General features: G+C 38.9%; 1 protein-coding gene across 1 annotated transcript; it reads left to right on the forward strand.

The window, feature by feature from the left end:
• Positions 1 to 7,823: 7,823 nt before the first annotated feature.
• On the forward strand, positions 7,824 to 103,622 carry nkd1 (NKD inhibitor of WNT signaling pathway 1). The gene is made up of 10 exons (XM_057834652.1): positions 7,824 to 8,049; positions 8,148 to 8,180; positions 8,334 to 8,440; positions 75,604 to 75,655; positions 84,900 to 85,006; positions 85,106 to 85,201; positions 91,388 to 91,532; positions 94,773 to 94,854; positions 94,999 to 95,132; positions 101,827 to 103,622. The coding sequence occupies exons 1-10, from the start codon at positions 7,860 to 7,862 to the stop codon at positions 102,360 to 102,362; spliced, it is 1,482 nt and encodes a 493-aa protein (XP_057690635.1). The 5' UTR covers positions 7,824 to 7,859; the 3' UTR covers positions 102,363 to 103,622.
• Positions 103,623 to 141,676: the final 38,054 nt, after the last annotated feature.

Here is a 141,676-nt window from a genome sequence, read left to right on the forward strand (position 1 = left end):
AGGAAAAAAATTTTTGTCTGAAAATGTATGTTTTTCAACCAGACAAATAAAATGTTTTATGGAGCAAAACCTGGTTCAAGTTCACAGTTATTTTTCACGTTGTTTTTGAAATAAGTGTAAGCTAGACTTGCTGATTTAGCACAGCCCAGCTAACATTCCTGTAAATGTAAAGTCATTTAATTAAAAAATAAATAAAACTTTTTCAAGTGGACAATTTTTTTGTTTCCTTCTGGTAGGTACATTATGTCAGATGAGACTTATGCAAAATTCATTTCATTTAGAAAACAACACTGTCGTTAATGATGTTTTGCAGTGTTGTTAATCACAGCGTTCGAGTGTAACAGCGCTACTAACGGCGTTACTTTTGTCAGTAGTGAGTAATCTAATAAGTAATCAGTTACTTTTCCCATCTTTGCAGCGCCGTTACTGACGACGTGAAGGCGTGCGTTACAATAATTTGGTTGAATGACGAGAGATGTCTGAGAGATACGGAGAGAGCAGGGTTGGAGAGGGGAGGAGGGAAAGGGGGATGTGACTAGAGATGATTCTTAGATTATTCGCGATTCAGCCATGGAAGATTCAATAGCGATTCACAAACATTCAAATTCCGATTATTGAAATATGCCAAGTAAAGCGGAACTAAGACACAGTCAGCGCGGTGTTCGGGACGCAATGAGGAACGGACTGAGAGTAAACATCAGGCGTGTCATCACCCTGGTAATGACAATGCTAAACTCGGGGCTCTGGCTCAACTCATGCCGAGAGATAAAAAACAATAATACGTGACTGCTGCCGACAGCCGCTACAAACGACGTCCACATAATGGTACGGTAGATATCACATGTATAAAGAACTAGATGCGAAATGACAGACTTGCCGGCGTTAGTAAACAGCTGCCATCTTAAAGCAGTAGACTTCCTTGGAAGACTGTTGTAGCGAACCTTCCAAGCGAACCTCTAAACTTTATCTAAAATACTCCTAAGTCGGCAAAATCTTGACTTGAATCCATCTTTGAATGATGAAACAGTTTTAAAACTTTCACATGTCGAAAGTAGACAGAAGGGAAATTATGGAATAACCTAATTAATGCAGTGCCCTCCATAGTTATTGGCACCCCTAAAAAAAGATGTGTTTTTTTAGCTTCTAATAATTTTTTTTTATTCAAATAATATGGGACCTTAATGGAAAAAAAGAAAAAAATCCAACCTTCAATACAAGTGCATTCATTCAGTGGGGAAAAAATCCCACATAAAGAAAAATTACTTGACATCAAATAATGTCTGTCACAATTATTAGCACCCCTGGTGTAAATACTTTGTACAACCCCCTTTTGCCAACAAAACAAGGTCTGGGGACTGAGATGGCCATGGGAGGAGCTTGATTTTGTGTCTGGTGAACCATTTCTGTGTAGATTTGGCCATATGTTTAGGGTCATTGTCTTGCTGAAAGACCCAGTGACGACCCATCTTCCGCTTTCGGGCAGAGGGCAACAGATTTTGATTTAAAATGTCCTGCTATTTCAAAGCATTCATGATGCCATGCACCCTAACAAGGTTCCCAGGGCCTTTGGAAGCGAAACAGCCCCACAGCATCACTGACCCACCCCCATACTTCACAGTGGGTATGAGGTGCTTTTCAGCATGCGCATCTTTCGTGGCACGCCAGACCAACTTAGAGTGTTTGTTGCCAAAAAGCTCAATCTTGGTCTCATCTGACCAAAGCACACGGTCTCAGTTGAAGCCTGTAACCGTGTGTATTTTTGTGTGAGACCAAGATTGAGCCACGAAAGATGCGCATGCTGAAAAGCACCCACTGTCCAAATGGCCAAATCTACACAGAAATGGTTCACCAGACACAAAATCAAGCTGCTCCAATGGCCATCTCAGTACCCAGACCGTGTTATGTTGGCAAAAGGGGCTTGTACAAAGTATTTACACCAGGGGTGCTAATAATTGTGACAGACATTATTTGATGTCAAGTAATTTTTCTTTATGTGGGATTTTTTCCCCACTGAATGAATGCACTTGTATTGAAGGTCGGATTTTTCTCTTTTTTTCCATTAAGGTCCCATATTATTTGAATAAAAAAATGTATATTAGAAGCTAAAAAACACATCTTTTTCAGGGGTGCCAATAATTACGGAGGGCACTGTAATTTTAACGGTTGATTCACTGACACAGAATGGGGACTTGAGTATTTTATTTACTGTTGTGAACTGTTAACGTGATACTGAAATAATCGATTATCTAAGCGAGAGAGGCTTATTTATTTATTTTACAATTTTTGTAAGTAATGTACAAAACTTTAGAAGCAGCTAATAGCTGGGGGGAGGGGTGCATCAATAATCGATTTATAATCAAATGGTAGCCTCTGAATCGTAATGGAATCGTTAGGTGCTCAAAGATTCCCACCTCTAGTTGTGACGCCGTTGCAAACGCGATGCTAGATGGCTCGGAACGTTATCACATTCTCGCTAGCATTAGCATTTAGCGTGGCGAGCGTCATCTTGAACGCGCTGGAACTTTTTTTTTTTTTTTTTTTTTTAACATACTGTTCGTGGCGTTCAGGTGGGTACAATTAATGGCGTACCGCAAGCAACACTTCACTTTTGCTCATTAATATTCATGATGTTAGCAATTGTTGCTAGGCGGGTCAACCTCCCGTTTGTCCCTAATAGTAAATGCATGGAAATAGTGTATGAACGAGATGTTTACAGAGCTAAACCTTCCAATTCTGTCCGAAAATAATGTCGCAGGTGCCAAGTTCACTGGTAAAAAGGTGGAAGAACATGCAAATATTAATTTAAAGAGATGGCTTGAGTGTCGAGGGCTGGAAAAGACGGGAAAAAGAGCCGACCCAATCCAGAGTTAGCTTTTTTATCGACACCTTTTTCTTGTGTGCATTGCCTCATGCCACTGACAAAGACATTCTCCTTTTTCAACAATTTATCCTTAATGACCATATGCTCTGTCTTTCTTGTATATGATATCCTCTGGTTGTCTTACGTCTCTGACCATTCTTGGGGATAATTTACATTGCTATTTTTGATCGCAAATGTTACTCTGTGACAGCCAACGAACACTTAATTAATTACAAATCTTAATTCTATAATTTATTTACACCTACCCCTTACTAAAGTTGTTTTTTTATTACAAGAGAAAAGGTAACAACAGTGACAGTCAGATACCATTTTAATTTTTTTAGGTCATTCATTGTCAGACAGAAGCAGCACGGCAAAATGCCACGCTATGAAATAAGTGAAAATAACAAAATGGCTTACCTCTTTGTCCTCTGTAGGGCCATGGCCCCCAACAAAATGTTGACTGCATATAACAGTGAATGGCTTCACCTTGCTGGCATTAAACGGGTCTTTTGACATTCACATAAGTTGATCCATTCTTCACATTTTTCCTCCGAGTTTTTTTCTTATGTCGTAATGTCTAGAGTCGTTTCTACAAGTTCCATAGCAGCAGTGTTTACTTGGCATGTTCATTTTTGAAAGATTACTGGCAGAACACAAGCAGTAATAACATAGTTTGTATGCGAGGGCATGTCTATGTTGACCCACTTCCTGGTTAAGATGGCGACGTACGGTCTAAAAATAGCATTCATGCGGTATGCTATTGAAAATAATGGACTGTTTTCCTGTTCAGTATGCATTATCATCACCAAGTAGGCGTTGTCCAAGTAGATGCTACGATATAATAATAATAGTTTTTGTTTTTTATTACCAGAAATAGTCACTTGCCCTAGACTTTTCTTGAATGACGTATCCATAAACCGTGATGGATTAAAAAAAAAAAAAAAAGTCAAAACAACTAGAGCAGAGATAGAAGAGGGAAGAGATTCAGAGCCTCACCTGCATATTGAAAAATATATCTTTATATATATTAGACGTGTGACAGTACACACAAGTCACGGTTCAGTAGAACAAGAAAAAGGTTTTTTTTTCTGTCAGCATTTGAAAGTTAAAGTTTGTATACCATTACACTCTTATATAGGTGAAATTTAAAAAACAAAACAAAAAAAAGTTAAAAGGGTGACCTATGTTCTTTTTTGGGAATGAAAACGTTTAATCAGATTTAATTTGAAAGACGTTAGAATGGATCACGTGTAGAGCATGAAAAGTAACATCAGTTACTTTGCCGAGTAACTAATTACTCTTACGTTGAGGTAACTGAGTTACTCAATTACATTTTGGGAGAAGTAATTTGTAACTGCAACTAATTACTTTTTTAAAGTAAGATTAACAACACTGGTGTTTCGGTACAATTGACTCTGGCGCTGGTTGATTTCTGTATTTTGGGTGCTCTATAAATACAGTTGAGTCCATTTATTTTTAACAGTTGAACTATTAAAACAAAGCTATATGAAACAACCCTCTTGATTCATGTTTCATTTACGATGACGATGTGGGATCCTTCAGCCGTGACAGGAAACATTGTGTAAATGTGAAAAATGGATGAAAAAGAGTATTATGCGACAGAGCGAGCTAACTTGTTCCTTTTTACTCACATAATACATACATAATAGCACCTGTTTTTGGAGGGCACTGTGACAGAAATGGGACAAGAAGCATCAATTTCATATTTTTTGTCACACGACGTCCATCCGTCTGTTCGTCACATTGCGCCTCTGTTGCCTCCATGGCGTCTGTCTTTCATTATATATTTGACAACTTCAAAAGAAGCTCGCGCCTCCTTTCATCTGCTGCCTCGGCCCCCCGAAAAAAAAAAAACACTGTAGATTTTCCAAAAAGAGCTTTTCATGTCAAAGAGCAGATGTGCACTGACCACAGGCCCCCTGCGACACCCCACTCATCCCCTGGGAGCCTGGCCTTTAATGCTGATATGCTTTATTACTAACTACTCAAACTGTTTTTTCCCCTCTTGGGGATTTCAAAATTAAAATTTGATTTAAATAGCTATCTATCTAGCTATATTGTTTATATAAAACATCGATAACAAGTATGATAAGAAAGGCTTTTGATTTGATTATTATCTTTCTATTATCTATTATGATTTATGATTATAAGATTAGGCTAGTGATTTCAAATGGCTTAATTTATCATTTGTTCATTCGCCCCATCCCATTCAAAATGGATTGGACATCTAGCATTGTCAATGGCTGTCAAACAATTAAAATTTTTAATCGAGATAACCACAGCTTAAAAATTAATTTATCGTAATTAATCGCAGTTCAAACCTCTAAAATATGCCATATTTTTTTCTGTAAATTATTGTTGGAATGGAAAGATAAGACAAGACGGATATATACATTCAACATACTGTACATAAGTACTGTATTTGTTTATATAACAATAAATCCACAAGATGGCATTAACATTATTAACATTCTTTCTGTTGAAGGGATCCACAGATAGAAAGACTTGTAGTTCTTAAAAGATAAATGTTAGTACAAGGTATACTAATTTTATATTAAAACCCCTCTTAATGTTTTCGTTTTAATAAAATTTGTAAAATTTTCAATCAAAAAATAAACCAGTAACTGGCCATTGTTGACGTCGCCGAGCGGGACGTCACATAGGCTCCCTGCCGTTCTTCCACAGTGTCTTTAACTACGTAAGGTAGTGATTGAAATACACCACAAGGTGTCAATGGCGAGTTTTAAATTAACTTAGAAATCAAGCCAAATAGTGTTTTTTGTCCCTCGACTGACGCCGTACTTCCCTGTTTACTGGTCCATCCATTGTACTTCACGGTCATTTAAGTGCTGGCTTCACAACGTACGAGACCTCTGATAGTTTGTATATTGTGACTAAATATTGCCATCCATTGTATTTGTTGAACTAAACGAAATGTTTAAATAGAGTTTGACCAAAGTCTGAGTAACTTTTATGTTTAGTTTGCATAGCTATTTTGATTGGGAATGCCAGTTCTCCTTGCACTGTTGTTGAACTGTGTGAGAATAGGGCCTCATTAATGCAGATTGAAGCGCTTTTCTTTTTGTAAACATGATTTTTTTGGAGGGATATAGTTTGTGTTGTGCTTTCACTGTACTTTCACTCCTTTTGTTCTAAAGGAGTTGCAAAGCTTAGGCTTGATATTATATTAACAATGGGGGGACTCATGGCCACTCAACTCAGCGCTACCGTGCAACAACTCTCAACAACTCCTATCTCACCCCCTTACGCTCGCACAGCTCTTCGTCTGCACCAAATTGGTAAAGCCCGTCATATTGTAGGGGACAGCGGCCCCTTGTGGATGCCAGTAACACCATGCTCTCCATTGAACGTGAACTTGCTCAAAAACTGGATTTCACTGATGTTATAAATGACTTTGCTGTCAAAAAATCAAGGCGCATCAATGTTTGAGGGCTTGATAACCCCAGGGATGTGGAGGGGGCAGGCACAGGATGTTTAGTTATACTGTTTTGTTGCTTAGCAGGCAGGCATAGTACTCTCAGTTGTATTGTATTATAGCCTACATGGGACAATAGATGGAAATTGTTTATATTGTGTCACATCACAATACGGTCTGTTAAATTTAGCCGTCCATCTCAAATAATTTGCAAATTTACACTGTCATTGCTTGCAAAGCGTTAAAGTACTGCGTATGTTGTTGTGACAAGCCGTTGGAAGGGGTTGGGGCCCTATAATGGTCTCTTGTCCCCGGGCCCCTGCAAGTCTGTTGACAGCCCTGTGTCGAAGCGATCGTATGTCGAGGTACCACTGTATTCTTATGGGAAAATCCTGCTCGACATACTACCATTTCTACTTACAAACAAGTTCCTGGAACGAATTAATTTGATATGTAGAGGTACCACTGTATTTATCATGGTATTACTGCAATAATTTAAAAGTTAAAATCAATAGGCTTATAAGAAACCCACCTACCCACCAGGCGCGTTAGTGGGGGGGGGGGGGGGGGTTGGTCAGTGCCTACCCATGGACACGCTCTGCCCACCCAAAGAAAACTGGATGTAATTCTAATGGCAGTCTGGGCACCGCGTATGGTATCCCATTCATATAGTACTGATGTGTTCTAAGTTTTAACCTTTACGTAGTTACCTCCTCTTTCACCCTAAAAAAAAAAAAAATTAATTAAATTAAAAAAAAAAGAAATGAAATGTTGGTTTTGTTCCTAGGGGGCGCTACACACATTTACGCATATTTTTATTTATTTATTTATTTATTTTTATACATTTTATCAAAGTTTTCACCAGTGTTCACCTGGCTGTTGAGTTTGATGAGTTTCGAAGCATTCTGAGGGGGTCAAAGTAGGGCTCAAAGCGTTGGCTGGACAAAGAATGACTGCTAGGAGCGCTACGTAGTGTATTTTGAATTTGTCTTTACACGGTATCAAAGATTGCACCTGTCTTGACCTGCCCGCCGATTTTGGTGCATTTTGAAGCATTCTAAGGGGGTCAAATTGAGCTCAAAGGGGCTACGGAACAAAGAATAACTATACTCATAATAATAAAACCGAGGAACCACAATAGGTGACCTAAAATAAACATTGTCACCTGCGTGTCAATACTGTTCAGTTATGGATGTGTTCTAAGTCAAATAAAATCAAACATGTTTTAAGGTGCAGTAGCCCTACGCTGGATTTCGACCTACTTGAGCATTGTAGTTTTTTTTTTTTTTTTTTTTTTGCCCCCCTAGGTAAGACTAATGCCCACCCACACCTGGCATCCTTGTAACACCACTGCTACCTACCAACCTACCATCTAATTGGCATAGAAGGGAGAAGTAGTTTTATTCTGAAAATACCGACGTTCCAATTTTCATTATCCTAAAAGTGCATGTGTTTTATTGTGAAAGCGCTTGAGCGGATGTTGACTACTCCAGTACCGCTAGCATCTAGTAAACCATGAGCTGACTCCCGAGTCTTCAGATGCTTGTGTGCTCACTCTGTTCACTGAGGTTTGCGAGTGTTCACCCTTCGTTATCCTCCTGCGCGGACTTTTTCCCGGATATCTCACTTTCTCTTCACCCACCCCCATTTCGCGGTTATTTTTGGACTATATACTCGTCTGATGGTGTGCACCGATGCCGAGAGATGGGTAAACTGCATTCGAAACATGGTGAGGCTTGTTTTGTGTTCTTCCAACTATCGTAGTTCGCGTGCTTCAGAGTGCTTATTATATTCTTTCTTTCTTTCTCTACATCCATCTACTACAAGCCGCTATTTGTAAAGCGAGGGAGAGCCCGGAAGGTAAGCAGTATTCTTTCTGGGAACATTTGGGGGCACTTTGTGGAGAGAGTAAGGGAGCTCGCTTGTGGGAACATGTGCACGGACAGTCCCCCTCCCCGCTCTCCCTTCATATAAAATACACAATAAAAAAAACACAAATGTCTTTTGTCTCAGGCGACAGCTTTGTAGTCAATGCTTGTTTGGCTCGGAAGGGACTGGACGACTGGCTGGTAAAGCAGCAGGACTGTCATCTAAAGACCAAGTGCACGTTGACCACCCGGGTGAGTCAACCGAGGTTCCCCTAACCTCCTCTTAACCCCCACCGCACCCCCAACCCTTTTCATTCCCTTTCTGTCTTTTGTGCGCTTTTTTTGTCGGGAAAGGGGGAAATGCACTCCAAAAAGTTTTCCAACCATCACTGGACATTGCATTTGTGCCACAGTACACGAGACAGAATAATTGTTGGTCAGAATCTACATCTTAAATGATTCATTAGTGAATAAATTTTCAGAAAATGTAAGATATTTGTTGTTCGCAATCACCAGGAGGCAAAACACCATCTCACATAATTCCATGACACTCTGTGCACATGCAAGAAATGGGCAAAAGGTAGAATCTCTGAAAATTTTGACTTGTTTACGGCTTAAAACTGCAATTATTAAAGTTTTTCTGTAATTTATCCTTAAAGTTAGAATCTTATTGACAGCAATTACGCATCGAGAGGTGTGTGCCTTTAAAGATGCACATTTAAAATTCTCTCTGTATTTGTCATCTTGAAAAAACAGATGAATAACTTAGAAAATTTAGAGATACCTGCTTTTGAACCACACTGAATTATACTGATGTGGTTTCCTTTTATTTTGTACCTATGAAAGAACATCAAAATACTATTAGAAATGGCTCTAAGTATCATGCGGCACGAGTTCCATACTGTGGGGGGGTATAAGCATGGTCAAAAAGACATTATACTGTTATATTTAATGTTTTTATATTAAGTATTTAGTTACTAGTAGTACTAGTTGTGAGGTCAAGGGTTCAAATCCTGGCTCCAGCCTTCCCGTATGGAATTTGCATGTTCTCTCAGTGCTTGTATGAGTTTTCTTCGGGTAGCCCGGTATCCACCTGCATCCCTAAAACATGCACACATGCTGTTTATTCAACACTCTGAATTGCCCGTAGTTGTATGAGTGTGAATGGATGTTTTTTCTCTTTGTGCACCGTGATTGGCTGGTAAAGAGATCAGGTTGTATCCTGCCCGTTGTCAGATGGAATAGGCGGTACTAAAGCTTATGCGTAATCTTTTAAAAAGTGGAATTGAAACTTTTTTTTTTTTTTTTACTTTTTAGCATGTGTCAAAAAAATAAAAGATCATATACTGTATGCATACACGCGTTAAATGCAGGCCAAAAACCCCCTAATCTAGATCAGTGTTTTTGAGACTGTGTGCCGTGAGAGATTGTCAGGTGTGTCGTGAGAAATTATCCAATTTAGTTTTTATTAGGGCTGTCAAACGATTAAAATTTTTAATCGAGTTAATTACAGCTTAAAAATTAATTAATCGTAATTAATCGCAATTAATCGCAATTCAAACCATCTATAAAATATGCCATATTTTTCTGTAAATTATTGTTGGAATGGAAAGATAAGACACAAGATGGATATACATTCAACATACGGTACATAAGGAATGTATTTGTTTATTATAACAATAAATCAACAAGATGGCATTAACATTATTAAGATTCTGTTAAAGCGATTCATGGATAGAAAGACTCGTAGTTCTTAAAAGAAAAATGTTAGTACAAGTTATAGAAATTTTATATTAAAACCCCTCTTAATGTTTTCATTTTAATAAAATTTGTAAAATTTTCAATCCAAAAATAAACTAGTAGCCCGCCATTGTTGATGTCAATAATTACTTACACAGTGCTCATGGGTGCTGAAGCCTATAAAATCAGTCGCACCCAAGAGCCAGCAGAGGGCGGCAAAACTCCATAAAACACAACAAGTGAGCGTTTCACTGTACTGTCATTTAAATCTGTCTGAGCAGGGCATCTGCGTTAATTGCGTCAAATATTTTAACGTGATTAATTTAAAAAATTAATTAACGCCCGTTAACGCGATAATTTTGACAGCCCTAGTTTTTATATGTATTTTTTAAATAATAATTTGTAACATTATTAGGGTGGGTCCTGGCGGTATTTTGAAGGACTCTCAGCCTCAGGTGCAGGCGAGCGAGTTATTGCTCGTGTCGCGTTCAAGAAGTGCTCAGATTTCTAGCCTTCAGCCACCTTGCTGTCCACAACAATGTGTTGGAATAAAACGCAAAGGCAGGATTGACGTTCTTATGGATAAAATGGAAAGGATACTTTCGTGTTTATCGACACTTGACGAGTCGAATCAAAAGATGTACAGTAGACGTGCTGGAGTCTACAGTACATTGTCGCGGACAGCAAGGTGGCTGATGGCTATAATTCAGAAGAGTTCTTGAACGCAAGAGAAGCAACTACCCCGCTCGCCCGCACGCAACCAAGAACGAATGTGATGCACACGGAGGTCGTGGTGGCAATCATGGATAAATTGTTATGAAAGGACAATTTCGAAATTCAAACTGAGCCCTGGACAAGATTCTGACAAGCGAAGACGGACAGCTCAAGGCAAAGCTATACAGTAAAAGCTACCGTAATTTCCCGAATATAAGGCGACACCCGTGTATAACGCGCACCCGAAATTTACTTGTAAAATCGAGGGAAAATTATCGTACCCGTGTATAACGCGCACCCTAATTTTAGCACCAATAAATAGAAGAATACAAGAAAACAGAGCTCGTGTACAGATACAGAAATGTAATTTTACTGACTGGCGAAACACAGCACAAGCATAGCACATTGGTTGTTCAAAACATTACCGTAAAGTGACAAAATGTACGGTAATAATATGATCTGATAACTTCTTGAACTTACCAGAATCCAGGAGAAAACAAAACAGATGTGACTTTTCTTTTAAAGGCTGCTGTATAACTTGCTCGTTTCTTCATGATGAATAAATGTTTCCTCCATGGATTGATACGGTAAAATGAAAGTGAGAACGTAAGTCGGAAATCCGAGAAAGCTCATCGCTGTCGACACGACAGTAACAATAGGATCTATTGTTATTTGGGTTTGAGTTTCCCGAGTGACAGATACAGTTGACGGACACAGGAAGTCTGTGTTGTGTTACGTTTGTTATGGTCCGAGTTGCGGAGCTGCAATAAATGTTGACTCAAATGAGTTCAAGAAACTAAATTCTGTGCTTTATGAAGAGTGAAAAAAAGCAGAATTTAACACAGACAAAATCATTTGGCCTATCAGCCTATTACCGAAACAAAATGGTGACGTCACGTACTGTAATGGTCGGCAACTGATCGCTGCATACGACACATGGCTGTGTCAAAAAAACAACAACATCTGTTTATATATATATTAGGGCTGTCAAACGATTAAAATTTTTAATCGACTTAATTACAGCTTAAAAATTAATTATTCGCAATTTAAAACATCTCTAAATTATGCCATATTTTTCTGTAAATTATTATTGGAATGGAAAGATAAGACACACGACGGATATATACATACAACATACTGTACATAAGTACTGTATTTGTTTATTGTAACAATAAATCCACAAATGGCAATATTAACATTCTTTCTGTTAAAGTGATCCACGGATAGAAAGACTTGTAGTTCTTAAAAGATAATTGTTATAGTTACAATTTTATATTAAAACCCCTCTACATGTTTTCGTTTTAATAACATTTGTAAAATTTTCAATCAAAAGTAGAGTTAATATAATAATAATAAGAATAAAAATAACAATAATAAAAATAGAGTGACCAAAGTCTAAGTTTTACGTGTATTTTGCATAGCTATTTTGATATGGAATGCCAATTCATTTTGCATTGTTGTTTAACTGTGTGTCAGAATAGGGCCTCATTACTATAGACTGAAGTGCTTTTCTTTTTGTGAACATTATTTTTTTTTTGGGAGATAGGAATATTATTTTTGTTGTGCTTATCTTACCCAAAATACAACGAGACACATAATTGCCACTAAAAGAAAGAAAACTTACCGAAATATGTGTGGAGCACAAATAGCAATTTGCATTGCATTGTGAATACAGCATGAACGTCTCACAACTACTAATTCTCCCACGTTTAGAAGAAATAACATGAGTATGGAACGGCGCTGCCCCCAAGAGGCTGGTGGCGTTCTCTTCACTTTTAATGTCCATAAACGGCCTCATCGTAGTCTGTTTGAGGCAATGTGCAAGCGGGTCATTTAGTGCATGCGTTAATTGCATCAAATATTTTAACGTGATTAATTTAAAAAATTAATTAACGCCCGTTAACGCGATAATTTTGACAGCCTTAATATATATATATATATATTTCTGTCTCCATCCATATACCCGTGTATAATGCGCACCATGATTTTACAAGTTGATTTTTTTGGGGAAAAAAAGTGTGCGTTATATTCGGGAAATTAGGGTATGTTTCGTTCGGATTTATTTTCACCTGGGATGAGACGAAACATACTCCATTATGTTTCACGTTCCATCAAATATCACACTGAGTAAGTATAAAAATTGAGAAATTATATTATAATTAAATATACAGTCCAGGATGTAATTTTGGAACATTTTTAGTTTGTAGTGTGCCGCAAGATCTTTTTCCAATGTTAAAACGTGCCGTGACTCAGAAAAGGTTGAAAAACACTGATCTAGATTAATACCAAATTGTACATCTTAATAAAAAATAATGATCTAGATTAGCACCAAATTGAACATCTTAATAGAAACACTTCATCTATACAATTGAATCCTTCATTTTATTGCTAATATTCACAAATTTGAATGAAAGAAAAGGCATACAATATTTTACATGTTGCTTTTAGGATCCTTGCCGAAATTCAACTGATCCTTCCTTAGCCCTTGCCTCACTCCTACATAAAGTGTTATTGAAATGGGTTAAGTAGCATTTTGAGTAATCCCGCTCATATAAATGAACAAACCGCTGTGAAAATGTGCCATAATCTTAAATCATAATCAAGCCTCTTTTTGACAGTGTCAATTGCAACCAACCAATTTTTATCTCTGTGAAAATCCAACATTTTGGATTTAGCTTTTATATTGAATTCTTTGCGTGTTTGTGTGGTTTTGACAGTGTGTATTTACTTGTTTGGTTTCTCAGGGGAGAAACAAATGTTGCTATTCAGCCCGTATGAAGAATCTTTTTTGAAAAAGGGCGACAATAGATCAAGAGAGAGTTCAAAGCATTTTGGGCTGACAGTCTGGTGACATGTAAGGATGGGAAAAGCCAAGGAATGTTGGTCATGCTCGACATTTTTGTCTTTTGGCATTGCCATTGATACACACACTGTTGTTGTTGTCAAGTGAGGAGGAAATCCTTTGGAATTGCTTCAGAGGAGCTTAAAGCCTCTTTGGTTGGCAGTGCCGTTCTCAAACGGTGAAAATCGGTGGTCGTCGTGAAGTAATAGCAGCATAAGGTTCATCCACCACCCACGCTTGTCTATCTACTGATTGCAGCTTGCGAGAACAGCTTTATTCTTCCCATAAGGAGGAATTCTAGATTTCTGAGGCTCGCCATGGTTTGGAAAGGTCACACACACATAGTTGCTTTTTGAAGCAACAAGCTGTAATAATTAGCCCTTGCGATAGGAGTGTTTATTGGTGTGTTAGGGGAAAACAAACTAATCCGTCAGGTCGAAAGTCCTATGCGGTATTTCATTACGGTTGTCTTTGAACGCCTCATCATTAAAGAGGTTGCTGACACTGCAGTTAAGAACGTGGATTGTTACTCCAGGAATTATGAATTTGTATATACGTGGGTCCTCGGTTTAGGGATCTCCTGCACAAATGCACAATGTTGCGTTGTTATTAACTATGGCCACAATTTAATTGAAATACCAAGCCATTGTTTGCGGAAAGATGCTTATTGAATTTAGTGTCTCATCCTGCATTAGGTAATAAAAAGGATTCACAATTTAGGAAAACCCTGTTTCGATTAGGACTCATTTGGGTGGAATCCTTTGTCGGGGTTAAGGAAACTACAAGCCTTGGAATTCAACCCAAATTGTCAGCTTTAAATCAAAATGGCCGACGTTTCGTTCTTCTCCGCGAATTGTTATTTCATATATCTGACCATATTAGGCTTGTCTACCGAATTACTGGTCATTCTGCGAAACCTAAGTAATCAAGGAATTTTGTGAACACTATTTGACAATGGCTTCGTAAGACCGTCATAATTATGACATGACACTTTCATGAGCATTAATGAATGCTTGATAGATGTCATTAAGTGTCATCCGGCAAATTTTGCCTCTAATGCCCTTTATGTCCAGTCCGGTTCTTTTACATCCATTCAAAATTGGCATAATTCTGTTATAAGCATTTATTAATGCTCATGACAGTGTCATGTCATGATTACGACGGTGTCATGACAGTCTTATGATGCCACTGTCAAATAAAGTGTTACCGGAATTTTATTGTCAAACCAACATGCATTTCCACATGTTATGGCATGAAATAAAATTTTTATTCCCAGTTTTAATCTGCAATTTTTTTGTGTGTTCAATGTATTTATTCAGATTAAGCAATGGCAAGAGATACATTTCAGACATGTTTTTTTTTTCATTTTTTTCTCCAAAGTATAATTAAATTTTTTTTTACATTATATATATATATATGAGGAGTATTCAAAAAGTAATGCGCCCAACTTTATTATGTACAAATTATAATAGCAACATGTATTATACATCAAAAGAAAGGTACAAGTGTGAGGATTACATTTTTACTTCTCCACATAGTCTCCACCTCTCTCAAGAGCTACAGTCCACCTATGAACGAGGGCATGTATACCAGTGTTGTAGAACTCAGCCGGTTGATCTCTAAGCCAATTGCTTGACAGCAGTTTTCACTTCATCGTCATTGCCATATCGGTTGCCCCGGAGTCCTTCTTTCACTGGACCAAAGAGGTGGTAGTCTGACGGTGCCAAATCAGAAGAAAATGGCGGATGTGATATCACAGTCCATCCAAATTAAGTGATGACCTCCATGGTCCTGATGCTTGGGTGAGGACGTGCATTGTCATGCTGGAGGAGCACATTTGCCATGTCCAAGTTGGGCAGAACACGTCAAATTCTTGCTTTGAGCTTCCTAAGAGTCTCAATGTATACCTCAGAGTTAATGGTTTCCCCCTTAGTAATCCACAAGGATTACATCTTGAGAATCCCAAAAAACAGTGGCCATAATTTTGCAATCTGAGTTTTGGGCCTTGAACTTTTTGGTCCTTGGTGAATTTGGGTGACACCACTCCATTGATCTCCTTCATGGTCCTCAGTACTGTTTTTAAATCGCTGTACACATGTTTTTACAGTACTATAGTCTATGATATCATCCTTGTAGACATTTTCCAGCCGGTTTTGAATCCTCAGAGGGGTTTCTCCCTGTGCAACAAGGAATTCAATTACAGCTCTTTGTTTCTGACGAGCTTCAAGAGGGGCAGCTATTTCGAAGCTAGTTTAAGCTTAAAAAATCTGAAAATAAGAAAAACACATATAACAATCGCAAAAAGGTGTGTCCTATCATGTTTGTGCCAAATATAAACAAGATTGGAAAAATTCTGTACGAGCAATGCACTTGAGTGCATTACTTTTTGAATGCTCCTCGTATATATATAATATACAGGGTGTTCCAAAATGTTTGACCCCATTTCGTAGGCCAAAAATTTTGACAATTTTTGTTGGAGTGACCTCAAATTTTCACAGCTTGTGTAGAAACGTTTTTGTGTGTAATGTTTGGTATTTCTATCTTTTCAGGTTAAGAAATGCCGTTCATTTCAAAAGAAAAGGCAATTTGCTTGTTAGAGCATGCCCGGCAGTGTTGTCAGTAACGCAGTAACGCGTTACTGTAATCTGATTACTTTCTTCAGTAATGAGTAATCTAACGCGTTCATTTTTCCAAGCCAGTAATCCGATTAAAGTTAGTTTCCCTAGTGCCTGTGCGTTACTATTTTGTTTTTGCCTCATAATGTATGTGGAATGAAGAATACTGTAGTCATTTACGAAGAACATTTCTCATCGGGGGGAAAAAAAAAACGGGTCACGTGTATTACGATGCTGTTTGAGGCTGTCTGCCACGGCGGTCAACAACATAGCATTCTGACGAGGCAGCGAGGCTAACAGTGAAAGGCAGGATATATGCCGCAAATGGATGTATTTGCTCACTGGATATACAGCCATTACTTCACATTTCTGTCCAGTAAAGATGACAAAAATATCTCCGTGCGTTGCAAACTTTACGCTGGCTGAAAAAGACTGTCGGCCACTAAAAACTCTACATCCAATTCAACAAGGAAGCACTTGGAATTACAGGACAACGCGACAAAACTCGAAAAAGCCGAGAGGTAACAAGACAGCCAGCACTTCTACAGTTTGTAACCAGCCTTTATGCACATTTTATTGTCAGTGTTTGTAACCATAGGTGGAGTTTTACTTTTGTGGGGCTGGGGGCAAAGCATGTTGATGACTGAAACAAAAGTCAAAAGTTTGGACACACCTAAACATTTTTACGTTTTATGTATTTTCCCTACTATTGTAAATCCCCTCTGAATACATCAAAACTATGAATGAACATGTGAAATGGCAAAAAAAAGTGAAATAACTGAAAACAGGTTTTATATTCTACATTTTTCAAAGTGTCCACCTTTGAGGTGTCGCCAAACTTTTGGCCAATACTGTATATATACATATATATTTAAAACTGTACAAGCTCAGTTGTTGCTGGTTGCATTTGAAAGCTTAGGTTTACAGAAATTCTAAATACCCATCTTGCCTCCACAGGTGTAGTTTTGGCTCAGCAAAGCAAAAGCTAGTGTCTTAGGTGCTAGTCACAGGATCTGCTCGAAAAATGATTTTGACCCATTACTAAATACGTTGTAGGATTCTTGTTCATTTCAATAATTTTTGTTGTTTGTTTTATTGCTTTACAACTTTTATAGACAATATTTTAACAGCTAGGTCTTTATTTTAAAGGGGAAGTTCAGAAGTTTTGACATTAGGCTTTTATCTTGAAGTTAGCGGGGGTTTATTTAGTCGTTGGTGTTGATTTGAACAAATTCTGTGCAGTTTGTCAATTATTTGTTAGTTTCAGGGCTCCGGGGTGGCTAAGCTAGCGTGAGTCAATGGTGGTAGAAATCAACTCCATCGACTAATTAAACCCCCGCTAACTCAAAGATTAAGCCTTATGTGAAAAATTCAATTACATGCGATGACATTTTTTGTTGTCATTTTTATGTTGAGGCAGCAAAAGGAGAAAAATTGGTAAAAAGTAACTGATAAGTTACTTTTAAAGTAACTTAGTTACTTTGATGATGAAGTAATCGGTAAAGTAACTAGATTACTTTTTTGAGGTGTAATCAGTAATTAAATTACTTTTTTATGTAATCTGTGACAACACTGCCCGGACTCAGTCACCGAAAACAGTGCAGCGTGCCTTCTTCACAAATTTTGCAAAGAAGGCACCAACTACAAAACAAATTAGGGCTTGGTACCAAAAATTACAAGAAATTTCAGCGAGTTTGGCACGAACTCGAATACCAACTCAACGTGTGCAGAGTCACAGGCGGCGCTCATATAGAACATTTATGAAAATCTCTCATAGAACCAACAAATATTTGTACTTTTCTTTGTAAATTTAACCAATAAAACTCATGACCTTCAACATAAAGTGTACTTAGTTTCATTTATATCCATCATGTAGTTTCCGAGATATGGGCATTTACAATGGGGTCAACCATTTTGGAAGACCCTGTATATATATAATAAATGGTTTTTAAGCACTTCAAATGTAATAATTATGATAGGTTTTAAACATGTTACTGTCCCACCAAATTATTTTTAAACAAGAATAAAGTAGAAAAATGCTTGTCTTTATTAAATTCTTCATTGAGTCAGTCCACTCCTATTAGAGGTGGGAATCTTGGGGGACCTAACGATTCGATTACGATTACGATTCAGAGGCTACAATTCGATTATAAATCGATTATTGATGACTCCCCCCCGCTATTAGCTGCTTTTGATGTTTTGTACATTATTTGCAAAAGCTGTAAAAAAAAAAAAAAAAAAAAAAAAACCAAAAACGCAGGCTTAAATCAATGACTATTAGTATCAATTTAACAGTTAAAAACAATAAATAATATACTCAAATCCCCATTCTGTGTCAGCAGCTTTAAACTACATTCAATTAATTTAATGTTGTGAATCAACCGTTAAAGTTGTTAAAATTGCTCCTGTTATTCCATAATTTCCCTTTTGTCTACTTTCGACACGTGAACGTTTTAAAACTATTTTAAAGATAGATTCAAGTTAATATTTTACCGATTTAGGAGTATTTTAGATAAAAAGTTAATTAGGTTCGCTTGGAAGGTTCGCTACAATAGCTTTGCAAGGAAGTCTACTGCTTTAAGATGGCGGCCGTTTACTAACGCCCGCATCTAGCTTTCTGTACGTGTGCTGCTAACGCCACCGAGTCTATTTTGCATCTAGTCCTATATAAATATGATATCTACAGTACCATTATGTGGACGTACTTTGTAGCAGCTGTCGACAGCAGTCAAGTATGTTGTTGTTTTTTTATCTCACGGCATGAGTTGAGCTAGACCCGTGAGTTGAGCATTGGCATTACCTGAGGGGCTGGGTAATGACAAGCATGATGTTTAGCTACTCTCGCTCCGTTCCTCATTGGGTCCTGAAGACCGCGCGGCGCGCTGAGTGTGTTTTACTTCCGCTTTACTTGACATATTTCAATAATCGGAATTTGGATGTTTGTGAATCGTTCTCGAATCTTCCTCGGCCAAATAGCGAATAATCTAAGAATTGGAAATTTTGCACACCTCTAACTCCTATCTGTTCAAGCTGGTCACTTACACACAGTGAGTTTCCACAGCAACTGTTCAACAAGCTAAACAATGATTGACTCATGCAGGGCTTCGAAGTTTCGGCTTCCATGCATCTCTGGTAAGATCAAACCTTAACCTCTGTCAATCATCATTAACTTTAATAAGCAACTCCAGTGCACTGCCTGATCAAGAAAAACAGAGGGAGGGAGAGTGAGACTTGTGATCGGATCGAGAGAGCTCATTTATTTATTTTTTAATTGAGAAAAAAAATCGGCAATGGACTGAGTGTGCGAAGTTTGAAGCGCAAAGTAGCGATTAATCACTGTAATTTGTCTAACTTCACGAGCGGTGTGAATGAATAAGATAGTAGAAAGATTTGTTTTAACTAAATTTTACTATGGCATAATTATTTATAAGCAGCCTGTTGCCGCATACAAGTTTTTCAAACAATAAATAGTGATGAATATCAATGATCTGTTTCGGATACAGGCTGTGAAGACTTTATACGAGATAGAAGGCAAACCAACATGAAAAACGGCTGTTTTGGGGTAAAAAAAAAAAAAGACAAGTTTTGACAAAATGAAAAATTGTGTTTTGAGATTTTGTGTGTATTTCCAAACAGATGTGTTGACATCAATTTTTCTTACAATGTTGAATTAGTCTTTTGCTTTACAATTCTACTATATAACTAGAGCTCAAACGAATACTCGAGCAACTCGAGTAACTCGAGTTTAAAAACTGATCCGAGTAATTTTATTCACCTCGAGGAATCGTTTAATTTTGCCAGCTCTAAGCATCACGTTTTGCCCGGACTACTTTTAATGTGGGACAGCGCGCTGACATCATGTACGTAGAGGAAGAAGCAATAAAAAATAAAAAAAATAAAAACTTACCGCAGCCGATAGCCGCTACAAACTACGCCGACGTTGCTAAAAACTACGCCCGCATGATGCTAGTTTGGTAGCAGGTAGTGCCCGATGCGTCTCATAGATATCGCATGCATTTAAGACTAGATGCGAAATGACAGACTCTGCCGCGTCTGGGAAGCGTTCGTAAAAAGCCGCCATCTTTAAGCAGTAGACTTCTCATCGCTGATAAATATAACGTTACTGTCACTCGCTAACATAACGTTAGCCCTTCGGAGGGCTAGGTTTCTATTGATTATGACCACTGCCGATGCGTGGCTAACGTGTCGTACATACAGGCTTTATTTAATCTGTAAAAACACTGCGCTGTAGAGTGATGAGGGTGTAAAATTAAAACATAATAAAGCTAACTGTCAACTTTAGCTCAGTAGTCATTACTCCAATACAGCAGATATCATACATTTATTTTGAACACTGCAAAAACCCCTGCACTACAAAAAATCCCACCAGTACTTACAGTTTAGACTAACTTAAAACTTAAAAATAGCTTGACACAAATGGGAATGAAATTGAAACACGTGGGAAAAACACGTAGCTTTCAAGTGATGTGTATTATCAAGCGTGATTACATTTTTTGGTAAGAAATATGACCCTCGTGAGGAAAAGCGGCATGGAAAATGAATGAATGAATGAAATATGTTTTTTTTAATAAGATCTAGAAGTTTTTTGAGTGAAAGCAGTGAATTTTTTTTTCTAGTCACATCTTAGATGCAATTGTTGGCTGTTTTCAACAGTGTACATCGAAAATAAAGACATTGATTGACTGAAAATGGTTCAATATTGGATTAAATGTCTTTTTTTCTCATGTATATTTTAATTGCTCTTTACCTAAAAAAAAAAAAAAAAGTTTTATCCGATTACTCGTTTAATCGATAGAATTTTCAGTCGATTACTCGATTACTAAAATATTCGATAGCTGCAGCCCTATATGTAACATTATTCTGTTAGTCAAACACAGACAGCATTACCATTTGAAATCAAAACAATGAGAGAGGTTTTCCACTTATTATTTATACTGTATGCATTGAAGTTAATGGCATTTTGCGTTACGGTATAGACGGTAGAACAAAAAGGAACACAACATATGAAATGCTAATTATTGGTGTTGAATATATATATATATATATATATATATATATATATATATATATATATATGTATACATATATATACTTTTTATGACAAGCATTAATGTGTCTCAGTGGCAGCCATGTGGTATGTGGCGGTGATGCGACAGTGACTGAGCTGTGTTGGCAGGTGGGTCTTGACATATGACATTGGGGTCATGTGATATCCCGCGTGCAGCCTGTTGTACCCCCTCCCTGTAAATATCACGTTGTGAATTTTGCGCATCCGAGTGTAGACATTGAACATCCAACAACAGTGCCCCTTCTCTCAACCCTTTTGAAAAATATGTACGACATTGTGTGCCACTTTCTTGTCAAGCTTTTCTCTTTTATATTCCTGCAGAAAAATACTAAGTCAACCCCCCGTCTCTTTAAAATCCCCCTTTCCACCCCCCAATTGGTGCTCCCTTCTGCCCTCGCAGACTCCATCTGTTTGGTGCGTTTACCCGGTGGCCTTGTGTTGCCGGATGAAACGAAACGGCGTTTGAAAGCGGGCCCGCTCGGGAACGTATTCCAATTGACAAGCAAGGCTCAATGTGTAGTACGTACATGGGTGTCCTCGAGAGCTGGGAATCTTTGGGCACCTAACGATTCGATTACGATTACAAATCAGAGGCTCCGATTCGATTATAAAACGATTATTGATGCACCCCCCTAATTAAAAATTTTTTTTTTTTTTTTAATGTTTTGTACATTAATTCCAAGATTGTTCAAAAATCCTCTCAGGCTAAACCAAACTACTATTTCAGTATCAAGTTAACATATAACAGTAAACAAATATACAAAAATAACAGTAAATAAAATACTCCAGTCCCCATTCTGTATCAGCAGCTTTAAACTACATTCAATTAATTTATTGTTGTGAATCAACCGTTAGTTGTTAAAATTGCTCCCGTTATTCCATAATTTCCCTTCTGTCTACTTTTGACATGTCAAAGTTTTAAAACTGTTTCATCATTTAAAGATAGATTCAAGACAAGATTTTGCCGATTTAGGAGTATTTTAGATAAAAAGTTAATTAGATTCGCTACAACAGAGCCTTCTAGAGAAGTCTACTGCTTTAAGATGGCGGCTGATTAGTAACGCCAGCAAGTCCGTCATTACGCATCTCTGTTCAATAATACATGTTCTAACACCGCCGTCGTCTATCATTTTGCATCTAGTTCTACATATATATGATATCTACTGTAGCTGTTTGTTTGTAGCAACTAGCAACCGGGCGTTGTTTGTAGCGGCTGTCGGCTGCAGTCAGGTATGATTGTTTTTTTATCTAGCGGCATGAGTTGAACATGATATTTACTCTCGGTCCGTTCCTCATTGCGTCCCAAAGACCGCGCTGACTGTGTTTTACTTCCGTTTTACCAGGTATAATTCAATAATCGGAATTTGAAAGTTTGTGAATCATTCTCGAATCTTCTACGGCCGAATCGCGAATAATCTAAGAATCGGACATTTCGCACGCCTCTAGTGTCCTCTTCATGTTTTCTAATAAAATAAAAAGTTTTTCCAATAGGTGTTGCAGTTCTGTGTGCTCCAGATTAGTAAATGATCATCTTAATTGTGTCTCCACCATGGATTGTTTAAATATGGAAATTTACACGTATGTGTTTCTCAGTTCAGAACCCAAGTTCCATTCCTACGACAGTACCTTTTGAGGTATTTCAAAAGCGTGTTGCCTGCCATGAAATCCGCTAGTCAGGATGAGCCACACTGTTTGTTTACAGATTAGACCTGTGGCTAGAGCGTGAGACAGTTATACATCCTGCCTCATCCATTTTAGATATATAGTATATCACAGATGACACTTTGTTTAGAGCTTGTTGTAACTTACCTTGAGCTAGCCTTTACCAAATGATCAGCTGTTCACTTCAAGGGCCAGTAGCAATTTATTTTGGAATTCTAGTATCATATAGGAAAACGATTTACAACTCCCGGCAAAAATTATGGAATCACCCAGGGCCAATAGCAATTTATTGTGGAATTCTAGTATTGTATGGGGAAACAATTTACAACTCCCGGCAAAAATTATGGAATCACCAGTCTCTGAGAATGTACAACCGAACAGAAATTCTGAGGTGGCTTTTAAATAAAATGGTACATGACAAGGCTCCAACATCCAAATATGATTTGGCAACAGCAGTCAAAGTTAGTGGTGTGTTTGAATTATACCATGTCTCTTCCCTCTGAATTGAGTGATTCCACATTATTTCTTTTAAAGAATCACATATTTTTGCACCTGAGTCAATCACCTGATTTTGCGAATCTGCCGATACCGAGTCCCAATCTAATACCAAGGAAAGAAAAGTTTTTTTTTTTTTTCGGTATCGCATATTTTTTTGGTATTCGAACAAAAAGCTCCAAACATGTTACAGCACTGTACTTTTCACACTTTTTACTTACCTCTTCCTTTTTTTTCTAGGAGTGTTGCAGAGTATAAAACGTATATATTTTTGTTTCTTTTTGTTATGCCATTGTATTTTTGGATTATTTTGTGACTTTTTGGCCCTTAAAAAAAGTTCAGATAGCTTTTCTCCATAAACAAACATATACTGAATATTAACAGCTTGGTATAGATATAAAATACTTACAGACATATAGTTTCCGAAGCAGAAACTTAACGGAAAGCACTCAACAGCGTCAATGCGACCGACAGGCTGCGTACTATGCAAAGAAAAGCGAAAAAAGAGAAAAAGCATGTTATTTTGCCTCATTCAAATCTTAATATCTGAACATTTAAATATGTAAACTAAAGTGCAATCACATTCGTAAATGAATGGCTTCTGGTTTTTGAAATGTAAATAAACAAATCTATTGTGATAAAACAACAAAATTGCAATAACTGTATTAACCATCAACGTGAGGTCTAACTGTAACTGTAGTCTTGAAACAAATCTGAATAAGGAAAAACATTGCAATAAAATAATGCAAACTGGTTAAACTTGAGAGTAGCTGAGATCTGTCATGACAGAGCATTACTCCTCATGTTCAGCATTCGCTTCCATGATATCTGGTGCCATCTAGCGTCGTGAATGGGTATAATGTCTAAACCCCGAATATAAGCCGACTCCCACTTTTTCAGTCTTTATTTCAATGCAAAAAACACCTTCTTATATTCGGGCCAATACGGTACGTCACACAATGGGTGCGATGAATTAGGTGGCAATAACAAGGTGGCAATAACATACTGTAAAATGTCAACTGGCTCTTAACAATGGCGACTCTAGCCAGCACAATAAGTTACTTTTAAATTAAAAACTCAAACGTTTTTACTCGATTCCGATCCTCTTAAAAATGGCCTGATTGGTCCGATTTCCGATCACATGATCTGAAGTAGAAGGGTATTATAAAGGCTGCCATTCCAGACGACTTGACTGTCTTGCCTCGTACAGTGTTTTTGGTCGTCAATGCAAAAGGGGATAGTCTTGACAACATTGTCTGCTGTTACATGAAACTTTTCAAATTCCAAAGGGAGATTTGTTTTATTTTTTTCCCACGTTGCTTTCACATTTGCAGTTAGTCTCTAATGCAATCTTAAGAAAGGCAAATGTGCTGGCGATAAAAGCAAAGTTGCCGCAAAACTCGTCCCGCGTCGCCACCTGTTCTTTCTGGTTTTATTTGTGAAGTAAAAGGTTTTTGGGAACCATGTAGGCCCCTTTCAGTCACATTCCCTCGGCCTCCAAGCTTGATAAAAGACAGGTTGTGCTTGGCTGTTGTGTTTTTGAACACCACAAAGCGAAGGCCTTCGTCTGGATGCCAAAAGCACCTTCAGACACAAACTCCTCTTCCTCTCCCTTTTGTGCGCTTTTTTACCACCCCCCCTTTCAACACAACCGGCTGGCCTCTTGTGACGTATGGCCCACTCCCAGCAGGCTCTACCCCCTCTGTGATCCCATGGGACGAGGGCCTGTTGTTGCGCTTTGAAGTGGCTGCGAGGAGGGGAGGGGACGAAGTTTTGAGGCACATTCTAAGAGAAGAAAAAGCTTCAGGCTTTTGGCGAGGAATGGGGGGGGCACCTGGCCATAGAGGGGGCCATGTGATTTTAGAGAAGTGTTCCCATGAGAGGATAGGTGAAAATGATGTTGCTGGAGGGGAAGAGCTGGTCACTGTAATGCAACATTTAGTGTTTCATGGTGTTAAAATGGCTCCCACCTCCAATAATGATGAAAAAAATAATCCTCAAAATTATTGATTTGAAGAAATAATAGTGCAGTGTTACTATTGCAAATGAAGATAAACCAGAGTCTTGATGGTCAGGTTGCTAATGTGGAAGGAAGTAGTGTGATGAATGGTATTAAGAAAGTAATAAAAATGGGCAGAACTTGGTTTTAGGGTTAGGGAACCTATGGTTCGCGAGCCAGATCTGGCTCTTTTGACTGCTGCATCTGGCTCGCAGACAAATCTTTAATTATAAAAAAAAAAAAAAAAAAAAATCGTTATACTCCTTTGCGCATTGTGCGAAACGGCGATGGTCACTGGTCATACGCTGGTGTTGTGCAGTAATGAGCAGACGTGACTTTTGCGGCATATGTTAACTTTTTAATGCTCCGACAACACTCCCACACTTCGCACTAGATTAATGCTGCAACAATTAATCAATTAACTTGAGTATTCGATTAGAAAAAAAAATCGAATTAAATTTGTTGCTTCGAGTATTTGTTTAATTAAAGTGCCGTTGTATTGGTTTATTTTGAAAGTGTTTTCATATAGTTTTATTGATTTGGTTAGCAGCAATGAATATCTCATTTCTCATGGCTGAAACCAGCTCCTCCCTGTTAAGACCAACAGTAGCCAAGTTTTTGTTTGAGCTAATGTTTTTTAATGCATTCATGATTTAGTTTATAGGTATATTTTTGTGGGAATGTGTGTCTAAACCATTTGTTTAACAGCATTGTAAAGAAGAAAAAAAACTTTTTATATTTTATAGCATTTAAGATAGCGGACTTTTTCTGTGTAAGTTAGCCAATTGTTCTTTTGTTGTACGTAGATCTTCATTTTTATTTATTTTTTGTATACCGTTTTAGGCCGAGCTCGGGTTTTTTAATTTTTCATGTTCCTTATCCAATTACTCGATTAATCGAACTACCGTATATTCTGCACTATAAGGCGCACCGGATTATAAGGCGCACCTTCAATGAATGACATATTTTAAAACTTTTCCCATATACAGTGCTGCTCAAAAGTTTGTGAACCCCCTCAACATTTTGGAATTTTCTATTATTTCAACCTGATTTCCTAATCAATCAATTCAGTAGTTTTTTTTTGTTTTTTTAACAGTTGTGTTGTCGAGACTAAATTAAAAAGAGTTTTCATCAACTGATGTAGGTGCAAAATTGAACTGTTTGGTCACAACCAAAACCGCCATGTCTGGCGAAAAGTCAACACTGCATACCACCAAAAGAACCTTCTCCCAACAGTGAAGCATGGAGGTGGGAATGTCAAGATCTGGGCTTGCTTTTCATCCTCAGGACCTGGACAACTCCACATAGTCCAGGGAATCATGAATTCTGAGGAATATTGTCAAATCCTAGAACATAACCTGACGCCATCTGTTTTGAAGTTAAAGCTTGGCAGAAGGTGGATCATGCAACATGATAATGATCCAAAGCATTCCAGCAATACAACCAAGGAATGGCTGAAAAAGAAGAAGATTCGTGTTCTGGACTGGCCCAGTCAAAGTCCTGACCTAAATCCCATTGAAATGCTGTGGCGGGACCTGAAGCGAGCAGTTCATGCCAGACGCCCATCAAACCTCTCTCAACTGACTGCGTTCTGCAAGGAAGAATGGGCAAAAATCCCCCAAAGTAGATGTGAGAGGCTGATTAGTCACTACAGAAACCGTTTGGTTGAGGTAATCTCTGCAAAAGGAGGCGCAATATCATATTAACTGAAGGGGTTCACATACTTTTGCACACATGATATCTGAGTTTTTCTTAAATCAACCACTTTTGTTAAATAAAGAATGACAATATAACTATTTCTTTTGTTTCAGTCCATTATTTGGAATGACAGTATTGTGGATTTGGGTATAACTTAACATTTAATAAGGTTATTTTAGTTTTTTTTACAAAAAATCTGACCATCGCTGTGGGGTTCACAAACTTTCGAGCAGCACTGTATAAGGCGCACCGCATTATAAGGCGCATAGAATAAATGCTACAGTAGAGGCTGGGGTTATTTTATGCATCCATTAGACGGTGCCACGCTAAAGGGAATGTCAACAAAACAGCAACACAACAGCAAGGTAAAAGATGTAGTGCAACATTTATATCAACTTTTCTCCACAGTCACCCTTTTTGTGTTAGATGGGTTATAATCTTTCCACTGTTTTGCAATATATGCACTGTATTTGACCAGAGCATGTAAAAAGGCCACAACGCACTGTCTGCTTTTGAGAAAATTTAAGGCTTTTAGGTGTGCCTTATAGTGCGTAAAATACGGTAACTAGTCCATCGATTAATCGACTAGTAAAATATTCGATAGCTGCAGCCCTACACTAGATATCATCAAATACCAACCTAGATGCGTTACGTTAGATCCCCCCCAAGTCCCATGCCATTGGCTGCGTGAGCCCAGGGTGATCATGGGACACGTAGTCCATATACTACAACCGGCGACTAGAAAGCCGGTTTGAAATAATTTTAGTGGGAAAGTGGCAAACATACATGTCATTGTGTCTATCCATCCATCCATCCATCCATCCATCCATCCATCCATCCATCCATCCATACATCCCTCCATACATCCCTCCATACATCCCTCCATACATCCATACATACATCCATACATACATACATCCATACATACATCCATACATACATCCATCCATACATACATACATACATCCATACATACATACATACATACATACATAGCATAGGCAACGCAGATGAGGCAGAGACACTGTTCAAGTGGGGTTGCCGTATTTTGCTGTCGAAAATAGCAGCCAATATGCGCGTGTGCTTGAGATCAGGAAGTAAATTTTCCTCGTTTTCAGTCTAGTTTTCCCGCGTTGTCATCTAATTTTAGAAACCCTTTTGAGAAGATGGCAAAAAGAAAAAAAAGACTGACATAATGTCACAATAGCTGAGTTGACATTACACTTTGGTAAACTATAATTGTGACTTAAGCCGGTTTCCATTAGGAGTGGGAACCTCTTGGTACCTCACGATACGATACGATTTGCGATACAAAGTTCACGATAACGATGATCTGACGATACAACGATTATCAATACATTGGTCAGGAAATCATTCTAGGATATTCTACAAACAACTAATAAACAGAAAAACAAGCTTCTGCTGTTAATTGGAATTAGTTTATCACTAGTAGACGTCCAATCCATTTGAACATTCGTTCATTCGCTGCCACCCTCCCACTTCAAACGGATTGAACGTCTATGGCCGTCAGTGGCAGCCAATGCCAGGCAATGAGGTAATTTTGGGCCATTTAAGGTCATTTACCTGTTGATTTTCAGTTACTTCCCATTCATTTTGGGGTATTTTATGGGTCACTTCCTGTTTATTTTGAGTTACAGAACAGGAAGTGACCTGGGAATCACCCAAATGAATAGGCAGTGACTCAAACTCAACAGGAAATGGCCTGTAAATGCCCTAAAATGAGCAGCAAGTGACCTGTAAATGCCCTGAAAATCGGACAGAATGACTGAACGCTCTGGTTTCGAATGAACGAACGTTCCCAGTCTAAATGGATTGGGCGTCAAGCACCGTCAATGCAGCCTTAGAGTTAATTGAGACACTATTATGGTAGAAGATTTTGGTAGCAACTTGTTGGTTCATTTTTATTTATTTATTTTTAGACATTGACACCTTTTAAAAACGATATTTCGATTCTTGGCAGGAGCATATCGATAACCTTTTGGGATACAAAGTATCACGATATATCACCATTTCGATATATTGTCACACCCCTAGTTTCCATGGTGAAGTCTCATCTCACGAGATTTTATAAACGGAAGATGGATGTGCAAAACCTGTTGCCTGTGAAAGATAACTTGCTGGGTACGCCACATAATGTGGCGTATAGTTTTGAAAAAAGTGTTTCCATTGCGCTCTTGCGATATATTTTGCTATTGAAACATTTAAAAAAACGACAGTCTTCGTGGAGTCTTTTTTGTTTTTGTTTTTTTAGGAATAAAAAGTGTCTCTGAGCCGGTTAGTTCGACTTCCTAGAAAAAAACATGTCTGTAGTTTAATGGACGAGGCTGCAAATTCTTGCATTTTTGTAGTCATTAAATGCAAGCAAGTTGTTTTAGCAAATGGTTGTGGATACAGTAGTTACTCTGACATAAACGCAAATAAGTGGAATCATGAATAATAATAATAAACCTTGAATATGCTGGAAAAGCTGCATGTCTGTAACGCTTATCCTCACAAGCATCACGGAGGTGCTGGGGCCTGTCCCAGCTCATCATGGGCAGGAGGCGGGTTGGACCCTGAATTGGTTGCCAGCCAATTGCAAGGCACAAAAAGTAAACTAGCAAACTGGAAATAAATATTATAAATTATAAATATATAAGGCACGAAATTTGAAGGTGTTTCCTATATAAAAAAATAAATTCCATTATTTGTAGCTTTTCCAAATGTCCTTTAATGGAATTCCCTTCACTATTATTTTTTTAGCATTACATTAACAGAGACTGCTTAAGCGTAGAAATGTAAATAAAGTAAATTCAAAAATTTTTAGCAGAGTGAACAAATCATCTGTCTACCACCTGTCTTAATAACTACCGTTTTCCCTTCTTTTGCTTCGCCAATTTAGGAAAGAGAAATGTACATTTAGAGAGATAGCAGGGTTTGTGAAGACAGCAACTTGCCCATCTAGACTGCCACTCCAACACAGTACACTAAACACTTTCGGTATTTGTAGTATTAGCAATGCGGGCCAAAGATAAAGCATTTACTGCCAGATTTTGCCCATGGCCCTGATTTTGACATACAAATATCCCGCGCCAATGCGCGCTTCAAAATTTGCGGTTTCAGCTATTCGCTGGGGTTTAAAAAGTATTTATGAAAAAATGTGTTGTTTCATTTTGATTCGCGGGACAGAATGTTTCGCAGCAAAACATACTGTACATGACTCAGAGGCTTTGTACCTATCCACGGGCACTCATGCAAGACGTATGATTGGTTCCTGGTGCGAGATTGACACATGACAAAACCTTCAAAGCCGCCCATACTTTGACTGACACGACGAGACCACCAATAAGGCTAGGTTCATACTGCAGGTCTTAATGCACAAAACCGATTTTTTCGTGTTTTTCCGACTAGAGTGAGACATTAAATTGACGGTCTGAACAGGACAAGTCACATGGAAGTGGACCATTTCAAATCCGATCAAGGTCACTTTCATATGTGGTTTAAATCCAATTTAGGGCACATTTTTCCAGAATCTGGCAGTGATCTGAACTGTCAAGTCTCCCAAATCGGAATTCATGCAGCAATTACGTCAGCAAAAAGCGAGACGATGTAGCTGTTCATTAGCGTTAGCGTCTAGCTTTTACGACGCAGGAGAAGGGCTTGACCACAGTCATAAAAAAGTAAAATGAAGAAAAGGATAAGCCTGATGATGCTCGGTTTCTTACTGTGCGCCAAATGAGCAATATTTCAGTATTGCTAACATGGCCGAGTCGGGGCAAACTGATGTGGTGCACACACGTAAGCCTTATGTGTGTGCATGTCATGCACGCACACTCGCACAGTGCGTAGTTAATAGTTATTTGTTTTGATGCTTCTGCGCATGCTGGAAAGTTTGCTCAGCGCGTGTCCGACTGCGAATTAGTGTGAATGCTTAATACTTGAATGTGCTCAATGGACAAAGGGAGTCTGAACGGGCACGCCAAAAAAACAGCTATGTCAAAAAAATCTGAATTGTGCATCAAGACCTGCAGTATGAACCTAGCCTAAGAGTGGCTTAATCCCGTGAGCTGATTGGCAGCGCACATCGTAGCCTTGCCCTGCCTCGTTTCATCTTGTCCTACACAATTCAAACACCAAGACCTCATGGCTATTTTTTAGAGGGACTTATCAGCATTTTTACAAGCTTTGAGAGCAGCCAAAGCCCACTACAAACTTCCACAACATCCAGGTGAATTTGAACCTTTTTAACATTTTTCCCCCTGAAAATGGGGCACTCTGTCTTGCCAAACACCTACAGGAAAGCCAGCTACAAACCTCCAACACCTCCCAGGCTAATTTCAACAACTTTTACCTGCAAATGGAGCGCCGCCAAACACCTCCACGACCTCCGAGGGGATATTAAGCTGTATTTTTCTCCATTTTACCTGCTTTGACTGCACCTAAAGCTGGCTACAAACCTCCAACATTGCTAGGGGAATTTTAACGTGTTTTTTACTCGCAAATTAAGCATCATATCCCCGCTACATGCTCGTGAGTGGACTGCCACCACATCCAGGAGGTGTACCAAGTTTCCCCCACGCATCACAGAGTGACTACGCAAGGACAGTAAATACTGTAAATAGATTTAAATACCGTACTTTACAGTATATGTGAAGTATAGAATGTTTATATTAAATAAATACTGTTTACTTTAGTGCTGCAACGATTAATCGATTAACTCGAGTATTCGATTAGAAAAAAATATTAGAATTAAATTTTATTGGTTCGAGTATTCGTTTAATTAAAGTGGCGTTGTAGTGGTTTATTTGAAAGTGTTTGCGTTTAGTTTTATTGATTAGGGTGGATACACTGCCCTCTGGTCTGCCTCATTTGACATGGCTGAATCCAACTGCTCCCTGTTGAGACCAACATAAGCCAAGTTTTTGTTTGAGCTAATGTTTTTTAATGCATTCGTAATTTTGTTTAAAGATATATTTATCCGTTTTTTCTGGGAATATGGGATTGTAAAAAAAGTAGCATTTTATAGCATTTAAGCCAGCGGACCTTTGCTATGTAAGTTAGCTAATTGTTCTTTTGTTGTACATGGATCCTCTTTTTTGTATACCATTTAAGGCTAAACTTAGATATTTTAATTTTTCATGTTCCTTATCCGATTAGTCCATTATTCGAACTAGCTAGTTCATCGATTAATTGACTACTAAAATAATCGATAGCTGCAGCCCTAGTTTACTTTGATCTTTTAATTTCTTTTTTTTTTGAGGGAGTAGGCGGGCAAATTCTACTTTCTGGTTTTTCACTTTTTGCAGAGGGTTTTTGGTCCCCATTAAACGCGAAAAACAATGGAACATTGTCTATTTTTTTTTTTTTTAGAGTTTTCAATCAAATGCTAACCAGTTAGCCACCGTTGCCCCGGTAAAGAAATCTAAAAATAAAAATAATGGCCTTCATTTAAAGGTTTTTAAATATTGTTTCAAGTTTAAGTTTAAGGGTAGAATAATGTCATTTCTTTACGTGTATGCCATATGTTAATAATATTGCCTGTGTGTACAAGTGTGCTGTGTGTCCGGTCTGGAGTCGGATATCCGGATGCACACCAGAGATCAAAGTCTTCTTGGAATGTGTGCGGAATCTCTGGGGATTAGCAGCTAGTATTGTGCTTTGTCCCCCTCCCTCCCAAACACACACATGCACACAGAAATTTGCTCTAGGACAGCATTTTACCATCAGTGTCTCCTTCACGGTTACATACCAGTCCTCACGACCGGTTACGGGTGCATTGGTTTGGGAGGGGAGAGTGGGGTACAAACCGGGGTTGAGTGGCGTTCCCGCGGTGGCGCCGCCGCCGAGATCCTCTCAGCCTCATGTGTGCACGCTCGGTGCGCGTTTTAATCACCCACTTAAAAGGCTGCGCTCAAGTGGGTGTTTAAGTGTTTAAACCCTGAATAATGTTTGTTTATCGCATTCACTCCCCTACCCCCTTCCACCACCCCTTGTGGATTACGCTCTGGCCCGTAATGTAAATGCGGAATTATTTCAATTATGCACTTTTAAGTGTCTCTCTAATAGGACAAGATCAGCATCTGTATGGGAAAACACATTAGCTGTTTGGGTGCCTATTGGCCTCTACTGAGTTTGTGTTGTAAATGTAATGTCAACATGCCATTACGACCTAGACACTAATATTACTGACAAAATATCCTGATTGTTCGTGAGGGGTGATTATAGGGTTCCTTGTGTGTAAAAACATTTAGAAAAGACGCAACCGTACTAAATACGTTTAAATCCTAGGGAGAAGTAGAAGGTTGTTGATGCTAACCATTGAACAATTGAAGAAGGATTATCATTTCCCTTAGGAGTGGGAACCTCTTGGTACCTCACGATACGATACGATTTGTGATACAAAGCTCACGATAACAATGTCTGACGATATGGCGATGCAACGATTATTGATACATTGGTCAGGAAATAATTCTTGGATATTCTACAAACAACTCATAAACAGAAAAACAAGCTTCTCCTGTGAATTGGAATGAGTTTATCACTAGTAGACGTCCAATCCATTTGAACTGGGAGGGTGGCAGCGGATCGTTCATTCGCTGCCATCCCTCCCTCTTCAAACGGATTGAACGTCTATGGCCGTCAGTGGCAGCCAATGCCAGGCAATGAGTTAATTTTTTGAGGTAATTTTGTTGCCTGGCACGGCCAGACTGTTCTCCCTGTATTTTTCAAACACTGAGAGAAAAGTCTGGGACCCAGCCCATTAACGGCCTCTCGAGCAGGTACAAAATCAATCGACAAATCAGATTCATTTATTGACGTGTTCTTAACGAGCAACGTCACTCTTGCGCGTCGGAAGTCGTCTCCACAACAACACAGATAGTAAACAGGAGAGCCGAGAATATGTTCCAATCCACGGTAAAGTCCGTTTTAAATGACCAAAAACACATCGACACGAGTCATTGACAACAGTCTGTCTCGCGCTAGCCATGTTGAATAAACTCCGCTCTCCTCGTATGTTTACTTCTTCGCGCAAGTCCTTCGTCCTGCCCTTGTCGCTTTACTAACGTCACGTCTGCCCGTTGATGATTGGTCCACACCGCTGTCTGTTTGCTGTGGCTTGCTCCGCCCTGGAAATTGTATCCGCTGAATGGTGGCCAGACTCAATAGCTGGAACAGCGGTGAGTCTGGTGTACCAGGCAAGAAATTTTGGGCCATTTACCTGTTTACTTTCAGTTACTTCCTGTTGATTTTGGGGTATTTTATTGGTCACTTCCTGTTTATTCTGAGTTACAGAACAGGAAGTGACCTGGGAATCACCCAAATGCGATAGGATAGGATAGGCAGTGACTCAAATTCAACAGGAAATGACCTGTAAATGCCCTAAAATGAACAGCAAGTGACCCGTAAATGCCCCGAAAATCGGACCGAATGACTGAATGCTCAGGTTTTGAATGAACGAACGTTCCCAGTCTAAATGTATTTGGCGTCGAGCACCGTCAATGGCAGCCTTAGTTAGCTGAGACACTATTATGGTGGAAGATTTTGGTAGCAACTTGATGGTTACTTTTTTGTTTTTTTAAACATTGACACCTTTTTAAAACGATATCTCGATTCTTGACAGGAGTATATCGATAACCTTTTGGGATACTAAGTATCACAATACAAACGATATAAATATACGATATAAATTATTTAAAAGGTAAAGTATTTTATAAATTTAATAAAAATTTCTAGTTTTTGAAAATCCTGTAATTACTTTTCACACAGTATATGTCATTGCAGTCTAACAGGCTACTCGGAGAATAACATCCGTTTTTTACATGCAGGCCTCCTTCCTGCTTGTGATTTGACTTAAATTCATCTCTGTGATCTCTTACTGTATTTTTTTCAGTACTTAAAACCTTTTTTTCGTAATGCCCGTTCTGTATTTTTAACTTTTTTTTTTTTTTTTTTTTTTGTAACGAATGTTGCTTTCCTTGCTGGTAGTTTGTAAAAAATGACATCTACCTTTGCATTTTAGCATTAAGCTAGTGGGTGTTTGAAAAATGACATTTGTTCTGTATTTTGCTGTAAGATGTGTGTAATTTTTGTGTGTGTTTAGCTTCACAGTTTACCCTACCAGTATTAAACATGGCAGAGTTGATAGAATTTTTTTTCGGATCACGAGCTTAAAATCATCCACTCCTTGTTAATATGTTGGCAGTCATTCATTGTATAGACGTATTGTTGAGCCCTTAATGGGAATTAAATCAAATTTTGAAGTCTTACACCATGTGATGTGTCTGAATCCGACTTGGAATGGGTCTTCACTAGGCATGTGCCGGTATGAGATTCTATGATACGGTACGATAAGATAGGCTTAAGAAAAAATATCACGGTTTCACGGTATCACGGTATTGCAATTATAGCTCTAAAATGTGTTACTTGAGATATGTTTTTTTTTTTTTTTTTTAAACTTTTTTCTATTGAACAGGATTTTTTTTGGAAAATATATTAGCTAATTGGAACATAGGTATAGTGTTAAGTTAAAATTTAAAAAATAAATTAAAAAAGTGAAATATTCTAAATAAAAATATAATAAATGCTGTCCTTTCGGTGAGCGTAAATCCACAGCCACAGCTCAACATTATAACCATCAGAACAAAAATAATTGAAATATTTTCCATAAAAAGCACACGTGTATGACTCGTATCATGTTTACATTTTATACATACTCTCTTTCTCAACACAGACAGTTTGCAGAGAGAAAATACACCACATGTTTTACCACCACTAGACCCTCTAAACACGCTAGAGTAAACTCTTGTAGCTGATGTTTACTTACCTTTAATTTTGTATTAATGCAAAATCATATTAGAGGTATTGCCTCCTCAGCAGCAACCCTCCTCAAACATGTTTTATACGTCGGTTGGGCCTCATCCTCTAAGCCGCGGCAGTTTGTAACTTTTCTGTAGCTTAAGTATAACCATACCAGCGATTTCGTTTTCTTCGATGGGGGGAAAAGTTCAGGAGTTTCACCTCCTCCAGCCATCGTGTAGCACAGCTGATTCACTGACACTGAGCAACAACTGGTCGGGGATGGTTGAGCCATACAGCTGCAAGCGAGGGATTTCTCCCAGCATTTTTGGGACATAAAAAATAGCTACTATCGTAGGGATGGCATAATGGAAAATTTTTGCGGTTTGAAACTGTAACGTTTTCATACCACCGTATACCTTGAAACCGGCAATCGGCACATGTCTAGTCTTCACAAGAAATAGATGTTGAGGACTCACTCCATTTTGTCAACTTATTACCATTTTATTTCTGCAAAATCCTGACAATTTGACCGTGTTTGAATTTTGACGTACCACCCCGTTTTCAACATCCTGACAGTTTGCCCACCCCTTGGCTTCCGCACATAAACTCATAATAATAATAATAAAAGCATTGATTTGGAAATTTTAAGCATGTGTACCACATTACACCCCCTAAAAGGCTCGAAACCTTTATTGCAAACCTTTCAAGCCACACACCTTCTTCCCCTTCACAACAAAGATTGTGTAAACCCCCCACTGCACACACCCTGAGAGAAAGTCAGAACAAAGCAGCACAGTTGATGAATCCGTAGTCTTAACGGGATATGGGTACCTCCATGCATGCACTCTGCAGGTTCCGTAAACTCAGCTGGAGTATTTATTCTCCTTGTGTGAGAGAGTGCCTGTGACCAAGGCCAAAAGGCCACCTGAGGCAGAGCGAATCCAGGAAGCAGGCGAAGGTAAACAGCCTTGAGAGCATTGTAATGGTGCTTCTAAAGGGGCTCTTTGGTTCTTCCTGTGCCTCCATGTCTCAACTGTGTGCTATAGGGGAATCTTTTCTGGAAGTGAGAAAAGACAAACAGACTGTCCTTTCCTGGTGTGTTTATTCTCCACGGGTGCCCAGGGAGGACCCTCACCATGTGGACACACACGAAGATCTTTGAATTTATCCCCTTCTTCTAAAGTTGTCTTTCCCAGCGATAATGGGTTGCATTGACCCCAAATTCCCGTTCCTGACCTCATGTTCTACAACTTTATTTTGAGAAGGAATTAACAGCTCTCATGTTCTACACATTCACTTGATTTCAGCAACAGGCAGATGCATTATATTGTTTTGGCATGCAGGGGTGTCAACAGGGCCGTTCCTGACCAATTTGGTACCCAAGGCAACATATTCCCCCCCCCCCCCCCCCCCCCCCCCCTTCACCCAACAATAGATATTTTAACCCAAAATATTTAAACACACTGTACTGGCAGTTTGTGTGTGGAAAGGTACTGGACTTGGTGCTAATGTGCACAAGGTGGCTGCAAAAGCTGGCCCGGAATATACAGAGGCGGAAGGAAAATATTTCAGAAGAGCATCGACAAAGAGAAGAAATTGGAATTTTACATTATATTAGTCAAATAGCTGTTCATTGTGAAACCAGCATGACATAACCATAATAGCGCCCAATTTTAGCAGCTAAGTGTACCTGGCTCAGTCAGGTGTTCGGATCCGGCCACTAACTTTGACGGGCGAGCTTGAAAAATAATAAATTCATGAAGCACACAGAACACAGGACCATCCAATAATAATGAATTAAATTACATATGATAAATAAAATAATAATAAAAAAAAATATATGATAAAAATATAAATATAAAATACAAAATATAATTAAAAAGAATATTTCTACACGAATGGAATTGCCATTTCAATGAATAAATGACACATTTAATAACATGTTTGCATTTAAATCCATGACACTTTTAGTCCCCATACCACAGAACTATGAAATTATTAATCGCATATTTAATGGCATATTTATTTAATTAATCTTTGCACTTTTAGGCAAGGCAAATTTATTTGAATAGCACAATTTAACACAATGTAAAAGTGCTTCACATCACATGAAAATCAGCAACACACAATTTTAGACCCCCAAACACTTTTTCCAACTTTCTCTAAAATGGAGAGAGAGTAAATTTAACTGACACTAATCCTCACCTGGCTGAATATTCAAAATATTTCTAAAAACAACAGGCCTGGGTAATGATACAGTATAACTTAGCTTTTACAGCATGTCATCTAAACTCTGTGTAAATAAACGCTAGCTTGCAATAAGTATACGTGTTTATGCAATTTAAAAGTTTTTTTTCAACACAGCAAACCTCTGTCTTTTTCACGTTTTTGCTCCTCTTCTTTCTTCTTCCTTCTTCTAAAATGCGACCCAGAAAGCTTATGTCTTTTCATGACGTCGTCACCGTAACATAGCTCAATTGCGGAGGCTAAAAATAACACCTTCAGGTAGCTCACTGGTCTGCGGGGGTGAGATTAGAGATTGTGGTGAAATTACCGCATCACAGCAAACAGTGAAACAGGTAGAAGACGCATTAGAAAAATGATTTTATTATTATTTAAAGAGTTATTACTATATGTATTGTTGTTCTTTTGTTTTATTGTCTTGTATATTTTTTTTAAATACTGCTATCATCAAATATTATTTGAACATTTTTCTTGACGTCCTTTTGGACCCTGCGACGCCCTTAGCATTTGCCTAGCTCGTTTTATGGAGCGCACGGATCTGGTGTCACTCATTTTTGTTGTGGGCAACATTACTGTTATGGGTATTTTGGAGGGTCTTTATCTCGCAAATAGGGATACCACAATTAATCAACAACTGCTCAATTATCAAATGAATCGACAACTATTTTGACAGTCGATTTATCGACAACGGCAACCTCAAAATTGTCCAAATCCTCTTTTTGAGCCTTTGTAGAAAATATTCTCTTGTTTATTTTTATACGTACTCATGTTTAGTACTATATATTTATTATCTATTTATGTGCATTATCTATTTTGTGCATTTGCCATGTTTTTTTGTCTTTTGTTACAGTATATGGTTTGAGCTGTTTCTTGTTTTGTCATGTCTTAAGTGGAAAAAGAAAAAAGTTTTTTTTTAAAAAAGTCAATATTTTTTCATTACTTTTACCATTTTTATTTTTAAGTTGTTTTTGTAAATAATATCCTTTATTTATTTAAGGTAATTGTGTGTTTTTTTTTTTTGAGTCACATTTAAAGAAAATAATGTTTTTTTTTTTTTCGTTATAAAAACAACAAAAAATGGAAAAAGCTCATTTATCTTTGTATTGTTTTGTTTAAAAAATGTTTGCTTATTTTAAAATTGCTAGGGGTGCACGATATCCTTTTTTTTTTTTTTTTTTAAACAGATACAGATATCGATAACTTTCTCCTCCTCAAGGCCAATACCGATACGATAACCGATGATATATACAGTATACTAGGGCTGTCAAACGATTAAAATTTTTAATCGAGTTAATCACAGCTTAGAAATGAATTAATCGTAATTAATCGCGATTCAAACCATCTGTAAAATATGCCATATTTTTCTGTAAATTATTGTTGGAATGGAAAGATAAGACACAAGACGGATATATACATTCAACATACTGTACATAAGTACTGTATTTGTTTTTATAACAATAAATCAACAAAATGGCATTAACATTATTAACATTCTGTTAAAGTGATCCATGGATGGAAAGACTTCTAGTTCTTAAAAGTTAAATGTTAGTACAAGTTATGGAAATTTTGTATTAAAACCCCTCTTAATGTTTTCGTTTTAATAAAATTTGTAAAATTTTCAATAAAAAAATAAACTAGTAGCTCGTCATTGTTCATGGTGCTGAAACCCATAAAATCAGTCGCACCCAATCGCCAGCAGAGGGCGACAAAACACCAAAAACACAAGTAACAAGTGGACATGACACTGTGCTGTCATTTTAATCTGTTTGAGCTGGGCATGTGCGTTAAATGTGTCAAATATTTTAACGTGATTAATTTTTAAAAATTAATTACCGCCCGTTAACGCGATAATTTTGACAGCCCTAATATATACATAATTTTTCAATGTATTTGAAAAGTTTTTGAACACCTGTAGGTCAAAAATACTAGTGGTTGATTCAGCATAGATTTTCCCTTGACTGAACCAGAATTTTCATGATGACATGAACAGTATTATAATGAACCAAACAAAGGCAATAACAGTGCTGACTTCAAATAATGTGCCCATATTTTTTCAAAAGAATATAATTTGAGTCAATCACAATCAATCAGTCAATATCATTGACGATGTGTTCCCCTGAACAATGAGCACTGATCTAAAACAAGCATAAACCCAACAGGTATTGTGCTTTGTCAGCAGATAAAACATTTGGTGCAACAGGAGAGGAGACTTTTGTCGTCTTCATCCATGAAACAACTTTGCAAACATTTGCCAATTGCCATAGTAAGGTTTATAACTTAGTGAAGGAAAAATACGGCCTCTAGAACAATAACAAAACTTTGCATACTGGCAAAACAGGAATGGAAACAAATGCACACATCCCAATCCAACACCGTGTCAAAAATAGGCCCGATAATATATAATGTTATCGGAGTTATTGGGATGACGTCATAATTCGTATTATTGGACCGACTATCGTGCACCTCTAAAAATTGCTCAAATTGATGTGGGCCAGATCTGGTCCCAGGCCTTGAGGTTTATAACTGAATTGCCGACATTGTTTATCTTGTTCACATCGTGTCTTGTTAGGCAGAATTTGTGAGGTGCGTTTCATAACTGCCCTCTGGACCAAATTTTCATGGTATGGATCCTTGGACCTTATAGTTGTCCTTTTATGATAAGTTTTGTCCGTTCAAACAGGTGTCAGTGGTTGTATTTCTATCACTTGTTAGGGTGCGCTACTGAGCGATTTTAAAAAAATGTTTTTTTATTCAAGACCCTAAAGAAATGTGTGCAAGGTTTAATGACATGTTGCATCTTTCAGTCATGCACAGTGCTCCAAGTTCATTATAGACAAGCCATTAATTCCATGTTGGCTATGAATAGAAACGGGCCGCTTGCAAATGGGCGCGTTGCATACAGTACTTCCAGTGTCTATTTCTGACGCCAGCGTTTACTTGCCTAGCTCGGGCTCTCTTTGTAATTAGAGATTTTAGGTGCGCCGTTAAAAGGTCAGATGTGAGGGATGTTTATAGAGGTGGCGGCTGGTAGGAAGTCTTACTTGCAACTTGACTGTGGACGCTGTTGGGAAAAACAAGACTTTTGCCAAGTTGGCACTGATTTGTTGAACATGAACACTTGAGAGGTTTACAAGGTGTAGGAAATGTGAGTTAAGATAAGACGAGCTGGTAGTAAATTGTGGTAAATCATTTAACAAATTTCATCTCATCATATCACTTGCTGCTGTGAAGGGTCCTGATTTGTTTATGCGTTTATACAGAGGAACAGTCAAAATAATCCATCTTGGCGAACTGTTTGCTATTTCTTCAGTTATGGTTGGTTTCAACTGACAAGGTTTTAAGTCTGTTTACGAAGAGCATGCAATGGATGAGTTTGCCCTGTAGCGCAAGAATACAGTGTTCATTTACTGGTGTACTTGATATTTTTTGTTTGATTGTTTTGTTGTTGTTGTTTTATGGCCTAGACGTGTATTTCATAAAAATATTTTCTGTAGTTATGACTAAACCAAAGCCTTAGCTTAGGTTAGTAATAGTGATGCACGATAATGCATTTTTCAGCCGATACCGATAATCGATAATTTCCTCCTCGTTCCAACCGATAACCGATAATGTCAAGCCGATAATTTTATTAAAGATTTATGTAAAATTTTAAAGTATACACAAGAGAAAATATTGCTATGCAAAAATAATATTGCTCTTTTTTTTCAACATCTAATGTGAACAAGTAGTAGTAGTAAATTCCAACATCTAAATAAAGACAGATTGTCTGACATTGTGTAATGGTAAACTTTTGGCAACAATTACTTACAGAGTAAATACATAAGTTGCACAAAAATGGCTTTAAAAGTATGCCATTCCTAAAGTATAACATTACTACACAGCAAAAACACAGCTCCTTAAGACTAGTTAAAGTCCCTTGTTTTCAGTGTAAATCTATTGGAAATAAGTTAAATTAACTGCCAGCACTTCAAGTATATTTCACTCAGATTTCTTGAAGAAAAATGGCCAGCTGAAAATAAGATTAACAGCCTTATTTTAAGCAATAAATTATTATACATAATCCTAAAAAAAAAAAAAAAAAAAAAAACCTTGTCAGAAATGTTCTTTATTCAAGAATATGTATGGTTCAAAACATTATTTGAAAGCAATTTTTTCTTGATTTAGGTGAAAAATGACCTTATTTTTTTAGATGTTTGGGCTTAATAAGAACAAATTGCAATATTTAGTTCAAGTAAGTGGAATAATCTGGCGCATTCAACTAGTCTTCAACACTCAAACAAGATGGGGAAAATTATTTGACTAGATTTAAGAAGAATGATCTGATTAATTAAGACGTCATAAATTTAAAGCGTACTGAATGCATTACTGACTGGATGACTTCTTTGTGTCGTTTGGTGCATGTTACAATTATCAACTAACCACTGTGCCGTCATGATAAACATGGTTTGTTGACATCACCTGTGTAAATGTCCGTGGTAAAACTGATGTGATCGGCATGTCTTTCACGAAGAATCGTGGTCGTATAAACTGCATTATTTTTTCATCCAGGGGTTTGGCTATCGGGTCATTTCGGGAATTTCCTCCCGCCTGTGCCCTTCAGTCCGCCCGGCTGCCAAATTAGCACCCGCGCCAGGCCTCTGTCTCGAACCGGAGTGGCGGCGGCAGCTAAGTTCGTACCGGATATCCGCCCGCCCCGGCCGCCTCGCTGCGGCGCATTCGGTGCATGGCTCTGCTCTCATGCTCTACCCGCCTAGGGCGAGGCGGCGGTGGCGGCGGCGGCCTGCCGGACCAGCGGGCTTCGTCGGAAGAGAGCTACTTGTCAACTATCGATCTCGTGAGGTGTTTAGCCATAGATGGGAGTTTACCACTCGCTTTGGGCTGCATTCCCAAACACCCCGACTCTGGGAGGACCGCAGCGTCTCTGTATTGTCACAAGCCCCGTAGCTTCCTTATAGTTTATTTGTTAACAATAGCTTTAGCATTCGTGCTAGCAGCAGCCTCATATTCGTTCCAAAAATCATTGTGATGCAGTTTTAAATGGCTGCTGGGTTAGTGCTAGTGGTGTTCAATGAGGACGCTTTCTTTAGGCCTTGAGGAACTGTTTTTGTAGATGGCGAGAGCCACACTGGAAAAGCAACGCACGCTAGTGAGAGCGCCTCAACACTGATGTGTAACACCGCCTCCTCTATGACGCCGTACTCCTAAACCCCTCCTCCCACAGGGGCTTCAGAGAGGGGAGGGGTTGAGCAGGCGGCAGTGAAGAAGTGGAGAAAACTGCTTGGTTGCGCACATTTGGAGGCTAAATCAAGTATATAATTATCGGATTGCATTATCGGTTGATTTTTTTATTATCTGTATTATCTGTGTGACGTCATAATTGCCATTATCGGCCGATAATTATCGGTAGCCGATATTATCGTTTATCTTTAGTTAGTAATAGAAGTATTCTGAAGTACAAATTTGGGTCAGCTTGAACCGAACTGCGTTGTAAACTGATCACTTCGTGTACCATCAGTGTTTAAAGGAAGGTTTTAACAGTCACAAAAAAGAACCCTTACTGTCTCAAGACATTAGGGGCAAAATACGAGCATTTAAAGTGCATGTGACACGAAAAAACATGTTTATTTCATAATACACGCGGTATTTTATGCTCCTGAATGATATGGACCGCTTGGATGTGTGTGGAAGCGATCGCTATATTTATTTAGTTTTTTTAATCCCGCGCCATGAGAATGAGTGACTTCCGGCTTCGGTCTTGCATTGAGGAGGAGGGCGCTGTGACGTGTATGGTTGAAGGTGTCCTCTTCACTTTCCAGCCGTACTGTTGTGTATGAGGACTGAGGATTCAGCTGATTTTGCGGATTAATACGTTTATATTTCGCATCCCGCCAGCCAAACAGCTGCAGAAAAATCGTGCTGTATGAGGGAGAGGCGTGTGCGCCTTTTTGGAGTTTCAAAAGGTTCCCATTCACCTAGATATTGGCCAAAACAAGCCCTACTACTGTGGGACCATTGGACTTACGAGGAAGTGAGTAAACATCTTGTTTTGTATTATGTCAAATACGAATACAGCGATTACAAAGTAAACACTACAAACTTTTTTTAAATAAAGGACTACATACGTTTGATCATTGATAGGCATGTAAAAAGCTCTCCTCATGCACATTAGCTGCACGTCAGCTGCACAAAAACTGCAGCCGCCCTCCTCCGGGGAACGAAAAAATTGCTCTCCGCCGGGCGGTTTGCCGGTCCACGAAGGCAATCGACAACCCAGTCGTCATGTCAAATAATCCGGGCTAGTTATGTGTGATTTTCCGCTTCGAAGACTTTGAAACATCACTCGGTTCGGGTTAGCATGTCGGCTACCTATCACGCCTCTTGGTTTGTTTACATTCTCCGAAGCCGGGGAAGGGAAATGACATATGTCCGATTTAGGTGTCATAAAATCTCGTTCGGGAGGTGCGACAGTAAAGGTGAAGTCGACAGTTCTGACCATTATGGAGTAATTTTGCCATGTTGTTCTGAATAAGTGGATTTTTATGATTTCATATTCCATTTAGCACAAGACTGTTATTTGTCATTACCATGCCATTTATTTAGCAATTGGGGAAATACTTGGATAAAAAGGATATCCTGTAAAAATATTGAAGTAAAGAGGCCGAAACAATGACATTTTGCAGCTCTCTTCGTCGCGTTTTCCTTGTTGTGAATACTTCCCCCTCGACAGGCTGACTGGTCCTTCTCAAGCCATTTATGTAGCTATTGTGGAAAAATACTTGGATAAAAAGAATATCCTGTAAAAATATTGTAGAAGAGAGACTGAAACAATGACATTTCGCGGCTCTCTTCGTCGCGTTTTCCTCGTTCTGAATAATTCCCCCTCAGTGGGCTGGATAGTAAAACCGATGAGCCCAGTCTCCCGCTGACGTCATCCACCTGTTGGGGACGCTAGAGCCCTATAACGGTAGGCTTGGCTAACCTGCAGATTAAAGACTAATTTCTCGTCATCTGCGCTTTGCTAAATTGTTGTATATAGTCGAATCGTCTCAAAATATGATTCTAATTCACATAATAATGCTATTTAAGACTTTTTTCTCCTGTCGTATGCTCTTTAAGGTCCTTTTCATGCCTTGACACATATCAGATTTTTATCCAGAGACTTGATTCACAAATACCTGATAACATTGAAATCTTGATGATTAATTAATTATTACGCCTGTCCTTAATGTGTATAGGTAGTTAAACCGGGACACTCAAGAACAGATTTAGGGATGATTTTTCAAAGAACCCGTTAACCTCGTGATGAAACGGTAGGCGTTTTGAAGAGGAAATCCTTTGCCTTTGACACTGACAAGTCAGCCAAGTGTTTCCTTTCATTCGTCTGGTGCGCCGTAAGGTTGAAGTAGCTGTCACTTCCTCGGCGCCCTTGAGGTAAGACTTCCTTGTTGTGGCACTCAACTCTGGCGTCAGGCGAATGGCTAATTGTGAGGACCCTCCAGACCCGTCTAAGCGCGCTCAGCGACACTTAAACATCGGGAAGGCAGGCTGAATGCCACGGAGTCGTCTGGGCTTTTATAATTCGTCCTGCTTTCCATTAGTGAGTGTGACACGTGTAAGCGTGGCGCCTCAAAGCAGGATGGTTCCGGAGATGACTCACTTCCTTACGAGGACACCCGATGAAATCCAAGCGCATCCTAACAAGCTTGAGCAAATGAGACTTGTCATTTCGCCCTCCCCGTAGTTTTTCTTTTTGTCATTTATTTGGAAGACAGCTTCACTGTGAATATTCTGAAGGCCGCAATTTTGTCATTTGTCACTTTTGGCAGGCATCGGGCACCTGCAGGTCAGAGCCAAGCGACAGTCTGTCGCCTTGCTATTCCAAATTCTTAGCTTGCCCTGCATTGTAGGATCATACAGTTTGTTGCCTTTGAAGGTCGCCTATGAAAGAAAATAAAAGATTGATGCAGACTATTTGGCAGTGTGAGGATCCTTCCTGGAAGTCCAGGTCAAGTAACATTTTTGCAATCCAATGTATCTTGTGTTCTTATTTAGCAAACCGAAGCATCGAAGCAGCACTGGTGCAGTGCGATAGCACTACACCGAGTCCTGGGTTACGACTTACGTGATTTCGACTTTACGACGCCGAAGTCTCGTCCATCATTTTGTCTCCAGTTTTTTTTTTTTTAGTCGAGTAGCAGTAACCCATTCTAAAAGTGTATCCCGCTAAAATCTTGTTTAATGTGACACTGGATTTACCCATGTCATTGCTTTCAGAAATGTAGAGCTGTACCGGGAATTACCGGGGTTGGACGCTTACAGACTTGTGCCGTGTTAGCGACTCAGTGCTCTCTGCGCAGGGACTGCGGGGTACAGGATTTTATAACCTGGACATTATGCCATTTTTGGTTGGCATTGGCAACAAAATAAACCACACATTTCCAAATATGGACGATGGACTGTCTCTTCCTCTGCTCAAAGATCCAGTAGCAATTTAATTTTGTTGTGTTTCCAGTTTAATTTTGCTATTTCCAGTATACCATGTTGATAATTGCTATGTTTGTTTTAAGGGTGTGACAAAGTATCGAAATGGTGATATATCGTGATACTCTTTATCCTAAAAGGATATCGATATGCTCCTGTCAAGAATCGAGATATCGTTTTAAGAAGGTGTCAATTAAAAAAAAAAGGAACCATCAAGTTGCTACCAAAATCTTCCACCACAATAGTGTCTCAGTTAACTCTAAGGCTGCCAGTGATGGTGCTCAACGCCCAATTTATTTAGACTGGGAACGTTCGTTCATTCAAAAGCAGAACATTCACAGTCATTCGGTCTGATTTACGGGGCATTTACAGGTCACTTGCTGTTCATTTTAGGGCATTTACAGGTCATTTCCTGTTGAGTTAGAGTCACTGCCTATTCATTTGAGTGATTCCCAGGTAACTTCCTGTTCTGTAACTCAAAATAAACAGGAAGTGACCAATAAAATACCCCCAAACGAGAGATAGTGGCTCATCATCCAGAATGAATTCTTCGGCAATGACTCTTGTTATACCCTGGGCTTTGGGACTGTCGAGTGCCAGTTTGTCACGCATAGCAAAAGTTTCTGCCAGTGTTAGTTGCGTAGGACCTTTCTTTTTGTCTGCGGTTATCTTAACATACAGTACTTATTATATTGTTTGTGGTGGTATTTCGCTAAATGCTTGATTAGGTTGGCTGTATTAAAACTTCTTACAGCTTTACCACCACGCCTGACTTTATTGTGGCATTTGTTGCACTCTGCCTCTTCGTCTTTGTCGTCCTTTAAGGTGAAATGATCCCACACAGCTGACATTTTTACCGATAAAAGTCTCTCGGTAAATTGGGAGACGGTAATGTAAAAGTAGTGTGTTGAAGGTGTGCCGTAAAATGCGGACCGGATTTTAGGGAAACCGAAGCAAAAACTGGAATGGATTATGTAAATCTTTAAAAAAAAAAAAAAAAAAAAAAACTGGATCGGAAGTCTGGATCGGAATTTTTCAGTGTTGGCTGATCCGGTACCGATGCGCATTTTTTTGCCCATATTGGCGTCCGATCCGATCCAAATATCGGCTCGGGACATCTCTGACGTTTACTAGTGATAAACTCATTCCAATTCAGAGCAGAAACTCGTTTTTCCGTTTATTAGTTGTTTGTAGAATATCCTAGAATTATTTCCTGACCAATGTATTTATAATCAATGTATCGCCATATCGTCAGATTATCGTGATCGTGAGCTTTGTATTGCAATTCGTCACGTCAGTCCACTTGGGAAATTGCTTTCAGATAGAAGGGCTACCCGTTTAAATCCCGGGACTTAACCGGATTTCAGCCGATGTCTGGAAGGGGCTCGTGTCTCGTTTAGCCACCTCTCAGCATTGATGGTAAGTACAGTTTTTTAATTGTATTATTATGGCGTATAATGTTTTTGTAAGGTTATTTTGAGATTTACGGGGTGTTTAGGGGTACTTAAAGGGTAAATTACGATTTACGCGAAAATCCGGGTTACCAGCATAGGAACGGAACCCGTTCGTAACCGGGGGACTACCTGTATACTATAATACAGGGTGGTCAACAAGGTTATGTACAGTAGTGTAGTTTGCTCCTCGATAATGCTGTCGTGGCATATCAGAAGTCACCACTATCAGCAACCACGCAAACAGAATTGAATTTGATACAGAATGATCAGTGTGTTGATATTGGATGAGTGCATCAGTCAAATTATTGTTTATGCAGAAAACATTTTCTCGCCTGTTGTGTGTATGAAGGCAGTGTTGCGGTTCATCAAAATATGCTGCAGGAGCAATCATGCAGTTTGACTCTTGATCTTGATGTATTGTGTAAACCACCACGCATGCCTTCTGCCGTCATACCACTTTGATGAACAGTGTGATAAATGGTAATTGCAGCGCTTGTAGGTTTTTCAAACGCTAATAATGGCATCTACCTTAAACTAACAGGTGGGGTTCCCACCCCGAGGGAATGACAGACTTGTAAAAGAAATACAATAAAAGCTTGTCTTTGCAGGTGTAAAAGTTTTCTAAATGGGTCATTAAATTGTTGGCCAACTTCACACATGAAACGCTAAAAAAGAGGGGCAGGGAGGGGAGTGGGCGGGGGATTACTCGAGATCAGCATGTTTGCAAGGCGTTGAAATGAGGGCCATAAAGCTCTGCTAATAATCCACTTGGAGAGCTCAGGTTTGTGAGCATCAAGTGAATGGTTATTTTTTTTCTTGAATTTTTGTCGGCAAACTTATTCAAGAGGATGGATGATCGTCAACTAGGGTGTCTGGTCATATATTAGCTTTCCTGCAAGATTTACTTCACCTAGAATCAAGCTATGTCCACACCAGAATGGATAATTGCTTTGACCTATAGTAATTTAGGCAATACCCAATATCATTAACACTCAACATTTTGTTGAAGGAGTTCTTATAGTTAGTTGTCCTATTTTTTCAAAGCGTTTAAGGAAAAGTGACTCATAAAAAAAATGGGTCAACCCTGAAAAACAAAATCTTAATCGATTCTATATATCAGACTGTTAATTGATACAGTAGTTATCATAACAGACCAACCAGTACAGCAAAATGAGTGACTGTAAACCACTTTCCAAAACTGAGATTTTGGTTTAATCAAAATGAGAAAAATCTCGTCTTTCGCATATCTGTGTTGCGACGTAAAGTTGGGTGGTCTGTGCATCTTGGATTTTCCAAAATTATAAAGATTCTTATGGGAGTGTCAATAACCTTGTGGTGACCGTGTCTATAATGTAAACATGTACAAAACATGATGAACCGCAAGCGTGACTATAAACTTTGCTTCTGTTGAGGTTCTTTGTACAGAATCATGCCAAATGACCTGTGTCGTGATGGAAACACTTCTGGCATGTGCTGCCTCCAGTGTTGCTTAGTGTGCACGCTTTAATCACAGTAAAGCTTCCTCAGAACTGCCCGCCCGCCTGCCATTGGACGCAGGCTCTTTGGCTATAATTTGTTTCCCGGGGTGCAGGAAGCGAGATGGGTGTGCCATGACGGAAAAGATGTCAAGCGTGGGGCCGCAAAGTCTGTCTGGGAGAAGGTGTCTGTCTCAGATGGGCAAATGTCCATCGACGATTTTATTGGGTGGGCTCAGAGCAGTGGTCGGCAACCCGTGGCTCCGGAGACACTCTTTCATCTTTTATTTGTGACTCCCTGTGACCTTGGAAAATAATAAGTATTTTCATCTGAATTTATTTTATTTTGTTTGCTTTATTATTATGGTGAATGACTAACAATAAAATAAAACATTTTTAATATTTTGGTTGTCACGCATGTGGCCTACCTGTCTCGCAGCCTGGATTAATTAATGACATGACCATCACAATTAATTAAGCTTTTTTACCCTCTCTTGGAAGGTAAATGATGGATAAATTTACGAACTTATTTTTTCTGAACCCAACAGAGCATTTCATGCTTTGTGACTGATTCTTTTGCTTTCACCGCTAATTGAATGTTTACCAGTCTGCTTAAAATATGGTGATAAACTGGCAAACAACAAATAGTCAAAGGTTTTAAGTAAGCCTGTCGCGATATGCAATAAGTTAATTTATTGCACGGTAACTAAAAATGATGGTGGTAATTTTCCCGGCTGTGATTTATCGCTGTCCGTGTGCTGTGTGCATTCGACACATGTGAATGTTGATTGCATATGAGACACCAGTTAATTTCATAGATGTTTATTGGTCATCAACATGTCGTATAATTAAAGTTCAGATAAACACAACAATGTAACATATCTGTATTAAACTTTAAAACGTTAGCATTGTTACATTGAGGCTAATGGAAAAAAGACAATGTACTAACCACTTTAGCCTGCTATAAAACATTGGCAGTCTTCTCCCAAACGCAAACTTGCGGTTAAAAGGTGACATTTAAAAAATTAAGATTTGCTGGTTTACAGCATTTGCAAACGAAATGAACAAACGAAAAATATCTTACTGACACCACTTGCATGAAGAAAAGAGAAGTGCACTTTTTTCCCCTCTGAGTGTAAAGCTTACGGTTAGCGGCTTAGCGAACATGCTTTTAGTGAACATTTCAAAATAAAAGCACGTCATGTTCATCATTTTAAATGTAGATTTCTAGTGTTAAACTCACATACATCAGATTCTACATGAGGAATAGCTTTAAAATGACACCTTTTAGGAAAAGTCTGATTTGGAATGAATAATTTGGCTTCAAATTTGCTAACATGCGCACTTTGCAGGACAAGATGACATTTTGGATAAATTACTGAGTAAACACTTTTGATGGACTCTTCATTGGCAGGGAACAAAAATGGTATCGGGTTTCTCACTTATTTCATTTTCTGCACTTGGCTAGCTTTCAAATGACTCATTATGCATTGTGTGGGTTTATTTTATTTTATTCAACGTTGTTGGTTCTTTATTTAACAAGCTATTTCAATGGAGCTATTATGATGTATTATCACTAAATTACTGGTTGAATTGGTTAAAAAAAATTGACAATATCACATATTGGCAATAATTTATAGACCCTACCCACGTGACGTCACAACTCCGCTCTCCTGAATGGTACTGCCCACTTGTCCGTCAAAACATAGTGTTAATCTGTTACGGCTACGTACATTTCTCCTATTTACGGCGTGTTTTTCTGCTCCTTAACATTAATAATCAAAATGGTGAAGGCGTGTGTGGCTGTTGGTTGCACTAACAGAGAAGATGGAAGGAGAGAGGAGAAGTTTTACCGTATTCCGAGGGATCCAAAGAGAGCGAAATGGACGGCTGCAATTCGACGTGAAAACTGGGCACCAAAAAATCACCAGACTATGTAGTAGTCATTTTATATCCGGTAAGGTGCATTTAAGATATACTTAGAGGGTTTTGGGCTGACAAATAACCACAATTAAGATCATTGCGCCGACAACATACGACGTAGTACGACATAGTTTCAAATTCAAGATATTTGTGACTTCCCTTTCTTCCACCATCGTTATTTTTTGAATAATATTTAGCTGGTACCAAGTGAAAGAAACTGGCCTCGTCTACGGGGCTGACAAATAACCACAATTAACATCATTCCGAGGCTAATCGCCGACAACATACGACGTAGTACGACATAGTTTCAAATTCAAGATGTTTGTGACTTCCCTTTCTTCCACCATCGTTATTTTTTTAATAATATTTAGCTGGTACCAAGTGAAAGAAACTGGCCTCGTCTACGGGGCTGACAAATAACCACAATTAAGATCATTGCTAGGCTAATCGCCGACAACATACACGTATGTATGTAGTGAGAGTGCTATCGCTAAACCATATAAACATTAAAAGCCTTAACTCCATTGACAAACGACATGAAATACATTAGACTTGACAGTGGATGTTAGCAATAACAAAAGATTTTGAATTGAAAATTTCGTAACTCACCTTTCCAAGCACAAGATAGATTCCTGCCGAATTTTCGTGGACGAGGACCTGTTTCACCCAACCAGCAACGAAGTATTTATAAGCCTCCAAGCTCTTGAAGTTTTTCAAATTTTCGTGAGAATAGGCTGATTTTGTGTGGACAAGATAATTGTAAATATCAGCGTAGCAGATGTCAGGCAGACAGGGCGAAGACAGTGGGTCGAAAAACATCGATTTGGGCATCAAATATGGATCTGGCGACTGTATAGAACGAAGCTTTTCCACATAACGCCTTTTATGCAACACATCCAGTGAGTTTACGGCATCAGAAAGCACCGGGTCTTCCATGAAATGCATTTTAAATTCCTCGATCAATTGAAAACAATGCTAATACAGAGACAAAATGACAGACAAGTGGGCGGAACCACACAGCGAGCACGTGGTTTTGTGACGTCGGTGGGTAGGGTATATTAGACAATATATTGCCAATTAAAATCTGTTATTGTGACAAGCCTAGTTGCAAGACATTGCTAGCACAATCACTCTGGCTTTGTTAAAAACCAATTCCGTGAAGGACAAAAGTGAACGTCGTGCCAGTGGCTATTTTTTAAAATTTCTTTTAAATACGAGTAGGATGTTTGACTACATATTTCAGTATATGCGATGCAGAACAGAAACAGATGCCGCATTTTGTATTGCATTGTTGGTTCATATCAGTGGCTATTTTTTTAAGGTTGGATTATTGTCTATTAAATACAAGTAGGACAGTTTCCAACACAGTCGAGTACTACACACAATACAACGATCTAACACAAAAGCAGATGGCATCTGCATTGTTGCTTTTTTCGTTCAGTGCAGGTTCGGTATGTTTGGATTTATATTTCTTAAATACAGTCAATTGAATAAACACTATTTTTCATGTGAAATTCATGTGTGTGTGTCAAAATGGGAATGCGAGTGCTTTCTTTTCATTGGGTGGCTATCCCAAATTGCTGTTTGAGTACAGATCCCTGATTTAGAGGATCACTAATGTATTCGGTGCGGCACATTTGAGTGGTGGTCTTTCTTAAGGCAAAATGACAAGGCGAGGTGGTTAGAGTGGTGAACAGTCAGGGGAGCAAGGCCTTTACAGATTTCATTGCTGTGTGGTCTCAAAGTAGGTACCACCATTATATACCTTAATCCTTTTCATGCTATAAGCTGAGCAAGACCAATTCAAGACAATTCAGTCAATTATGTACAAGTTATTCTAGTTTGGACATTTTTTAATGCTGCATTGGGAAAAGGATATCCAAGGTGCAGCTTAATCTGTGTATGTTTTTTAACTCTGACAGTAGAGTAAAACACAAACACAATGGGCCCATTCACACAGCAATGTAATATTCCAAGTTAATGAGTTACAGTGAGTAAGGTGAGCTTAAAATAATTACCATAAAGGTGCATGTAGGTGCACTTTAGTTTTGCAGTTCACATTTACACATTTTTACTGTAGTTCATTGCACGCTGTACGAAAACTCTGAAAATGTACAGAGAATTCAGCAAAAAAGGGTCTAATTGCCTCATTTTAGACAAACCAGTTTGCCTGTGAGTATTTAAGATGTCAAATGAAAGACTCGCGACCCTTTTGGACTGGGTGGTCCTTGGGTAGCATTCGTGCTGCATGTAGTTCTTTGTTTGGCCCTTCAACAATGAGTGACAGACACCAGTGAAAATGAAATAGGCGAAGTGTAAAACGGAAATATTCACAAGCAAATTGTGTTGTCTGGAAAAATAACGACCTCAAAGACCTTTTCACAACATTTAAAATAAACTTGACTCATGGGTATCTCTGCTTGGTATGAACAAACATCTAACTACATTCCCTCTGTCTCCTAAAACAGGTTCAACAGACTGTAATAAGCGTAAATAACAGATTTATCTTTGGGACTGCGAAGCAACACGGAGACATTTATTTGCAATAACGATCAGCCTTCCCTGCCTCCGTGCACAGCTTGCGTCAGGTTTGCTTTGCAACATGTTTATCCGAGATCGTTATTTCATGTGTGGAAAACGGATCCCCTTTGATGACCAAGTCGGGCTGCTCTGGCTCATATCAAACCCTCTTTCTTGGCCTCATCTCAGGAGCACTCCAGGGGTGGGAAAGCAAAAGACCCTTCAATGTTTAATGACATTGGTTTGTTTTTATTTTCATGATGGGAATTATGTGGATAGGCACTGCATCGAGTTCCTGGCCTTTTGAAAGTGTGGGCACTTACCATAGATGGTGGAACGGAAGCTGTATCCAACACTAGGGGTGGAAACCTCTGGGTACTTCACCGTAAGCTATGCGATACGAAGTTCACGATAACGATTATGTCACGGTATTGCGATAAAATAATTCTCAATACATGGGTCAGGAAATCATTTTATGATATTCTACAAAACAAGTAATTAGTTTATCACGAGTAGATGTCCAATGCGTTTAAAGTGTGACGGATGGCAGCGAATGAAAATGGATTGGACGTCTATGGCGGTCAGTGGCAACCACTTAGTTTAATTTTGGGGCATTTTAGGTCATTTGCTCTTCATTTTTTGTCACTTCCTGTTCATTTTGGGGCATTTATGGGTCACTTCCTCTTGATTTTGGATTACAGTACAGGAAGTGACCAGGGATTCTCCCCAAATGAATAGGCAGTGACAGTAAGTGACCTGCAAATACTAGAGGTGCACGATAATTATCGGTCCGATAATAGGAATTATGACGTCATCCCAATAAATCCAATAACATATATGTTATCGGGCCTATTAATAATATTTTTGGTGTTGGATTGGGATTTGGATGTGCATTTGTTTCCACTCCTGTTTTGCCAGTATGCAAAGGCTTGTTACTGTTCTAGAGGCCGTATTTTTCCTTCACTGAGTTATAAAACCTTACTAGGCAATTAGCAGATGTTTGTATTTTACAGCGTTACGTTTAGAAGTTATTGAGAGGCCTTTTGGTTATTGATAGGCTTGCTGTTCTGTAATTGCCAGGTTAAGAAAGTTGTTTCATAGACCAAGACGACAAAAGTCTCCTCTCCTGTTGCACAAAATGTTTTATCTGCTGACAAAGCACAATACCTGTTGGGTTTCTGTTAGATCAGTGCTCATTGTTCAGTGGAGGCATCGTCAGTGATATTGACTGATTGATATACATTAAAAAATTACAGTGCTGCTCAAAAGTTTGTGAACCCCCTCAACATTTTGGAATTTTCTATTATTTCAACCTGATTTCCTAATCAATCAATTCAGTAGTTTTTTTTTGTTTTTTTAACAGTTGTGTTGTCGAGACTAAATTAAAAAGAGTTTTCATCAACTGATGTAGGTGCAAAATTGAACTGTTTGGTCACAACCAAAACCGCCATGTCTGGCGAAAAGTCAACACTGCATACCACCAAAAGAACCTTCTCCCAACAGTGAAGCATGGAGGTGGGAATGTCAAGATCTGGGCTTGCTTTTCATCCTCAGGACCTGGACAACTCCACATAGTCCAGGGAATCATGAATTCTGAGGAATATTGTCAAATCCTAGAACATAACCTGACGCCATCTGTTTTGAGGTTAAAGCTTGGCAGAAGGTGGATCATGCAACATGATAATGATCCAAAGCATTCCAGCAATACAACCAAGGAATGGCTGAAAAAGAAGAAGATTCGTGTTCTGGACTGGCCCAGTCAAAGTCCTGACCTAAATCCCATTGAAATGCTGTGGCGGGACCTGAAGCGAGCAGTTCATGCCAGACGCCCATCAAACCTCTCTCAACTGACTGCGTTCTGCAAGGAAGAATGGGCAAAAATCCCCCAAAGTAGATGTGAGAGGCTGATTAGTCACTACAGAAACCGTTTGGTTGAGGTAATCTCTGCAAAAGGAGGCGCAATATCCTATTAACTGAAGTGGTTCACATACTTTTGCACACATGATATCTGAGTTTTTCTTAAATCAACCACTTTTGTTAAATAAAGAATGACAATATAACTATTTCTTTTGTTTCAGTCCATTATTTGGAATGTCAGTATTGTGGATTTGGGTATAACTTAACATTTAATAAGGTTATTTTAGTTTTTTTTACAAAAAATCTGACCATCGCTGTGGGGTTCACAAACTTTCGAGCAGCACTGTATATATATATTATCGGTTATCGTATCGGTATTGGCCTTGAGGAGCAGGAAGTTATCGATATCGGTATCGGTTTGAAAAAGTGGATATCGTGCACCCCTAGCAAATACCATAAAATGAACAGAAAGTGACCTGTACGTAGGGGTGGGAACATTTTGTTACCCCACGATACGATACGATTTGCGATTCAAAGCTCACGCTAAAGATGATCTCACGATATGGTGATTCAATTATCGATACATAATCGATACATTGGTCAGGAACTCATTCTAGGATATTTTACAAAATAACTGATGAACAGAAAAACAAACTATCTTCATCCTTCTGCTGTAAGGTTATCACTAGTAGTTGTCCAATACATTTGAATTGGGAGGGGGCAGCGAATGAACCCCCCCCCCCCTCTTCAAACGGGCCCCTCCCACTTCCATGGCCATCAGTGGCAGCCAATGCCAGGCAACGAGGTCATTTTGGACCATTTCAGGTCATTTGCTGTTGTTATATTTTTTTAGTCTTTTCCTGTTAATTTTTGGGCATTTTATGGGTCGGTCATTGCCTGGTACACCAGACTCAACGCTGTTCCAGCTATTGAGTCTGGCCACCATTCCCACGGATACAATTTCCAGGGCGGAGCAAGCCACAGCAAACAGACAGCGGAGTGGACCAATCAGCGACGGGCAGACGTGACGTTATTAACTGACGACGGAAGGACGAGGGACTTGCGCGCAGAAGTAAACATACGAAGAGAGCGGAGTTTATTCAACATGGCTAGGGCGAGGCAGACTATTGTCAATGACTCGTGTCGCTGTGTTTTTGGTAATTTAAAACAGAATTTACCGCGGATTGGAACATGTTCTCGGTTATCCCGTTGACCATCTGTGTTGTGGAGACGACTTTCGGCGCGCAAGAGTGATGTTGCTCGTGAAGAATACGTCACGCAAATAAACGAATCTGATTTGTCGATTGATTTTGTACCTGCTCGAAAAGGCCGTTAATGGGATGGTTCCCAGACTATTTCTCTCAGTGTTTGAAAAATACAGGGAGAATAGTCTGGCAGAGCCAGGCAAGGTCTGTCATATCCTGTTGATTTTGGGTTAAAGAACAGGAAGTGACCTGTAAATGCCTTGAAAATCGGAAAGAGTGACTGCATTCTCTGATTTCGAATGGACGAACGTTCGTTCGCCCATCCCAGTCTTAATGGATTGGGAATCGTGCGCCGTCGATGGCAGCCATAGAGTTAAATGAGACACTATTATGGTGGAAGATTTTGGTAGCGACTTGTTGGTTCCTTGTTTTTTTTTTCTTGTTTTTTTTAACATTGACACTTTTTTAGAACGATATCTCGATTCTTGGCACTAGCGTATCGATAACCTTTTGGGATGCAAATTATCACGATATATCACCATTTCGATATTTTGTCGCACACACCTACCTGTAAGTGCCAGCAAAATCGGAAAAAACTGGCTGCGAATGATTTGGTCTTTCACCCCCCCACGCACTATAAATTGATTGGGCGTCCAGCACTGTCAGTGGCAGCCAATGAGTTAACTGAGACACTATTCTAGGGGAAGATATTGGAAACAACTTGAAACCTTGAAACCAGTGAAACCTTTTTAAAGCAATAACCTGGTTCTTGGCGGGAGCATATCCATAACCTTTTGGCATACAAAGTATGACGATATATCACCATTTCGATATTTTGTCACACCCCTATCCAACACTAACCCTTAATTCTAATGGCGTACCGCACGCATGCTATTTTTAGACGGTGACGTTGCATCGTAAAGCAGAAGTAAAACAGAAGTGGGACATTATAGACCCGCCCTCGCATAGAAACCATGTTAATTCTGCTACTTTTCTCCGGTAATCTTTCAAAAACGAACATGCCGATCACACATTGCTTGTTTGGAACTTGTATAAACGACTCTAGACATTGCGACATATGAAGGATGTTTTCTTCATACTTACCGAAACCAAAAACTCAGAGGGAAAAAATGTGGGAAAAAAATGAATCAACTTGCGCAAACTTTTAACGCCAGCTCAGAGGACAAAGAGGTAAGCCATTTTGATATTTTGAACTTATTTTTTAGCGTAACGTTGTGCCGTGCTGCTTCTGTCTGACAATGAATGACCTGAAAGAATTAAAATGATATCTGACTGCCACTGTTACATTTTCTGTTGTGGGAAAAAAAAAAAAAAAAAAAAAAAACTTTAGTGAGGGGGAAGTGTAAGTAAATTATAAAATTAAGATTTGTTATCAATGAAATAATTTCAAGTGTTCGTTGGCTGTCACTGAGTAGCATTTGCAATCGCTACGCAAAACAAACAATATAAATTACCTCCAAAGAACGGTCAGAGACGTAGGACAACCAGAGGATATAATATTGAAGTAAGACATGGCTGGTGGTAAAGGATAGCTTGTTGGAACAGGAGAATGTCATTGTCAGTCGCTTAAGAAAAAGGTATCGATAAAAAAGCTAAGGCTATGCTTCGGTCGGCTCGTTTTTTTCGTCTTACTCAAGCCATCTCTTAACACTTTTATGTTCTTCCACATCTTTGCCAGTGAATTTGGCACCAGGGACATCATTTTCGGAGAGAATTGGTAGGGTTAGCTCTGTAAACATCTCCTTCGTACACGATTTCCATTCATTTCCTATTGGGGACAAACTGTCGCGTGTCCCCCCTTAGCAACAGTAGCTAACCTCATGAATATTAATGAACGAAAGTGACGTGTTGCTTGCGGTACGCCATTAGCAGTTTTACATTGTGAAATACGACCGTTTGTAGGAGCTTTTTTTTTTACTTTCAATTTTTTTTTAAATAAACTAATTTGATCCAGATCAACTGAAAAACAGGACATGTGTTGAACTCTAGTTGTATTTTACCTGTATTATTTTGGCACCGCAGCACATAAACACCACAATCCTGAAGGTGTTTCCTCCCGCCGGGTGAGGAGCCGAGCAGGAAGCACCCATGCAGTGGCAGTCCAAATAGGATTTTTCCTGGGTTTTGATAGAGCTCCAGTAGCCACCGTCGCCGCAGCTCCAGAGGCTTGCCTCGACTGGGGCCTTGGCGCTTGATCAGGGGAAGCTGTCGTCGGCTGCATAAATTGTCAGCTTGTGTGGCGGCTCGCCGAGGCAGAAAGCGCGCAGACCAAAGAGGCCTTGTGGGACTTTCCCACAATCACATACAAGTACATATTAGGTATAATTTAATGTAGCCTTCTGCTTTCAAACACAGGGAAAACATGCCAGTAAGTCCATGTCGGCAGTGCCAAAGTCCATGTGGTGCAGAGCCCAATTTCTGGTCGCCAAGACCTTGAATTTCTCTAGTTATTCCATTCTAAAAGAAAATATCATAATGAAGTACCATGAAATCATAACCATCATAAATATGCAAAAATAGAGGCAGTCGGAAGAGTAGTATGATAATTACACTTGGACTGATAACTTGCGCATGGTTAAAAAGACCCAGTTTTGAGGGGTTACCCTACTCATAAATTCACTATATTGTGCAGGTTTGGTCATCTTGGTGAAAATTTAATGTCTAGGCATGTTGCTCAGTAATGGTCTTGAAACACCAAATTCAGCTACACACCCTTTGGAATAGAATTTGATAAGTATCCCTGTTTTAATAGACCTACAATATTAATTATATCCAGAAACTGTGCCTAAAAAGACACAGGAAGTCAGGTTTGTGGTAGCAATTTCTGGGTCATATTTGAATTTTTTTTTTTTTTTTTTAAATGGCCGTTCTTTACAAAGGTCTTGGTCAGATTCCAACTATTTAGGATCAATTTTACTCAACAGATAGGCAATGCCAATTAGTGAATAGTGAAAATAAAGCATTTTCATTATGTAGCATATGGCAGCAAAGTTTGTAAATTTGCCATAAAACGCAGCAAACTGATCATTAATAGCTGGTTGCATCTTTAATCGTTAATAACATTAAATGTGATGGAATCTTTGACTCTGTTAAGTGTGTTATTTATGTGTGCAACTGGTAAAGTCTGCCAAATACTTTACACTTGAAAGCCAAGCCAAACAACCCAGACCAGTGAAGCATGTTGTAATAGGGCAGGCACACAAAATTCCATGTTACAGTTAGCCATAAATCAATTTTGCCGAAGGAGTTTGAACGGAATTCTGCAGAAACCCTTAGAAGCTCTGAAAGCCATGGCTGCCGAGCATTTTGTATGCACGTTTAAAGGCCGTGTCTGGAAAATTGGTTTTGTTGGGTTCAAGTGTTGGTACAGAGATGTTGGATTATGCCCAAAATCTTGCATCAAGTGCCCACAGAAACTCTGGATCATGTACAGTCTGCCATCAGACGAGTTTAAAAATGGCCTCACTTGATTTTCTGAGGAATTCTTTAGCATTCTGAAAACTTTATTGTGCTGTGTTTAGTCATATTTCATGAAGATTGAATATGTAAACATTGCAGCCTACTTTAATGTGCGCATATCCTGGTTCTCCGGCAGCGGGCCAGCAACGCGACCGAGCTGTGGCCAAGCCATAAAAATACAGTATATAAATGTATACATTTTTTGTGGTTTACTACAGTACTAAATAATGTGGTTTAAATAGCCAAAGTTTGCGGTCATTGACATCTGCTATGCACGAGAACTGGACGGCTAGGCATGTCGCGATAACAAATTTTAATAGGCAATATATTGTCTCATAAATTATTGCCGTTATACGATATTATTGTGATTTTTTTTTTTTTTAAGCAATTCAACCTCTAATGTAGTGACAATACATAATAAATCACCCATTCAAATGCAGGAAATTGTTACTACTAAATAAAACGCAATAAAAAACAAACCACAATGCATAACGAGTCATTTGAAACCTAGCTAAGTGCAGAATATGAAATGGATGAGAAACCCAGTGCCATTTTTGTTCTCTGCCAATTAGTCCATCAAAAGTGTTTACATAGTATTTGATCCAATCATCATTTTGTTCTGCAAAGTGCACGTTAGCAAATTTGAAGCCAAGTTATTCATTGCCAATCAGATTTTTCATAAAGGGTGTCCTTTTAAAGCTATTCTTAGTGTAGAAGTATAGTGTGAAGAATGTGAAATTAACTCCAGAAATCGTTATTTATATGTTGAACATGACATGCTTTTATTTTGAAATGTTCACCGGAAGTACGTTTACTAAGCTTTACAACTCTCTAAAAAAAAGTGCACTTCTCTTTTTGTCATTCATATGTTGTCAGTAATAGATTTGTTTTATACAGTATTAGAAAATGATGTTAACCAGCGATTTTTCATGTTTGAAATGACACATTTTAATCGCAAGTTTGCGTTTTGGAGAAGACTGCCAATGTTTTATAGCAGGCTAAAGTGGTTAGTACATTGTCTTTTTTCCCCATTAGACTCAATGTAACCATTTTAACGTTTTACAGTGTTTGATATAGATGTGTTTCCTTATTTTGTATGTCTGAACTTTAATTCTACCGTGTGTTGATGACCAGTAAACATCTGTGAAAGGAACTGGTGTCTCATATGCCATTAACATGCACGTGTACACGCACGCACACATGCATGCACGCACGCGGCGATTAAACAAAGCCGTGAAAATTACCGCCCTCATTTTTATTTACCGTACAATAAATGGGCTTATTCCATATTGCGACTAGACATGTGCCGGTATGATGACCTTAAGCCAAAATATAACGGTTTCACGGTATTGCAATTACAGCTCTAAAATGTGTTGCTTTGAGATCTGACTTTAAAAAAAAAAATCCATTGAATTGCATTGGATTTTTATTTTTCAAAATACATTAGTATTTTGGAACATAAGAATAATGTTAAGTTAAAATAAATTAAAAAATAACTGAAATATTCTAAATAAAAATTAAAATAAATGCAGTCGTTTAGGTGAGCCTAAACCCACATCCACAGCTCAACCTTATTACCATCAGAATAAAAATAAGACAAATATTTTCCATAAAAAGCACGTGTGTATGATTCGTATCATGTTTACATTAAACACACATTCTCTTTCTCAACACAGACATTTGCCAGAGAGAATAAAACTACCATGTTTTACCACAGCAAGACACACTAAACGCTGGAGTTAACTCTCGTAGCTGGTGGGAAATGTTCATGACAGTGTTTACTAACTTTTAATTTTGTATCAATGCGAAATCATATTGGAGGTATTGCCTCCTCTGCAGCCAAACTCCGCAAACATGATTTACATGTCGGTTGGCCCTCCTCCTGTGTCACCTTTCTGTAGCCGAAGTATTCCCATACCAGCAATTTTGATTTGTTCGATGGGGGGAAACGTTCCAGCCATCCTGTAGCACAGCTGACTCACTGACACTGAACAACAACCGGTTGGGGATAGTTGAGCCTTACAGCTGCAAGCGAAGGATTTCTCCATGCATTTTTGGGACATAAAAAATAGCCAATACCTTAGGGGGCGGTATGACGGAAAAAATTTGCGGTTTTGAAACCTTGACATTTTCATAGATTCAGATTCAGAATATTTATTGTCATTGTTGCAAAAAGCACAACGAAACTTTGTTTGGAGCATCCATACAACTAAGTTGGTAAAGTGCAAAACCCATATAATAAATACCCTTAAGTACCAAGTGTAAACATTGACACAGTATTAGACATAAGTACAAAAAAGATTCCACAGCAGCATAAAGTCATGTCAGTGCTATAGTGCAGAGCAAAAATATACCTGATAAGAACAGTTATAAGTCAGTGCAAAACCAGATGAGTTAATCAAGTATAATCAAGTATACTGGTTGTCAACCAATAGGCAAGGGTAAGGGAGGAGGAAGTAGTGGGTAGTGACATACTGCAACAATGCAAACCAGTTCAGAGTTATTGTTGTTGGTTGATGTGAGTTACTGTCCGTAAAAGGGGGGGCAGAGAGGGGAGAGGGGCAGAATTCAGTAGCCTCACAGCCTGTGGATACAGACTTTTGGCCAGTACCACAGCCATACCACAGTATACCTTGAAACCTGTAATCAGCACATGTCTAATCGCGACAGGCTTAGGGACAGCGCCAATCGGTTCAATGATTTAATGCAAGTGCTTAAAAAAAAAGCTTGTTTCTCCTTCCTGATGGTAAACACTTCTAACACCCCATGTCAAATGATTAGCACTAGGGGTGTGACAAAATATCGAAATGGTGATATATCGTGATACATCGTGATACTTTGTATCCCAAAAGGTTAGTGATATGAACCTGCCAAGAATCGAGATATCGTTTTAAAAAGGTGTCAATGTTAAAAAAAAAAAAAAGGAACCAACAAGTTGCTATCAAAATCTTCAACTATAATAGTGTCTGTTAACTCTATAGCTGCCATTGATGGCGCTCGACGCCCAATCCATTTAGACTGGAAGGGTCGAACGAACGTTCATTCATTCGAAACCAGAACATTCACAGTGACTCTTTCTGATTTTCAGGCCATTTACAAGTCAATTTATGTCCATTTTAGTGCATTTACAGGTCGCTTCCTGTTGCGTTTGAGTCGCTGCCTATTCATTCGGGAGATTCCTGGGCCACTTCATGTTCCGTAACCCAAAATCAACAGGAAGTGACTCATAAAAAGCCCCGAAATCAACAGGAAGTGACTCAAAATCAATAAAGTAATGATCTGAAATGCCCCAAAATTACCTCGTTCCTTAGCATTGGCTGCCACTGATGGCCATAGACGTTCAATCCGTTTAAAGTGGGAGGGGAAATCAATAAAGTAATGATCTGAAATGCCCCAAAATTACCTCGTTCCCTAGCATTGGCAGCCACTGATGGCCATAGACGTTCAATCCGTTTGAAGTGGGAGGGATGGCAGCGAATGAACAAATGTTCATTCACTGCCACCCTCCCAGTTCAAATGGATTGGATGTCTACTAGTGGTAAATCAATTCCAATTCACAACAGAAGCTTTTTTTTCCTGTTTACCGTATTAGCCCGAATTTCAGACGGCCCTGATTCTAAGACGACCCCGTTTTTCAAGATTCAAATTTGAAAAAAGACTTTTTGAACACCAAACTATTTTTATACAGAAAATAATTACAGTACATCTGAAACAAATGATTATAACAATATATTTGAGAGAAAAAGCATGTTATTTTGCGTCATTCAAATCTTAATATCTGAACATTTAAATATGTAAACTAAAGTGCAATCACATTCGTAAATGAATGGCTTCTGGTTTTTAAATGTGAATAAACCAATCTATTGTGATAAAACAACAAAATTGCAATAACTGCATTAACCATCAATGTGAGGTCGAACTGTAACTGTAGTCTTGAAACAAATCTGAATAAGGAAAAATGTTGCAATAAAATAATGCAAACTGGTTAAACTTGAGAGTAGCTGAGATCTGTCATGACAGAACATTACTCAAGTTCAGCATTTGCTTCAGTGATATCTGGCGCCATCTAGCGTCGTGAATGGGTATAATGTCTAGACCGCGAATATAAGACGACTCCCACTTTTTCAGTATTATTTCAATGCAAAAAACACAGTCTTATATTCAGGCCAATACGGTATTAGTCGTTTTGTAGAATATCTTAGGTTGATTTCCTGACCAATGTATCGATAATCGTTGTATCGCCATATCGTGAGATCATCGTTATCGTAAGCTTTGTATCGCAAATCATATCGTATTGTGAGGTACCAAGAGGTTCCCACTCCTGATTAGTACGCAAGGTCGTTTTCTTATTAACGCTTACCCACCAAGCTCTTACGAACAGCAAGTCAGAGTGAAGAGTTGTCCTAGATTTAAATTTGATCCAATCAGAGCCAATCTTATTTCTATGCTGCTTATTGATGACAAATCTGGATGTCTGAAAAATAAAAATAAAGTAAAATAGCAATAAGAATAGAATTGCTTAAAAAAGGACATTTAGGGCATTTTAAGGTCAAGTGTTCTTGCAAACCCGATAACAAGACATAAAAGATTTTTTTTTTTTTAAATGGAGCAAGTTTTTGTGTCTTTTGTTTCGATTGGATGTTGCCGGATTAAACAAAGATTGACTCTTGCAGCATAAGAGATGCAAAGATTTCGAAATGGTTTATGGATGAATAGGGAAAAAAAGCCTGTTTTCTGTGTCAACTTCTCAAGTGTGAGCAAAATCCATGCCGCCGCAATTTTCTTCCAATGAGCAAACAGCTATGATGAGCCAAAGTAATGCTCAGTAAAGCTGCATTCACAGTCTTTGGCAGAGAGGGGGAAAAAAACGGCCACGACTTCCGCTTTTTAAGAGTAATTCACCGTGGGTTTTTTAATCAATTGGCATGTGTTCAAAGAGGTATTATTTCCTACTCCTAGCCTTCTCTTAGCTTTTAATGTTTAAGGACATGGGGATTGTGCGTAGGAGGAAACGGATATGTGTGTGAGTGTGTGCATGTTCGTGTGAAATCGTAACAAAAGTCCTGGGATTTTTTTTCCTTTTTTAAAACTGACCCAAACAATTCCAGTGGTCACCTCTTAGCATACTTAATAAAATGCTTTCCATCCGTTACCATAGACAACAAGCAATTAGCACATTCCTGTTTCTCATGTTGTTGTCTTATCCTGCAAAGAAATTGCACCATTCATCTTCAAAATAAAGATTCATGTGGCCTCTATTGTAGTGTGTGAATGTGTTAAAAGTATTATTGGAATGTGGATTTTGGGGTCAATTTTTTTTTTTTTTTTTTTTTTTTGCTGCGAAAGAAAAAAATGTCTTGAAAGCCACTAAGTTATTTGATGAAGTTTGGATGTATGAAAAGTACAAAGGAAAACAAATAATCGGATAATGTTGGAGTTCTGTAAGGGTTGCGTATGACAAAATGCACTACCGCTCAAAGTTTTCTGGTCACCCAGAAAATTTCGTGTTTCCTATTAAAAGTCACCCTTTTTTTATTGAAGTAGTTGCAAAAATATTATAAAATATAGTCAACACATTGACCTGATTTTTATTATTTATAGTTTTCGCCGTCAAACATCGATTTTGGCAAAAAATGCTCTATTTGTAGTTGGCCTGCACAATATGTCGTTTGAACATCGCCATCGCAATATGTGCATGCGCAATAGTCAGGACAGGAAGCACAATTGTTTTTTTTTTAACATGTTAATGTTTATTTTACTTCATAAAAGCAGCAAGTGTGCAGATACAGGATCCCTTTTACATACAGCAAGCCTGAATTGCACGGCATTAAATAAATTAGGGATGTCCCCGATCCGATCACGTGATCAGAAATCGGGGCGATCGTGCTATTTTCAGAGGATCGGAATCAGGTGAAAAGGATTGGGTTTTTAATTTAAAAATATATTCATGTTTTTCTGCTTCATGCTTGCACAGCACCAAAGATCTAACCCTCTCTCCTGCTAAGCAGTGCAACCAAACTGTTTTTCTTGGTCACCAGTGCAGCTGTCGTTGGTACTAAATGTTAACGATGATTGACAGCTTTGCAGCCTTGATCTGGCCAGAGAAGCCTCGGTAGCTCTACGATCAAATGCACAAATGTGCTAATTAGGGCCCGAGCACTAAGCGTGCGAAGGCCCTATTGTTTTGCAAAGGATTTTTTTTTTTTTCCCCCAGGGCAAATGAAAACTGCCAATTTGGAGGCCTGAACATGCACGAAAAGTCACCAAAATTTGCACATACGTGCGGAAAATTGTAAATTTCGATAATTTTGCAACGTTGCAAAAAAATGTAACAAAATGGCTCAGTGGCGCCCCCTTGAAATTTTAAAATTGGCCTATAACATTAGGGTCTGTCAGCGTAGAGCGACGAAATTTGGGGAGTCTATACCTTGTCCAAAACCGCTCCAAAAAAGCATTTACACCTATATTCCAAACCTAACAGGATCGGTTATTTTGGATCGAATATGAAATTTTTATTGATTTACAGGGTGCACATTTGAGACCTTTTCGCTGAGGGAGTTAGTTGGATCATCTTCAAAATTGGTGTGACTGTTCAGGAGACATATGAGATCTTAAGTTTTTAAAATGGTGCGTTTTCATTCACGGGTCTGACCTGGGCGTGGTGCCAAAGTCGGCTATTTTTTCGGCAAAATGACAACTTCAGTAAATGACTAATAGTTCCTTGACACAACATTCAATCATTTTCATATCTGGCATGTATGTCCCACCCTTAACACGAGTGCATTGAAATATTACCCATTAGGCCTAGCGCCCCCTAGTGAGAACAGGAAATGCCTTTTTTTACGAGACAGGTTCCTCCTCCAAGGGAAAAAAATCTGTTGACCTCAAACCTGCCTCAGGGGAGCCTTAAGACCTGTGTTTAGGTGCCTGATGAAAAATATTGAGGTTTCGTTGAAGTGGAGGGGTCCAAACAGGAAAGTGAAAATGACCGTCAACAATTTGTCTCGCAAAAAACTTTGAACAATCATAACTCAGCAGATATACAACATATCTGCGCCAAACTTCCCGTGCTTGTTTAGAGTCATACTATGAAGGGTCTTGTAAGGATCATTTGCATCAACTCTACAGTGCCAACTAGTGGCGACAGAAAGGAGTTTTAAAACAGACCTTTCCTATTGGGTTTTTTCAACGTAGAGCAATGAAATTTGGGGAGTCCATACCTTATGCGAAACTGTTCCAAAAAGTCTCTTGCACCCATTTTCCAAATCCAACAGAAAATCGGGTATTTTGGATCGAATGTGAAATTTTTATCCTTTTGTAGTATAGTTTACATTTGGAGGCCTGAACATGCACGAAAACTCACCAAATTGTGCACATACATGCGGCTTTGCGTGGATTTTGATAATCTTGTGGCGTTACAAAAAAATGTAACAAAATGGCTCAGTGGCGCCCCCTTGAATTTTTCAAAACGGTGTTTCCTATTAGGTTTTTTTAACGTAGAGCAATGAAATTTGGGGAGTCGATACCTTGTGCAAAACTGCTCCAAAAAGTCTCTTGAACCCATATTCCAAACCCAACAGGAAATCGGGTATTTTGGATCGAATGTGAAATTTTTATCAATTAACAGGGTGCACATTTGAGACCTTGTCACAGAGGGAGTTAGTTGGATCATCTTCAAAATTGGTGAGACTATTCAGGAGACATAGGAGATCTACAATTTTCAAAATGATGCGTTTTCATTCATGGGTCTGACCTGGGCGTGGTGCCAAAGTCGGCCATTTTTTCGTCAAAATGACAAATTCAGTAAATGACTAATAGCTCCTTGACACAACGTTCAATCTTTTTCATATCTGGCATGTATGTGCTGGATCCCACCCTTAACATGAGTGCATTGAAACATTACCCATTAGGCCTAGCGCCCCCTAGTGGGAACAGTAAAATGCCTTTTTTTACTAAACAGGCTCCTCCTCCAAGGGAAAAAAATATTCACTTGAAACCTGCATCAGGGGAGCCATAAGACATGTGTTCAGGTGCCTGATGAAAAATACTGAGGTTTGGTTGAAGCAGAAGAGTCCAACAGGAGAAGTGAAAATGACTGAAGCCATTTCGTCTCACCACAAGTTTTGAACGGTCATAACATCTACAACTTATCTGCGCCAAACATCTCGTGCTTGTTGAGTCATACTCTGAAGGGTCCTGTAGGGGTCATTTGCATCAACCCTACAGCGCCAACTAGTGGCAATAGAAAGTCACTCATTTTTCTAATATATGTCCAGGTCTTTTCAGGTTGAACACTGTAGTTTCAAGACCTTTTGAAATACTTATTTTACGGCCCATGTCCACATGTCTCTGTCTGTTGCCGTGACGACCCTTTATTCGCTCCTTTTTTGTAGTACTCTCCCCAATAGGGGTTTTTATCTCTTAGGTGTGTGAATGTAAAGAGGCGACTTTCGAGCATGTTAGGTTCTAATGAGATGATTAGAGAGGACGATCTGCCACCACCCTGACCTGCACACTGTCTGAGTTGCGTGACGTTCGAGTTGCGCTAGATTGCGAGGGCCCGTTCAGTCCTGCTTGCAGGCCTAGTCATTGTTAAACTTGCTGCCCAGTCTGAAGTGTGATGTGTCAACTCAGTCATTGTGTTAAGTGACAGGCTGTTCTCGGCAGCGTGAGCGTCAAAGTGTGACTGAATTTGAGTGGACTCACCCAATGAAGCATTTAACTCATTCACTCCCAGCCATTTTCACCGGTGCAACCCCCTTCGCTCCTGGCCGTTTTACTGGATTTTGACTGATTTTGCAAGGCCCACAGAAAATTCTGTTCTATTGCTTCGATTACGATTCATAAAGGTTCAAAAGCGATGATTTTCCCACGTAACTTTATGACAGCCGCTCGTAGCAGAACAAAATTCAAGACACGTCTGCCGCCGGGACACCTTTAACGGACGCACGCACAACGTTATAATGGATGCTGCCTGTAACTGAGTGAAATAATTACTCCTTTTCAAAAGACTGGAAAATAAATTTGTGTATGAGACAGGCAGGCAAAGAAGCGCGACCGCACAGTTATTTTTAAGAGTGAGAGGGGAAGAGCGACAATTCGTTGCTCATTGTCTTTCAGATGTCCAGCTATAGTTTCAAGTCATGTCAATTGAAAAATGTCCTGAGTGTGTTGCTAAGACACGTGTGCGTCTATAAGAGGTGAGTACACGAACCCTCTTGTACTATTTAGCCTTTATTGTTGTTGTTTTTGAGGTGTTAACTCATTCACTCCCAGCCATTTTTGCCGGAGCAACCCCCTTCACTCCCGACCGTTTTACTGGATTTTGACTGATTTTGTAAGGCCCACAGAAAATTCTGTTCTATTGCTATATAAACATGGAACCTACCAAAAGAAAGATTAGACTCTCTTCTTTCAGCAGAAAAAAAATAAGTTAATATCTTTTTCCATTCTTTAGAAATCAGCATTAGAAAATAGCTTAGTTTGAGCAATTTTCCAATTCCTGATATAAAAACGGAGAAATTGAGCTTTTTGTGAAAGCATACATTTCAAACATAACTTTGACTTTAACACAGCTCTTGTGACATCCCAAAATAACATAACTTTTACAAAATAACATAAACAAAAAGACAAATAGAGCTTTTGATAGCAAAGTAACAATTTATTTACACATAACTAACTGAGAGATGACGCTGTTGTGGCTGCAACAGCCGGGTAAACTTTTCCCTCATCACCGCCTGTCTCATAAAGATGGATTTTTTTATGAGTCTCTGCGGGGTCTGCTCGGCGAGCAGCATGGACTCAACGGCATCGTCCACTGCACTGGTGGTCACGGTCGTTCTGCTTGGTCGTCCAGTGCCTGGCATCCCGGGCGTCCTCTAGGTTGTTCTCCATTTGGTCGTCTTCCGCCGGCGCCCTGGCCGTGCGGCCCGGCCGTTCGTTGCCGTTAATTCGGGTTGCGAGTCTTACCGAATGCGCTACTTCCCTCTAGTGGCCAGTTTTATTGCTTTAAAATAGATTTTCAGCTTTGTGCTTTGGAGCTAAATTGGACCAGAACCCAGAGATGTCTTTTGTTTAAAAAAAAAAAAAAAAAAACTGTATAAGACGTTAAATATGTCTTTGGGACACTGAAACAATTAAAAATAGAACGTATTTATACGTTTTTGGGAGCAAATGAGTTAATAAAGACAAGCATTTTTCTACGTTATTCTTTTTTTAAAAAATAATTTGCATTATGAAGTGGGTAGCACGTCCACCTCACAGTTCTCATTATAATGTTTATCTTTTAAGAACTTCATGTCTCTCTATGGATCCATTTAAGAAAAACGTTAGGTGCAACCAATGCAAAAAATAAATGTCGAGCCTTGGTAATATAAGTCGCAATGTTAAATTTTTCTTATATTGTTCGGGCCTATCCTGAACAGAGCTATTCAAGTTATCAGTTGAAAATTGTTTTAGTTTTAATATTGCAATATAATATCGCAATATATCGCAATGATAGTTTTTTCCAGTATCGTTCATGCCAAATTTGGAGCAATTACTGCTTGCAAACCTTTTTATATGTTTGCTGTTAATTTGTTGAGGCAATCTGGAGAAATTCCACGACTACAGAATCCCATTCCATAAATTGAATTGGCTTGTTGGGGAATTCTTGCGCACCATATGCTCAAGGTTCTCCCACAACAGCTCAGTGGAGATGAGATTTCAAACTTTTGAACTGTAGTGTATCATTTTTTGATTCAATGTCAAATATAAATAAAGCTATTTGATGTGTTTATTGGTCAACAGTATTATCGCAAATAAAACATATCTGAGACTGACAATACGTGTCCTATCTAGAGCTGAAACGAATACTCGAGCAACTCGAGTTTAAAAACTGATCCGAGTAATTTTATTCACCTCGAGGAATCGTGTAATTTTGCCAGCTCTAAGCATCACGTTTTGCCCGGACTACTTTTAATGCAGGACAACGCGCTGACGTCACGTGCGTAGAGGAAGAAGCAATTAAAAAAAATAAAAAAAGAACTTACCGCAGCCGACAGCCGCTGCAAACTACGCCGACGTTGCTAAAAACTACGCCAGCATGATGCTAGTGTGGTAGCAGGTAGTGTCCAAATGCGTCTCATAGATATCGCATGCATTTAGGACTAGATGCGAAATGACAGACTCGGCCGCGTCTGGGCAGCGTTAGTAAGCAGCCGCCATCTTTAAGCAGTAGACTTTTCAGCGCTAATAAATATAACGTTACTGTCACTCGCTCACATAACGTTAGCCCTTCGGAGGGCTAGGTTTCTATTGATTATGACCACTGTCAATGCGTGGCTAACGTGTCTTACATACCGGCTTTATTTAATATGCATGAAAAAAATGAACAAAACTCGGACGAATATATACATTCAACTAACAGTACATAATAGAGGTGTGCAAAATTTCCGATTCTTAGATTATTCGCGATTCGGCCGTGGAAGATTCGAGAACGATTCACAAACATCCAAATTCCGATTATTGAAATATGCCAAGTAAAGCGGAAGTACAACATACTCAGCGCGCCGCGCGGGCTTCGGGACGGAACGGAGCGGGAGTAGCTTCTCATTAACCGGCCCCTCGGGTAATGCCAACGCTCAACTCACGGCTCTAGCTCAACTCATGCCACGAGATAAAAAAACACAACAACATACCTGCCTGCTGCCGAAAAGCTGCTACAAGTACAGCTAAGCTACATAATGTTACGGTAGATATCATTTATATAGGACTAGATGGATTGTAGACTCGGTAGCGGTAGCAGCACATCTGCAAAAAGCTAGATGCGGGCGTTAGTAAACGGCCGCCATCTTAAAGCAGTAAACTTCCCTGCAATGCTGTTGTAGCGAACCTTCCAAGCAAACCTAATTAACTTTTTATCTAAAATACTCCTAAATCGGTAAAATATTGACTTGAATCTATCTTTAAAATAGTTTTAAAACTTTCACATGTCAAAAGTAGACAAAAGGGAAATGATGGAATAACGGGAGCAATTTTAACAACTTTAACGGTTGATTCACAACATTAAATTAATTGAATGTAGTTTAAAGCTGCTGATACAGAATGGGGACTGGAGTTTTTTAAATTTAATGTTATTTTTGTATATTCGTTTACTGCTATATGTTAACTTGACACTGAAATAGTAGTTTGGTTTCGCCTGAGAGTATTTTTGAACAATTTTGGAACTAATGTACAAAACTTTATTTAAAAAAAAAAAAAAAAAAAAAAAAAAAAAAAAGGAGGGTGGTGCATCAATAATCGTTTTATAATCGAATCGGAGCCTCTGAATCGTAATCGTAATCGAATCGTTAGGTGCCCAAAAATTCCCAGCTCTAGTACATAAGTACTGTATTTGTTTATTATGACAATAAATCCTCAAGATGGCATTTACATTATTAACATTCTTTCTGTGAGAGGGATCCACGGATAGAAAGACTTGTAATTCTTAAAGGATAAATGTGACTTTGTATATTGTGACTAAATATTGCCATCTAGTGTATTTGTTGAGCTTTCAGTAAATGATACTGTAGCCATTTAACTGTTGTGCCCAAATGCATGATGGGAAGTGCAACCATAACTGTGCGTAGTGGTACCAATTGATATATCTTCTCTGCGTTGGGAAATAACATAGGGTGTTAAAAAAAGATCAATTACTACCTTTCTTCCCCACATTGTTCTAATGATATTTCCAATCGTAGGGAGAGGGATTGTAAGGCTTTAGCCAATTAAAAAAAGGCTCCAAAGGCTGCCAAAATTCACTCTACTCATTTTACGCTGCCTTTTAGCTCTATATTTATGTAAAACTGCGCCATTACAGATTGAACGCAACAATGCGTGAGTGGGTCGTGCAGCGCATGCGTTAATTGCGTTAAATATTTTAACGTGATAAATTTTTTTTTAAATTAATTACTGCCGTTAATGGGATAAATTTGATAACCCTACCTTAAGCCTAAACTAAAGACTCTGGATGAATGTAACATATTATGTCTGTAACGTTAAATACAATTAGAAAACAATTTAATAAAAAAAAATATATATATATATACTGGACTGTCTCAGAAAATTAGAATACACAATATTCTAATTTTTTGAGACAGTCCTGTGTATATATACAGGACTGTCTCAGGAAATTTCCTGAGACAGTCAGGAAATTAGAATATTGTGTATTCTAATTTTTTGAGACAGTCCTGTGTATATATACAGGACTGTCTCAGGAAATTTCCTGAGACAGTCAGGAAATTAGAATATTGTGTATTCTAATTTCCTGAGACAGTCCTGTATATATACACAGGACTGTCTCAAAAAATTAGAATATTGTGTATTCTAATTTTCTGAGACAGTCCAGTATATACTGTATATTAAAAAAAGGCATGTCTGATATTTTTTTGCCGATCCCGATACTTTGAAAATGACGTGATCGGACCTGATTGATCGGCATCCCAATCGATCGGGACATCTCTACTCAAAACGTAACTAGAACTTAAAAATAGCTTGACACAAAAGGAAATTCAATTGAAACACGTGGGAAAAACACGTAGCTTTCAAGTGATGTGTGTTATCAAGCGTAATGAAGTTTTTAGGTAAGAAATATATAATTTATATAATTTTTTTTTTTTTTTAATAAGATCTAGAAGTTTTTTTTGAGAGAAAGCAGTGAATCTTTTTTATAGTCACATCTGAGATGCAATTGTTGGCTGTTTTCAACAATATACATCGAAAATAAAAACATTTAATCCAATATTGAACCACTTTCAGTCAATCAGTCTTTTTTTCCTCATGTATATATATAATTGCTCTTTACCTAAAATAAAAAATGTTTTATCCGATTACTCGATAAATTGATAGAATTTTCAGTCGATTACTAAAATATTCGATAGCTGCAGCCCTAGTCCTATCACAGAATTTTTACTGTGAACCATAAAAAGCAATGCTTATTTTTCTTCTCTTTCGCCATAGCCTGTATGCATTCCCACAAAATAAATTGCCAAGTACTGTAGGTGGTTCTATTTGCTTCCTGGGGACCACCCACGGGGCCACTTTACGACCTGCAGGAGCTCATGGAGGGTGGACTCACTCGTTTGTGACCTTCTACCCCTGTGGATTACCGAGAAATTTAGTGTGTCGCACCTTCCATGCATGTAGATGCCAATAGATGAAATGAGATCTTTTAATAATGTTTTGATGAGTTAAAGAAGTTAAGTGGCATTGTTTTGGTGTCAAAAAATAAGAATATTCCTTGGGATTTTGAAGATTTGAGAGATTAGAATCAAGTTTTGTGTTTTGGCTTTCCTCAGACCAGGAACAAAAGTTTTAATCATAGATGGCCATACAACTTCGGGGACCTTAATCACAGGATTCCTCACAGTCAAGTAAGAACAACTCCAGCATCTCAGGGTTGTTTTAAAAAAAAAAAAAAAACAGCGAGCTGAAGCTAGCATAACAATACAAGCTGATTTTTGATTGTTGGGCGCAATAACTTCTGAGTGATGATCACTGCCGATTTCTCAGGTAATTCCACAACCACAACCAATCTATTCTCACGCTGAGCTGTATGTGCGTTTGATTTCCGCATCTTTGGTTCCAGCAAGCGAGAAAGCAGTACTAGCGTACCACTATTTTGGTTAACAGTTGGTATATACACCCGTGAAACTGGGTTTGGAGGTCTGCAAAATAATTTGCAATGAAAGACAAAAAGAGCATAGTGCATACTGACTCACTTTTCACATTGTTGCATGAATATGGTCTTTTTTTATGGTACACGTGGCGTTAGGAGTTAGGATTATGAGGGAGTTCCTTTAAAAAATATATACTGTACTTCGGTTCAGGTCCCTTGACTTAAATGTTTTGAGAACCCCTGGTGTTTGCAGTAGCTTTGGCATGACTGTCAGTCTGGTGTAGCGCGTTTCTGGCCCTGCAATTATCTTCCCGTGCTGATGCAAAACTTTGTTTGTGTAGGGACGTCTGACTGCCAGTGGTTAGATGTCGGGATGCCACTCCGTGTCGGAATGCCACGCTGTGGATTTGCACTGTTTGTTTTTATGCGCCAGAAGGAGAGACTCGGTATTTGACTTTTTTTTTTTTTTCCCCCTCTCTCTGTTCCAGGACTCCATAAATGAACCTCAGCGGATTGGTGACGAGCATTACCGCTTAGAAGGTAAGCCATCAACAAATGCATGCTACACTGCTTTTGATCCAAGCGTCTATGTTTTAGATGAAGAAAATTTCTTAAATTGCGCCTCCTTTCCAATTTTTGTTAAGGTTTTACCTCCCCCATGTACATGTCTCATCCCTTTAAGCCTCCCAAATGGGCTGATGAACACCTCTTCCCCAATACAAAGATTTATCCTGCCTAGTGGTAGATGCCCGAGCGTGACACAAAGATTTGGAAGCCTCTCTCGATTGAAAGTGCGACTTAAATGGCAGCTGCTGTCACACACAGGAAAGACAGAAAAGGAGATAGTGATGCTTCATTTTACCTAATTTCTCAATCTGTAAAGTTCAGTTGAAAACTTCTGTAATGACTAGCAGATCTCGTTAAATGGCAGAAATTCGTCACTTTGGTGAAAGTAATATGTGCTGCGAGGTAAGTAATAGAAAGTGTTAGTCGCGATTGTGGAAAAAAATGAAAAAGTTCAGAGAAAATAGAGATTCAACTCACTTCACTTCCATGTTTTTATAACATGCATATCTTTAAGATAAATTTTGTTTTGCCATCAAAAGCTCAGTCTTATTTTGTTGTTTTATAGTTGTGAGAGCTCACAGACGCAGAAAATAAGTCATAAAGTGGCTGCTTTGCTTGTTTTTGGCCTGCAGCTGTGTTTCGCCTTTTTTTTTTTCCCAATCAGAAACATTTTGTTAAAGGGATCCACCGATAGAAAGACTTGTAGTTCTTAAAAGATAAACGTTATTATGAGTTGAAATAATTTGATATTGAAACCCCTCTTGATTTTTTGGTTTTTATAAAATTTGTTAAATTAGTCTATTAAGTTGACATTGTTTTTGACATAGCATCTTCTATAGTATGACTCTAGCGACATAAACATGTCATCTGTTCAACCCTTCAATTTGAACTCGAAAGAAACATTAATGAGTTTGACAGCACTGTCGGTATTTCTCAAAACAAGCAGCAAAAGCCAAATGAACAGGAAAGACGGGATGAGACGAGAGAAGTAAAAAAAAATGTGTTCTGCCAAAAACTGTTACACTGGCGAAACGTCCTACAAGAGGCGAATTTGACATCCAAAGTACTACCGTGCGCTTTCAGTTTGTATAGATTAAATTCATACAGACTAAGATGCCTTAAGAAAATACTTAAATGTAGTACCATAATTTTCGGACTATAAGACCTGACTTTTTTCCTTAATTTTGAATCCTGCAGCCTACACTCCAGTGCGGCTTATTTGTTTTTTTTTTTTTGAGTTAATAGGCAACACTTTATTTGACAGCGGCGTCATAAGACTGTCAAAAGACCATCATAATTATGACATGACACTATCATGGGCATTACTGCATGCTTATGACAGATGTCATTAAGTGTGATCCGGCAAATTATGTCCCTAACTCAATTTATATCCAGCTCTGATCTTTTACGTCCATTCAAAAGTGGGATAATTTGCCGGATAACACTAAATGACATCTGTTGTAAGCATTCATTAATGCTCATGACAGTGTCATGTCATAATTATGATTGTCAAATGACAGTCTTATGGCACCACGGTCAAATAAAGTGTTACCAAATACCATAACTAGCAATTAATGAACTAACCGGAACAGTAACTGAAGAAATACTTTGCACAGAACATGAATTTTGATTATTACTTACATCTGCAGCGCTGCAATGCATACTAGGAGGTAGGTGAGTGGGAATCCTTGGTACCTCACGATACGATACTGTTTGCGATACAAAGCTCACGATAACGATGATCTGACGATATGGCGTTACAACGATTATCCATACACTGGTCAGGAAATCATTCTAGGATATTCTAAAAACAACTAATAAACAGAAAAACAAGCTTCTGCTGTGAATTGGAATGAGTTTATCACTAGTAGACGTCCAATCCATTTGAACTGGGAGGGTCCCACTTCAAATGGATTGAACGTCTATGGCCGTCAGTGGCAGCCAATGCCAGGCAACGAGGTAATTTTAGGCTATTTACGGTCATTTACCTGTTGATTTTCAGTTACTTCCTGTTGCTTTTGGTGTATTTTACGGGTCACTTCCTGTTTATTTTGTGTTACAAAACAGGATGTGACCTGGAAATCAGCAAAATGATTAGGCAGTGACTCAAACTCAACAGGAAATGACCTGGAAATGCCCTAAAATGAACAGCAAGTGGCCTGCAAATGCCCTGAAAATCTGACAGAATGACTGTGAATGCTCTGGTTTCGAATAAACCAACATTCCCAGTCTAAATGGATTGGGTGTCGAGCACCGTCAAGGCAGCCTTAGGGTTAACTGAGACACTGTTATGATGGAAGATTTTGGTAGCAACTTGTTCGTTCATTTTAATTTTTATTTTAGACATTGACACCTTTTTAAAACAACATCTCGATTCTTGGCAGGAGCATATTTGATATTGATTTGGATCTCACAGCACTACTTAATTCACTAATGTTATGTAACATATTTTTGTATTTGAAGTACATTTTTTGTTAAATTTACACACTACTTTCTGTAGGCGACCAAAATTTTGTCTTGCCAAAATTTGACCTTTATATCTTCATTAAATGATAAATGTTTTTTCAGTGAAACAAATATATTTTTGTACATTCAACATCATTTCGGAGGGTCTTAGCTTTGATATGAGCCATTTCTGAAACCAATTGAATAATTAAAAGGCAGGTTGTTAGCAATTGTTTCTACAAAATGGATAAGCGACAAGACTTTTGTCAGGGACTGTAGTGTTCTGTTGTTCTTGATTGATCAGTTAAGACGCTCTGAAACAGCTGTCTACATAGAGAACTCTGCTTTGAAAACGGCAGGTGGTGAATGAGTTCAGACACCTGGAAACAGTTTTGATTGTAATAAAAATGCATAAACCGTCTCATTTAAAACCAGTTGAGGAGTAACTCGAGATGATAGATGCTTTTTTGTTTTGTTTTTGTTTACATGCGCGCTGGCTAGCAATTACACTTGGCCGCTAAGAAAAAGCTATAAAAAAGCAGGATTAACTCCCTTGATCACCAGATGAAGAAAATGTGACTTCCCCTACCCACAAAGGCAGAGTCATCCTACTCATCCCCATGCATTTAGCCTTGGAAGAGAGACAGGAGGCAGCAGATATGTGTAATACAGTAGCCAAGCTGGATGAGCGCGAGTGTGGCAGCGTTCCCAACCTGCGAGTTTCGGATTGCCCTCGCCGTGCCCCTCAGAGCCAATCCCACGGCGGTTTTCTGGCGTATGCACTTCTAAAGCGGGTAGGGGGGGGTTCAATGATCCCACATTACTGTTTCTCCTCCCGGCGTTTCATTAGCTATCTCGCCACCATATTGAGCCTGCCACCGAACAGATTTGCCCCTCGTGCGCACGATCAAACAGCGGGAGCCCCGCCTCTCTCAATCTCCAGAAAAAAAAGAAAGTTCCCCGGGATGTTCCCTTTCATTTCCGGCCTCCTCCCGACACGACGGGGATGATCAGACTGCTCTGCTTTGATCCGCTTTCGGATGGCGCGGGAAGAAAGTGGGCCGTCGCGTTGTGTCTGCTGCCCTGGCTGGCGCGCAAACAAACAGTGTTTCCGATTTGACTCGGCTTAATTAATTAGCGATTCTGTTTTTATTCCACGGGCTGGACTGATCCTCTTCCAGAAGGTTGGAGAATGGGGACTTCAAAGTGGGATGGGAGGAGTAGCTAAAAAGGGAGGGATAAAGGGGTGTGGTCTGCAGATGTGGCAAAAATCAGTAGCTACTTGAGTGAGAAATGGATTGGACGTCTAAAAAAATCAATATACCTGTCTGGGGATAGGGGATGAAATATACAAACTAATAACTAAAGATTACAGTTCACAAACACAGACATACAAAAATGATCTTATATTCCACCCAAAACAAACAATGCATCAGATAATGCCCACTTTCTTTCCGCAATTCTGATTGCGACATCACAACCGGAATTGATGATCAGTCGAGCGTTCTACTGTTGCGCAAGCTATTACATGTTGACCAGTGTTGTTTTTGGCAGCCCTTTTAATTTTTAGTCGATATTGTAGCATCTACAAGGACAACGCCAACTTGGTGATAATACACGCTCAGCAGGAAAACAGTACATTATTTTCAATTAATTATACCTACCTGGAGGTCAGGAACTGGATGTTTTAACCCTTTAACACCTAAGCCTATTTTGGCCGAATTTGCATGCATTTGAGGTTGCCTTTATATTTCAAAGAAAAAATTGTTTACACTGGCCAAATTGGGTCCCTTTTTTCAGGACACCTTGAACTTCATGTCTAAACTGTTGTTTTCTTCACTGACCAATTATAATCCACATTTTGGACCCAAAAAGACAAAAAAAAATCCCAAAATCTTTGTTCAAAATTTGTAATGTTGACGTCCCATTGACAACCAAACATGCTCGACCAACCGTTTTGAAGCTTGATAATATTTATTCAGCTTGTTAGGATAAACATTCAATAGAAAAAAATAAGATTGAATAGTTTTATGTTTGACAATTCAACACAAACAGCAGGTATGGTCATAGGCGTTTTTGGCCTTTACACATACTATGGTCAAAACAGGCTATATAGTGTGCAAAATAGTGAGAAAAAAATGTATATATATCATCTAACACAAAAAGGGTTTAGAAGATATCTCTTAGTGAAGTTAGGTGTTGTACCCATCACCTTATCAAAAGTATATAAGTACATGCAATCAAGCTTCTCGCACACACATCTACATAAAAATTGAAAAGATTATAGTGAAGAAAAAATATATATAACATTGAAAAAAAGTATTTTAAAAAATATTGACAAGCAGTTCAATTTCATGGATTTTTCAGGCATGCGACCCAATAAAGTTTTTTTTTTTTTTTTTTTTGCGCACTCAATAAAGCTTCTTCTTGAACAGGTCACGGAGCTGCGTCACACACAACGTCGCACAGCCTACTCTTTCGCCTTTTGCGCTCTACTGTCACTTCTACTCGCCGAGACGCCGATTCATCAGAGGAAAACAACGACAAATACGACTCATCTTCTTCCTTGAGTTAATGAAATAATGCATTAGCTTGTGCTAAATGTAGTTTTAGATTCATTCTGCACGTTTCAAAGTCGTTTGCTTAAACCAACCAGTGTTGTGCATTTTTCGGCACGACACCGCCCGCTGCTTGCTTCGCATGCCTCCCTTTCAATAGTTGGCGCCTCGCTCGGAAATTTATTAAAAATGATCACATTCGGTTCGTCCTTCCTGACATCACAACGACTGTTGGGATAAGTAGTCTTTTGTGCTGCTTTCGCTTTTGAAAAAGGACAAGAAATGATGACAATATGGAGATGGATGCATGGTCCATGCAGCGTTTTAATGCATATTTGTGAGTGCAATAAAACTATAAAACTCAAATGACATTATCTCTCGTTTTTCTTGGCCGATTGACTTCAAATAAAAACTGGTGTGGACATCAACTTCCGCACTTTCAAACGAGACCAACCAGCAGCACGTGGGTGATGTAACTACAGCGTGACGAAGCTTCAAAGACGATATGCGTAAACGCGTCGCTGCCGACACGTTCGGTGTTAAAGGGTTAATAGGACGCTCGCAATAAGCATTAGCCTAATGCTAACGTGATCGCTACGGCGCATGCGCGAACCGACACCATTTTCTCTGCAACGATAACAGCAGATATAGATATGTATGTATGTGTTGGATTAAAGGGTAAAATATATATATATATATATATATATATATTTTTTTTTTTTGTGTGGGTGATATATATATTTTTTTAACCATCCAGTGTTTATACCGTAGATAGAAGTAAACACAATGCCTTCAAATGTTGAAACCATTTCATTGTACATGTGTAGAACATAAACTTAGACTATACTCACATATGTAAATATACGACTCTGACTTCGTTCATTTTTACAATAACACTTGTTTCTTACATACATCTTATCAAAGAGTAACTAAGAAGCTATAGACATCTGAAAAACCTTGTATGTTATAACAAAGTCTGAAATAGGCATGTGCCGGTATGAAATTCTGACGGTATGATAACCTTAAGCCAAAATATCACGATTTGACGGTATCACGGTATTGCAATTACAGCTCTAAAATATGTTACTTGAGATATCTAGCCGAAGTATTCCCAAACCAGAGATTTCATTTTCTTCGATGGGGGAAAAAATTTCAGGAGTTTGACCTCCTCCAGCCAACGTGTAGCACAGCTGACTCACGGACACTGAGCAACAACCAGTGGGGGAGAGTTGAGCCTTGCAGCTGCAAGCAAGGGATTTCTCCATGCATTTTTGGGACATAAAAAATAGCAAATATCTTAGGGGACTGTATGACGGAAAACTTTTCTGTTTTTGAAACCTTGATGTTTTCATACCACGGGATACCTTGAAACCGATAATCGGCGCATGTCTAGTCTGGAACGTTTAAGTAAAGTTTTGGGCTTATTTTTTTAAAGCGTTATTGGTCTTTGAAGGGTTTAAGGTACATAAGGAAAGCACTTTTTAAATTGTTGAAAGACATTAAGTTGTATAGATTGAAAGGACAGAGGAATGAGTGCTGCACATTTTGTACATTAGGTGGCAGTATGCACCTGAAAATAACTTGCAATCCACCATTAATCACTAGAAGAATTTTAACGCGCATGCGCAGTACGGCTACCCAATTGCGACCGGGTGTTTACATGACTGGGCCACGTCACTTCCCCCGTGTGCTTGATGCTTATAAGTGCGAGAGATTCGGACATATAAATTAATTATTTTTTTGAATGGTCTGGCATGTGGGTTGAATAATAATATTTTTATATGTCTGAATTTAACATAAAAATCACCTTAGGGACATTGCGGCACAGCAAAAAATCTTTTGATTATTGGTGGATCGCAAGCAACTTTCATGTGCATACTGCCATCTAGTGTACTAGAATATGTATACGTATCTAGGTCTCCCGTCATTGCTTGAGAGAAAATGGCGTCGATTCACGCATGCGGAATAGCAATCCGTCGTGATCTGGTAGCCCGTCATGATTGGGTAGTGACAATGATCACTCAGCACTAGGAGTGGTAACCTCTTGGTACTTCACGATATGATAAGATTTGCGATACAGAGCTCACGATAACGATGATCTGACGATATGGCGATACAACGATTATCAATACATTGGTCATTAAATCTTTCTTGGATATTCTACAAACAACTAATAAACAGAAAAACAAGCTTCTGCTGTGAATGAGTTTCACTTGTAGACGTTCAATCCTTTTGAAGTGGGAGGGATGGCAGCGAATGAACAAATGTTCATTCGCTGCCACCCTCCCAGTTCGAAAGGATTGGACGTCTATGGCCGGTAGTGGCAGCCAATGCCAGCCATGCCAGGCAACGAGGTAATTTTGGGCCATTTAAGGTCATTTTCCTGTTGATTTTCAGTTACTTCCTGTTAATTTTGGGGTATTTTATAGTTCTCTTCCTGTTAATTTTGAGTTACAGAACAGGAAGTGACCTGGGAATCACCCAAATGAATAGGCAGTGACTCAAACTCAACAGAAAATGACCTGTAAATGACCTAAAATTAACAGCGAGTGACCTGTAAATGCCCTGAAAATCGGACCGAATGACTGTCAACGCTCTGGTTTCGAATGACCGAACGTTCCCAGTCTAAATGGATTGGGCGTCGAGCACTGTCAATGCAGCCTTAGGGTTAACTGAGACACTGTTATGATGGAAGATTTTGGTAGCAACTTGTTTGTTCATTTTAATTTTTATTTTAGACAATGACACCTTTTTAAAACAACATCTCGATTCTTGGCAGGAGCATATCGATAACCTTTTGGGATACAAAGTATCACGATACATCACCATTTCGATATTTTGTCACACCCCTACTCAGCACAGACCTTTAAAGGCTAGCGCAACATTGCATATTCTCTCTTGCCAAGATAAGTAAAGAAATTTTACCGTGTGCGTTTCAAAACAAGTTAGGCTGGAGGGGACACTGGTGAGTTGGGGGGGCAGCACATCACATGAGTGACACAACCAGACACTGCTACGATGCAGGCTAACTGCACATTAAAATGTTACACATTGTGAACACGTGATGAATACTATGGTATATTTTCGTTAGCCTGGTACTCCAGACTCACCGCTGTTCCAGCTATTGAGTCTGGCCACCATTAAGCGGATAAAATTTCCAGGGTGGAGCAAGCCACAGCAAACAGACAGCGGAGTGGACCAATCAGCGACGGGCGGGACGAGGGACTTGCGCGCGGAAGTAAACATACGAGGAAAGCGGAGTTTATTCAACATGGCTAGCGCGAGACAGACTGTTGTCAATGACTTGTGTCGATGTGTTTTTGTTAATTTAAAACTGATTTTACCGTGGGTTGGAACATATTCTCGGCTCTCCTGTTCGCCATCTGTGTTGTTGTGGAGATGACTTCCGACGCGGAAGAGAGACGTTGCTCGTTAAGAACACGTCACGCAAATAAACGAATCTGATTTGTCGATTGATTTTGTACTTGCTGTTAATGGGCTGGGTCCCAGACTATACTCTCAGTGTTTGAAAAACACAGGGAGAACAGTCTGGCCATGCCAGGCAATATTTTCGTCTCGTTCTCGTCTCGTCAGACGACAACTGGCTTTAGTCTCGTTCTGTTTTAGCCTCCCAAGACACATTTTTCTATTTTCATCGTCATGAAAATAATTGTTCGTCTACGAAATATTTTCATTGACGAAAACAACACTGATGTTGACGGAAAGTCAGAACGTTCACATTGCAATAAAAAAATAGAAAGCCTACGGATAGCAGCATGCTAGCAAACTACAAAAATCTGCAGCTCATTCTGGATGTGACATCATCTTCTGTTTGCAGAGTTATTCGCGGGCAAGGCAAAGGTAGCTGAGAAAGGAAGACTAATTAGGATCTAATTTCATTGTGAAACCTTTTCAGTCACTTTTTGGATGGATTTATGTCCAAAATACGATCTGCTATTCTTTTAAAGGCACTTTCTGAAGTATTTAGTGGCACATTTGAAGGAAATTCAGAGAGCTGTCGCTAATGCCTGTAGTTATTTCGCTCAAGGTTATACAACTAACATCATATGATTGCCATATTAAGCCAGTAATTGTGTCACTTGTGTGTAATTATAGCTACTTTGCCAGGATGGAGGCGTTTACAAGCGACAACTTATCCTCAGGTTAGGGCCACACCCACAATTTTATGGTTTACTCTTTTCATGTGTCTGCAGTGGCTCTGCCCCCAGAGAAGACAGACAGCTGCTGCTTAGAGGATAAGATGATGCATGAGCGCGACGGACAATCCCCTGCGGGAACGCACAAGCAGCTCCAATTTGAAGTGAGTTTGTCAGTTTGTTCACAATGAACGGGACTCCCATTATCTTGCAATAGCAAGAAACTAGACCATACATACACTGATGAGGCTTTGCGGTTTCAGGAGCTGGAGTGTGCTGTGTCCGTGGAGGAGGACAACAGACAGGAGTGGACGTTTACCCTCTACGACTTTGACAACAACGGGAAAGTTACCAGAGAGGTACTTGTCTTCTACCCGAAGGGTGGGCTTGAGGAGGAGGGCTTTTGACTCTGGAGACACAAGTCTTTGATCAATGAAAGAACAAGTAAATCAGACAAACATCTGGCAAAACATCTCCACCCTCATGAACATCTGGAATTTTCTTTTATTAATTAAGCCGCAGACCTTAAAGTCGTCTTATTTCACTAATAAAACATCAAAGAATGAGCACATACCTGCACTAAGGCTTGAATACTTCAAGGGAGACGGGACACGTTAACAAACAGCAAATATCTACAAGGCTCTCCTGTACTTTAGTAATGTAGTGAGACAGATTTAATCCAAGAGGATATTAAGGGCAGCTTCAAAAGTGGCATTTATATCAAAGTAGAGATTGTGTTGTGCAATACTGTTCCATCCAAAGCTAAAGCACAGCAAAGGGCTAAATCAGCGTTAGCATGTGTGTTCGTTTTTGGGATCATTACAGAATTGGAGGATATTTTACGTCCTATTTTCAAAGGTCTTGAAAACAAATCTAAAAGTATGACAAGAATTCTTGAAAATATTAGTCTGGAGTACCCCTTAAAGTGCATATTTCTTTTTTTTTTTTCCCTCACAACCCTATTCTGCATATGACCAGAACAAGGCAATTATTATTTTCTTTATTCTAGTACGTACAAAAGTCAGCATTTACGGCTGTTTAGTAGTTAGCGTACTCCTGTGGAAAAAGCCCAAATTACTACAGCTTTGCAAAAATATTATTTGCAAACTTGTTAATGTGATTATAACAAATATTGTAAATATCCAATTATTAATGGAATTCTTTTTTAATCATTGATCTGTGAGCTCATCAGTCCTTTGATGGTTTAAGAAAACTAGTGAACTGCCTGACTATAAGCCGCCACCCACCAAATTTGACACGAAAACAGGATTTGTTCATTGATAAGCCGCATCTGTCCTCACTGTATTATGAGATATTTACACCAAAAGATATTAACCAGTAACACTTTATTTGACAGCGGCATCATAAGACTTAAGACCGTCATAATTATGACATGAGACTGTCATGAGTAGAGGCCGACCGATATATCGGCTGGCCGATATATGGACTATTTTTTCCAACATCAGCCATTCGGCCATTGGCCGATTAACCAAAAAAAAAAAAAAGATTATAATAAGGCATCTGTGTGGGCAACTGTAGCCGCTGCTGACTAATGGTAGGACCCCGGAAGGACCCTGCAGCAGCTTGAATCAGCAGCAGCTGTTTTTTTTGGGGTGTTTTTTTTCCCCTGTATTGTACGATTTAAAAAAAATATTTGCATGAGAGAATATGCAATGTTTTTTTTTTTTTTTTTCCAAAACCTTTTTCGGTATTTACACTCTAAATGTAACTCACGGCATCAGCATTAGCTTTACCATGGAACGCTTCCTCTTGGACTCATTTAATTACATCTCATCGTCACGTCCTGGTGGGTTTAATTGTTTGAAAATAATGTACTGTTCTTGCTGAGTGAGTATACTCATAAAAAGAAGTGCTGCGGTCGTTAGTTTGGTAACACTAGACCGAATTAATCCTTTAAGTCTCAGGTCATCATTGTAAATTTGAAGCTGTTAAACTTGAAGCAATTTAAAAAAAAAAAAAAAAAAAAAAATCGCCTTTCAAAATCCACTTACTTTTAAAAAACCAAACAAACAAAACTGTCTGCCTGAAATATCGGCTGACAAAATCTGCTTGCATATCGGCAATCGGCTGAAATGTTTTTTTTTTTTTTTTTTTTTTTTTTAAAGATATCAGTAGTAACATCGGCATTTAAAAACCCCATATCAGTCGACCTCTAATCATGACAATTAATGTTAATCACAGATGTCATTTATGCTAGGTTCATACCGCAGGTCATAATGCACAATTCAGATTTTTTGTGGTATCTGTTTTTTTTTTTGGCGTGCCCGTTCAGACTGACTTTGTCCATTGAGCCCAGTCAAGTACCACGCATGCACACTAATTCGCAGTCCGAGACGCGCTGAGCAACTGACCCGCATGCGCAGGAACATCAAAACAAATCACTGCACATGACACACACACACACACACGCATACAGACAGTTTGCCCCGACTCCCGGCCGTGTAAGCAATCTTGAAATATTGCTTATTTGGAGCAGAGAGAAAACCGAGCATTCTCATGCTTATCCTCAACCCGTTTTATTTTTTTATGACTGTTGTCAAGTCCTGTCCTTCCCCAAAAGCTGCGTTCAAACTAGGAGTTAACGCCAAAGCACAGCTGCACCACTACTGTAGTGTCTAACTATAGCTAATTACTTTTTTAAAGTAACATGCCCAACACTGCTCTTTTCTGACGTAATTGCTGCATGAATTCCAATTTGGGAGACAGTTCAGACCACTACCACATTCTGAAAAATATTGGCCCAGATCTGATTTAAACCACATACGAAAGTGACCCAGATCGGATTTGAAATGGTCCACTTCTATGCAACTTGTCCCGTTCAGATCGTCAATTTAATGACTCACGCGAGTGAGACGAGAAAAATCAGATTCCTTCATTAAGACCTGCAGTATGAACGTAGCCTTAGTGTCATCCGTCAAATTATCCCACTTTTGAATGGATGTAAAAGATCCGAGCTGGACATAAATGGAGTTAGTGACAAAATTGGCCGAATGACACTTAATAAAATCCGTTATAAGCATTTGTTAATGTCCATGACAGCGTCATGTCATAATTATGGTGGTCTTATGGCAGCCTTATGACGCTGCTGTCAAATAAAGTGTTACCTATTATTCCAAATAATTTTACATATAGCCGCAATTGACTATAAGCCGCAGTATTCAAAATGAGGGAAAAAGTAGCGGTTTATAGTTTGGAGATTACGGTAGTAAGTGAACATCCAAATGTCCTCCAATGCTGGATTGGCCCTTTGATAATTTTGGCCGTTTTGCCTCAAATTTTGCAATAGCTTTATTTCCATTACCCCTAGTATTTCATAAAAACACTCAAATATCAACATTTTTATGATGCGGTTTTTCTGACATTTTGATATTAAAATATATTACAGAAGCACAAAGCACTTTTCAAATTTATACGCCACAGGATGTGATGTAACCAATCAGATGATCCCTTCTCAGTTCTCTCGGGTTAAACACGACATGGTATTGCCGTCTTGCAACTGTTTAACAAGTTCAACGATGATTGACAGATGCCCGTGTGAAGTCTGCTTCTTTGGCCAGATCAAAGCCATTGTTGTGCCGCAGTGACTGAGAGGATCAAAAGGCTGGGAGAGGGAGGGTAGGAGGCTGTGCGCAGACCAGAAAGTGAGGCGTATGTGGATCAAAAAAAAGAAAAACTATCGCACGTGCTTGCGATGGGACTATTGCGCACACGCACATCGCGATGTTTAAACGATATATCGTTCAGGCTTACAAAAGACTGCTTTTCAAAAACTTACACGGAACACGAGGGCTTGGAATAATGCTGACCAGACCATTGATGATGACGCAACAAGGACTGAAAAGAAACTGGAAGCTTATATACACAGGCAGACAAAGGGTAACGAGACAATGAGGAACAGATGGGTGACACAGGTGGACGCAGATTGGAGGATACACAAGGAGCGGTACACCAGGTGAAATCAATGGCAATTACAAGGACACACTAGGACGGACTCAACACAAAACCTAACAACTTAAAGTGATCCTCGATTTTAAAGACATGTAGGCTCTAATAAACCACAATTGTTCTCTTGTATTAAAATATGTCGTTAGAAACACATAAAATGTTAAATCAATGGAAATATTTTATAATATTTAGTGCATATTTTGACCGATAGTTGGCGCCATGTTCTGCGGGCGCGGAGTGATGACATAGATGATATTTTTCCAATCGTGTAGCGTGTGTACAACAACTGTGTATTACTGGCTTAACTCGCAAAGTAAAATGCCACGATGTGCTGCTTATGGATGCAATTTCGAGTCAAATGGAAACAAGGAGAGTGATGCGAGTCTCCACAAATTTCCTGTTGACAAGAAGAGGAGAAAGGTTTGGGAAAATGCCTGTAGACAAGCAAATCTTCCCAAACAACCAAGGCTTTGTTGTCGCCATTTTTCTCCTACCGCGTTTGAGGATTTTAGTAGATGACAACTAATGAAAGATCTCACCGGAGCGGCTAGATATAAGCGCAGACTAAAACCAAATGCTGTTCCAACTATTTTCCTGCACAAGAAGCCTCAGCCTGCTCGGATATCGAGTGAAATGCGCGCAATGAAGCGAGACGGACGAGACACTTTGGCCGCCCTCTTAAGCACCCAAGCCGCTCCTGTCGCTACAGCGGGAGGCGAACCTTCGGGCGAACTGCTAGTCACAGAGGAAGCAAATAATTCACCTCTACTGTCAGTTCATCAGGCAGTAAGTGTGTGTGTTCAGTATTCAGCTAATATGAGTGATGCTGCCACTCAAACTGATCAAAGCACGTCCAATGCAATTCATTCAATGCAACACAAATGTCCCAACCCCATTCTCATCGCCGGAATGGCATAGATGTGAAGTCAAAATCCATTTTAGGGGACTCCCTCTGAAAGCTCATCGCGAGAATGGCAAGAGTGCCAAACAGTAATCAGAGAAAAGGGTGGCTACTTTGAAGATACTAGAATATTACACGTTTTTAGTTATTTCACCTTTTTTCTAAGTACACAATACACACGTGTGCATTTGTAGCAAGTTATAACAGAATTCACCGGCGGAAATTATGTTGGCATGTTGTGTGGTTGGGGGGGGGTTGTACTTTGTGAAGGGAACAGCTGGAAATAACGTTACCTTCTGCGGGTCGCATGCCAGACAGACATTGCTATTTCTTGCAGCCTAAATGTCAATAAAACAACGCGGATTACATCCGTGGTTTGATACTCCGCCTCCTTCCCTGGCTCGCCACACATTCATAGTTTTATTGCCTTCAGTGAGAGTTTATAATGTCAATGGTCAAGAAAATAAAAAGGCACAAATGCCAAGGTGTTTTGGCCTGTACTGTATGTAAAGCATACGACAGCTCTGGATGCTAACAATCTACACAATTATATTGGAATGAGTTTGATGACGCAATAACTCACCTTGAAGATCTGCTGACAAAAACCTGAGTTCTCGAGAACCGACAACATACGCTCTCTCGCTCCGTTGTCATCGAAATGCACTTGCCGCAAGTAACCAGAAGTTTAGCCCAACTCTTGCCTCATCAGGTATTTCTTGCTCTGCATTTCGCCTTTGCTGCTCGTCTTGTGAACGACCGACAGTGCTGACCTGCTCTTCACTTTTCTGCTCTAGTTCAAATTGGAAGGGACGAACCGACGACATGTTGCTAATGAATGACACGCTGAAGTCCGGCAGCGGGATTTGTGACGTCACAGCACTGCGACGTCAACAACCATGGCGAACAATCAGTTAAAATAATTTTACAAATTTTATTAAAACGAAAACATTAAGAGGGATTTAATGTCAAATTATTATAACTCATACTAAGATGTATCTTTTAAGAATTAATTGTCTTAAAACTAGAGGATCACTTTAAAGTAAGTGGAATAAACTGCCGCAATAATCTGTTAACTAGTCATTAACACTCAAAACAAGATGGTGAAAATTATTTGACTAGATTTAAGAAAAATAATCTTATTTAGAAATTATAAATTTGCTGTGTAGCCATGTTTGATTATTTCGCATATAAAGAACTGCACTATATTATGATAGCTAAAAACACATTGCTGATTTGGACAAAAAAAAAAAAAAAACAGTCTGATGTAAAGCCACCACATTCAGATAAAAAGTCTACTGTCAAGAACCCTCTCCAGACCTGTTTAGTCTTCCCTTCCTGCCGGGAAACCTGTGCTTGGTGCCTGTTGAGATCCAAAAGAACACCCAGAAAGTGTTGCATTGTGTGTATGTGAAGCTGTTGCCGGTGGCAGCTAGACTCACGAGACGGCAAATTCTTTCTTCTCCCGCATCTTTTCATGCCATCACGCTACAGAAGTAGTTTTTCTATTGGTTGTCAGGGCCTGAAACGGAAGTGAGCACCAGTTCTTGCATTTTTGTCTCTTTTTGTAGTACAGACCCACCCGCGATAGGTTGATAAAGACCAAATAAACACACATTAACCTAATTTATTTTTTTGTAGATCAGTACAGTAATCCCGCTCTCTGACAATTTCCTTCCAGGACATCACAAGCCTCCTTCATACCATCTATGAGGTAGTAGACGCCTCTGTCAACCATTCACCAAGCAGCAGTAAGACTTTGCGGGTCAAGTTATCTGTGGCTCCAGACTCGAGCCAGCGGTGGAGGAGTTGCACACAGGGAACAGGTACACCTACAGTAGGGCGTCACTCATCTTTGTCGTGGGCCACAACGTTTTCTTCAGAGAGCCGTTATGTTGGCCAAACCATATAAATACTTAACTCACTGGCTGCCAAAATGGATTGAGTATCTAGCGCCATCAATGGCAGAGAAACCCTGATCCATTGACAACTAATGGGTTTACAAATAAATCGACAACCATTTTGATTGTCAATTAATTGTTTACAGACGCCGTTGTCTTATTGTTTTATTTATTCTGCATTTGTATTTATGTTGCTTTTTTATACAGAGGTAAACATTAAATGTTCATGTCAACAATTATTTTGTACATTTTGATTTCATCATTTAAATAATCAGAAAAAAGTAAAAATATTCTCTTTTTATGTACGGGGTGGGGCAGAGCAACTTGTTTCCCAAACTGGCCTCCCAAAGCGCCTCGCATGCATTTTCACGAGCAACAAAATCGCATGGAATGAATTCCTGCACCATAGCTAATTTGTAGGGATGAAATTTCAATTCTTCATGCAGGATTTGTCTCACAGAACGAGCAGACAACCCAAGAGCAGATGCGTGTTTGCGGGCAGACCGTCGGGGATATCTCAAAACACCGTGTCAATGTTTTGGGGTGTCTTTGCTTTTCATGGGAGGCCAGGTTTCTTATTCTTTACATCACTCGTTTCCTTGAAGTTGTTTACCCATGAAACAGTCGACTGCTGGCCAGCAATACGACCACGGGGGGGCAATATTGAAATGTTTACAGAATGCACGTTGCGATGATCTAGCGACCGCTTAAAAAAAATGCCTCAACAGCGAAAGCGCGTTCCAACTTCATCCATGATGCTCACTGGGGTTCTTGAAAACAAACACAAAATAAATAATGCACGTTAAGAACCAAACTTTAAGCCCCACTCTCTCAAATAAGTCCATCCCTACCATCTTCAGAGCAGCCATCGCTTCAGGCCGCCAAATTTAAATAAGCAAGTTGCTCTGCCCCACACTGTATTTATTCTATATGCGGTATGTTTACATTGTTTTTTTCATTAAAAATGAGGGGAAGTCTGTAAAGGTTTTTTCATTTAGGAAGGAAAAAAATTGTAAAGTTGCTCATAGACTTCACTATCAGTTGACGAGACATCTCCTACAGACATTGCGCCACGGCTTCCCGTAGAGGGTTAGCCAGGCAGAGCATCGTGGCAGCTTTCACAGCGATAAACTCAAACACACGCTGCGTTGTAACGCGGGAATTAGGTGGAAACGGGACGTAGGTGTTAGTGCATTTAAGCAGGCAGGAGTGTCTCAAGAGTGATTTGGTCGAAGATTCAAGGTAATTAATATAAAATATAGCACCATGCATGCACTTTGAAATGTTGAGAAAAAAATGATATGAATGGAAAAAAATAGGGTAACTTTAGCTTGAAACATTTACGTAAAATGACTGATAACTGGCCGGTTTTTTGCTTTTAACTCAGAATCTAGACTGTTTTACGTTCATATCTATAGAAATTCCAGGATTTACACATTTATCGACAAGAATTTTCAACTTAAAATGTTCTTTGTTTTGTGATGGCTGCCACGTGGGATTTTGTATCCATACAAAATAGCGTAACTTTACATTCTAACAATCAGGTAATTTTCGGCCAATTGTCTGTTTTTTGGTAAAAAAAAAAATAATAATGTAATTTTGACATTTCTGCGTCCATACACAAAAAAGATGGCTTCTACCTGTTTTATTTTATGTAGCATTTCAATCTAAAAATGATGAGGGCTTCAGAATTCAACCGAAATAAGTTAATTAAGATGATTCTGCATGCTTTCCTCAAGTATTAAGTTTCTGATGTGAAAATTGAGTGATTTATTATTAGTTGTTGAAAACCTATGTCAAAATTGAACTAAATGAAAAATATTTAAGTCACTATTTCGGGCAAAAACCTATATGGTATGTTAAATAATGCTATTGATCCAGAAAATATAGGTGATTATATCTGAATTTGGTAATTTTCGTGTATGTACCGTAAAATCTGAGAATTTTATAGCCATTTTAAGTTTTGTTATACTTGTATAAAAAAGATTTATTCGGGATTTTATTAGGGAACGACTTTGAATTTTTTTTATATCGCTGCTCATGGAGACTCATATATGCCTAAGGGAGGTGCCCGTTTTGGTTTTAGGGTCGCTAACGCCCTTGGTTTTGAAAAATATTTGAATTTTATGTTTTTGAAAATAGGCCCCCTACGGAGCGGCCCTGAGCTCCGTTTCCCGTCAACTGATAGTGAAGTCTGAGTCTCTTTATTTTTTCACCCTTTTATGAAAGGCTACAGAAAGTTTATATACTCTTCATTTAAGCACAAATCATGAAGTTGATCCAGATGATTTACTTTCACGGACCACACAAAATCATATTGCGGGCCAGATCTGGCCCCGGAGCTATCAGTTTGACACCTGTGACCTACTAGTTTCTATAAAAGTGTACTTTAGAGAAAGAAAATAATGTAAGAAGTCAGGATAAAGGGGGGTTACAGAACATGGGGAAAAAAGATTTTGGTTGCGGAAGGACGAGGGAAAATTGACCAAAGGAGTGATTTTTGGCGAAATGTTTGAAACATGAATTTTGTTTAAAATCCATAAAACAAATCAGATAAAATGGTCAAAAGATGAGTTCATTTCTGTCAAAAGTACCCCCCCCCCAAAAGTCTAAAAATAAAAAGTCAAAAATTGACCAAAAAAATCTGTAAAAAAAAAAAGTATATATATAATAATAAATAAATAAATAAATAAAATGTTTGTCAAAATTATAAATGCTGCAAAAAATATCTGGCAACATTTACCTTTCCCTACAACCCCTCATGAGGGGAAAAAGTAGCACAAAAGCATAGACGCCTGTATTTTTACCCACTGCCGTCCTGTTGTTCCAGTTATAAATACGCCTCGAGAGATTCCGACATCGCCCGTTTGCCTTTATGCTAATTTCAGCCCGCGTCAGATCTGGCGTCTTTATTGTTAAACTATTTCTCAAGTCTCTTCTAACTATTTTTCCCTATTTGATTTAGAATATGCTAGGAGTTGAAAATAGAATAAATGAAGCATTGTTTTCGTCTTTTTTCCCCCCTTCCTCATTCTCTGTAAATCTTCAAAGTAAAAATCCGAAACAAAGGTTGCTTTCTTCTTGCGTGACTGTTATTGTCTATGTGTGACTTTGTGTGTGCTTGCTCTCATTGATAATAGCCTTCTGTATTTCCCCCTCATACAGATGCGTCCCACCCCAGAGAGCGAAACGACAAGTGCGCCGAAGACCCCAAGAGTGCAGACAAGAAAAGTCGAGCGCTGATAAGGTACTGTATATCCACCCATTTTGCTCTTTGTTGTTGGAGAAAGTTCCTGAGATTCGTAATTTTCCCCAACAATGGAGTTCAAGGGATCACATGTTTTGACTGTGACCAACTTGCTAAATGAGAGGTACTGCCCTCTTTGAACAGGCGCCACCACAGTGACCAGCACAACCACGCCCAGCCGGGCTCTCAGCGCAACTGTGTAGACGAGAACCTTGAGCGACGGAACCACTACTTGGACCTGGCCGGCATCGAGAACTATACATCCCGCTTCGGAGCTGGTCAGTGGAACTCGACTCATGCTCTTGAGCTACTTTATAAGTCCACTTTATTTACAAAAGCGCCATTAACTAGAAAAAATCTGAACTAGTGCCAAACATGTGCATTTTTGAAAACATAAAAACAATCTAGTCGCACCAGACAAAAAAAATGCGCAATGAAGAGGGAACAAACACACACAGTATAAGTCTGACAGGAGTATAAGTAGCATTTTTGGGGGAAATTAATTTGATAAAACCCAACAACAGACATGTCACCTTTGAAGGGAATTTAAAATAAAAATAGAATATAGAACTAAAGGCTGAATAAATGTACAGTTTGCCAACGTCACATGACCCATAAACAGTGTACTGAGAACATGCCCGGTGGATAAACATAGCATAGCGATTAGGAGTAGGGATGTATCGAAAGCAAAATTCTTGGCCGTAAATCAGTATACATCTCGCTAGGGCTGCAGCTATCGAATATTTTAGTAATCGAGTAATCGACTGAAAATTCTATCGATTAATCAAGTAATCGGATTAAACTTTTTTTTTTTCAGGTAAAGAGCAATTACAAATATAGATGAGAAAACAGGAGATTTCATCTAATATTGAACCATTTTCAGTCAATCAATGTCTTTATTTTCCAATGTACATTGTTGAAAACAGTCAACAATTGCATCTCAAATGTGACAAAAAAAACAAACACAAAAAAGTCTTAATTCACTGCTTTCACTCAAAAAACTTTTAGAGCTTATAAAAAAAAAAAATATTTCTTACCTAAAATCGTCATAACTAGGCAGGGGTCGCGTTAACCGAATATTTTCCGTCGTTGACCGATTTTTTAAAACGGTGACGGAAAAAACTGAAGTCCATCCGTCATTTTGACCGGTTGCAATTCACACCCCAGACCACAGGGTGGCGAATGAGCATATTAATTAGCTATTGTCTCTCTTGATGCATGACGTCGTTGGCCTTACTCTGAAAAAATGTCAAGGCAACTGAGTGTCCGAAGTTTCTTCAAAAAGCCCCAAAACGACGATGGTGTTGATAAAAGAGGTGAAAAAACGGGGACTGCACAAGCGGGCACGCAATTCAAGTCCATCCGCACCAGGAGGAAAGTGTGAGACTACGTTCAGGCCACAGCAGGTCAACTGTTAATTTCATTGTTCCATATGCTACATATGGTAGGCTACCTACTTACTGGGGCCTCAGTGACGTTTCTTATTCTCGCTAGATGATTATACAACTTTAACATTTGTTAATAATACGCTCTGTGTGTAGTATCATCCATCGCTTTTCCTTTTTAAATGGGCACTTATAAGCGAACGCAAGAAGTAACAACGGGAACATTTTTAAACAGGCATTTCACGGGAGAGCATTTCGACTCTTCGGCCAATCATATAGCGAGAGCGAGTGGATAGTGAGGGGACTGCGCGCGGCTCTTAAGTGTCTCTGTCACGTGACTGTCGTAGCCGGTAACGCGCTCGGCCAAATGGACACACAAGTACGGAAGGTGAATTATGCCAAACAAAGGGTCACCACAATGTCATTATCATCATTTCAAAAATTTAAGTGACGGGTAAAAATAGATTATGACCGGATTTTTATGATCCTGTCAGTCAAAATGACAGACAACGAAAAAGTCTATCGCAACCTCTGTAACTAGGGTTGTTCCGATCATGTTTTTTTGCTCCCGATCCGATCCCGATCGTTTTAGTTTGAGTATCTGCCGATCCGATTGCTTTTTTTTTGCTCCCGATTCAATTCCAATCATTCCCGATAATTTTCCCGATCATATACATTTTGGCAATGCATTAAGAAAAAAATGAATAAAACTCGGACGAATATATACATTCAACATACAGTACATAAGTACTGTATTTGTTTATCATGACAATAAATCCTCAAGATGGCGTTTACATTATTAACATTCTTTCTGTGAGAGGGATCCACGGATAGAAAGACTTGTGACTTTGTATATTGTGACTAAATATTGCCATCTAGTGTATTTTTTGAGCTTTCAGTAAATGATACTGCAGCCATTCAACCCAAATGCATGATGGGAAGTGGAACCATGACTGTGCGTAGTGCTACCAATTGATATATCTTCTCTGCGTTGGGAAATAACATAAGGTGTTAAGATAAAGATCAATTGCTACCTTGCTTCCCCACATTGATTCCCATGATATTTCTAATCGTAGGGAGAGGGATTGTAAGGCTTTAGCCTATTAAAAAAAGGCTCCAAAGGCTGCCAAAATTAACTCTACCTATTGTACGCTGCCTTTTATCTCTCTATATAGGTAAAACGGCGCCATTACAGATTGAGCGCGACAATGCGAGAGTTGATCGTGCAACGCATGCATTAATTGCGTTAAATATTTTAACGTGATACATTTTCAAAAACATTAATTACCGCCGTTATCGGGATAAATTAGATAACCCTACCTTAATCCTAAACTAAAGACTCTGGATGAGTGTAACATTATGTCTGTAACGTTAAGTACTATTAAAAAAAACGATTTAATTAAAAAATATATATTAGGGCTGTCAAAATTATCGCGTTAACGGGCGTTAATTAATTTTTTTAATTAATCACGTTAAATTATTTGACGCAATTAACACAATTTTTCTTTTAAGAACTACAAGTCTTTCTATCCATGGATCGCTTTAACAGAAAGTTAATAATGTTAATGCCATCTTGTTGATTTATTGTTATAATAAACAAATACAGTCCTTATGAACCGTATGTTGAATGTATATATCCATCTTGTGTCTTATCTTTCCATTCCAACAATAATTTACAGAAAAATATGGCATATTTTATAGATGGTTTGAATTGCGATTAATTACGATTAATTAATTTTTAAGCTGTAATTAACTCGATGAAAAATTTTAATCGTTTGACAGCCCTAATATTAAAAAAAAGGCATGGCCGATATTTTTTTGCCGATTCCGATACTTTGAAAATGACGTGATCGGACCCGATCGATCGGGACATCTCTAGTCATTACGCTAGATAACACACATCACTTAAAAAGAAAGCCCGCAAACAGTTTGCTGAAGACTTGTCAACAAAGAAAAAAGATTACTGGAACCATGTCCTATGGTCTGATGAGATGAGCGGGCTTTCTTGTGTACTGTCTTCAAAGAGGTTTCCTCCTGGGGTGACAGCTATGCACACCAATTTGATGTAGAGTGCGGCGTATGGTCTTAGCACTAACAGGCTGACCCCCACCTCTTCAATCTCTGCAGCAATGCTGACAGCACTCCTGTAACGAGTCACATGACATTTTGGAGGGAAAATGACAAACAGTACTCAATTAGGACATTAAGGGATGTACGTAGTTTCCAAGGGGTGTACTCACTTTTGTTGCCAGGGGTTTGGATATTAATGGCTGTATTTTGAGTTATTTTGAGGGGAAAATAAATTAACTCTATTATAGGAGCTGCACACAGACTACTTTTCATTGTGTCAAAGTGTCATTTTGTCAGTATTGTCCCATGAAAAGATATACTTAAATATCTGCAGAAATGCGAGGGGTGTACTCACTTCTGTGATACACTGTAGCTTGATGTAAGAATCTGTTTTCGTTCTTTTTCCACGAACAGAACAAAGCAAAACATCTAAATTACTTTAGTGTTGCTTTACAGTGGGTGATATAATTACACTTTCACTTGATGCATGGACACACGCACCACAAATTGAACTTTGCACACAGGCAATTTAAAAAGTTAATTTTCTGTAGTATGTATAAGGAGCACATGCAGAAGCCAGCCCCACATTTTGTGCGGTTTGTTTAAAAAAAGACCAAAATAAACAACCCAACATCTTTTTCACAGTGATATTGGGTTTTATTGCAGGGTGTCTGTGGCTACTGAAAAAAAATCCCCAAATTAGAATTTCCAAAATGAAGGCCTTAATTATCTTTAAACATGGTACATAATCCTTAAATCCATCCTTCAAAGACCTTAAAGATGTATCGTTAATTAATTGAAGAGTGCATCATATACTCATCCCATTTTTTAAATGACATTAAAGACTTAAATCCTGTCTCTCAACAGTGAAAACACACCCAAAGAAAAAAACATGAATATTGAGTATCTAAATTACTTTGCTGGAGGTTAATTGAAATGAGTTTCCGTAATTTTTGGACTATAAACTGCTACTTTTTTCCTTCATTTTGAATCCTGCAGCTTATAGCCCAGTGCTGCTTAATTCTTCATTTATTTGGGTTACATTCAGAAGTGAGATAATTTGCCGGATAACACTAAATGACATCTGTTATAAGCATTCATTATTGCTCATGACAGTGTAATGTCGAGAGGTGTGCGAAATTTCCGATTCTTAGATTATTTGCGATTCGGCCGTGGAAGATTCGAGAACGATTCACAAACATCCAAATTCCTATTATTGAAATATGTCGAGTAAAGCGGAAGTAAAACACACTCAGCGCGCCGCGCGGTCTTCAGGACGCAATGAGGAACGGAGCGAGAGTAGCTAAACATCATGCTTGTCATTACCCGGCCCCTCGGGTAATGCCAATGCTCAACTCACGGCTCTAGCTCAACTCATGCCGCGAGACAAAAAAAACAACAACATACCTGACTGCTGCCAACAGCTGCTACAAAGTACATCCACATACTGGCACAATAGATACATTTATATAGGACTAGATGCACTGTACAGAAAGCTAGATGCGGCGTTAGTAAACGGCCGCCATCTTAAAGCAGTAGACTTCCCTGCAAGGCTGTTGTAGCGAACCTTCCAAGCGGACCTAATTTACTTTTTATTATTTTTATCTAAAATACTCCTAAATCGGTAAAATATTGACTTGAATCTATCTTGAAAATAGTTTTAAAACTTTCACATGTCGAAAGTAGACAAAAGGGAAATTATAGAATAACGGGAGCAATTTTAACAACTTTAACGGTTGATTCACAACATTAAATTAATTGAATGTAGTTTAAAGCTGCTGATACAGAATGGGGATTTGAGTATATTATTTATTGTTTTTAACTGTTAACTTGATACTGAAATAGTCGTTTATTTAAGCCTGCGAGGCTTTTTTTTTTTTTTTTTTTTTTTTAAACAGTTTTTGTAACTAATGTACAAAACATTAAAAGCAGCTAATAGCGGGGGGGGGGGGGGGGGGGGGGGTGTCATCAATAATCACTTTATAATCGAATCGTAGCCTCTGAATCGTAATCTTAATCGAATCATTAGGTGCCCAAAGATTCTAGAACTAGCCATTAATGAAACAACTGGAACAGTAACTGAAGAAATAATTAGCACAGAACATGAATTTTGATTGTTATTTCCATCTGTAGCGCTGCAATGCATGCTAAGAGGCATGTTGGACAACAACAGTGTTGACAGCAGGTGGCAACAGAGGTTGACTGTCTACCCCAAGGGACTGTCTACCCCAAGGGTGAAATGAAGCTTCTTGAAGCAATGAAGCTTTGTAGCCAATTGGTTCAAAGCTTCATGGTGGTTCGTTTGGTCTTATGACATTCGTATGATGCCGCTGTCAAGGTGTTACCAGTTAATCTTTTGGTATAAATATCCCATAATACAGTGAGGACAGCTGCGGCTTATAGTCCAGTGCGGCTTATCTATGAACAAATGTCGTTTTCGTGTCAAATTTGGTGGGTGGCAGCTTATAGTCAGGTGTACCTTATAGTGCGAAAATTACGCTAAATAAGAAACATAATTTAAAGAAATGTCGAAAACACACTACACTAGAGGTGGGAATCTTTGGGCACCTAACGATTCGATTACGATTCAGAGGCTACGATTCGATTATAAATTGATTATTGGTGACACCCCTCCCCCCACTATTAGCTGCTTTTAATGTTTTGTACATTAGTTACAAAAACTGTTTAAAAAAAAAAAAATGCCTCGCAGGCTTAAATAAACGAGTATTTCAGTATCAAGTTAACAGTTAAAAACAATAAATAATATACTCAAATCCCCATTCTGTATCAGCAGCTTTAAACTACATTCAATTAATTTAATGTTGTGACTCAACTGTTAAAGTTGTTAAAATTTCTCCCGTTATTCCATAATTTCGCTTTTGTCTGCTTTCGACATGTGAAAGTTTTAAAACTATTTTAAAGATAGATTTAAGTCAATATTTTACCGATTTAGGAGTATTTTAGATAAAAAGTTAATTAGGTTCGCTTGGAAGGTTCGCTACAACAGTAGCAGTACAGCAGGTAAGTCTACTTCTTTAAGATGGCGGCCGTTTACTAACGCCCGCATCTAGCTTTCTGTACATCTACTGCTAACACCACCGAGTCTATATTGCATCTAGTCCTATATAAATATGATATCTACCGTAACATTATGTGGACGTACTTTGTAGCAACTGTCGGCAGCAGTCAGGTATGTTGTTGTTTTTTTTATCTCGCGGCATTAGTTGAGCTACTCCGTGAGTTGAGCATTGGCATTACCCGAGGGGCCGGGTAATGACAAGCATGATGTTTAGCTACTCTAGCTCCGTTCCTCATTGCGTCCCGAAGACCGCGTGGCGCCCTGAGTGTGTTTTACTTCCGCTTTACTTGACATACAGTGTTTCAATAATCGGAATTTGAATGTTTGTGAATCGTTCTCGAATCTTCCACGGCCGAATCGCGAATAATCTAAGAATCGGAAATTTCGCACACCTCTACACTACACACTGATTAACCATTGTGTGTTTTTGTATCACAGCAGCTACAGAGCAGTCTAAAGCAGAACCCCAGACCCGCTCATCCAACCAGACCCGCTCCCGATCCCACGAACCTGAAAACGGGCACTCCCATCATCCCCCGGCGCTCCATCATCGGCGTTTGCAAGCTGTCACCGACGCCTGTCTACCGGAGGGCAACCACCCCGGACGGAAGCGAGGCCAAGACTCCGGAAAAGTCGTCGTACGCTCCCCCAAGACTCACAACCGCACTCCCCCGGCTCAGCTTGGCGGCCGTGTGATGCGGAGCAGGGGTGCCCCCGCTCCCCCTGCTCTCCCCAGCCAGACGCCTCCCCACCAGTCATCCGCCCCTTACCGCAAACATAAGCAGCGCTCGAAGGAACACCAGGGATGCCACGCGCTTGGTGCCATTGTGGGGCCTGGGGTTGAAAAGGAGCAGGTGAAAGAGCTTCCTGGAGTTCTGCTCTACGAGGGCCGGCTTGCGCAAGTCGTGCAACGACATGAGCACCACCACCACCATGAACATCACCACCACTACCACCACTTCTACCAGTCCTGAACGGCCACACCCACTTGGGGTCTGTCACACCACTATCTACTCTTTTACCAATCCTGAACAACTACCCTACTTTGGAATATTTCAGAATCTAGACATGACAAAGTTTTGGGGGACCTAGGTAGTTGGTGGAATGGGGTCATACCCTCACTTCTACAACATCTAAGGAAGAAACTACAACTAATTCAACTTGTCATAAAGGGCCAACCCAATTGGGGAACTTCCTAAACGCAGCACATAGAGTGGACCGAAGCATTAGAACACCACCCTCCGTTACCTGCTTTAGGACCGTTTGAAGAGCCATTACCGCTACTTCGACCAGCCCTGAATGCTCACCCACTTGGAACTCTGGGAACATGTTCTCCAAAAAGATGGGTCAGTCTAGTGTGGGTGGCACTAAACTACCACCTCGAACACCCATACAAATACTATCTCTTCTACCAGTCCTCGGTGGACCGTTTTGGAACTTCCAACACAGGAAGTGGGATTAACCCAATTGGGGACCTGTTCACATCTTTTTTTAATATAAGAAGAAAGGGTGCCCCCACTAGAGTACTACCACTTAGAGTTGTGAACAACCGCCCCTCTCTTCCTCGACAAGTGGGGACTCAAGTAGTGACACAGGAAGTTAGGGAAGTATCAGGGGATATGTAATAGAATCAGTGTTAAAGAGAGATTAGAGGATTTAGGACCATAGTAGTAAGGAAGGGCCATGGCCGGGACCACAGAAGGGTCCTCTGAGACCCACTGTCTCAAAACCCTTTTTACATAGATGTGGTGCTAATGCAATGTACTGAGGCCGACCCAGAAGATTTCCAGACCACTAAACCAAGAGCCCGAAACAGGCCTGTGATGTAAAGATATAATGAAGGACAGTGTGTGTGTGAAAATGGTTGTGTGTGTGCGCGTGTGTACGGACGCGTTCACTGCCGTCTGTCGAGAACCACTCTGTGGCTGCGCAAGTATTTAAAGTGGAATATGAAGAATCCAATTTGAGTATCCCTTAATGTTGAAGGTAAGGTTGAAAAACAAAAAACTCCCACATCTGCTGCTACCTCTAATTTAATCCTAATTTTGATTTTTTTTTTCTTTTTCTTTTTTTATTTCAATCTGCAGTAGCGCTCCTTACGTTGACTAACGCTAACTGTATATAAAGTGTTTTTAAATATATATTTGTATATATATACTGTGTATATGTATTTATATACAGTGGTATAAAAAAGTATCTGAACCTTTTGAAATTTTTCACATTTCTGCATAAAATCACCATCAAATGTGATCTGATCTTTGTCAAAATCACACAGATGAAAAAACAGCGTCTGCTTTAACTAAAACCACCCAAACATTTATAGGTTTTCATATTTTAATGAGGATAGTATGCAAACAATGTCAGAAGGGGCGAAAATAATAACTCCCCCCTGGTAGCAATAACTTCAACTAGACGCTTCCTGTTGATGCAGATCAGTCTAGCAAATCGATCAGGACTAATCTTGGCCCATTCTTCTCTACAAAACTGCTGTAGTTATATCAGATTCCTGGGTTGTTTGGCATGAATCGCTGTCTTTATGTCATGCCACAGCATCTCAATGGGGTTCAAGTCTGGACTTTGACTTGGCCACTCCAGAACATGTATTTTGTTCTTCTGAAACGATTCTGAAGTTGATTTACTTCTGTGTTTTGGATCATTGTCTGTTGCAGCATCCATCCTCTTTTTAGCTTCAACTGTCTGACAGATGGCCTCCATTTTTTTCCTGCAAAACATCCTGATAAACTTTTGGATTTATTCTTACATTGATGATTGCAAGTTGTCCAAGCCCCGAAGGAGCAAAGCAGACCCAAATCAACATCTTTCACGGTGGGGATAAGGTGTTGATGTTGGTGAGCAGTTACATTTTTCCTCCTCATATGACGTTGTGTTTTACTCCCAATCAATTTAACTTTGGTTTCATCAGTCCACAAAATATTTTGCCAAAACGTCTGTGGAGCTTCCAAGTGCCTTTTTGCGAACATTAATCAAGCAACAATGATTTTTTTTAGACAGGAGTGGCTTTCGCTGTGGAGTCCTCCCATGAACACCATTCTTGGCCATAGTTTTACATATAGTTGATGTGTACACATCGATACAGTGGGGAGAACACATATTTGATACACTGCCAATGGGAAAACCCATTGACAGTGTATCAAATACTTGTCCTCCCCACTGTATATGACTGTGCCAGTGATTTCTGTAAGTCTTTAGCAGACACTCAAGGGTTATTTTTGACCTCTCTGAGTATTCTGCGCTGAACTCTTGGCGTCATCTTTGTTGGACGGTCACTCCTTGGGAGAGAACCAACAGTACCAAACTCTCTCCATTTGTAGACAACTTCTCTGACTGTAGATTGATGAACATCCAGACTTTCAGACATGGTTTTGTGTCCTTTCCCAGGTTTGTACAAATCGACAATCCTTGAGACCTTCAAGGCCTTCAGACAGCTCTTTTGACCAAGCCACGATGCACATCAGACAATCATTTTCATCAAGAGATTTCTTACCAGGTGTGTGTTTTATAGTGGGCAGGGCAGCTTTAAACCACTCATCAGTGATTGGGCACACACCTGACTTAAAATGTTAGGTAAAAATTGGTTTCAATTGCCTATTTAAGTCTCTTTCGGCAGAGGGTTCACTGACTTATTTTCCCCCTTCTGTCATTTTTTGCAATATATCCTCATTAAAATATGAAAACCTATGAATGTTTGGGTGGTTTTCGTTAAAGCAGACAGCGTATTTTCATCTGTGTGATTTTGACAAAGATCAGATCACATTTGATGGTGATTTTATGCAGAAATTAAGAGAAATTCCAAAAGGTTCAAATACTTTTTCATACCACTGTATACACTATATATATACATGTATATAGTATAAGTGTATGTATATAAATTGTTATGAATTTTATAAGCTTTATTGATAATGTGACATCAGCGCTGTAAAGCTCCGTTTTTTGCTTCCACTTTTTTATGACTGTGCAAAGCCTCCTTTTGTATAATGGTGACACTTTTCGTCTGTCTGGTTTGTTCTCGCACACCCTCTCTTTACACTTTTATACTACATTCACTCCTTTTTTTTTTTTTTTTTTTTTACGACCAAATGACTTAAAACAGTGCTTGACAACTAAGCATATAGGAAATACTTTAAAAGGACATAAACGAGGTTGCAACACCTTGTTAAAAAATGAAGGTTGAAAATTAAAAAGGTTGCTTACTCAAAAAAATGGGCCTTTGCCCATCTGCCGTCACATTATTCACAAATTACACTTGAGTTTTTGTTCTGTATGTATTTTTGTGCTCTTAGGACATTTTTTTTGTTACAATACAGTTCTACGTAATTATATTTTATTAAAAAAAAAGAAAATTGTGCTTAATTTTTGTAAATTGTTCTCAAATAAAATAAAAGTACATGGAAATAGTTAAAATAGTGAGATTTTTTTTTTTTGCTTTGGACTTTTCACTGGAAGAAGAAAAAATGTATTGACTTGTTAATATATTAAAAGCATTTACAACATGTATAAGTGACTTTTCAGAGTATTTTTTGGATTATTTTGAAACAAATGTTTCAAATACCGTAATTTCCCGAATATAACGCGCACTTTTTTCCCCCAAAATCAACTGGTAAACTCATGGTGCGCATTATAAACGGGTACATGGATGGAGACAGAAATATATATGTATTACATATATATATAAACCGATTTTTTTTTCATTGACACGGCCACGTTGTGTTGAAGAAACGTATGCGGCCACCCGTTGCCGACCATTACGGTACGTGACGTCACCGTTTTGTTTCGGTAATACTTCACTCTAATCGGCCAAATGATTTCGTCTGTGTTAAATTCTGCTTTTTTCACTCTTCATAAAGCACAGAATTTAGTTTCTTGAACTCATTTGAGTCGACGTTTATTGCAGCTCCGCAATTCGGACCATAACAAATGTAAGGACACACACTTCTTGTGTCAACTATATCGGTCCCTCGGGAAACTCAAACCCAAATAACAATAGTTCCTTTTGTTACTCTCGTGCTGACAGCTATGAGCTCTCACGGATTTCCGACTTACGTTCTCACTTTCATTTTACCGTATCAATCCATGGAAGAAACATTTATTCATCATGAGGAAACGAGCAAGTTATACAGCAGCCTTTATAACAAAAGTCACATCTGTTTTGTTTTCTCCTAGATTCTGGTAAGTTGGAGAAGTTGTCAAATCATATTATTACCGTAAATATTGTCAGTTCACGTTAATGTTTTGAACTACCAATGTGCTATGCTTGAGCTGTGTTTCACCAGTCAGTAAAATGACATCTCTGTATCTGTACACAAGCTCTGTTTTCTTGTATTCTTCTATTTATTGGTGCTAAAATTAGGGTGCGCGTTATAAACGGGTACAATAATTTCCCCTAGATTTTACAAGTAAATTTGGGGTGCGCATTATACACGGGTGCGCCTTATATTCGGGAAATTACGGTAATCGTAATCCAAAAGTGTGATACAGGATGTTGAACAATTACGTCAGTGATCTGATTTTAACTAAATTCCTTATTTAGATTTGTATTCATTTTTTGGTAACACGTTACAATGAGGGTCCCCTAATTAACATTAGTTAATGCATTTTTAGACAATAACTAAAGTTTAAGTAACATTACAATAATTAATATAATTGCTTATCTAACATTTATTAAAATATTACCGTATTTTTCGGACTACAAGTCGCACCTGAGTATAAGTCGATCCAGCCATAATATGCCCAACGAAGAGAAAAAAAACATATACAAGTCGCACCGGAGTATAAGTTGAATTTTTCGGGGAAATTTTACTTGATAAAATCCAACACATAGAACAGATGTGTCATCTTGAAAGGCAATTTAATATAAAAATACAATAGAGAACAACATGCTAAATAAATGTACAGTGTACAGTGCATGAACAACGAAATGTGAATATACTGTCCTAGGCTATGGCTCGGTCCTGGCTATCCAGCGAACTCCCAAAAGACAATGCTGGACGTCCGTATAATTTGCTGAATCAATTTGGTCCTCGATAGCAAAAAGGTTCGCATCAACGTAAATAAATGATAATTAGGTACTATTACAGTAATAAGTAACAGGTTAGCATGCGTTCGCTATCATTAGCACATCATTCAAACAACCAAACAACTGGCTCTAAGTGTCCGATCGCGGGTGGAAAACACACAACAACAACAGAAAAGATGATACACGCAGGCGTTGCCTCTGTAGAGATAATTTAAAAGCATAAACAATGAAAGTAGGTTCGCAGACGTCTTTTCTCTCTCGCTAGCTCGCCCACTCACTCACTCAGAGCTACGTAGCTGTCCGTCTTCTTCTGGCGTGTGAGCACTCTTCTTCACGTAAACAAGTGCAAGTGCGCCCTCACGTAGGCGTGAAAGCGCCACAAACTAAATGCATCCATTTCAAGATAAAAAAAGTCAATAATACATTTGAACATACACTGCCAAAGGCAGAACGCGAACGTGGCCACAGCTATAAAGAGTTATTCAGATAACTATAGCATAAGAACATGCTAACAACTTTACAAAACCATCAGTGTCACTGCAAAACACCAAAATAACATGTGAAATTATATCATAATATGTTAATAATTCCACACATAAGTCGCTCCTGAGTATAAGTCGCACCCCCAGCCAAAATATGAAAAAAGCCGCGACTTATAGTCCGGAAAATACGGTAATTAACATTAGTTAATGCATTAGTTAATGCATAACCAGACAGTAACTAATGGTTTGGTAAAATTAAAAATATATATAGGCCTATATAGGGGTAAGGTTTAGGGTTAAGGTTTGTTAACTTAAACATTTATAATTTCTTAGTTAAGGGACACATGTACTACACTTTACAATAAGGGTCCAAAAAGCATTCAGAAGGGTTAATAAATGTTAAGGGGGGGAACTTAAGCATTTATAATTTCTTAGTTAAGGGACACATGTGCTACACTTTACAATACGGGTCCAAAAACCATTCAGTAATGGTTAATTAAGGTTAAGTAATATTTATGAGGTACGTTCACGTGAAATTATACCATACTTAAGGTAGGTTAGTAGCACCCAAGGACTCACAGAGCAATGTTTCTCATTTTAAAATAACAATCACTTACTAGTACCAGTATACATTAATAACTATTTATTAAAGGGTATGAAAACGCAAAGGGGGTGTGAGACATCAATAGAACCGTTATGTGCCAAGATAACAAATATTGATAAAGTTAACAAAAAAATCAATCACATTAATGAGCAATTATCGAAAATTGATCGAAAATGACGAACATTTCCGAAAGTGTTCCGGAAACAGCCGAATGGGGCGGGGATGTCACTACAAGTGAATGAAAGTCGAGGCGGAGCCAGGTGCCATTGTTTTTTTTATCGACGAGAGAGTAGCGTTCGGGTTTTTTTGACCAAAACAACACTGAAATGGTTCAAAACTGCTGTGCTATGTGGTGTACAAATAGCTATTTATCGGAATATAGTATCCATGAGTTCCCGAACGCGAAAAAAAAAAGCTGCACTACGCAGACAATGGGTAAAGTTCGTCCGTGCAAAGAGGGCTAATTTTCTAGACCCAGCCTCCGGCACGGTTTTCTATGATGCGCATTTTCCACCTGAAAGCTTCTCGAACTATGGACAAGTGAAATCGGGTTTTGCTAAAAGATTGCTGCTCAAAGCAGATGCGGTGCCCACCATACACGCGCAGCCACCTAAATGTCCCGAGATATCAAGAAAGAGGACGATGACTGGCAAAGGAGGCTAATGCTAAGCAAAGGAGGGGAGCAGCCAAGCTCGAAATGGCCAGAGTGAGTACTCTTTTATAATAAAAAAAAAAATCACGCATTGGATACAGAACTGGACACATGTACAAATTATCGCTTGTAAAATATATAGAACAAATCCTCTGATCCCATTCATATTTGTGTCTGTTGGCAGAGCGAAAAGCTATGATAGCGCAATAAATGATAATTATTCTATACGTTACTTTATTTTGCGGTCACGGTGTATCAGCTTCACAAAAAGAAATGCAAAACAAATCATTCGGTGTTTCCCTCACGATCTGCTGCCGGGGTTTCATCAGTGTCATTGCTCCCCTCAATGACCGTTTCATTACGCTGCATTGGCGTTCGTTTGGGCTCAAATTGGTAACCTAAAACACCAATTAAAGCTTCGTAACGCTCCTCGTCACCATTAGATGAACATTCGTTACGTCCTTCTACGTCGGATTCGTCGCTGAAACTAGAAACGAAATTGTCTGCCATCATCGCCGCCATTCAGTATTAAAGCACTGAGCCTTTTCTTGTTGAAGAAACACCCCTCACTGTCAATTCTGAATTCTCTTTTATTGACAACGAGGGGTGTTTCTTCATGAGGGAACCTGGAATATGTGCAGGACGAACACAATGCAACAGCATAAACAGCTCAAAACACCCCTAATTCTCCCCTCACTAGAAGGAATTATATTGATGCAGACAGGCGCTGCCCCCCTAGTGGCCGGTGGCACTCTCTTCTTCACTTGTAATGACGTCACGCACACAATCTGCCAGATTGTGCCGGGCGCTGGTCGTTTTAGCTTGACAATCGATCCAAATTTCTCTAATTTTCTTGTGTGTACATACAAAAAGTGGCATGATATGAATACAAAAGGCATGCGTTTATGGATAAATGATGGAATATTAACATTTCCCCAGGGGTTGACATACCATTTAATGCACTAATATATATGTAAATTAATGTTAAGTAATGTATTATATGTATTATATATTATAACCTAACCTTAAGTATGGTATTATTTCACGTGAACGTACCTCATAAGTATTACTTAATTTTAATTAACCATTACATTACCTTGTTTAAAGTGTAGCACATGTATCCCTTAACTAAGAAATTATAAATGATTAAGGTCCCAACCAACCCCCCCTTAACCTTTATTAACCATTACTGAGTGCTTTTTGAGCCCTTATTGGAAAGTGTAGCACATGTGTCCCTTAACTAAGAAATTATAAATGCTTAAGTTCCCCCCCTTAACATTTATTAACCATTACTGAATGCTTTTTGGACCCTTATTGTAAAGTGTAGCACATACTAAGAAATTAACTAAGAAATTATAAATGCTTTAGTTAACAAACCCTAAACCCATATAGGCCTATATATATTTTTAATTTTTACCGAACTATTAGTTACTGTCTGGTTATGCATTAACTAATGCATTAACTAATATTAATATATTACTAAACGTTAAATAAGGGATTATATGAATTATTGTAAAGTTACATAAACATGAGTTATTGTCTTAAAATGCATTAACTAATGTACAAACTTATTGCATTAACTCATGTCAATTAATATATTAATAAATGTTAGATAAGGGATTAAATGAATTATTGTAATGTTACTTAAACATTAGTTATTGTCTAAAAATGCATTAACCAATGTTAATTAAGGGACCCATAGTGTAAAGTGTTACCCATTTTTTTCCCCGTGTATGGCCTGGTGTGTGTAATGTGAACGCAATACAACTGATTGGCAGATAAAAAAAAATACTTTCCTTAGAGATGCAGCTGTAATGCAGTAATCGTAAAAGGGCACCATAAAGGGGTTAATGCACAATCGCTTTTCCACCACTGTGTACAGTAGGAGTGGGAACCTCTTGGTACCTCACGATACGATACGATTTGCGATACAAAGCTCACGATAACGATCTGACGATATGGTGATACAACGATTATCAAATTATTGGTCAGGAAATCATTGTAGGATATTCTACAAATAACTAATAAACAGAAAAACAACCTTCTGCTGTGAATTGGAATGAGTTTATCACTAGTAGACGTCAATCATAAATCAACTATTTGTCAACATTAGTTCATCAACTATAAAACAATGTTAACCCAACCATCGCCTGACATACTGTAGAACAACTATACTGATGACTTTGATGGAAAATCAACGTTTGTTCTATGTCGGTCTGCTATCTGGGTATTATGGTAGAAGATTTTGGTAGCAACTTGTTGGTTCTTTATTTATCTTTTTAGACATTGACACCTTTTTAAAACAACATCTCGATTCTTGGCAGGAGCATATTGGTAAATTTTTGGGATACAAAGTATCATGATTAGGGTTGTTCCGATCATGTTTTTTTTGCTCCCGATCCGATCCCAATCGTTTGAGTATCTGCCGATCCCTATATTTCCCGATCCGATTGCTTTTTTTTTTGCTCCCGATTCAGTTCCAATCATTCCCGATAATTTTTCCCGATCATATACATTTTGGCAATGTATTAAGAAAAAAATGAATAAAACTCCGACAAATATATACATTCAACATACAGTACATAAGTACTGTATTTGTTTATTATGACAATAAATCCTCAAGATGGCATTTACATTATTAAAATTCTTTCTGGGAGAGGGATCCACGGATAGAAAGACTTGTGACTTTGTGTATTGTGACTAAATATTGCCATCTAGTGTATTTGTTGAGCTTTCAGTAAATTATACTGTGGCCATCCCAAATGCATGATGGGAAGTGGAACCATGACTGTGCGTCGGGCTACCAATAGATATATCTTCTCTGCGTTGGGCAATAACTTAAGGTGTTAAGACATAGGGAGAGGGATTGCAAGGCTTTAGCCAATGAAAACAAGGCTACAAAGGCTACAGAAATTCACTCTACTCATTTTGCATTGCCTTTTATCTCTCAATATAGGTAAAACGACATCATTACTGATTGAGCGCGACAATGAGTGAGAGGGTTGTGCAGCGCATACGTTAATTACGTTAAATATTTAAACGTGACACGTTGTTTAATAAATTAATTGCCGCCGTTATTGGGATATTTTTGATAACCCTACCTTAAGACTCTGGATGAGTGTAACATATTATGTCTGTAACGTTAAATACAATTAGAAAACGATTTAATTAAAATATTTATATATATTAAAAAAAGGCATGGCCGATTTTTTTTTTGCCGATTCCGATACGTTGAAAATGACGTGATCGGGGACATCTCTAATCACGATATATCACCATTTTGATATTTTGTCACACCTAGTGTGACAAACTATTGTGGCGAAGGAAGTTGAGATGAATGAGAGAAACAGTTTTTATGTTTTACACTTGCTGCTCTTATGCTCCATATACCGCACAAGCCCTAGAGACTGTGCCTTTATTGAACAGAAAACATCAGAACAGCACAATGGCAACAGCCACTCTCAGTCATGGTTGCCACAACAACCCATTAACCATTGCGAGCGTAACGCATAATACAGTAAATAAAAGTCGCTCCAGTTTGAATATTCAGGCGAAATGAATCCATTAGTAATATTGCGGAAAATTGTAAAAAAAAACAACAACAAAAAAACAGCATTTTTGTGGAGTATTCAAAAGCCACAACGTATTATCACAGAATGTACATGAAACCGTAAAGTTTAAAAGCCAACCGCGACATTGCCTTTGCATTGCAGTCTTTTGTGCAGTCGCTTCCACAATCAGGGATTTGCTATGCTAATTTTTGGAGTTTCGAATTAATTTTCCACACTAAATGGAGGCCTACCGAGATCAAACCTATCTAAGAACACACTCAGAAACGTAAAGTGCATATGTAAAATTTGGTCAAAATCTGCCCAGCTGTTTCGGAGTCCACAGGGAACGAACTCACACACACACAAAGTTCCATTTGTGTATAAGTATAGATATAGATTATTTTTTACGAGATGGGGAAAATGTCAATGTTTCGAGTTTGTTTCAATGCTAGTGTCATAATGCTAATAATAAACATTCTTTTGTAGCTTCCGCCTCTATATTGATGTGTGACTTGCTCATCGGTCTCTTGATTTATTCAAAGTAAATGTTTGCGATCAATCACAGGTAAGATCAAATGCTGTGACGTCTATTGCAAGCTCACAGTGTTTCTTTTTCTACAACTACTTTATGTCATTGTTTCGTCAACATATTGAGGTTTTTTACTGTTTGGCTAGCTTTTATTGAGGCCTTTTCCAACACCTTTGGAGGCCCCTTCCAAGAAGTTGGTGCCCCTCATTTTCCTAATGACTGAACGCAAACTGAAATCTAAGTCAAAATTTATTTATAGGGGTGGATTTTAGCGGAATTACATGATTTAAAAGAATCTTTTTCCAGGGGGATGCCACCCTACCCTGCCTACCATATGAAATATTTCACCATGTGGTCTCTGCCAACAACAGTTTGTTTGTGTTGTTGCTTTCCCAGCTGTCTCCATTCCTCAGATGTCTCCATTCTCCAAGTAGACTGTCTGCATGCTGAATGTCTGCAGCCCACCCTGGGTGCCTGTCCCGTCCCTCACCTGCCTGTCCCATGCTGCAACAGGCAGGCGCCAGAAATACACATGTCACCACATGTACAATTGCTCCCTCGCAACACACCATATTTTTTGGACTATAGATCGCACCAAAGTATAACTAGGATCAGCCAAAAATGCGTAGTGAATGAATGAAAAAAATTGTCGCAATGAGTCGCATTTTGGGGGGTAAACAGGGACCAAGAACAAACGTTATACAGTCCCTGACAAAAGTCTTGTCGCTTACCCATTTTGTAGAAACAATTGCTAATAACCTGACTTTTAATTAGTGCCCGAGCACTAAGCGTGCGAAGGCCCTATTGTTTTGCAAAGGATTAGTATTATTTTTTTTTTCAGGGCAAATGAAAACGGCCAATTTGGAGGCCTGAACATGCACGAAAAGTCACCAAAATTTGCACATACGTGCGGAAAATTGTAAATTTCGATAATTTTGCAACGTTGAAAAAAAATCTAACAAAATGGCTCAGTGGCGCCCCCTTGAAATTTTAAAATTGGCCTATAACATTAGGGTATGTCAACGTAGAGCAATGAAATTTGGGGAGTCTATACCTTGTCCAAAACCGCTCCAAAAAAGGATTTACACCCATATTCCAAACCCAACAGGAAATCGGTTATTTTGGATCGAATATGAAATTTTTATCGATTTACAGGGTGCACATTTGAGGCCCTTTCGCCAAGGGGGTTAGTTGGATCATCCTCAAAATTGGTAAGACTATTCAGGAGACATATGAGGTCGTAAGTTTTTAAAATGGTGCATTTTCATTCACGGGTCTGACCTGGGCGTAGTGCCAAAGTCGGCCATTTTTTCGGCAAAATGACAAATTCAGTAAATGACTAATAGTTCCTTCACACAATGTTCAATCTTTTTCATATCTGGCATGTATGTGCGACATCCCACCCTTAACACGAGTGCATTGAAATATTACCCATTAGGCCTAGCGCCCCCTAGTGAGAACAGGAAATGCCTTTTTTTCCGAGACAGGTTCCTCCTCCAAGGGAAAAAAATCTGTTGACCTCAAACCTGCATCAGGGAAGCCTTAAGACCTGTGTTCAGGTGCCTAATGAAAAATATTGAGGTTTCGTTGAAGCGGAGGGGTCCAAACAGGAAAGTGAAAATGACCATCAACAATTTGTCTCGCAAAAAACTTTGAATAGTCATAACTCGGCAGATATACAACATATCTGCGCCAAACTTCCCGTGCTTGTTGAAAGTCATTCCCTGAAGGGTCTTGTATGGGTCATTTGCATCAACTCTACAGTGCCAACTAGTGGTGACAGAAAGGAGTTTTAAAAAAGGCCTTTCCTATTGGGTTTTTTAAACGTAGAACAATGAAATTTGGGGAGTCCATACCTTATGCAAAACTGTTCCAAAAACTGTCTTGCACCCATTTTCCAAATCCAACAGAAAATCGGGTATTTTGGATCGAATGTGAAATTTTTATTCATTCGTAGTATAGTTTACATTTGGAGGCCTGAACATGCACGAAAACTCACCAAATTTTGCACATACATGCAGCTTTGGGTGGATTTCGATAATCTTGCGGCATTACAAAAAAATGTAACAAAATGGCTTAGTGGCGCCCCCTTGAATTTTTCAAAAAGGCGTTTCCTATTAGGTTTTTTTAACGTAGGGCAATGAAATTTGGGGAGTCGATACCTTGTGCAAAACTGCTCCAAAAAGTCTCTTGAACCCATATTCCAAACCCAACAGGAAATCGAGTATTTTGGATCAAATGTGAAATTTTTATCAATTAACAGGGTGCATATTTGAGACCTTGTCACAGAAGGAGTTAGTTGGATCATCTTCAAAATTGGGGAGACTATTCAGGAGACATAGGAGATCTAAAATTTTCAAAATGGCGCGTTTTCATTCACGGGTCTGACCTGGGCGTGGTGCCAAAGTCTGCCATTTTTTCGGCAAAATGACAAATTCAGTAAATGACTAATAGCTCCTTGACACAACGTTCAATCTTTTTCATATCTGGCATGTACGTGCGGGATCCCACCCTTAACACCAGTGCATTGAAACATTACCCATGAGGCCTAGCGCCCCCTAGTGGGAAATGCCTTTTTTTTTTTTTTTTTTTTTTTTTTTTTTTTTTTTTTTTTACGAAACAGGCTCGTCTTCCAAGGAAAAAAAATCTATTTACCTCAAACCTGCATCAGGGGAGCCATAAGACGTGTTCAGGTGCCTGATGAAAAATACTGAGGTTTGGTTGAAGCAGAAGGGTCCAACAGGAGAAGTGAACATGACTGAAGCCAATTCGTCTCACCACAAGTTTTGAACAGTCATAACTTCTACAACATATCTGCGCCAAACATCTCGTGCTTGTTGAGTCATACTCTGAAGGGTCCTGTAGGGGTCATTTGCATCAACCTACAGCGCCCACTAGTGGCAATAGAAAGTCACTCATTTTTCTAATATATGTCCAGTTCTTTTCAGGTTGGTCATTGTAGTTTCAAGACCTTTTGAAATACTTATTTTACGGCCCATGTCCACATGTCTCTGTCCGTTGCTGTGACGACCCTTTGTTCGCCATTGAAAGGAAATATTTTTTTTCAGAGACTCAAGCAGCTTATAGAGCCACAGAATTTGGCACACTTGGTCGAATATGCCCAGTTAGAAGATTCATTTTGGTTTTGAATAAGGGCTTGGCTGCACAGCTCAGTAGTGCCTCCTTTTTTGTAGTAATCTCTCCAATATGGGTTTTTATCTCTTAGGTGTGTGAATGTAAAGAGGCGACTTTCGAGCATGTTAGGTTCTAATGAGATGATTAGAGAGGACGATCTGACACCACCCTGACCTTCACACTGTCAGAGTTGCGTGACGTACGAGTTGCGCTAGATTGCGAGGGCCCGTTCAGTCCTGCTTGCAGGCCTAGTTATTCAATAGGTTTCAGAAATGGCTCATATGAAAGCTAAGACCCTCCCAAATGATGTTGAATGTACAAAAATATATTTGTTTCACTGAAAAAATATTTATCATTTAATGAAGACATAAAGGTCAAATTTTGACAAAAGTTTTGTCGCCTAAGAAAGTAGCGTGAAAATTTAACAAAAAATGTACTTCAAATACAAAAATATGTTACATAACATAAGTGAATTAAGCAGTGGTGCTGTGAGATCCAAATTTCATATTTTGTATGACTTCTATGGGCTTGAATGACTGCAACCATGCCTTTCGGCAAGGATTCATGCAATTTATTGATGAAGTCATCAGGAACATCAAAGAAAGCAGTCTTGCATGCCTCCCAGAGTTCATCAACATTTTTGGGTTTCGTCTTCCATGCTTGCTAAAATAAGCAAGCAGCTTGGTGAGAAGGTAACAATTGTTGGAGTGATTATTAGAAAATGGAAGAAGTTCAAGTTGACGGTCAATCTGCCTCGTTCTGGGGCTCCATGCAAGATCTCACCTCGTGGGGCATCAGTGATCTTGAGGAAGGTGAGGGATCAGCCCAGAACTACACGGCAGGACCTGGTCAATGACCTGAAGAGAGCTGGAACCACAGTCTCGACGAAAACCATCGGAAACACATTACGCCGTCATGGATTAAAATCCTACAGCGCACGCAAGGTCCCGCTGCTGAAGCCAGTGCATGTCCAGACACGTCTGAAGTTTGCCACTGACCATCTGGATGATCCAGAGGAGCAATGGGAGAAGGTCATGTGGTCGGATGAGACCAAAATGGAACGTTTTGGTATCAACTCGGCTCGTCGTGTTTGGAGGAAAAAAGAAGGATGAGTACAACCCCAAGAACACCATCCCAACCGTGAAACATGGAGGAGGAAACATCATTTTTTGGGGCTGCTTCTCTGCCAAGGGTACAGGACGACTGCACCGTATTGAGGGGAGGATGGATGGGGCTATGTATCGCCAGATCTTGGCGGACAACCTCCTTCCTTCAGTGAGAGCCCTGAAGATGGGTCGTGCCTGGGCCTTCCAGCATGACAACGACCCAAAGCACACAGCCAAGGCAACTAAAGAGTGGCTCCGTAAGAAGCATCTTAAGGTCCTGGAGTGGCCTCTCCAGTCACCAGATCTGAACCCGAAAGAAAATCTATGGAGGGAGCTGAAAGTTCGTGTTGCCCGGCAGCAGCCCCAAAACCTGAAGGCTCTGGAGAAGATCTGCATGGAGGAGTGGGCCAAAATCCCTGCTGCAGTGTGTGCAAACCTTGTCAAGGACTACAGAAAACGTTTGGTATCTGTAATAGCAAACAAAGGTTTCTGTACCAAATATTAAGTTCGATTTTTGTGATGTATCATATACTTATTTCATGCAATTAAATGCAAATTTATTATTTAAAAATGATACAATGTGATTTTCTGGTTTTTTGTATTAGATTCCGTCCCTCACAGTTGAAGAGAACTTATGATACAAATTACAGACCTCTACATGCTTTGCAAGTGGGAAAACCAGAAAAATCGGCAGTGTATCAAATACTTTTTCTCCCCACTGTTTATCCCTACTGTCCCTATGCAAACCTATGGCCTTGGCTACGGGTATGCATGTTACAGTATTTTGTATGAATATCTCTAGTTTCACCAGGAGAGTTTGCAGTCAATGTGCGAATGCACTCTTGCCGCACCCCAAAATGCCCAGCAACACTCATCTGCGTGGGTACCGCCCCCATACCGCATGTACTAATGAATGGGTTTGTTGGCTGTGCGCTGCAATTAACTTATTGCTAGTGTGAAAAGACCTTAAAGAGATGTGTCCCCCTGTGCACACCCACCCACTCATAAAAGTAAAGTTTGTTTCCTTTCATTACAAACTTTTTCGGCAGCCCACCAACTTTTACATCTCAGTAGTTGCCACACACCCTTCTTATCCACTCACACCCTCGAAACATTTCAAACCACGCATTCCCTTGAAAGTCCCAACAGAACTGCCATTGCTGTGCGTTTTGGGGGAGACCAGGAATGCTGCACACCACGTTCCTCTCACAGCTGCAGACTGTCCTAAATTGGAGACAGCAGCGTTCCCAGCTGGGCTCCATACATTGACTTAAACTCTTGCTCTTTTTTGTGTGTGGCTGCATGCATCATCGTATCTTAGAAATGGTCTCACCGCAGTATGATTGGTCGTCACTTGTGGTGTCTTGTCTTCAAGAAATTAAGGGTGAGAAGATATGTCAAAGCCAAAACCAGCCAGAAACATTTTAGAAAAGTGCATCCTATTTAGAAAAATGCATCCTTACTACTATGAATGTTTAAAAAAGAACTACTTGACATTTCAAGTCAACCTATTTCATATGCATTTGCAAGTTTTGACATAGACTTCATAAGCTATTGACATGACACGGGAAACGGGGCCAATTCGTAAGGGGCCTATTTTCAAAAACTTCTAAATCAAATATTTACAAAACCAAAGCTGCTACTGAGCTAAAACCAAAACCTTAGCCATATATGAGTCTCCATGAGCAGCGGCATCAAAAAATTCAAAAAGTCGTTCCCTTATAAAGTCCCGATGAATTATTTTTTTAGGGCTGTCAAACGATTAAAATTTTTCATCGAGTTAATCACAGCTTGAAAATTAATTAATTGTAATTAATCACAATTCAAACCATCTATAAAATATGCCATATTTTTCTGTAAATTATTGTTGGAATGGAAAGATAAGACACAAGACGGATATATACGTTCAACATATTGTACATAAGTACTGTATTTGTTTATTATAACAATAAATCAACAAGATGGCATTAACATTAACATTCTGTTAAAGCGATCCATGGATAGAAAGACTTGTAGTTCTTAAAAGATAAATGTTAGTACAAGTTATAGAATTTTTGGTAACACTTTATAATAACTATCCGTTTTACTAGTTAATAAATCATTAGTAAACTGTTGATAAATGATTTATTGTTGATTTGTGAAGTATTTGTTAACAGTTTGTTAAGTATTTACAGGGTGTTCCAATATGGTTGACCCCATTCTAAATGCCCATGCTAGTTGATGGATCTTAATAAAACTATATACACTTTATTTTGAAGGTCATAAGTTTTATTGGTTAAATATACAAAGAAAAGTACAAATATTTGTTGGTTTTATGGCAGATTTTCATATATGTGCAGCATGAGCGCTGCCTGCAAAATGCCTTATTAAAATGCCTTTTCTTTTGAAGTGAACGGCAATTCTTAACCTGAAAAGATAGAAATGCCAAACATTACACACAAAAACTTGAAACGTTTCTACACAAACTGTGTTTCAGGTTAAGAACACCCTGTAAATGCTTTACAAACTGTTAACAAATACTTCACAAATCAACAATAAATAATTTATCAACTGTTTACTAATGATCTATTAACTAGTAAAATGGATAGTTATTATGAAGTGTTACCGAATTTTTATATTAAAACCCCTCTTAATGTTTTCGTTTTAATAAAATTTGTAAAAATTTCAATCAAAAAAATAAACCAGTAGCTCGCCATTGTTGATCTCAATAATTACTCAATGCTCATGGTGCTGAAACCCATAAAATCAGTCGCACCCAAGCGCCAGCAGAGGGCGACAAAACACCAAAAAACACAAGTGACAAGTGGACATGACACTGTGCTGTCATTTTAATCTGTTTGAGCGGGGCATGTGCGTTAATTGTGTCAAATATTTTAACGTGATTAATTTAAAAAAATTAATTACCGCCCGTTAACGCGATAATTTTGACAGCCCTATATTTTTTTATATAAGTATAGCACAACTTAAAATAGTGATAAAAGTCTCACATTTTACACTAGATGCACAAAAATCACCAAATGCAGAGATAATCACCTATATTTTCAGGATCAAGTTTTCAAGTTTTTAACCAAGATAGCAACTTTTTTTTTATTTAATGCAAATTTTCAACAGCTAATAAATCACTCAATTTAGCATCAGAAACATAATACTTGAGGAAAACATGCAGAATCAATTATAAATAATATGTAAGTAGATTATTAATAAATTCTACAATCACAACTTATTAGAGGTGCACGATAATTATCGGTCCGATAATAGGAATTATGACGTCATCCCAATAAATCCGATAACATTATATATTATCGGGCCTATCAATAATATTTTTGGCACGGTGCCAGTGGATTGGGATGTGTGCATTTGTTTCCACTCCTGTTTTGCCAGTATGCAAAGTTTTGTTACTGTTCTAGAGGCCGTATTTTCCCTTCACTGAGTTATAAACCTTACTGTGGCAATTAGCAAATGTTTGCCTCACAAAATGTTTTATCTGCTGACAAAGCACAATACCTGTTGGCTTTATGTTTGTTTTGGATCAGTGCTCATTGATTGTGATTGACTTAAATTGTTTTCATTTGAAAAAAATAATATGGGCACTTTTTTTGACTTATTTGACTGGGCACTTTGTTTGTTCATTATAATAAGGTTTATGTCATCATGAAAATTCTGGTTCGGTCAAAGGCAAATCTATGCTGAATCAACACTCGTATTTTTGACCAACAGGTGTTCAAAAACTCAGATGAATATACATTGAAAAATTATAGATTTATTATCGGTTATCGTATCGGTATCGGCCTTGAGAAGCAGGAAGTTATCGATATCGGTATCTGTTTCCAAAAATGGATATCGTGCACCCCTACAACTTATTATAGAATAGGGTGACCATATTTTGATTTCTAAAAAAGAGGACACTCAGCCCAGCCTCAGCCCGGCCTCAAGATACTTGAATTTTACTCGAAGTTCACTCAAAGATGCCTATATCACTTTAATATATTTAAAGTGTGCCCCCTCACTCTGGATGGAAAAATGCAGTTTGAAAAAAAATAAATAATGACTTTAAAAAAAAAAAATACATAATGCAGACCCATAGAAATGTAGTCCAGTCAATACACATACACACAGTATAGGCTATGTGCCAACTAAACATTTTTATAAATTACTATCACGACAATTGTCCTTGACAAATTGTTATTCCCATTCAATTGATGTTCTCATTTAATGTTCTAGATTGCACACAAACAAAAACCGAAATAAACTGACAAACATTTCAATCAGCATGTTTCCAAACGTAGCAGTTCAAAACTACGTTTCCCATAATGCCTAGTGCGGTTTAGCTTACTGATAGCTAGCTGAGGCAAAAATCAAATTTTGCTATAAAAGTTTACAAAAATCGGCAGCGCGCCGATGCGACACCAAACGGGATTTTACAGTCAAAGCTCCGACAGAAGTCAACAGTTGCCATTATATACGTATTTATCATTAAAAAAAAAAAAAAAAACTTCAGGCATTGTAGCCAAATCGTCAACCCAGTAGATGGTGGTAATGCCTCATGATAGGGGTAAACTGCCAACAAAAACAAGAAGAACTACTACTTCCCTCCATTCTCGTAGGAGCCATGTCAACTGCTGCCACCCAGCGGTCGGAGGGATTCTCTTCAAATTGGTCCCGTGAAAAATCATAAAAACCGGACATTTTTATGAATTTATAAAACCCGCCCGGACCACGAGGACACTACGTGAAAGTAGGACTTGTCCGGGCAAAAGAGGACATTTGGTCACCCTATTATAGAATAGAATTATCATTATACACTATATACTGTTAGCAAATGAGGCTAGCGGCCGCCTGGCGTAAAAGGAGCTTTTTTGGCGAAAATTATTTTGAATAAATGCTTAAATCCCGGAATTCTTCACAGATATGGACTTAAAACAGTCTCGGTTCTTGGTTAAAAGCAAAGAAACTGCATTTAGCGCTTATTATACATATATTGACGAAGTACAATGCTACTATGCTAGTGAATGAGGCTAGCGGCCGCCTGGCGTAAAAAGGAGCTTTTCTGGCGAAAATTCTTGTGAATAAATGCTTAAATCCCGGAATTCTTCACAGATATGGACGTAAAACAGTCCCGAACATTGTTTGAGCCTCAAATCTCATGCCGGAATGCCGTTACGCCCCGTTCCAAACCACTTTCCCCCCTGCTTTTACTTGAGTAATATTATTTTGAAGTAATGGTACTCTTCCTTGAGTACAACATTTGGCTACTCTACCCACTTCTGATACCCATGACTTTATCATCTTTAGCTCATTCAATCCAAATGAATCGGACGTCCAGCGCCATCACTGGCAGCCAGTTATTCAATAAAGTATAAACTTGTTATCAATAATCCTGCCCGTGTTGTTTTCTGTTTTCATCATCCAGAGACCAAATTTAATCTGGGTTGCGAATGGGCATTCATCATTAACTATGAACTCATCGGCTGCGGTTGACCGTTAAAATGGATTGGATCTCACTGTCCGGGACGTATTTGGATCCTCAAGTTTAAATGAGTTGTTGCTATGCACATGTGATGCCTCTCAACAGCCCTTTTAAGTAAGTGTAGCCTCCCCTAAAAAGGACAAAGAATTTCATTGTAGCTAACATTCCTCTCTTCACATTTGGTTTCAGGCAAAAGCTTTTATGTGCACACATCTGAAAGATCTCTTGAATTGTCACTCCTGAGGGGAAATTGATTTATTTCAGTGATCATTTACTCCCAGTTCAAAAAGACTGGACGTCCATTGCCGTCAATGGGTGGGAATGGGTGAATTTTATAATATATGGATAGGCAGCCCTGAGAGCAGAGGTCTTTGTCTATGTTTCCTTCAGAGGACCATTACGTTCACCAGTCCATAGGAAAATGTACCTAATTGGCTGCCATTGATGGCGCTAGACGTCCAATCCATTCTGAATGGGAGGTGCCAGCAGGGACCAAATGATTTTTGCCACCCCCGCCAAGTCAAATGAATCGCTAACAATTTTTAGTCATGAAACCGTTTTGAGATGCTGATATCCAAACTTTTTCTCACCTACTTTTTATTTAATTTTTTCCTGATAAGAACGAAAAGGAGGAAAACGGTAAACGTTTTCTTTATTGTTTTTTAATTAACCAAAAAAACACTGTAACTTTTCAGTTCTGGTCGGTTTTAGTGACACTGGTAGAAAAAAAGCGGTAGTGTTTTGCCTTTCGGAAGACCAGCACTGTGTTTCCCATAGGGACCAGCGCACAACCACATAGTGTCGTAAAATTATGATGGTCGCCTGCAGGTGGATTAAACATTTTTGTTTCCAATGGCTGTATGGATTAAAAGTAATAAGGTAATCAATCCAGTTGTGGTTAAACAATAGCATATGACGGTTAGCAACCGTGTGGTTTAGTGTGGCTAAACCCCACTCCCCCATCCCACTCGAACTCGTCAGCGCTGACGAGTTCGTTTGGGGGGGCGTCATGCCAGCAGGTGAAAGCCAGGCCGATATTTATTCTGGAGTTTCCTTTTATCCTGGTAGCCTCTCTTTGTTTTTTCGTCCTCGGACAAAACTTTTTGTCCCTTTTGTTGCTCTGCCATCCTTGCAAAATTTCACTCGAACTCGTCACCACTGACGAGTTCGGTTGGGGGGGGGTGTCATGCCAGCAAGTGAAAGCCGGGCCAATGTTTATTCTGGAGTATCCTTTTATCCTGGGAGCCTCTCTTTGTTTTTTCCTCCTCGGACAAAACTTTTTGTCCCTTTTGTTGCTCTGCCATCTTTGCAAAATTTACGCAAAAGCGTTAGCATCGACTTCCGTCTTTATAAGGAATGGTGAAAGAGGGAAGTGACGTATACTGTAAAACCGTCCACACATTTGTAGTTATTTTTGTGTGGCGGGGTTCCTGCCACCATCCTCAAAGTTAATTAGAGCCGGTGAAAGCGATACAGACCCCCTCAAGATATCAAAGAGTTGTCATTCAACTAGTTGTCAGTCGACATATCATCACAAATGTTATGGAAATATTTTATATAGGTTGAAAAGTTACCTAGTGTTGTCTAAAAAAAAAAGTGCAAAAAAAAAAAATTTTAAAGAAAACCTATTTTACATATTGAATACAAGAAAAATCTGTAAATATTCTTCCATTTCTAACTACAGATATTTTCTCTAATTTTTACTTTCGTGGCAAACACTAAGTCGATACGCATCACCGTATTTTTCGGACTATAAGTCACACCTGAGTATAAGTCGCACCAGCCATAAAATGCCCAACAAAGAGGAAAAAAAACATATACAGGTATAAGTCGCACCGGAGTATAAGTTGCATTTTTAGGGGAAATTTACTTGATGAAATCCAACACATAAAACAGATATGTCATCTTGAAAAGCAATTTAAAATAAAAATTACAATAGAGAACAACATGCTGAATAAGTGTAAAGCATATTAATTAGGGCTGTCAAAATTATCGCGTTAACGGGCGTTAATTAATTTTTAAAATTAATTCCGTTAAAAAATTTGACGCAATTAACACACTTGGCCCAGCTCAGACAGATTTAAATTACAGAGGAGTGAAAGGCCCACTTGTTAATTGTGTTTTGCGGAGTTTTGCTGCCCTCTGCTGGCGCTTGGGTGCGACTGATTTTATAGTGTAAGTAATTATTGCCATCAACAATGGCGGGCTACAAGTTTATTTTTTGACTGAAAATTTTACAAATTTTATTAAAACGAAAACATTAGGAGGGGTTTTAATATAAAATTTCTATAACTTGTACTAACATTTTTCATAAAGAACTACACGTCTTTCTATCCATGGATCACTTTAACAATGTTAATAACGTTAATACCATCTTGTTGATTTATTGTTATAATAAACAAATACAGTCCTTAAGTACCGCATGCTGAATATATATATATCCATCTTGCGTCTTATCTTTCCATTCCAACAATAATTTACAGAAAAATATGGCATATTATATAGATGGTTTGAATTGCGATTAATTGCGATTAATTACGATTAATTAATTTTTAAGCTGTAATTAACTCGATTAAAATTTTTAATCGTTTGACAGCCCTAATATTAATGTTACATGATGCATAAACAACGAAATGCTAATGTACTGTCCTCACCAGGACGCTACAGCTCGGTCCTGGCTATACAGCGAGCTAAACTCCCAAATGACGATGCTGGACGTCCGTATAATTTGCTGACTTTATTTTGGCCCTCGTTATGACACCATATTTTGAAGAGTGAAACCAAAAATAGAAATGATACGAATCCATTTCGTCCTCGATACCAAACAGGTTCGCATTAACGTAAATAAATGATAATTAGCTGCGATTACAGCAATGACACAAATGGTTAGCATGTGTTCGCTAGCATTACCACATCGTTCAAATAACCACACAACTGGGTTTAAGTGTCTGATCGCGGGTGGAAAACACACAACAACAACAGAAAAGATGATACACACAGGCGCTGCCTCTGTAGGGATATTTTATAAGCATAAACAATAAACGTAGGTTCGCAGCCGCGTCTCTCTCTCGGCCACTCGCTCAGACGCTGCGTAGCTGTCCGCCTTCTTCTGGTGTGTGAGTGCTCTTCTTCGCGTAAACAAGTGCGAGTGCACCCCCACTTGGGAATTAAAGCGCCACAAACTAAAAGCATGCATTTCAATATAAAAAAGTCAATTATACAATTGAACACACATTGCCAAAGGCAGAACGTGAACGTGGCCATAGGTATTAACTAGGGTTGTTCCGATCATGTTTTTTTTGCTCCCGATCCGATCCCGATCGTTTTAGTTTGAGTATCTGCCGATCCCGATATTTCCAGATCCGATTGCTTTTTTTTGCTCCCGATTCAATTCCAATCATTCCCGATAATTTTTCCCGATCATATACATTTTGGAAATGCATTAAGAAAAAAATGAATAAAACTCGGACTAATATATACATTCAACTTACAGTACATAAGTACTGTATTTGTTTATTATGACAATAAATCCTCAAGATGGCATTTACATTATTAACATTCTTTCTGTGAGAGGGATCCACGGATAGAAAGACTTGTGACTTTGTATATTGTGACTAAATATTGCCACCTAGTGTATTTGTTGAGCTTTCAGTAAATGATACTGAAGGCCATGCCCAATGCATGATGGGAAGTGGAACCATGTCAAGTGAAACCACGACTGTGCGTAGTGCTACCAATTCATATATATTCTCTGCGATGGGATATAATTCAAGGTGTTAAGAAAAAGATCAACTGCTACCTTGCTTCCTCACATTATTTCCCATGACATTTCTAATTATAGGGAGAGGGACTGTAAGGCATTAGCCAATTAAAATAAGGCTCCAAAGGCTGCCAAAATTCACTCTACTCATTTTACGCTGCCTTTAAGCTCTCTATATTGGCAAAACAGTGCCATTACAGATGTAGCGCAACAATGCATGCAGTGCATGCATTACTTGCGTTACATATTTAAACGTGATACATTTTTTAAAAAAAATAATTACCGCCGTTATTGGGATGAATTTGATAACCCTACCTTAAGCTTAAACTAAAGACTCTGGATAAGTGTAACATATTATGTCTGTAACGTTAAATACAATTAGAAAACGATTTAATTAAAAAATATATATATTAAAAAAAGGCATGGACGATATTTTTTTGCTGATTCCAATACTTTGAAAATGACGTGATCGGACCCGATCGACATCTCTACTATTAACAGTTATTCAGATAACTATAGCATCAAGAACATGCTAACAAGTTTACCAAACCATCAGTGTCACTCCAAAACACCAAAATAACATGTGAAATGACATAATAATATGTTAATAATTTCAAACATAAGTCGCTTCTGAGTATAACTCGCACCCCCAGCCAAACTATGAAAAAAAAAACTGCGACTTACTGTCCGAAAAATACGGTATATACTTTCGCAGGCCACACAAATTGTCATGGCGGGCCAGATCTGACCCACGGACTGCAGGTTTTAGACCTGTGCCCTGGAGACTCGGAGCTATTTGTATACGAGCCATTACAAAGTCAATTTTCCGTGATATGTCTGCTTTAAGTGCGGTTGGTAATGTGAAATCCCCCGCGTGTAATAAAGCGGCTAAAGCTGCCTTGCTTGCAAATGTGCGAGCACAACTGCTCAGCACCCGCCGCTTTCATGTAGCGGCTTTAGCGGCTTATCTCTGGCCGAGTCCGCTGCGCAGTGTCCGGCTCCAGGCCATGAGATTGGTCTCCCCCACCTCCACAAAGATGGTGAAATATGGAGATTTGAAATGCAAGACCAGACCGTTTCACAGCTTTTTATTTTTTTATTATACAGCCATGATATATTTGTTAGTTATTAAACTACACTGAAATGGGATGTCTCCCACTTTTTTTGTGCCAGATTTGGACTTTTGGGTGTTTTCAGCCATAAATGCATGTTGAATTTAAAAGGAGCGCTTCATTTGGTGACATCTTTAAATTTCACAGGCCTGACTCGTGAAAGATGATTGCTCAAAGAATCTAAATAAACAAATCAGGAATTTCTTAGAAAGGAGAAAATTATTAGTTTATTTTTTTCTTTCATCCAAGGGCGTAGGTTTGCATAAGGACGGTAGGGACATACAGTGGGGGAAATAAGTATTTAGTCAACCACTAATTGTGCAAGTTCTCCCACTTGAAAATATTAGAGAGGCCTGTAATTGTCAACATGGGTAAACCTCAACCATGAGAGACAGAATGTGGAAAAAAAAACCAGAAAATCACATTGTTTGATTTTTAAAGAATTTATTTGCAAATCATGGTGGAAAATAAGTATTTTGTCAATACCAAAAGTTCATTTCAATACTTTGTCATGTACCCTTTGTTGGCAATAACGGAGGCCAAACGTTTTCTGTAACTCTTCACAAGCTTTTCACACACTGTTGCTGGTATTTTGGCCCATTCCTCCATGCAGATCTCCTCTAGAGCAGTGATGTTTTGGGGCTGTCATTGGGCAACACGGACTTTCAACTCCCTCCCGAGATTTTCTATGGTGTTGAGCTCTGGAGACTGGCAAGGCCACTCCAGGACCTTGAAATGCTTCTTATGAAGCCACTTCTGTGTTGCCCTGGCTGTGTGTTTGGGATCATTGTCATGCTGAAAGACCCAGCCACGTCTCATCTTCAATGCCCTTGCTGAGACTTTCACTCAAAATCTCTCGATACATGGCCCCATTCATTCTTTCCTTTACACAGGTCAGTCGTCCTGATCCCTTTACAGAAAAACAGCCCCAAAGAAGGATGTTTCCACCCCCATGCTTCACAGTGGGTATGGTGTTCTTCGGATGCAATTCAGTATTCTTTCTTCTCCAAACACGAGAACCTGTGTTTCTACCAAAAAGTTCTATTTTGGTTTCATCTGAACATAACACATTCTCCCAGTCCTCTTCTGGATCATCCAAATGCTCTCTAGCGAACCGCAGACGGGCCTGGACGTGTACTTTCTTCAGCAGGGGGACACATCTTGCAGTGCAGGATTTGATTTCTTTACACAAAGCGTTTTACCTATTGCAGATTCAGTCTTCCCAGCCTGGTGCAGGTCTACAAATTTGTCTCTGGTGTCCTTTGACAGCTCTTTGGTTGTGTTGTGTTGTTTTTGGTTTTAACCTGTCCTGCACATTTTGCTATTGCCCACTGTGGATACTGACACCTTTTTAGTGCATGTTGTATATGCTTTTCCTCCTGTGTTCTGTCATCCGGGCGTGACTTGTTTGTTTAATCTGACAGGTGAATCACTCCTTCATCCATCAGCGGATAAATGACGCATGACACCAACATCAGTGACACTCTGATGAAGGCGGAAGTAGTCGCCGAAACAAGTCAGGTAAATAAAACAACCTAAAACACATTGTCTGGGATAAAAGAAAAATTCAACCAATCTATAAGTGTAGACAAAATGAACTTAATACAAATATTAATGGAGAAATAAAGTTTAAATACAGAAAATGGCACACTCCAAGGGGCGGACACTTTGCGATCAATTTGACGTCAAACACTTTTAAGCTCTTTTGTGCTGAACTTCATTTACGAACTATCAGGCTTCCGGTTTAATATTTTTTGACCATGAGGCAAATTAAAATGATGATGTTCCTTAGTCCAAGCGATAAGTCTTTTCTCAAATTATGTATTGGATGCTAGAGCAGCTGCGGGCTGTAGCCTAACAGTTTTAGCCGAGCTGAGATGACCACTGGATTTTGTGTCTTCATTGGGGAAGAGTTGGTATAAGCAACCAACAAATCAAATTGAAGGCTATTACTATTATTAAGGCTTTTTACCATAATTACATACTTTTATTAAATAATGTTACCTATCAATGAATGACTAGTCCGATGTTTTTGCACATTAGCAACATTAGCAGACACTTTTAGCGCACAGCATATACAGTGATCTCTCGTTTTTCGCGGTTAATGGGGACCAGAATGCGCTGCCATAAAAAAAAAATAAAACGATTAAAAAAAAACATAAAGAAGCGCCCCCCAGACCAATTTTATTATTTTTATTTTTATGTATTTTATCTATTTTTGTTGTTGTGTTCAATGTATTTATTCAGATTTAGCATTAGAAAGAAATACATATAAAACACGTTTTTTTTTTCACCCCCCCCCCCAAAAATGTAATATATGTATGTATATATATACATATTTATAAATGTTTTTTAAGCACCTCAAATGTAATAATTATGATAGGTTTTAAACATGTTGCTGTCCCACCAAATTATTTTTAAACAACAATAAAGTAGAAAAATGCTTGTCTTTATTAAATTCTTTATTGCGTGAGTCCACTCAAATTCGCTCAAGCTGCTCACTTACACAAAATGAGCTGGCACAGCAACTGTTTAACAAACTAAATGATGATTGACGCATGCGGCACTTTGAAGTTTCGGCTTCCAAGCATCTCTGGCAAGATCAAACCTTAACGTCTGTCAATCTTCGTTAACTTTCCGACCAATAAAGAGCAGCTGGAGGGAGAGTTAGTCTAAGTGACCGGCTTGGGACAGCTCATCTGTATTATTATTATTATTTTTTTTTTTTCATTGAAAAAAATATCCGCGATGGATTGAGGGTGCGAAGTTTGAAGCACAAAGTACCGAGGGATCACTGTATATCTCTTCTGCTGTCGTGCTGTTCTCTTTTTTCCATTTTGAACACAGACGAAGACATTAAAAATGAACGCCACGTCTTTTTTCCCACCTCGCTCATTGCCGTCCTTTGCTCCAAATACTGTATTTACCCTCTGTCCTCTTCGTACAGCCAAAAACCAATACTGGCATACTTACATGCCTTACATACTGTCATTTTTCCGAGTAAAATCCGTGTATAAAACGATTATACTCTACTTCACTGAGTGGTAGCAGAGCAGCAGACTGGGAGCAGCAGATAGCCACACCAAATCAAAGTATGGCATGATATTCCACAGCAATATGAGTAGGATAAAAAGCACAACATTCTCTTTTTCATATTGTAATTTTCGGACAATAAGCCGCAACGTTTTTCCCTCATTTTAAATTCTGCGGCATATAGTCCAGTGCGGCTTATTTGTGAATTTATTGGGTTAATCGGTAACACTTTCTTTAACAGTGGCGCCATAAGACTGCCAGTAATAATTATGACATGACACTATCATGGGCATTAATAAATGCACATGACAGATGTCATTTGGTGTCATGTGGAAAATTATGTCACTAACTCCATTCATGTCCAGCTCGGATCTTTTACATCCATTCAAAAATGCGATAATTTGCCAGATGACACAAAATGGTATCTGTCATCAGCATTTATTAATGCTCATGTCAGTGTCATGTCAAAATTATGATGGTCTTATGACAGTCTTTTGGCGCCACTGTCAAATAAAGTGTTACCAAATACCATAACAGTACCTGGAGAAATAATTAGCACAGAACATTTATTTTGATTGTTCATTGCTATATAAACATGGAACCGACCAAAAGAAAGTTTAGACTCTCTGCTTTCAGCAGGAAAAAAAAGTTAGTTCGTATCTTTTTCCATTCTTTAGAAATCTGCATTAGAAAATAGCTTAGTTTGAGCAATTTTTCAGTTGCTGATGAAAAAACAGAGAAATTGAGCTTTTTGTGAAAGCATACATTTCAAACATAACTTTGACTTTAACACAGCTATTTTTTTTTTGTTTAGGTACATCCCAAACATCTGAATTTTTTCCTTTTACAAAATAACATAAACAACAAGACAAATAGAGCTTTTGATAGAAAAGTAACAATTTATTTACACATAACTATCTGAGAGAGGACGCTGTTGTTACAGCGACAGCTGGGGTAAACTTTTCCCTCATCACCGCCTGTCTCTGCTCGGCGAGCACCATGGATTCAACGGCATCGTCTGCTGCACTGGTGGTCCCGGTCGTTCTGCTCGGTCATCCAGCGCCTGGCATCCTGGGTGTCCTCCCGGTTGTTCTGCTCGCTCGTCCACCGCCTGGCATCCTGGACGTCCATTCGGTCATCTTCCGCCTGCGCCCCGGCCATTCGGCCCTCCCGTTCGTTCCGTTGAATCGGGTTGCGGGTCTTACCAACTGCGCAACTGCCCTCCAGTGGCCAGTTTTATTGCTTTAAAATGGATTTTCACCGTTATGCTTTGGAGCTAAGTTTAATCAGAACCCAGAGATGTCTCTTGTGAAGAAAAAAAAACGTTAAAGACTTATTTACGTCTTTGGGACACTGAAACAATTAAAAATAGAACGTATTTATACGTTTTTGGGAGCAAATGAGTTAAGTGGAAGAACTTGCGAAATCACAGGGTGTTCAAATACTTATTTTCCTCACTGTATATATTCAATATTTCGTTCTATTGGTCTACCTCAACCGCACTTCATGTTGTTCTGTCTATAAATCAGACATTCGGACCAAAAATGATCAAAGATGGCGCCGCCCATGTTTCGCTCATGAAACTTGTCTATAAAGGCAACATCAAAGGCATGTAAATTCAGACAAAATAGGCTCAGGTGTTAAAGTGTTAAAGCCATCGCTGGAAATTCGGCCTTCTCCTCTACATAGAGCCCACGTATAGCCCATAGAGCTAGCCAGTCAGGCGCTAAGCTAGTTAGCTTTGTTGCTGTTGACTTAAAAATGTGTACATGTAAATGAGAGTACATTTCACTCCTTTCAGCTTTGAAGTGTGAATTGAACTCAGCGGGGTGCAAAATTCACTTTTAAAAAGCATCCAGTCAAGATGCTAAAGTGTTAGCAGAACAGGAGCAATGCTAATGTACATCTGTTCCACTCAATCTATGGCCTTTGAACACTTTTTTTCTCCCTCCACGCCGGATAATAAGCGGAGCCTTCTTCTACCCCCCCAATCCTCCCGACTTCAAAGCCGATGTGCCACGGATAATGCAAATGATGGCAATACGCCGCTTACTCAAGAGCGGGAAACCAAAGCGCGGCGTGGGGGGGAGGAATTAATGCTAATTGGCAGCAGCCTGCCTTTTATGTGTGCTGAGAGGGGGCAAGAAATAAAAACACTTAAGATTGTTGCCGGGTGTGTTCAATTAGTAAACTAGAGTATATAGGGTTAAAACAAATGGTGCTTTGTGTAGTGGAGAAGTCTGTTTTTACATGTCTACATAGAGGTGACATATATTTAACTTTTGCATGTTCGACCTTAACTTTAACCCTTGCACGTGCCGCGGCGACTCAGCCCAAATGAAGTTGAGATGTTCGACCGGGCTTTTCCTGACAGTTTAGTAGTCGCATTTTACAGCACAAGCCATGTTCTGGAGAAAGCTTCCACAGCATCAAAGGGATCTCATTGATCAAAGGTATCAGTCAGAAGAAGAGTTTTCAAGGCATTATTACAAACTAGGGAATTTACAGTCAAGACAGTCATTAAGGGGGGAAAATATGGCACGGCGAGACTGGAAGAAAACTGGTCAGGGAGACTTACAAAGATGCTGACTGAAACAATGAAGAAGCTGTAGCAATTCCTGGCAAGTGGGGGACATTTATTAAATGTGACTACAATCGCCTGTCTTCTTCATACATCTTGTTTGTGCAAGTTCTGGCGTTGTTCGCTTTTGCTCTAACTTTTCTTTCGTTAGTTGCTAGTTTGTTTTTGTGTTGCTTTATTTTCCCTTCTGTAGTGTTTTATTGTACGTTTGTTGGATTTTTTTTTCTTTTGCACATTGTACATATTCTGTCAACTCGTCAGTAGCACTTTTATTTAAAACTTTGCTGGAATAAATGCTTTGAGTTGCATTACTTTTTTGGAGACTCATCCAAATACTATGATATACAGTGCATAAATATATGTATTAATATTATTATCCCTACTATTATTAATACTGTATACATGGCGGAAAACACTCAGGTGATTTGAAGTTCTGCTCTGAGACCCCCGATATGGTCAAATTTCAAAATTGTCCTATATGTATGTGAGATACATCATTGGAAAGCCAAAAATCTCGACTTTCTGGGGGAAGAAAAATTTTGAACAGGATGGCATTTTTCTGACACCTTAAAAGTAGGTCAAATCAGGTGAGTGAAATATAGACATTTTTCCAGCAGGGCCGAGAACCAAACGTGGCATTTGCTATGTGGCAAAATGGATTTTGCCATGTGGCATTTTATTTATTTATTTATTTTTGCCATGTGGCAAAATGGATTTTGCCATGTAGCATTTTTATGCAATGTAGCAAAATGGATTTTGCCATGTGGCATTTTTTTTGCCATGTGGCAAAATGGATTTTGCCATGTGGCATTTTTATTGCCATGTGGCAAAATGGATTGTGCCATGTGGCATTTTTTTTGCCATGTGGCAAAATGGATTTTGCCATGTGGCATTTTTATTGCCATGTGGCATTTTTTGCCATGTATCAAAATTCTTTTGCCATGTGGCAAAACGGATTTTGCCATATGGCATTTTTCTTGCCATGTATCAAAATTTTTTGCCGTGTGGCAAAATGGATTTTGACATGTGGCATTTTTTGGGGGGTATGTGGCAAAATGCATTTTGGTTTGTGGCATTTTTTTGGGTGGGGGGGTACATGGCATTTTTTGGGGGTATATGGTAGTTTTGCAGGCCATGCATGTCCAAATTTTTCATTCATTTTAAATGGCAGAAAAACATGTGCCGCTGCAATTTTTGACCATACACTTTACATTAGTGCACACTGACATTCAACTGACACCCAAGTCATGCTATGCCATTGACGGCTATGCACGTCCAATTTTTTCATTCAAAAAAATGCCACATGGCAAAATCCATTTTTTCCACATGGCAAAAAATTGCCACATGGCAAAAAAAAAAAAAAAAAAGCCACATGACAAAATTCATTTTGGCATGTGGCAATTTTTTGCCATGTGGAAAAATGGATTTTGCCACATAGCATAAAAATGCCACATGGCAAAATCCATTTTGCCACATGGCAAAAAAAAGTTGCCACATGGTAAAAAAATTCTTTTTAAAACTAAATATTAGACAGCAATTAATGATTCTAAGCTAAAAAAGATTAATATGAAAAACTGATATAATTACTTACCTTCTTTTTATGGCTGGGTTGAAACAAAAGCGGTTGCGATGTGTCTGTGAATGGGGGTCTCCAAGGTAAAACGGACAAATCAAAAATAGTCCTGGGGCATATTGTGGTATGAAACTGCTATGGCGGCATCTAGACATATTTTTCTATCAAGCACAAGAGTTCTTTAGGCTTAAAATACAGCAGTTTATTTAAAACGGGGCAAGAGCAGAAACAGCTTTTTCAGCCTTGTGTGTGTTGTCCGCCGTAAATAAATTTAATTTTTATTAACATTTTGTTAATATCGGATAAAATTCACATAAAGACACAATCCTCCCATCAAACATGGCGTCATTAACGTGCTTCTATTCAAATTGAATATTAAGGAAAGGAAATACAATCTTTATATTTGAATACACGCTTAGAAATTAAAATTTTAGAACAAAAGTCTCTTCAGGCAAATGACTCTTACCACATCACCATCCACACACAAAAAAAGAGAACTAATGAAGTGCACCCATCTTTAAGGAGACCGTGTCTCGTAAATAGCTGACATAGGGGGAACAAACAACATGCAAACAAAAAGTTCCAACTTTAAAAGAGGAGAACAGCCTGAAACCAAATGGAAGAAAATAAGAAACCAAGTTTTGTGAAATTACAAAATAAACGTACAATATTTGCCTAACTTCATAGGCGGATCTACTATTCTGGCGAAGTAGGCGATCACCTTAGGCCCCCAACCAGTAGGGGGCCCCCAACGAGCAAGGGCTTGGGCCACCGGAGCCAGCAGCACCCCCAACTATTCGTCATGTATAATTATGTCAGCATACCAAACAAGCAACTTACAAAACAAAAAAGAAAGCCATTTGAATGCTGCATTTATATTACCCCCCCCCCCCCCCACACACACACACACACACACTACAATGGACTGTTCCACGACGACGGACTGAGTATCAGTTGCTTAGCTTAATTTAACGCCGTTTAGCTTCGCTTGGCTCCGTTTAGCATCGCTTGGCTGTTCGTTAGCTTCACTTAGCTCTTCCGCATTTTTCACGCCACTAAGCTCGCTATTTTTACAGCTCACTTGCTACTTTGCACGTCGGCTATCGTTTATTTCGAACATGTGAGCAAACCTGCTCTCCATGAGAGCCAAAGTGCAGTGAGAGAGAAGTTGAGAACAGGCCGCTAATGCCTCTTTTAACTTTCTTCTTCTTCTTCACACCGAACATAAAATACACAACAGCACACCCTGTGGCGAAACAATGCAGTACAGTTCCAATCAGTCATACAATAACACCCAACAGCTGGTTAACAGCATTTGCTAACGAAAAAAAAAATATATTAGTGACACCACAAGAAATGACAAAGAATGTTTTTATTACGGCGTGTAAAGCTTTCGGTTAGCGGTTTAGCGAACGTATCTCCGGTGAACACTTAAAAATAAAAGCATGTCATGTTCGTCATATAAATAGCGATTTCTGGAGTTAATCCCACATACTTCAGAATGAATATTATAATATGTTGAGTAAATACTACAGAATACAGATTCTACACTAAGAATAGCTTTCAAATGACACTCTTTATGACAAATATGATTGGCATTGAATAATTATTATAATCATTATACTACTATTATATATAGTAGTATACTACTAATGCTAGAATTTTTTTAAAGAATTGTTTTGAACAATGTTGGAAAGGCAAAGTCAGAGTTCTGAATCTGTTTACTTTCCATTCTTTTGCACTAGTAAATGCTATCGGCAATTAACCTCATTGTTTATTTGTGATTGATTATTGTTATTTACATGATTATTTGTACTTTAATAAAGAATTTAAGTGTTCCAAAATGGTTTTGTGAATTAATAAGCGTCAACAAAAATGTCATTGCTAAATTAGTTAAAAAAAAAGAAAATTATTAGATTAGTCGAATAATCGTAAAACTAATCGGCTGACTAATCAGGAGAAAATTTGTCGTTTAGGACAGCCCTAGTGTACCGGAACATATTTCCTCCACACCCTTCTTACCTTTTTAACCCCTGACCCATGAAGAGGGCCCCTGGATATGTTCGGCTTAGGCCCCAAAATTGCCAAGTCCGCCACTGGGCACCACTGTTACATATAGCCTACATATACAAAAATCTGATTAGTAATGAAATAAATAATTGCAAACTGGTGTCCACAGATGTGGACATCACATTTTGTGAACATGTTAATATTGTGGCCTGCGGGAACTAAAACGTGATGTCCACTTGCCCTATAAACATAGGCGGAGTTTGACTTTTGTGGTGGGGGTTGCAAATGATAATGACCCTGAAACGCAGTGTCAGCAATAAAAATGTACTTACAAGATATTTGCTCGGCTGGTAGCTTAGCCCATCCTTGTAAATACAGGTATCCCAGCTATGTGTGTGTGGGTGTGCATACGTGTCTAAGCGCACACGCTTTTCCGTGGAGAAGTAGGCGCCCACAAAGCGACAAAGTTTTTCCAGTCACTCACACCTTGCGAAACGAATCTTCATCGTGGTGAGTTTGAAAATGGCGGCAGGCAAAACAGGAAACGGCATCCTTTTTGACAAAATATTCCAGCCAGGAATATTTCTAATAATACATTATTAATGAGCGTTTTTGTTTGTTTGTTTTGTTTCCCATCATTTTTTAGGGGAATTCTAAATCAGGTTGCTTAGGACAGCTATGCCTTTGGCCAAGATCGTCATCCGAATATGGTTCGCCTGGCTGTGCCTCTGTTGTACAATTAGCGTCTTTAGCAGTGTTGGGAATAACATCGTTATAAATAACGCCGTTACATAACGGCGTCATTTTTTCAGTAACGGGGTTATTATTTCCGCCGTTACAACGCCGTTACCGTTACTGACGGTCAAAAGCGGTGCGTTACTTACTCTGAATAAATTGAAGAAACTACCAGCCGTAGCGAGTCTACTCGGCTCTGTTTATTTTTCACCCAAGACTTGGGGTGCGTTCAGGTTCGAGAATAGCGCACGTGTTTTGTTTTGTGCTTTTTCTTAGCAAAGATATACCACACAGGACGTGCTGGCACGCTGTTTCTTTAATAGCACATATAACTTCAACATTAACACAAACGTACGGCTCTCGGCAGGCTGTGTCTCTAACTCACTCCCGCATCATGTGTGCAAAACAATATTGGCGCCGTGTGCACTTTAGGGTGCCTCGGATAATTCTGTATCAGAATATTACAGCCAGTGTTGTTAACCTTGCTTTAAAAAAGTAATTAATTACAGTTACAAATTACTTCTCCCAAAAAGTAATTGCAGTAGTAACTCAGTTACCTGAGTGTAATAGTAATTAGTCACTTGGCAAAGTAACTGGTGATAATTTCCACTTTTTTTTTTTTTCCCCTCAAAAAAAAAAAACATATAACATACGTCACACTATGTGAAGTTTATAAGGTTTTTGGGACAATTGGCCCTAGCTCAGACATTTCCAAAGTCCGGCCCAGGGGCCAAATGCGGCCCGTTGACAAATTTCATCCGGCCCCCAGCATCTGTCATAAAATCGTCTGGCCCACACACAGACTTAATAAATGACATATCGCAAGCAACACGTCACTTCCGCTCATTAATATTCATGACATTAGCTACTGTTGCTAAGTAGGGACAAGCAACCGTTTGTCCCTAATAGGAAATGAATGGAAATTGTGTACGAAGGAGATGTTTACAGAGCTAAACCTACCAATTCTTTCGGAAAATGATGTGCCTGGTGCCAAATTCACTGGCAAAGATGTGGAAGAACATAAAAATGTTCAGTTAAAGAGATGGCTTGAGTGTCGAAGGCTGAAAAAGACCTAAGCATAGCTTTAGCTTTTTTATCGACACGACTGACAATGACATTCTCCTGTTTCAACAAGCTATCCTTTACCATCAGCCCTGTCTTTCTTATATATCCTCTGGTTGTCCTACGTGTCTTACCGTTCTTGGGGGTAATTTAATTAGCTTTGTGTAGCGATCCCAAATGCTACTCAGTGACAGCCAACGAACACTTTTAATTTTTTCCATTGATAACACATCTTAATTCTATAATTTATTTACACTTCCCCCTTACTGAAGTTGTTTTTTTATATGTATATATAACAGAAACGGTAACAGTGGCAGTCAGATACCACTGTAATTCTTTTCAGGTCATTCATTGTCAGACAGAAGCAGTACGGCACAACGTTACGCTAAAAAAATAAGTTAAAAATATAAAAATGGTTTACCTCTTTGTCCTCTGGAAGACCATGCCAACCCAACAAAATGTTTACTGCATATGAAATGTGAATGGATTCACCGAGCTGCTGTTAAAGTCCACGCAAGTTGATTCGGTCTTCACATTTTTTCCTCCCGAGTTTTTTGTTTCCGGAAACGTATGAAGAAAACATCCTTCATGTGTTGTAATGTCTAGAGTGTTTCTACAAGTTCCAAAAAAGCAATGCGTGATCGGCAAGTTTGTTTTTGAAAGATTACAAGCGAAAAGTAGCACAAATTACGTTGAATCTATGCGAGGGCGGGTCTACAATGTCCCACTTCGGCTTTACGATGCGACGTCACGGTCTAAAAATAGCCTGCGTGCGGTACGCCATTGGTCAGCAGTACTGCTACCAGCATATGAAGTATCTTACACACTAAATGCTGCTCCTCATTTACCCACGAAAAGGCAGCAGCACTCTAAACAACATTACCCCATGTGGCCTTTACTCCCAATTTTCTAAAATTGCGACAATCAACAAAAAAAAGAACGTTGACTGCGACGGCCAACGCTTCAAGGATAGGTGGAAATTGGACTGTTTCTTGACTAAAATACGCAACAATTGTCTGCCTCAGTTGCAAAAAGACAGTTGCTTTTTTTAAAGAGTTCAATGTGAGGCGATATTACCAAACAAGACACGTTGACATGTACGACAAGATTACAGGGAAGAATCGTAGCGAGAAATTGAAGCAACTTGAAACTAGTTTAATTTCACAGCAGCAGTATTTCGCAAAAGCCCGAGAGTCGAAAGAGAACGCCACAAAGGTTAGTTGCGAGATTGTTGAAATGATTAATTAAAAAAATACTAAAACAAATGTGACACACAGAACGGATTGCTAAAATTTGCTTAAATATATTGTTCGACATAAAGGACGTCAGCCAAGATCGGCCCCCCACATTTTTACCACACCAAATCTGGCCCCCTTTGCAAAAAGTTTGGACACCCCTGCCCTAGCCCAATTCTTTACCCTAATTTACCCTTTACCCTGAATCAACCGTTAAAAGTTGATAGAATTTGCTCCCATTATTGCATTAGTTCCCTTCTGTCTACTTTTGACATGTGGAGGTTTTAAAACTGTTTCATCATTTAAAGATAGATTCAAGTCAAGATTTTGCCGATTTAGGAGTATTTTAGATAAAAAGTTACTTAGGTTCGCTGAGAAGGTTCTCTGCAACAGAGCCTTCCTAAGAAGTCTACTGCTTTAAGATGGCGGCTGTTTACTAACGCATCTAGTTCCTATACTGTACACATTGTTAATGCCCCCGTGTCTGTCATTTCGCATCTAGTTCTATAGACCCTACTCACCAACGTCACAGAATGACGTGTCACTGTATCCGGCCGCCATATTGTCTGTCTTTGTTTTCTCAATGGTTTCAATTTGTCGTGCAATTTATAGTGCAATTCATGGAAGCCCTGGTGCTTTCAGATGCTGTAAACTCATTGGATGCGTTGCATAAAAGGTGTTATGTGGAAAAGCTTTAGTCTATCCATTCGCCAGATCCATATTTGATGCCTAAATTGATATTTTTTGACCCGCTGTCTTCGCCCTCTCTGCCTGACATCTGCTACCCTGATATCTACAACTATCTTGTCCACGCAAAATCAGCCTATTCTCACGAAAATTTGAAAAACTTTAAGAGCAGCACTCTAAGCAACATTACCCCGTGTGACCGTTTACTTCCAATTTTCTAAAATGGCGACAATCAATAAAAAAAAAGTTGACTGCGATGGCCGACGCTTCAAGGATAGGTGGATATTGGACTATTTCTTCAATAAAACACGCAACAACTGTGTCTGCCTCATTTGCAAAGAGACAGTCGCTGTTTTCAAAGAGTTCGATGTGACGCGATAATGATATTACCGGACAAGACACGCTGACATGTACGACAACATTACAGGGAAGATACGCAGCGAGAAATTATAGCAACTTGAAGCTAGTTTAATTTCACAGCCGCAGTATTTCGCAAGAGCCCGAGTGTCGAAAGAGAACGCCACAAAGACGAGACTGTTGAAATTATTAATTAGAAAAATAAATAAAGCAAATGTGACACACAGAAGGGCTTGCTAAAATTTGTTTAAATATATTGTTCTATGTAAATCAGCCAAGGTAGCCCCCCGCATTTTTACCACACCAAACCTGGCCCCCTTTGCAAAAGGTTTGGACACACCTGTTTTACTGATGATCCGTAGACGAGGCCAGCTTCTTTCACTTGGTACCAGCTAAATATTATTCAAAATGTAATGATGGTGGATGGGCTTGAATTTGAAACTGTATGCTGTCGGCGATTAGCCTCGGAATGATCTTAATTGTGGTTGTCAGCCCAAAACCCTCTAAATATATATTAAATGCATCTTACCAGATATAAAATGACTACTACATAATTCACGGTAATCGTTTGGAGCCCAGTTTT

Source organism: Corythoichthys intestinalis, chromosome 1, assembly GCF_030265065.1.
Source record: "Corythoichthys intestinalis isolate RoL2023-P3 chromosome 1, ASM3026506v1, whole genome shotgun sequence".
Taxonomy (NCBI): Eukaryota; Metazoa; Chordata; class Actinopteri; order Syngnathiformes; family Syngnathidae; genus Corythoichthys; species Corythoichthys intestinalis.

Excerpts from the sequence above, each read along its gene's own strand:
- nkd1 (XM_057834652.1), top strand. The coding sequence starts at position 7,860 with ATGCTTGTGTGCTCACTCTGTTCACTGAGGTTTGCGAGTGTTCACCCT. Across the intron at positions 85,007-85,105 it reads ACAAGCAGCTCCAATTTGAA|GAGCTGGAGTGTGCTGTGTC; the intron begins GTGAGTTTGTCA and ends TTGCGGTTTCAG. Across the intron at positions 94,855-94,998 it reads AAAAGTCGAGCGCTGATAAG|GCGCCACCACAGTGACCAGC; the intron begins GTACTGTATATC and ends CTCTTTGAACAG.